This window comes from Engystomops pustulosus, chromosome 2, assembly GCF_040894005.1.
Source record: "Engystomops pustulosus chromosome 2, aEngPut4.maternal, whole genome shotgun sequence".
NCBI classification, from domain to species: Eukaryota; Metazoa; Chordata; class Amphibia; order Anura; family Leptodactylidae; genus Engystomops; species Engystomops pustulosus.
Genome location: NC_092412.1, coordinates 69,720,212 through 69,864,390, shown reverse-complemented (window position 1 = coordinate 69,864,390; position 144,179 = coordinate 69,720,212). Strand labels below are relative to the sequence as shown.

The 144,179-nt window shown below is 41.1% G+C and overlaps 5 protein-coding genes and 1 long non-coding RNA gene across 12 annotated transcripts; 1 reads left to right on the top strand and 5 right to left on the bottom strand.

Annotated features, from left to right (window-relative positions):
- Nucleotides 1–22,822: 22,822 nt before the first annotated feature.
- On the bottom strand, nucleotides 22,823–61,532 carry ZC3H13 (zinc finger CCCH-type containing 13). 7 transcript variants are annotated; one of them, XM_072135237.1, is made up of 21 exons: nucleotides 61,101–61,532; nucleotides 58,176–58,309; nucleotides 57,346–57,455; nucleotides 55,858–55,969; nucleotides 55,611–55,695; nucleotides 52,621–52,760; nucleotides 47,733–47,890; nucleotides 46,621–46,818; nucleotides 44,029–44,223; nucleotides 43,628–43,935; nucleotides 41,655–42,101; nucleotides 41,395–41,571; nucleotides 40,339–40,825; nucleotides 37,274–37,377; nucleotides 34,903–35,925; nucleotides 32,901–32,945; nucleotides 31,454–31,945; nucleotides 30,143–30,298; nucleotides 27,363–27,563; nucleotides 23,956–24,119; nucleotides 22,823–23,265 (listed from the first exon to the last, which is right to left on the bottom strand). In XM_072135237.1, exons 2-21 carry the CDS (start codon nucleotides 58,290–58,292, stop codon nucleotides 23,104–23,106), a joined length of 4,881 nt encoding a protein of 1,626 aa, XP_071991338.1. In that variant the 5' UTR covers nucleotides 58,293–58,309; nucleotides 61,101–61,532; the 3' UTR covers nucleotides 22,823–23,103. The 7 variants fall into 7 exon arrangements, with proteins under 7 accessions (XP_071991338.1, XP_071991335.1, XP_071991336.1 ...); XM_072135234.1 differs by having other exon boundaries at nucleotides 55,587–55,695; nucleotides 61,101–61,531; XM_072135235.1 differs by having other exon boundaries at nucleotides 44,029–44,208; nucleotides 55,587–55,695; nucleotides 61,101–61,531.
- A 5,493-nt stretch (nucleotides 61,533–67,025) lies between these two features.
- On the bottom strand, nucleotides 67,026–81,708 carry CPB2 (carboxypeptidase B2). Its single transcript, XM_072135233.1, has 12 exons — nucleotides 81,550–81,708; nucleotides 80,529–80,570; nucleotides 78,397–78,481; nucleotides 77,519–77,643; nucleotides 77,038–77,146; nucleotides 76,641–76,742; nucleotides 75,527–75,631; nucleotides 75,220–75,330; nucleotides 74,563–74,653; nucleotides 69,043–69,245; nucleotides 68,744–68,828; nucleotides 67,026–67,349 (listed from the first exon to the last, which is right to left on the bottom strand). The coding sequence occupies exons 1-12, from the start codon at nucleotides 81,615–81,617 to the stop codon at nucleotides 67,165–67,167; spliced, it is 1,311 nt and encodes a 436-aa protein (XP_071991334.1). The 5' UTR covers nucleotides 81,618–81,708; the 3' UTR covers nucleotides 67,026–67,164.
- Nucleotides 81,709–87,509: 5,801 nt separating this feature from the next.
- LOC140117960 (purine nucleoside phosphorylase LACC1-like) lies at nucleotides 87,510–97,400 on the bottom strand. The gene is made up of 6 exons (XM_072135232.1): nucleotides 97,198–97,400; nucleotides 95,520–96,092; nucleotides 93,800–93,981; nucleotides 92,607–92,772; nucleotides 89,843–90,068; nucleotides 87,510–88,300 (listed from the first exon to the last, which is right to left on the bottom strand). The coding sequence occupies exons 2-6, from the start codon at nucleotides 96,079–96,081 to the stop codon at nucleotides 88,150–88,152; spliced, it is 1,287 nt and encodes a 428-aa protein (XP_071991333.1). The 5' UTR covers nucleotides 96,082–96,092; nucleotides 97,198–97,400; the 3' UTR covers nucleotides 87,510–88,149.
- Nucleotides 97,401–99,960: 2,560 nt separating this feature from the next.
- LOC140116530 (type-1 angiotensin II receptor B-like) lies at nucleotides 99,961–101,761 on the bottom strand. Its single transcript, XM_072133039.1, has one exon. It carries the CDS (start codon nucleotides 101,607–101,609, stop codon nucleotides 100,602–100,604), a length of 1,008 nt encoding a protein of 335 aa, XP_071989140.1. The 5' UTR covers nucleotides 101,610–101,761; the 3' UTR covers nucleotides 99,961–100,601.
- An 11,525-nt stretch (nucleotides 101,762–113,286) lies between these two features.
- On the bottom strand, nucleotides 113,287–143,363 carry LCP1 (lymphocyte cytosolic protein 1). Its single transcript, XM_072135230.1, has 16 exons — nucleotides 143,253–143,363; nucleotides 133,936–134,023; nucleotides 132,853–133,016; nucleotides 129,807–129,936; nucleotides 129,351–129,483; nucleotides 128,721–128,802; nucleotides 127,168–127,333; nucleotides 125,936–126,078; nucleotides 122,904–122,999; nucleotides 120,587–120,782; nucleotides 117,669–117,747; nucleotides 117,383–117,497; nucleotides 116,743–116,876; nucleotides 116,468–116,591; nucleotides 115,750–115,874; nucleotides 113,287–113,657 (listed from the first exon to the last, which is right to left on the bottom strand). Exons 2-16 carry the CDS (start codon nucleotides 133,997–133,999, stop codon nucleotides 113,528–113,530), a joined length of 1,881 nt encoding a protein of 626 aa, XP_071991331.1. The 5' UTR covers nucleotides 134,000–134,023; nucleotides 143,253–143,363; the 3' UTR covers nucleotides 113,287–113,527.
- LOC140117959 (uncharacterized) lies at nucleotides 128,263–138,527 on the top strand. Its single transcript, XR_011853109.1, has 5 exons — nucleotides 128,263–128,703; nucleotides 130,314–130,364; nucleotides 136,524–136,642; nucleotides 137,460–137,528; nucleotides 138,359–138,527. It is a non-coding gene; the product is annotated as an uncharacterized lncRNA (long non-coding RNA).
- Nucleotides 143,364–144,179: the final 816 nt, after the last annotated feature.

The window sequence follows — 144,179 nt, the reverse complement described above, 5'->3', positions numbered from 1 at the left end:
CCCTGAGAAATACCCCCCATTGTGTCTATAGTTTCCCTGTTTGTGTCCCAGCCATGGAGGTAATGGATGAGGTAGGGCAACAGTCCCAAGCAATCAGCTGCTGTCTAGATGCTACTTGTAATGTGTTAATTTAGAAAGTTTTAATTCCCACATTTTAATATGTATTGTCTACAAAATGAGAAGAATCATATCAGAAAGCAGAATCCTGCTAAATGCCTGTGCACATTAGTAAATGACCTCCACTATGGGAAATCATTAGCGCTGCATTAGTAATGCAGCAATCTGGAGAAGCTTCCAGTTATGTTCTGAACAAAGAACTTGTACAATAGGTCAGACAGGGTAATAACTGGTTTCATCTGCATTAAAGAGAAGCACATGCTGGAACCCTTTAACACACAGCACCTAATGGCTTGTGGCAGAAATAGCTTCTTTGCAAACACTGGGCAGACATACGGTTACTAAAGAGAAGTGTCAAGGCTGCTTGCTGCTCAGTATTTTAGGAAATAATCTTTGCACAATAAAAAATGCAATGAGCAGTATCTCGAAAGGTAATGTGGAAATCCAATTCCTATCATTAAGTGTCAGACGAGACATATACTTTCCAACACACATCAGATTTATCACATTGGGAGTACATAAATTTAGTCCTGACAGCGTCTTGCAGTTCACAAGCATTTTATAGGAGTGAGGAGAATCAGACTTGAATCTATAATACCCTATTAATCTTCTTATCAAGTGAATACTCCATGCGGTGACAGCGGCAGCACCTACGTTTTCTTATAGTAACTTGCTGGCTGCCATCAGACTAATTTACAGGTTATTTATTAGTAGAACGTGCTGTGTCTGATTCAGATATCTCCATTTTATTTTGTTGGAATACAGAAGCTACATCTGGGCCATGTTCACATCTGTGTTGTGCCTGACATCCGAAAGGAAGCCACAATACTGTAATCCATAGACATCCGACTGGACAATGAACCAACTTATGAGCTAATGGACACCATTGACTAATAGATTGGCTGTTTGGGTTTCACTAAAATGTCTGTCATCTTTCCAGTAAATATAATAGTAAATGCAGACCTAATTTTTCAATCGAGCAATGAAATCTATGTTGAAGCCAAACAATGGAGCCCCCATAGCTTATACGAACAGATTGTAAATGGGTCTTTCCGGTTATATTGAATATGTGTACATGATGTCACAACAATGTGCATTGAAGATAAACAGAAAGGGTCATCCTCCAACAGCAAGGGAACTTTACTAAGATAAGAAGTACCATATATACTCGAGTATAAGCCTAGTTTTTCAGTACAAAAAAATGTGCTGAAAACCCAAACTCGGCTTATACTCGAGTAAAAAAAAATATAGATTTTACCAGGTTTTTGTGGTAAAATTAGGGGCCTCGGCTTATACTTGGGTCACTTATAGTAGAGTATATACGGTATATTAAAATTGTCACACTGATATTTTCTCAAGATGACTTTTCACATACACTGAACTGCACAAATCTGAGTCTACAAATAACATGGACATGATTGCGTTATTCACTACGACAGTTATACTTTATCCATATTGTAATGAGGCATTAGAATATTAAAACATAATTTTCATTTCAGTTAGATAAAAAAATGGGCTCAACTAGTTTGAACCGTAGGAACTTTATTGGCTCAGTTTAAGACTGAAACAAAACTGCCACCAACCCATGGCCCTGTAGACTTCTTTTGGGCACGTTCATGGGGCGTTGAGGAATGGTGCATGCCTCACCACACCAGGAACCTGCTGACTGCCCATACTCCATAATATAGTGTAGGTGCTGCTCCTGCCTGTCATTGCAGTGCTGGCAGTCACTTTCTATGGACATTGTTGGTGTCAGCTGATTTCAGACAATGTAGCACGTTATTTGTGGACTGCAAAGTACATACAGTGGTATGCAGAGGCCTAAGTTTAAGTCATCTGCATTGTTTGGATAAATTGACATTTAACCCATCTATGAATAGTATACCCTGAGAGATATAATACTGTTACAACATTCGGTTATTGTGAATAATCTAAACCTAAATAAAGCACATACGTCATAAAAATAATGTCAATGTCAGTTACGGTTTGCACCAGAGATTTCTTACAGCATTTCTGGAAGGAAACATGCATCCTAATTCCCTAAGTTCCTATTGGCAGTATCGTAGAATTCCTAATTAGGATTTAGCCTTAGGGCTATTTCATTGTGTTATGGAATATGTATCTGGATCTTGGTAAACGTGGACAAAGGTTAGCATCTGACTAACTCATATTATACATTATATTGCTAGACCAATGATTGTCTTTGTGACCCATCTACTTGCATCGTGCTATACATCAGTGTTTAGAATATTTAGTGCTGGACTGTCCATTGAACCACCATTAAATATTACATAGAAAAAAATCACTCAAATGCAATGCCATTGCATCGCATAGCATTGTAGTAAACTCATTAGAAAAAACATTTTAGCAAATAAGATACATTTTTGGAAATGCAGGCAGTCCCCTACTTAAGAACACCTGACGTACAGATGTTACCTGTCACCTGAGTTACAGACGGACCTCTCTGTCCACTGTGACCTCTTGTGAAACTCTCTGGAAGCTTTACTTTAGTCACAGGCTGCAATAATCAGCTGTAAAGTTTCTGTAATTAAATTTTATTGATAATCCTTATTCCCATTAGAGCAAAAAATATTGAAAATCCAATCTTCACTGGGAGATAAAAAGTTTTTCGTCTGGAGCAACAATTATAAAATATACAGTTCCGACTTACATACAAATTCAACTTAAGAACAAACCTAAAGAACCTATCTTGTACTGGGGACTGTCTGTAGTACTTTAAAAGAGAACCGCTGCATCTGCTTTCAGGTTGGCGTTCATTATGAATGCATGACTGGCTTTGCTGCCTTGTTCTCAGCTTCATGAAGTTCTAAGCACTTGCCGGTGGTATCACCAAAGGGTACGCGTCACATAGACATAGCAGAAGCATCAACATAAAATGTTTTCCTAGTCTTGTATCAATATTTAATAGCTTGTTAATTAAAGTGTGTGAGGAAACTCTTTCTCATATCATATAGCAGTAAGAAAGAAATAACCTATTAAAATTAAATATATATTTTATTAATGGAGACACTTTTATGCTTTTCATATCTTACTGTCCTGCAGGCAAAAGATGTGATTGAGATAATATTCAGTGCAATAATGAAAGCCTTACCGTGCAAGGAGTGAACTTTCCCTAATGAACGACCCATTTTCACCTCTCTGTGACCTGTGGATAAGTAGAACAAAGACCGTAGGCTGTCGAAAGACTTGACCACCCACCCTCTATAGTAATAAATCTTTAGTTATCCAGTGTCATCATATGCTGCAGCGCTTTACAGATCAGGGGTTCACATACAAACTAAATAAGACATTACAGGTTAATAACCAACTGGAGCTACAATGGCCATTCTGGTTATTTGACACTATTCCCTATAAAAGGTAACTTGCTGATTGACTGGTCCCTTGTAGCCAATGAATGAACTCACTTCCATGGTACTATCACATGCAGCCAAGTATAGCTGAAAATGTAGAACTATTCTCTCAATTCAGAAAATAACAGAAATGAGTCAGCGCAAACACTGGACAATAGGCTGAAGTCGCTGGTAACAAAGGTGGTGACCTGAACCCCAACTTGAGTATAGATCCAACTAGTGGAGCTACTAAAAACAAGATAAAACAAAATGTACCTGCCCCAAACACTCTAACAAGTGATAAAAAATGTGGTATTTTGGGGTCTAGATGGTAATTTGCTATTAAATATAAGTGGATACCTGGTGATGGTGGAAACAGAACCTCCTGGTCTGAAGTGGATACAGTCCCTTTTCGTGCTGGAATCCGGAAATATGGTAAAGTCCACGATTATGGTTGTCCAGAGGGGTTTCTTTCCACAGGTAATCCAAACTGGATGTTCATAGACTTGAGGATCGCTAGTGTTTGCACGTGGAGTAGAGCCCCGGCCGGTGGCTACTGCTCCATACACAGTTCTGATTGCAATCCGTGTGGTGATGTCACCCGGTACGGTAAGTCCAGAAAGACAAAACTTCTTCCTACGCGTTTCGAAGGCTGCTGCCTTCTTCCTCAGGGAATTTGTGTCACTGGTGACGTCACCACACGGATTGCAATCAGAACTGTGTATGGAGCAGTAGCCACCGGCCGGGGCTCTACTCCACGTGCAAACACTAGCGATCCTCAAGTCTATGAACATCCAGTTTGGATTACCTGTGGAAAGAAACCCCTCTGGACAACCATAATCGTGGACTTTACCATATTTCCGGATTCCAGCACCAAAAGGGACTGTATCCACTTCAGACCAGGAGGTTCGGTTTCCACCATCACCAGGTATCCACTTATATTTAATAGCAAATTACCATCTAGACATTTTTTATCACTTGTTAGAGTGTTTGGCGCAGGTACATTTTGTTTTATCTTATTCTCTCAATTCCCTTGAAAAGTACAGTGACGGCCATTATGGTGATCGGTTACATGATTCTTCGGGTGGAAGATAACTTCAGATAACCAAAATAACTCTAAGGGCAGGTGATGCATGGTTTAATACTGTGTATCCTGCCACTGGGTCATTCACAAATCATTTGAATCAGGGCCCCAAGATCCCTGTTCCTCTTAATTATATGACCATATTTTTTAAAATCCTGTTGTGCTTTTAAATGGGACTGAATACAGTGAGAGAGAAGTGTTTTTTTGGCCCCTATCGTATGGTGATACCCTCATAGATCAGACATTCTATGTTACAACCTCTTTAATAAAATAAACTTTCTGCATCATGAAAGCATGTGCAGCTGTGTTATACTCCAACATTCTACCCGAAATTCTGGAATGATTTAACCCCTTACCGCATTTGGACGTTCCTGAATGTCCTTTAGCAGAAGGAGGAGTATGAAGCAGGATCAGGGGATGAGCCCTCTTCATACTAATGGTTGTTTGCACAATGCAACAAACATCAGTCAGCAGCGTTGATTGTGGGTGTTAACCCTTTGATTGCCATCTTGGCTCAGGTCTTCCTCCCCCCCATGCAATTTGTACATTGAAATAGATGATGTGCAAAGCTTCATATACTGACATACTGTAGTATGGCAGTATATGGTAGGATCAATCAGACAACCTAGGATTAAAGTACCCTAGAGGGTCTGAAAAATAGTAAAAAAAGTTAAAAAAGCAAAATTAATTAAATTAAAAAAAAATAAAAATTCAAATAACCCCCCTTTCTCTAGAGCTGATATAAATATAAATAAACGGTAAAAATCAAAAACATGTAAGAAATCGCCGCATCCCAAAATGTCTGATCTATCAAAATATAATAACAGTTATTCCCACCATTTAACCCCATAATGGAAAATAGCGTCCAAAATCGAAAATGCCACTTTTTTCCCATTTTGCAAAATATAAGAGATTCAATAAAAAGTGATCAAAAGGCCGTACAGTCCTCAAAACAAAAGCATTGAAAACGTCATCAAATTTTGCAAAAAATGACACCGTACACCAAAGTATGAAAAAGATATTAGCGCAAGAAAATGGCAGAATAAAGATTTTTTGTGTACAGAAGGCTTTATTTTTTGTAAATGTATGAAAACATTATAAAACCTATATAAATATGGTATCTCCATGATTTTACCAACCTAAAGAATAAAGTAGACATGTCATTTATGGCGCACAGTGAAAGCCGTAAAACCCAAGTCCACAACAAAATGATGCAAATGCGTTTTTTCATCATTTTCGATGCATTCAGAATTTTTTTCCAGCTTCCCAGTACAAGGATGGAATATAAAATACAGTCACTTTGAAGTGCAATTTGTTATCCAAAAAAATAAGCCCTCATACAACTCTTTACACAAAAATAAAAAAGTTATAGACTTTTAAAAGTGGGGAGTGAAAAATGAAGGAGAAAGAAGTATGCTATAAGACCCAAATTCAAAGTATAAACAAATTTTATTTGTACCGTGGTACACCACAACACAAAAACACATATAAAAACATTTAAAAAGGGTGGAAAACACACAAACACAATACAGCAGGAAGACCTAGCATATGGTGATGCTGGTCCTCCTGACAGCCGCCAGCTCCCCCTACTCTCAGCGACCTCTCTTAACTACATGTATATCACAACAGTATAAACTGAAAAATGATGGCAATACATAAAACCAAAATAGCAAAACCCAAACAAACAACTATATAAAGGTATGAAGTACTCAATTGATAATAGAGCCAAATCGCTATTATGAAAGTAAATTATATGAAAAAGTGCTGATAGGTCAATAAGGGTATCTACCTGTCATGTAAAGGATCCAAACCAAGGAGAGGTTAGGGGAAGCTGGGGCACGAAGCCCCACGCGTATCGCCAACCGACTGCACTTGTTTAGCCTGCAGGATCTAAGGGTCTAAGGCCTATTGCCCACAAATGCAGTTGTGAAATACCACTTACTAGAGGAACATAAAAAAACATGTCCATACTGCAACAAATAAATGTGTTGTAAACAAAAAAAAAGAAACTGTCATAGACAGTCAGTAGACACCATATCCAGACAAAAAAATGAAACATAACTTTTATTATTTTTTATAATAAATTTTTTAAATTCAAAAGATTGTGATACGTTGTTATATTAAAAACACAGGTCATGCCCCGCAATGCTATTATTTGTAAAGGGAAATATTGTACGCGAGCCCAGAATAATTTATAGTGGTCCAGGTCAGTGATGACCAAAGGGATACGTCAAACCCTTTGGATAATTATAAATGTAGCTTGTAGGTATAAATATAGCAACTTAGGGTAGAGAGGCTTACCGTATAATGAAAGAGTCCAGCTAGAAGGAGTCCTTATGCATTCACTATGAGGTGTATACATGTTATACCATACTTCTAAAGACTATTGTGGTGTCTAACTTTAGATGTCAAGTGGGACATCCATGGCGATACGTCACAATTTAGACAGTACTAGTTGTTCCATGGTCAGAATATATATTCTTGTGTTAATGTAAACAAATTGCATCTACGGGGCTGATATTTTTGAACACCCCCTTCATTGCCTTTATTTGCAGCATTTTTATATGTGCAGCATAAGTTTTGATTTCTAAAATATTGTTATGAGGAAAATTTGATTAATGTGGTCAGAATTGAGGCTAATTATAGTCATCTCATTACCCCCAGTTATTTCAGATGTGATCAAGGTCATTGGCCTGAATACTTTAGACCTTGAATTCATTCCAGCTCATTACTCACACAGAGCAAATCTCTAATAAATAGGGTACACATAAGAATTGGAAAGAAATTACCCTAGCTCCACTTTGTAACTTACTTCCTTATGTTTCAGTGTTCTAAATTTCATATTCTAATACTTTTCCCCACTGTAACTTGTCAACCACTTTTAAAGAAAATCAAAACTAAGCAAGATAAATAAAAGACACTTACTAGTACAGTGGTTCTCAACCTTTCTAATGCTGTGACCCCGCAATACAGTTGCTCATGGTGTGGTGACCCCAAACCATGCAACTCGCAGTAAAAACACAGTAAAATTTCAGCTCCGATGGCTTTAGGCGACCCCCGGTTTTGGTCGTTCGACCCCCGCTGGGGTCCCGACCCACAGGTTGAGAACCACTGTACTAGTAGATTCAGGCACAGTGACTGTAGTAATCTTCTGAAATCAACTTTTACAATAATGCTAATAAGGCTGGAGGGTCCATTTTACAGTTGTATGGCAGGTGAATAAAATTAAAGGTCAATGCCCAGATGAGAATACCCCTTTAAGGACGGAAACACATGGGGTAAAATCACTTTCATTTTGAAAATACCAAAATAAACCACAATTTTCTGCAGGATTATCCCATGATCCATTACACTGAGGACATTCCTTAGTTGAACCTGTCTGTTGCTTTTGCCTTCACACCTATACAGATATACAGATGTATTAATGGTATAATGATAGAGATAATAATGATGAGATAATTATCGATGTAATGAGATAATTTTTAGATGCAATCTGTAGTACTCTCATAAGTGGATGGGAAATACATTTTAATGTTAAGTGGTTAAAAAAAAATTTATTTTACAATTAGACTAATTCTTATGAAGCTGATGCATGCAAAAAAACATCACAAATAGACTAGTATATATTTTCAGGAGCTCATCTAGATGCACAGGTGTGAGGATTGTTATTTCTTTTCAGTATGCTTTCCATTTACATTGATATTGCTGATCCTGTACACTTTGAGGTTTTAGAGCAACTCCTCATTAGAAAAGCTACGTGTGCCTATATTTAGTTCCTGCATAAGTAATGGCACAGTTCTGTGTTGATGAATATGTATGAATGTGGAAGATTCAGTTGTGTCAGTGAAAACGCATGTAAAATCCAGACAAAAAAAAAAAGAATTGTAAAGCAAGAGAAAAGGCTCAAGACGGACCATGTGGATCCAGTAAAGGATACAAATACAAAGAACTACTCAAGTTGGTAAAGAATGGGTCCCCAGCAAAGTCAGTCTGATGGACATGCCTCAGAACAGTGTCATGCACTGCAAGGAGAAGTAGGATTTGGGTTTTTTTAAAACATTGTAACTGAATGAATAGCCTCAAAAATTCCTAAATCAAGGGTACAATGTGAGAAACTTTGTAATATAACTAACTAAAGAATTGTGTTTCCTTCTCTGCTTGTTGTGCTGCTTCCCTCCTCTTCATTCAGCCTATATTTCCATTATCAGTATTCAGCTTCTGTATATGTACAAGTCTATGCAAGGGGCAGGGATAAGACATCAATACACCTCCCTCACACTGGCCCGCAGCACATAAACAGTTAGCACATACCTGGAGGCAGGTGGCTCCAAATTCCTGTAGAGACCAGCTGCTGCCAATGCAGACATGGTTCCTACCAGGGTCGGCGCCAGTACTGGGCATACCTGGGAAAATGTCGGGGCCAGAGTTCCTGGGGGGGCCCACATAAGGCTGTAACATAAGTAATCCATGGGGCTGAGGGGGGCTGTATCTAAGTAATCCGTAGGATGCGAGGGAGGATTTGTATAAAATAACCATGAGGGGGCTGTGTATAAAATAACCATGAGGGGGCTGTTTGGTATGATAAGCTAGGGAATATTTTTGGGGAAATGAGACTGTTTTAGTTTCTGAATATTTTATGACGCCACATGAGTTTAGTACAAAGGGGCTCACGGAGGCTCTGTCGCCTGATACCTGGAGCCGACCCTATTAAGGTAACTTATAGTTACAACAACTGGCTTCTACAGGAAGAACAACGCGAAGTCGTCTTTTACAGTTCTGTACCCTGCACCACCAATCAGCGGGTTAGTAATTCCTGATAAAGCCCCTTAGAACCCTCTCCTCTAACTTTCTCGCTGTGTTGCCCTGCTCTTTTTTATCCTTTGTTTTGCTTCCTGTTGTTATTTTATTAAGTTTTATTATTTTCAGGAAAAAGAAAAGTTTAGCTGCAAGAATAAAAAAGCCAGAGTTGTTAGCAGACATGGCATTTCATCTGCCATGATTACTTGTCAATAGGGCAGTATCTGCAAAAACTGAAAAGTTGCCACCAGAAGTTGCCTGGTATATGCGACATTCTGTCTTCCAAGAGATGAAGAGACAAAGCATTACTGATCTTTCACTGACTGCCCAATCACTGAGCTATTCGTGTAATTGGTCCCGCTGGGATGTGTTAGTTGGGAAGACTTTTTCTCCATGTGTAGCTTGACCCTCAGTGTCTTTCAGGTGTATTTGACCAGGGTCTGAGTAACTTATTATATTCAACCTTCAACAATCGCTAGCCCAGGATGTAATGTTTCTATGCAAGTGGGAACAGCGAGAAAGTGTCAATGCTCATTACTGGAAGAGTAACATCAGTGGCAGATGTTGACCTCATGGGAGGCAGATGGATATGACAATATATGTGTAAAACCCGTCATCCACTCCAGTCATCAAACATTACGGTGCTTTACAGTGCCTACACAAAGCATTCATAGCCATTGAACTTTATCAGGATTTCTTGTGTAGGCACAATAAATCACAGTGGATTTAATTAGCCTTTCCAAGAGCAGAAAAAGTCCCAGTCCCAAAAGTACCACGGAAGTTATTGGAGCATCGGCCGAGCATGTGCCCCAGCGTGCCATTCGCGTGGAGAACTTGGGGCTACTTGCAGGACCCTGTTGTCATGATACAACCCTAGAGATCAGACATTTATCCAAGATCCTGCAGAGAGAGAATATGTGAATACATTGTGAAATCCCCTTTAGAGGGAATCTGTCCTAAGGATGTGGGCACATAAGCCTCTTCCAACATGTTATCTAAACACAATCATGTTACAGTCAGTATTACACAGAAATTCTACTGTATATGCAAATTACCTAAGAGTCAAGCCAGTCTAACACCTTCTTGTGTGTACAAGTACATAATCATAATCTATCTTTTGATGACTTTTGATGATCATCTAGACATTTGATGATATGCCAATGCCAGCCGGGGAATCTTATCATTACTCTTTACCGCCCTGCGACTCATTACAGGTCATTTGTATACAGTGTTCAAATCTCTTCTACTGCAGAATACATTACCTCCGAGAATATACAAAGTTATCATTGTGAACCTGTCACCATCCTGAATAGGTTGCTGGCTGTTTTGTATGCCTAAATACTCATGACAAGTTCCTTTCAAAGAAACCCTCAAAACTATTTTTTTTTGGTCCACGTGGACCTTACATGACAACACAATAAAACTTATGGAGTGTAAGACATATAATAATCGTTATTCAAATACATACATAGATAAAATCTTAACAAGATATCAACAAGCCCAGAAGAGTACACAGCATAACCCCCTGAAATAGATATAAAGATATATAATCCAATTGCACACAACCAACAATGGCCTCAAGGTCAAATTCAAAATTCATTGTTGCCAGATACATCAATTCATGATTATTAAAAGTCATGTGACAATATATACTGATAAATCAAGGTTAATACAGATCAGTGGGGTGGGTTGCTGGACCCTGACAAGTGTTTTGCAGATGCTTCGTCCAGGAGTACTGAGTAACTAAGGCCCCTTACACATCTGCGTAGCAACACGTGAAACACGTGAAAAACTAACATCTTTGCTTGTGGGTTTTACAGCATTTTTTATCTGATTTATTAGTGTTTTTAATGAATTTTCAATGCATTGTTAATGAGCAGACAATGTACATAAAACATGCATGAAAAAGTCTGTGACTTATCTTTTTTATGGCAATTGATCAGTGAGAAGTGCATTGCACTTGCGTGCGTCTCAGAATACAATGCGTTTTTGATGTGTCTCCGTAGACTTATATGGTTCATTTTTCATGTGCGTGACTTGCATGCTAGTGTGTGTGCGTGCGAAAAAAGTCTGACGAAACCCATTGAAAACAATGGAGGTCATTATTTTTTTTGTCTATGTTTGCCATAGTTGTGGCACAGTTGTTTGGTGCCCAAACATAGGACAGTGCAAAGTCACTTTGACATAGACCCTGCTTTCACCAAATTCATTATTTGCATAGACTAGTTCACAATAGAACTAATTCATTATTAGCTACTTTCCATTTTTGGCGTAAATTTACACCAGTCCCTACACTGGTCTATGTTCTGCAACTTATGGCACCTCCCCCTGACTGCTTCCGGCCACCTGGAACACCCACCCTTCCCACTGATACAGTGCTGTGCCAGGCAGCTGGAAGCAGTCAGAGAGGAGGTGCCATGCCCCAGCACTCAAACTGGCATCGATGGACGCCAGCACAGGTGACCGAGAATGCCACAAGAGGTAAGAACTGATTTATTTTTAACAGCCCACGCCAGCCCACCTTTAGAGTTTTTATCAGCGTTGGGAAACTCCTTTAATAAATTTGACTGCAGCAGAACTTCAAAGACAGACATAGAAGCCGCTCTAATAATAAATACCCTCATGGGGTCAGAGTGCAATGCAAGATCTGCAGGTCAAATGCACAGAAAATAGACCAAAGTATGAAACAAACCTAACAGACCAAGCTATGTCATGAGGTGTGCGCCAATCCAGGGCTACAGAAGAGACAGCTTCATAATATTACTACCATGGGACATTGCTCAGGTATGTCCAATCTTTTCATCATTTTTTTCTGTTACTGTCACTGTAAGGGATAATTATTTTTACATTCTGATTTTTAGGGCATTTTTAGAGATACCTGACATATTTCTGTTTTTTTAGAATTTATTTTAATGTGTTCTTGGCAAATTGGGTGAGCCATTCTTTTATTATTATTTCTGTACTAATAAGATAAGAATACCACTTTAAATGTAGTCTATTGGGTGACTCAACTATCACTGTCTGTACATTCCTCTGCAGCTTTCTGGAAGTCACAAGGGCATCAAGAATGAGGTATCTTCACTATAGGCTACATGCACACAGCATGGAAAAGGACCTTGGACAGCTTGGACACTCGGCTCATACATGGGGTTGTGAAATCTATGGACTTGTGCATGAGTGAATGTACATTGGCAAAACCTTTGTGTGCATGAGCCCTAACCAGAAGGTGAGTGATGGTGGTAGTGAAGTAGATGAGGATACAACCACTAAGCCTGTAAACAGCTGTTCCTCATTATGTATTCGTACGGCGTCATCGCACATGGTCGGAAATTACATTAAAAACTCTAAAATGCCTCCATTTAAAATCAGGTTCCGAAAAGTAATTTCGGCAGTCAATTCCTTGCCTGACATTTGAGTCAGAGCGATCTGTGCCAGGATTTTAACATGCTTATTTGTTTGAGCAGAAGCTGCCGTGTAGAATTTTCTCTGCATAATTAGAAGACATGTTTTTTGACTTTTTATAACCATCATGTTTAATAAAATATAAGGTTTGCTTATAATATGCATACAATTACAGCACAGGAGTGGGAAATGTATTGTACAGCTATGAGCCCATCTACTGTCATAGAACTAGGAATATTTTCCAACTTAAACAATCACGTTAGCAGCAGCTATCATTTCACATTCTCCTTTTTAAATAGACTTGAGTGTGGATTATTTCGAGAAAATACTGGTGTGTGCCCTGAGAAAGGCTCAGTTTAGGTAAGAGCCAAATTGTTGCCACCTATGGATTAACTCCTTAAGGACACAGGGTTTTTTCGCTCATTTCTTGTTCTCCACCTTCAAAAATCCATAACTTTTTAATTTTTCCGTATACAGAGCTGTGTGAGGGCTTATTTTGTTTTCAAAGTTTTCATTGCTACTATTTTGAGGACTATGCAACATTTTGATCACTTTTTCTAAAATTTTTTATGTCATGAAAAATGGTGTAAGTTGCGTTTTGGACATTTGGGCGCTATTTTCCATTATGGAGGTCACTGCTGTCAATAACCGTTTTTATATTTTGATAGATCGGGCATTTTGGGACACGGCCATACCTAATGTGTTTGTGATTTTTACTTTTTATTATGTTTTATATCAGTTCTAGGGAAAGGGAGGTGATTTGAATTTTTAATATTTTATAAATTTTTTACATTTAAAAAAAATTTTTTCACTAACACTAGGGTAGATTAATCCTAGATGGTCTGATTGGTCCTACCATATACTGCAATACAACTGTATTGCAGTATATGGCGTTTTTGCATAGGATTCATTACAATGAGCCACTGATGAAGACCCGAGACTGTCATGGCATCCGATCGCCGCTCCCTGATGAAGTTCGGGGGAGCGACAATCTCAAGAAAGATAGCAGCGCCCATGCACCGCCGACATCTTTGTCGGCAGCATACAAGAGGTTAACACCCATGATCGGTACCACCATCGTCCGCGGGTGTTGGCGATGGGTCCTTGCTGCAATATGCAGCAAAGCCCATCTCTGTATGGAGAGGGCTCAGTCTGTGAGCCCTCTTCATACACCCTTCATATATATATCAGCCGCAGAGCGTGAAGAGGTTAAAAAAACACAGTTTTTTCAACTTTATTTTTTTGTGCTGCCCTTTCTTCAAACTATACAGTGCCTACAAGTAGTATTCAACCCCCTGCAGATTTATCAGGTTTGATAAGAAGGAAATAAGTTAGAGCCTTCAAACTTCAAACAAGAGCAGGATTTATTAACAGATGCATAAATCTTACAAACCAAAAAGTTATGTTGCTTAGTTATATTTTAATAAATTTTAAACATAAAAGTGTGGGTCAATTATTATTCAACCCCTAGGCTTAATATTTTGTGGAATAACCCTTGTTTGCAATTACAGCTAATAATCGTCTTTTATAAGACCTGATCAGGCCGGCACAGGTCTCTGGAGTTATCTTGGCCCACTCCTCCATGCAGATCTTCTCCAAGTTATCTAGGTTCTTTGGGTGTCTCATGTGGACTTTAATCTTTTTTTTTCGTATTACATTTTTATTGAAATTTTTAAAACAAAAATAAAATTTATACAAACAGCGCTCTTTGTGAGCGACTAGGGGATAAAGACAATCCAACATTTACAGAAATTATCAAATAAGCCGCAAACATCCGTCTACAGCATTAAACGGTAAGGCACAATAATAACAGCCAATTTATGAATGAAAGAGCAAAAACAGGTGGGGAGGGGAAGATCAAAAAGGAAAGGGAGAGAAGAAGAGGGGAAGGGGGATTAAGGAGGCCAGAGGGGGAAGGAGTAGATTTCTCCCCCCCCACCCCTAACCAGCGACACCTCCAAGCTCAGATCTCCTCCGTCTCCTCAGGGGCGTCTCGTATCAGGGCATTATATGCCGATGATGACTTAAAGATGATCCAATGTTGCCAAGTCTTCTGGAAGCGAGCTGCACTTCTAGGGTCTGAACTCAAGAGACTCTCCATCCGACTAACCTCCTCCACTCTCCTCAACCACTGAAAGACAGTGGGTGGTTCAGTAGAGAGCCAACAGGCTGGTATACAAGATTTAGCCGTGTTCAATAAGTGTCGGACCAGGGAGCGCCGATACGTGGGAAGGGAAATCTCGTTATGGTGTAACAGTACCCAGGCCGGGTCGTTTTGCAAAGCTTTGCCTGTCACCTCGCGAACCACCTCAAGAACGGTATCCCAAAAAGGGGCCAGCTTGGAACACTCCCAAAATATATGCAAGATTGTCCCTTCCTCCATTCCACACCTCCAGCAACATGCGGGGGCCTCTGGGAACATTTTATGTAGGACATGAGGAACTCTGTACCATCTAGTGAGGATCTTATAGTTAGTTTCTTGGTAGAGAGAGCTAGTGGTTGTTTTGTGGGCCATGAGAAATACTTTTTCACGCTGTTCTTCAGTGAGATTAATGTCCAGGTCTCTCTCCCACTTTAGAATGTATGGTGGAACGTAGTCTTGTGGCGGGGCTGTCAGTGGACTTTAATCTTGAGCTCCTTTCACAAGTTTTCAATTGGGTTAAGGTCAGGAGACTGACTAGGCTACTGCAACACCTTGATTTTTTCCCTCTTGAACCAGGCCTTGGTTTTCTTGGCTGTGTGCTTTGGGTCGTTGTCTTGTTGGAAGATGAAATGACGACGCATCTTAAGATCCTTGATGGAAGAGCGGAGGTTCTTGGCCAAAATTGCCAAGTAGGCCGTGCTATCCATCTTCCCGTGGATGCGGACCAGATGGCCAGGCCCCTTAGCTGAGAAGCAGCCCCACAGCATGATACTGCCACCACCATGCTTGACTGTAGGGATGGTATTCTTGGGGTCGTATGCAGTGCCATCCAGTCTCCAAACGTCACGTGTGTGATTGGCACCAATGATCTCGATCTTGGTCTCATCAGACCAGAGAACCTTGAACCAGTCTGTCTCAGAGTCCTCCAAGTGATCATGAGCAAACTTGAACGAGCCTTGACATGACGCTTTGAAAGTAAAGGTACCTTACGTGCTCGTCTGGAACAGAGACCATTGCAGTGGAGTACGTTACTTATGGTATTGACTGAAACCAATGTCCCCACTGCCATGAGATCTTCCTGGAGCTCCTTCCTTGTTGTCCTTGGGTTAGCCTTGACTCTCCGGACAAGCCTGGCCTCTGCACGGGAGGAAACTTTCAAAGGCTGTCCAGGCCATGGAAGGCTAACAGTAGTTCCATAAGCCGTCCACTTCTGGATGATGCTCCCAACAGTGGAAACAGGTAGGCCCAACTCCTTGGAAAGGGTTTTGTACCCCTTGCCAGCCTTGTGACCCTCCACGATCTTGTCTCTAATGGCCTTGGAATGCTCCTTTGTCTTTCCCATGTTGACCATGTATGAGTGCTGTTCACAAGTTTGGGGAGGGTCTTAAATAGTCAGAAAAGGCTGGAAAAACAGATAATTAATCCAAACATGTGAAGCTCATTGTTCTTTGTGCCTGAACTACTTCTTAAAACTTTAGGGGAACCAAACAGAATTCTGGTGGTTTGAGGGGTTGAATAATAATTGACCCACACTTTTATGTTTAAAATTTATTAAAATTTAACTGAGCAACATAACTTTTTGGTTTGTAAAATTTATGCATCTGTTAATAAATCCTGCTCTTGTTTGAAGTTTGAAGGCTCTAACTTATTTGCTTCTTATCAAACCTGCTAAATCTGCAGGGGGTTGAATACTACTTGTAGGCACTGTATATATATAAAATTTCCATGCAACGGTTCAGCTAATAAAAGTCATTACCCATTAGAGTATAACTCAAATTTTATTTAACAAACCTCCCAATGATAACAGTATATTCTTCAAAATTAGAAAAAAAATCTAAATGTTAATTATTATGCAAAAGAGCATTTGTAAAGAGCTGAAAATGGTCATTTGTTGAATTTACATCATTAGGAGGTCACATTCACTGAAATCAAAAGTTATTTCAATCGAAAACATCAGGCCAAGTTACATGTAACATAAGAACCTGTCACGGGCACCCCCGCGATCCTCGTCACGGATCGTGGGTGCACCCGTGCTCCCTGTGCTGACCCTGCTGCCCCAGCTCTGGACTGACCTCTCCACGCTCCTGCTCCCGTCCGGACTAGGCCCCAAGTGCGTCCCCGCTTCCTAGGGCGCACGCACAGCGGAGCTCTGAGTTTTAAAGGGACAGTGCACAGGTGATTGGCGCTGGCCACTTCTGGGTCTGTATTTAATCCAGCGGCTCTCATAATTCCCCGCCGGATCTTCAAGCCATTCCTGTGAAGAGAAAGCCCTCCTGTGTCTCCAAGCGTTCCTGTGTGTTCCCATGTATCCTGTGTTCCAGTTTCTCCTCCTGTGTTCCCGTGCGCTGGTCCAGAGGGTCCACAGACTCAGAACCCTGACAGAACCCTTCTATGATATGATCTTCATAATTCTTGCATCCATTGAACTTTTGCGGTTTTGGAGAATTTATGCTTGAATTTCTTTGCATGATGTCAGAATAACCTCCCAGAGCTGCTGTTTTGATGTTAACTGACTCTTACCCTCATAGATCTTTTGCTTGATGATACTCCAAAGGTTCTTTATAGGGTTGAGGTCAGGGGAAGATGGTGGCCACGCCATAAGATTCTCTCCTGTTATGCCCATAGTGGCCAATGACACAGAGGTAAGCAGATGGTGCAGAATGCAGATGGTGCATTGCCCTGTATGAAGATGATTTTGCTCCAGAAGGAACGATTCTTCTTTTTGTACAATAGGAGGAAGTGGTCAGTCAGAAACTCCATATACTTTGCTGGGGTCATTTTCACACCTTCAAGAACCCTAAAGGGGCTGCCAGCTCTCTCCCCATAATTCTAGCCCAAAACATGAATCTGCCACCTCCTTGCTGACGTTGCAGCCTTGTTGGGACATGGTGGCCCAACTATCCACTACTCCATCTGGACCATCCAAGGTTGCACAGCACTCCTCAGTAAATAAGACTGTTTGATAGTTAGCCTTCATGTATCTCTGATGATTTCAGTGATCAAAGAGCACTAAGACACCATCCATGAGTTTAATTGAAAAACAAATAATGTAATCTTTATGACACTTAAATCCAATCTGCATAACAATTTGGAACATGGTTTATGTAATAGAAATAGGACATGACATTGTCACACAATTATTCATATAGGGACATCATCATATAAATAGTGATAAAAAATTGATCATACATATTCTTCACTGTATACATGTAACTGTGCTTGGTCCATGAATCATGAACAGCGCAAAGGGGCAGATTTACTTACCCTGTCCGTTTGCGATCCAGCGGCGCGTTCTCTGCGCTGGATTCGGGATTCATCAAGGTATGTCCTCCGCCGTCCACCAGGTGGGGCTGCTGCGCTGAAAAGCATCCGAATGCCCTGAAATTCACCGAGCTGGACCAAGTGAAGGTAAGCGCGTCCCAAGCGACACTTTTGTTTTAAATGCAGCGGTTTCCGAATCCGTCGGGTTTTCGCTCGGCCACACCCCCCCATTTCCGTCGCGTGCATGCCGGCGCAAATCGGAAATATTCGGGTAACACGTCGGGAAAATGTGAAATGGGGCCCTTAGTAAATGACCCACAATGTCTTGTTTCACAGAATGACCACAATGCAAAGGATGGGATTCTGCACAACATAGTGATAAATTAGGGAAGAAAGTGTTTTCCTTATGGAGACTTAAAGGCCATGAATGGTCTGCTTGGGATTCTGGGGCATAAATAGGGTGGAATAAGGAAAGCAATGGGGGACATTTATCATGTGTGTCGTCATGTGTTTTTAAGGTTTTGAGCTCGCTTGATTTATCTTAATGGTTGATATATGAGGCATGTTTATTTTTTTGCGACTTTTTATTGTTTGTGTCAAAAATTGTTACTCTTTAGACAATTTTCACTGTACCTCAGGCACCCCCGAAAGATCGTCTTCCACCTTTATGCGCTCTGCCTACGCACACACTATGACGCAGCGGGATCGCGGCCTGGTTACAATATAGCGTGTGCACGGGCAGAGTGCATAGATGTGGTCCGAAGCTGGAGGTGAATGTGTTATTTTTATGCGGGGCTCTGCATGACATTTTATTATTAAGGGGGCTCTGCTGGACATTTTATTAAAGCGCAACAACAGCATTAAGCACGCTGGGCATATACTTGAATCGATAAGTTTTAACAGTTTTTTGTGGTAATATTAGGTACCTCTGTTTATACTCCAGTGTATACAGTAATATGAATAAGACACAACAATGTAAAACTCTTACACTATGAACTATGTAACACAAGACACAATTATGCTAAAAGTAGCAAAAGAGAGAAAAATAAAAGTTTGATTAATGCCCTCCGTGGTCTCAGAAACAGCATACTGAGCATGACTTTTCAGAAAGCCTAATGACATGATAAAAGGCTAAACCAGTATATCAGTGGCATAAGCGGAGACTTCTAGGTTGTGGGGCAAAATTCTTAATAGGGGCCCCCCTTGGAATAACAAAAAAAGCCAAGCCCCAGCTCTTGATGTGCAACCTGCCCAAATTATCACGCTCTATATACTAAGAGGCTTCGGCCAGGAACTGTCCCAGGCAATAGCTAATGTGCCGACACAGTTTGTAGCACCTCACTTGGGGTGACGGTGTGAGGGAGCAAAGTTGGAATTCCTGGCTGCAATGCTCGTTATTGGGACCCCTTTCTTTGTGCCCCATTATTAGTGAGTGTCCGCTTTTTATCCCATTATTCTTAAGTGCCACCATTTTAATATGTGCCCTCCTTATTCTCCCCATTCTTACAAAGTGCACCCTTTTTATCCCAAGTGCCAAAATATTTAGTGCTCCCTTAATTGCTAGTTTTCTATTTTTGTGCCCATTCTATACCCCTCCTTACCCACCCAGCACTCACCTTATCCCTCCTGGCGAGTGGAAGGCTGTCATCTTACAATTTGTATAAGTTGTCCATCACCAGTGACCCATAAACTTCTCTGGAAGAAGCGCAAACAGAATAGGACCTGCTCTAAAGTAAGCAGCTCCTAGTGCTACAACAGTCCCAGCAGTGTTACACTGCTAGTGTTATTGGAAACCTCCCATAACGCTAGCAGACACTGCTGCGCTGTACACTAGAAACGCCCAACCGCATGGCTCAAAGTCCGGGGAAGAGGCAGCGCTTTGAGAGCGGTCTGGCGTTTCTACTGTACAGCGCAGCAGTGCTTGTTAGCGTTATCAGAGGTTTCGATAAATAAAACAGTATCAAGCAGAGTTACCGGAAATGATGATCCAGAATGAAAGTTTCATGGAGAAAACAAGAGTTTACAGATTCACTTACTTAGCCTACTTATGACATATCCACAGAATACATCATAACTAGATAAAAGATGCAGGTTTTAACACTATGAGAGCAACGACAATAGCCAAAACTAAACGCTTGTGGCACATCATCATGTCATTTGGCTTCTTTTAAGGCATGTGTTAAAACCATCATAGCCAAACCAGTACGGTATGTGTTCCAAAAAATATTGCACACCCAACTGTGGACAGCTCTGTATGAATGTTTTGCATTTCATCAGCACAGTTTAGGCAACTGATTTGGTTGGCGAGAGGCCATGGACATTAAACTCCTTATGGAGATTTTTGCCTTTTAGTTTCTTCCTTGATCTATTTTGATTGCTGCTCCAATAGTTACCTACACTGAGCTGATATAAAAGCAAAAACAGCCCTGTCCACATCCCGGTGTCTATTGTTTGGCTATTATCCTCACCACTCCAGATGCCATCAAAGCTCCACAGGCAGATATAGCTTAACAAAGGCTCAGGAATTGACTGAAACTTTACATACTTCCACATGGTCTGTTATTCAAACCCTACTTTGAGTTCACCACATCAGTGACATGGAGGTAATGGCTAATGTCTACATTACCTGAATGGAACAAAATCGGTTAAACAATATCAACTGTGTGAGCCATATCAATGAGAAATTACAAGTCTAGTGACATGATGTATAGGGAGTTGCCTTCAAAGGTAGCATTGAGGTATAGCTTTCCTTATCCCACCCTGAAGATATATTTGCATATTTCCTTTCCAGAATCCCCAGAGGAGCATAAATGGCCTTTACGTCTCCATATACCTAGGTAGCCTGCAAAGGGAAAAATTCTCTACATTTAGTTTATTTTCTGACCTACAATTTATATGCAGGTGCTGTGTGTCTGCTGTTAAGGTTTCAGTTAGAAAAAGTCTCCGTATATGAAGGCAGTGAAATGGATAAAACACGGAAAGCCTTCTGCTTGGTGTCAGTATTTGCTTTGTTTTCCACAATGCAGATGTGAACACAGCCAACATTGTGATGAGACCATCGATTAATTTGTGTACATTGCAATATATATATATATATATATATATATATATATATATATATATATATATATATATATATATATATATTACTACATATGCCTACTCAATATAAATCATTACTATAAATATTCATAATAACAGCAGCTTTTTTGTATACTGGAATCTGTGTGGAGTAGATAATTCATTTGACATCTAAATCCTTCCAGGGCAGTGAACCATAGCATATCACTCTTGGAAAGGTTAATAAAGACCTAATCATGGAACAAAAAGTGTCAATACATTGATGAATATGAGCCTGTGTGTGCATTATGACAAATCCCCATTTATTTGCAGAAGTGCCAGCATCTAGCTATATGCAGCCATCGAGTAATACCTGAAAAGTAAGCCGCAACATGGAGGGCATCAGTTAAGTACATTGTATGGTGGATATTTATCTTACACTGGCATATGATACAGCCCCACCAGATACATCATGAGGCTTAGACCTCACCATGAATATGCCAACCATGCTAGCAGACAGAACTATGTCAGGCCCAACCTGGTGTAGTTTAGCATTAAAAAAACCTGCGAACAATCAGGAGGTTTTTAAAAAGTGTGCAGGTATGGTGCAAGAATGCCCCATGACCGACCAAGGTCCGTGCACCTTCATGCCCACAAGAAGTTTGGATTATTTCAGTGTTATTGCACCAGAAAACTGACAAAATTAAAGTCCCCCTAAAGTCTCCCACATAAGTGTATACACTTATGTATAGTAAACACTCTATTTGCAATGCAAAGGATCATTTTCTTGCTTCCAAAACAAAAAACTTAATTATAGAAAATATGCATTGCTTCTCCCACAACAGTGGAGGCTGAACACAACAGAATATCTTTATTCCCTTTTACATTGCAGTTTCAGTTCCTTCCAGGCTGTCCATACTTTATGATATGCATTCATTTCCTCCAGACTGTCCCCAGGTATGATAAAATTATAGACATTACACTTTTCATGGTCCTTGCTTCCAGTCCAGGGCTACACCATGTGTCAGCAGCCTACTTGCTGATATAGATGCTGAGCAGTGGCTGCAGCAGCAGGATCACACCAATAATGTGACGTCACCACTGAGCTGCTTATATACCAACAGAGACTAAGTATAACTATTACTGTGATACCACTTGTGACCAATAGATTAAATAAAATTCCTATCCCTTCAGAGTCTTTCACAATGGCCGAGCTTATTTGTTATTGCTTCTTTGCTATGGCACAATGTTAACCAAATTTCAACTTTTGCTCCGCCCCAAAGAATGGAAGTCTAAAATGTGGGTAACTAAGGGCTTGTGGCATTGTGCTGAAAATCGGCCAATTTAACCAATCTTCATTAAACTAAATAAAGGTATTTTAAGTCATGGCAACTCTAATTTGATAATATTCATGTAGAGAAGAGTCTTTCTCGGCTTCAAAAATTCTGATAAAAAATATATCCCACACAGTTGGCATGAACTCTCACTGTACATATGTTTTGCACATTATGCTGTAGAAGCCATACAATATACAATACATGAACTATGGAAAACACATCGTTAAACTCTAAAAGTTCAAAAAGGAATAAAACCATTTGAGCCAACGTCTGTATTTCACCAAAAAAAAATATTTATAGTTTGAATGAGTTGCCAGGCGGTCTACAAGGTATACATAGTGTATCTACATGGTAAGAGAAGGCACCTTCACCTGTAATATGTACATGTGTGACCACCTACAAGCAAGAGGTTTTAACTTCATTGTATGAAAAAAAAAAAAAAAAACACATGATAAAACACATACTTTTACTATACATAAAAAGAGTCAGATTAATAAAAAATATATATCAGCACAGTTCTCTGAAACACTTATTGCAGATTAGATGCAGTCTTTAGGAGACACAGACTTCAGGCTGCTTATTGGCTGCAGAGAGTTTGCAGTCATCAGTCTTTTCCTGACTTAAGCCAGCTCTTCTCTTGAAAAGCCGCAAACTCAGCCGAAGGAGTTCACTGTCCACCAGAGGGGGATTGGAATAAGTCTGTTTTACAGTTCCCTGGAAAAAAAGAAACCTACACGTTAACCAAATGCATTCAGCAAACATGCAAATCCTCTTTAAAAACAATAAAGAGCAATACTGGCCTAACCTATTGTACATTATATCATGAAATCCTGGATGGAAGGTGGAGCATCTATCAAGAAGATGGATTGTGTGTACAAGTTTTTACATATGAACAGGTTAAGCAACTTGCAGATTAGTGGGGATCTGACCACTAGGAACCATGCCTGCCAATAGAACAGAGGAAAGTCAGACAAGTAAGCTGCAACTGCAGTCATCACAGAGACTACAGGCAGTCCCCAGGTTATGTACAACATAGGTTCTCAAGTCGGAAACCAATATAGTTTGCTAGTATAACTCCAGGCACAACATTTTAATTTTCATCCCGGTCATAACAGGCTTTTCCAAATTTTGGGAAGTCATGGGAACAGGGATCATTAATAAAGCTTAATTGCAGACTTCTTTAATAACTTTACGGTTGATCACTGCAGCCTGGAGCTAACGTTCAGAGAGCTCCACCACAAGTCACAGTGGGCATGGAGGTCTGTTTGTAACTAGGGGGTCGAAGGCAAGTCAGGTGTTCTTAAATCAGGGATAGCTGCATACAACATACAGGGAGCTCGTTCTCATCACCAGTGGAGGTCCGGAAACTCCGTAATAGTCTCATATTTAAGTCCTACCATTTACCTTCTCATTTTGTACAAGTTGCTTGCGAATGGCAAGGTCCCTCCGAGAACAAAGCGCTTTACAACATGGTCCAAGGTTACTCAGTAAGCTGGCTCGCTCCTGCCTCCGTAACAGCGCAGACATATTCAGTGCCCCCAGCTCATGTTCAAATAGGTTTTCAGCTTCTACAGGACAAGAATACAAACAGGTTAGATATGAATGTGAAGGTTATTTCTTTTTCCCATATCATATTAACCCCTTAACGCTCAGCGTCCGATATATCGGACGCTGAGCCCATGCCGGTTCAGCTCAAGATCTGAGCCGAACCGGCATCGGGAAACACGGGGTGCCGGCTGTAACTAATAGCCGGCACCCCAGTGTAACACCCGCGATCGGAGTTGACTCCGATCGCGGGTGCTTAACCCGTTAAATGCCGCGGTCAGCACGACCGCGGCATCTAACATGCCTCTGGGGGGGTCTTTCCCCCACGATCGGCCCCCCCGAACCGTTTTCGGGGGGCGCCGATCGTTGCTATAGTAACTCTGGGGTCCGATCTGGACCCCAGAGTTACTTGCTAGAATTGCCAGTAAGATGGCGTCTGTGACGTCATCTTACTGGCACAGTGCCAGCCTATGCAAGTGTATAGGCTGACACTGATAATACTCTGCAATACATGAGTATTGCAGAATATTATCATGAAGAAGCAATCAGAAGATTGCTTCTTCATGTCCCATGGTATAAAAGTGAAAAAGTAAAAAAAAAAATGTTATTCAATAAAAAAATAAAGTAATAAATCACTAAAAATGCCCCAAACCCCCAAAACATATAAAGAGACATATAACTAAAAAAAAAGTCTAAATCATAACACAAACCCCACATATATAGTATCACCGCGTCCGTAACAACCCGTAGAATAAAAGTAAATCATTATTGAACCCCCACGATAAACGCCGTAAAAAAAAACTGCTATAAACCTTCCAAAAATTATGATTTTTAGCTATTCAATCCCACAAAAAATGCTATAAAATGCGATCAAAAAACCATGTGTACTCCGACATGATACTGGTGCAAATTACAACATGTCCCGCAAAAAATAAGCCATCAACCAGCTCCGTAGCCAAAAAAGTAACAATGTTATGCCACTTGGAAGACGGCAATACATAAATGATAGATTTTTCCCCACATTAGGGTTTTGTTTGACAAATTTAGTAAAACGTAAGAAAATATATTCAAGTCTGGTATCCCCGTAATCGTATCGACCCATAGAATAAAGATAACATGATTATTAGTCTATACGGTGAACACCAAAAAAAAAAAAGAGTAAAAAATCCAGTACAGAATTGATGCTTTTCTACTCCTGCCCTCAAAAAAAGTTCCTAAATTTTCAACAATAGGTGATACCAACCCCAAAATGGTAACAATGGAAAAAGCATCTCATCGCGCAAAAAAAATGGCATCACATGGCCCCAATAACGCAAAAGCGAAAATTTTATAGCCTTCAAAAGGGGCCAATGAGGAAACTAAAATCCTGGCAGCTGCAGGGCGCTCCTTCCCTTCTGCACCTCGCTGTGCCCCCATAACACAAGTCACAGCCACATGTGGGGGGGTCTTTGTACTCAGGAGAAATTGCAGAACAAATTGTATGGTGGGTTTTCTCTTTTTATATTTTGGAAATGTGTAAATTTTAGGGCTAAATGAACGTATAAGGGAACAATTTGACCATTCTAAATTTCACCTCCATTTTGATTCAATTACTATGAAGATCTCAAGGGGTTAACAATCTTCGTAAAAGCTGTTTCTGATAGCTTGAGGGGTGCAGATTTGAAAATGGGTTGGTTATATGGGGGGTTTTGATGCTAAATATGTAAAATTTCATTCCAAACTGTATTTATCCCCAAAATAGTCAATTCTGAAAATCCGGAAAAGCGATATTCTTTTTGTAAGCCGCGTGACATCAAAATAAATTATCCAGACATTTCAGAAATTATGAAAATGTAAAGTAGACAAATGGGAAATGTTATTCAGCAACTTATTTAGGTGGTAAATCTATCTGTCTGGAAACGCAATGATTTTGAATTTCGAAAATGGCAAATTTTTCAAAAAATTTATCATATTTTCTTTTTTTTTGTAAATAAATGCAAAACTTATCTGCCAAAATTTACCACTAAAATGAAGTACAACATGTGGGGAAAAAACAATCTCAGAATCGTTTTGATAAGTAACAGTGTTCAAAAGTTATAACCATATAAAGCGACGCAGGTCAGAATCCAAAAAATCGGGCTGAGCCTTAACCTGCAAAATGGCTGCGTCCTTAAGGGGTTAATAAACTGCAATGTTTATCAACATCCAAAACTGCCGCTATGAGCGCCAAGCATTCTGTCAAAGTTACTAGAAGATCTGTCATATGACTCCCCAGGGCAATCCCTATTACATATACACCTTAAAGAAAGTCTACCATCAAAATCCAGAATAAATACCAGGGACACTTGCTCATGGCTCCAGGGACTGTGGTTATTGTCTTATGACAAACCAGAGGCACTTCCTATTAGATCCAGGCAATGTGACTGCTTATATTGTTATCCATGCCTTCCACCAAAACTAAACTTGTCTGTGAAAAGAAATCACGAAGGGTCTCTGGAAACACCTCACCCCCCTCAGTTTATTTTAGAAGGAAGGAGACCATGGATAACAAATATAAGAAGATTACCACAGTCGTGGTGCCTGGATCTATGCGTAATTGCCCCTAGTTTATCATAAAGGATTTTGATGGTAGATTTACTTTAAAACTCCAGACCACCAACGCTGTTATGATGGCTTATTTTGAGGATTGGCATAAAGAATCAGCACTGAAGAATTATAGGCTGGACTGGATAGTGTCTTTTTCAGCTTTATCTACTAGGATACTATACAGATGGAAAAAAAAAGAAGTTAAAGGAAAACTAACATTTGAGAATGCTTTAGCTACACTGATGCAGAAACAGATCTTGCTTTATCCCTGAGCCGAGTGGTTTTGCAGACAAAAAAAATCTATTATAACATTCAGGACCTTGGGAAAGCTGGATTGCAACACATCACACGGAGCTTTCTGAACTGTCCAGACAGGACTAATCAACCCGAGTTGGGTCACATATACACAGCAGCTGGGGTTTGTTGCAGCGATTGATTACATCTGCCCGTCAGGCCAAACCCATTACCACATTCTCTCGAGCAGTGCATACTTGTTTGCGCTGGAGTCTGGCACAGGAGCGACAGAGCTACATCATAATTTTATAACAAAACCACTCAGCACAGGGATTAAAAAAAGAAGTTTCTGCATCGGTGCAGCTACAGCATTCTCTAGGCATGTTGCTTCATAATGCACTAAATCAAATGGTAGATTTTCTTTAAGGTTTGTTTTCTTATTAAGGAAAAAAAAAATTGGGACCCACCGTTAGGCTTTTCTATTGCTTGTTGGCAAGTGTCTTTGACCTTGTTGAACAGATCAGGTCCTGCTAATCGCTTAGAGATGCCAACACGAAGCAAAACAGCGGCAGGTGTGAACTTCAGCAAAGCAGCACCCGACTCTCTTGGCTCCTTAGGCTGCTTGGGCATCAAACTAGACCAGTCCACATCAATCACATCCAGAGGGTCTGCACAAATCAAGTCATGAAATAGGAGTTATAGGGTATACAGAGTAGTACACATACAATTATACAACAATTACAACTTACAAGTTTTATCTTTCAGTAAGTGTGACCATTTTACTTGCTTCACTACAGGGCGTTATGTGCACATAGTCTACTATACGAGTCCAAATCTCATGGCACAGTCCACATACACTAGCAGGCAAAAGTACCAATCTAACTATACAATACTATAAAAAGGTTTCACACTTAATTATTTGTCAGTTTGCAATTTGCTGTTAGTTGATTAAGTCTCTCCTATATGTGAAAGTGTCATCTGACCATCACTAGAGGCAATTGCAGCTCCCAAGAAAATAAGGTGTCAGTGCACATTGCAGTTAGCTCTTCAGTTATTTGTACCATTTATTGTGAACTAAAACCATTTGATATTGATAACCATAAATTGATGTAAATTTAAACCAGGACATACCGCAAAAAAATGACACCTTACACAGGTCCATACACCAAAGTGTGAAAACGTTATTGGCCTCAGAATTTGGCAAAATGGTAAAAAAAATTTTGGTACAATTTACATTAAAAAAAAAAAATAATCTACTAAAACCTATAAACATTTGGCATCACTGTGATCGAATTGACCCAAAGAATAAAGAGGAGGCTTCATTTGAAGCGCAGAGTGAAAGCCACAGAAAAAGAGCCCACAAGAATACGCCACAAATGTGGTTTTTTTGTCAATTTCACAGCACTTAGAATTTTCCAGCTTTCCAGTATATTGACTGTAATATTAAATGGCGCCACTAAGTAGTACAATTTGTCCTGCAGGGGTTACATAGTATATTAAGGCGCTTACCAAAACATATAGTAATATAGTGACAACCAATCTTTAAAGGGAACTTGTCGCCACATTTTTCACAAATACAACTAGTGGCAGGTTCCGAAAGAGCCCTTTTAGCTAAAAATTGTTTTCCTCAGATTACCATAAATCATCCTTAAAATTTTACCTAGTATCCAGGGATCTCTTTAGCAAGACCAAGGGGTGGGGGTGGGGGGGGGTTGGGCTGGCCTTATTGGGCTGAGCCCTGCAACTTGAACCATGCTTTCTCAGCATGCAGCAGTAATGTCATGTGATCAGGGTGACAATCTCAGGTCCTTTAGCCCCACAACATCAGCAAACTGTACACCATGCAGATATCGGATCACTTGTAAACCGACAAATGAAGCAAGCACTACTGATATATGTATAGAAAAAGGGTCCACGCAAGAAAAAGATTGGATGCGTACACAGGACTAGAGGATAAGACCCAAGTTTATTAATTCAATATCAAAAACAGATGTACACAGGACAACAAAAAACTATTAAAAGCACTTAAAAATACACCCAAAGGGGTGTCCTCATCATGGGCATTGTACTCTCTAACAAGCAGGCAATTTGAGCATCAGGTCTCTTTGCACTTAGTACCTAGTGGTACTTTACATACATGTATTTTTCTTATCTAGCTATTTGATACCCGGTCTCTCTACTTGCGTATATTTACCTATTTGATAACTGTTTGCATTGTCAGTATGAGGGATTGAGGGATTTCAGGGCTCATTTGTCCCTGGCAGTCACGCACACCCCTTTGGGTGTATTTTTAAGTGTTTTTAATAGTTTTTTGTTGTCCTGTGTACATCTGTTTTTGATATGGAATTAATAAACTTGGGTCTTATCGTCTAGTCCTGTGTACGCATCCCATCTTTTTCTCGTGTGTTGTAATATATCAGATCACATGAAATCACAGCAGTCTGAATGGAGGCATGGAGTGGAGTAGAAGTCCATGCAGGCTGCTGTGATTTCATGTCATCAGATATATGCATGGGGTACATCTGCTAATGTTGTGAGGCTAAATGAACTGAGATAATGTCACCCTGGGCACATTACATTGCTGAATGCTGAGAAAGCATGAGGATGAGTTGTTGGAAACAGCCCAAGGAGGCCACAACTCGCTATAGATATCTCTGGATACCAGACAAAATTATAAAGATTGTTAAATGGGGAACTCGGGGAAACGATTTTTAGTGAAAAGATTTTCTCTCTCTTTCTCCCCTCCTTTAAGTGTAGTGTGATGAGAGAGAGTGAACTCCAATTTGTCTCGATACACCTACATTAGTCTGTTTGTGATTTTAAAAAAAGCAATTACCGTCGTTTTGTTTGGAATTAAATAAGTTATATTTGAACTGAAAAGGAGGATTTAGAATTGATTAGGGTATGATTGGGTTGCTTCGCCAAGCAACTATTCAAGCATCTAAGGTACAAAGCACAAAAGTTTCCAAAAACTTGCTGCATGTCCAGGAGATTAAATGCCCTGAACAGAGAGCTGCCGAGATTATGTCAGAGAAGGACTTTGGGTGAAGTATATACAGCAAAGTTTTTATACACTCCATGAAAAATATACAAAATAAATATACATATTTTGTAAACCTCCCCAATTGTATCTGAATTGTTGGGGGTTCTTTGCTATTCCCTTTTCAGCTGTAACTCTGGTACACTGCATCCGTTTTATTACATGACATATTTCTATAGACAGCAGTAATAATATGATTATTCTTACCAGATGCCTTTTCATCTTCATGTTGGTCTTCCTTCTTCTCAGCATCGTCAGCCAGAATCTCTTCCAGTTCTCCATCACTGATGGGCTCATATTCTTCTCCTGCCACAGAATCCCCAGACTGGTCGTCATCGAGCTTGGAAAACTCCTCATCTGCACCTGTGAAGCATTTCAACAAATCAAAAATCGAGTGTCCTTGAGGCATCTGGACTGTACCACAGAATATTCAGATTATTACCAACAAGTACGCAGAAAAATAAAATCCGTAACCACATTAAAAGGAAACCTACCACTTGTAGTGGCAGGTTTCCGATGTCAATACCGAGCACCAGCTCAGGGTGAGCTGGTGCCGGAGCTTATTTTAGTTAGTGTTTTAAACCGCGGTATCGCGGTTTAAAACACTTTTTAAACTTTATAGCAGGCGCAGGCAGGTACACGCTCGGCGCTTACCGTGCACACGGCTACATAGGAAGTGAAGGAGAGCCGCGCGCATGGTAAGCGCCGGGCGCGTACCTGCCTGCGCCGGCTATAACGTTTAAAAAGTGTTTTAAACCGCGATACCGCGGTTTAAAACACTAACTAAAATAAGCTCCGGCACCAGCTCACCCTGAGCTGGTGCCCGGTATTTCCATCGGAAACCTGCCACTACAAGTGGTAGGTTTCCTTTAAATGTCCATGGTGTGTTTTTGTAAGAACCGCATCTACCACAATAGACAGCTAGCGCACTTCAGCTTTCAGTCAGACATTTTCCAACTATACAGGGTCAAAGATCTGCTTGCGCTCTATTGCAGTATAGGGTAGGAACAATCAGACCATCTAGGGTTAATGTAGGCTAGAGGGTAAAAAAAAAAAAAAAAAAGTTTCAAAAGTTTTAAAAATAATTAAAAGAACTTAAAAACCTAAAACATTCAAATCAGCCCCCTTTCCCTAGAACTGATATAAAACGTAATAAACAGCCAAAAAAAAAAAAAAAAAATCAGACAATAGGAATCACAGTGTCTCAAAATGCCTGATCTATCAAAATATAAAAACAGTTATTGCCAGCAGTGACCCCCATAATGGAAAATAGTGCCCAAATGTCAGAAACGTGACTACACCATTTACACCCTCTGTCCTTAAGGGGTTAAGCATCCTCTAAATTTTGTAGGAAGTTATGAGGCTTATAACTTTTGGTGTGATTTCCTGTGCTCAAACTGTGCAAGACAAGACTCTAAATGCAAGATGTATCAAAGTGGAAAATGTTCATAAAACAAAAAGACAGCAAAAAAAAAAAAAAAGGCCAATCCCACAAGACAAAAAAAAAATTATACCCACCATCGAAACTCTCAGCCTTTTCTGCTTTCCGACCACTAATATCTTGGAGGTTTTCTGCATCTTTCTCTGCTCTCTCCAGGGTAGAGGTGTTCCGACTTGTAGTCTCATGACTTTTATCCCCATCTCTCTCCTTTGTGTCAGTACGTTTCTGATCAACTAAAGACGCATCAAGAAGACGGACTCTCTCCTTCTCGGTATTGTCAGGTAGTAATTTCTCTCTGTCCCTTTCAAAGTCTCTCCTGCGGTCTCTCTCCCGCAGACGCTCTCTATTTCTTGGCCAGTCTTTATCAGTTTCTCTATCCCATTCTCTCTGTCTCACATCCCGTCTATCACGATCTCTATCCTTTTCTCGATCTCTCTCCCGATCATGTTCATATCGCTCTCTTTCAGGAGCTCTCTCTCGGCTGTCGAATGATCCCGACCGGGAATGAACTTGGCGATCAGATTCAGGTGAACTTCTCCTTGAACTATGACTTCTGGAGTCTCTACGATCTGCAAACAAGGGGAAAATTGGTAATTAAATTATTGTAATATAGAACTGAACAAAAACCATGGACTAAGATTTTGGATTTCCAAGCGTGTGGATGTGTTGCATATTTAACCACCAGGACATTTCCCAATCACCTTAAATCCATCTCATTTTTACATGACCCGTCACCTGATTTTTTTTCACGCAAAATGGAAAGAAACAGGAGAGCAGATTGAATTATACCAGAAACAAATAAATAGAGAACAAACATTCTTCCACTGAATGCAAGGTACCGTATATGCTCAATATAAGCCGAGGCACCCAATTTTACCACAAAAAAACCCTTTGAAGACGTTTTGATTCAAGTACAAGCCATACAAAATGTCCAGCAGAGTGCCCCCCCAGTAATGTAACGTCCAGCAGAAAGCCCCATTAAAAAAATTAAGTTAGTACTCGCCCTCCGGCACTGACCCTCGGCGTCCTCTTCTCCCTGCAGCAAGTCTTCACGTTCCCTGCCAGGCCGGCAGATGCACGTCTGTGCCGGCACACACACTATGAGGTCAGCAGGTGGCGACTGTGCTGTCAAAGTTTGTGTGCCGGCAGACCGCATAGAGAGGCACCTGCCAGACCATCCAGGAGGTGCCACAGGGAGAAGAGACGACTGAGGGTCAGGGCCGGAGGGAGAGTACTAACTATTTTTTTTAAATATATCCAGGTATAAGCCAAGTGGGGCTTTTTCAGCACAAAAATGCTGCTGAACATCTTGGCTTATTCTCGAGTATATACGGTATATCCGATTGCTTTCCCATACATTTGTGTGTAAACAGACAGAGACCAACATTTTTAATACAAAAGAAAAAAAAACAAAAAACAGAATTCTACATTTATACTACCTAACACTTTCTGCACAAAGCTTGAACAAAATTCAATTTAAAATGTGCAAAGCGCTCCCTAGTGGCCTAGTCCGTAACTACACACCTGTATGCCGTGTTGAGATGTGTGGCTGCATGCCGACTTTGTGTCCTGTATGTGGAATGCACAGATTAGAGCCTTACAAATAAATAATGGACATGCATTATTTACTCAGTATATCAGTACTCTTACACACAATAGTAGGTTTACAAACCTTTAAGGTTTAATTACCAATAGCAATTGTGATTAAAGCGTTACATCTAACTGCGGCATGTTCACCACAATCAGAGCAGTAATGAAAAGTATTGAAAGTGGAGCAAAGATCCTTCAACTCAAACTGGACTCTATTCTACATTGAGAGGGAACCAGTCACCAGCATTTTCACTACTAAATCCACAACAAACTCATAGGTAGGGTAAATTATAACCCTTTCACATTTTGCTTTATGTTGAAGGAAATCTGCCATCAAAATCCATAATGATAAACCAGGGGCACTACCTCATAGATCCAGACACTGTGATGCTGGTAATCATCTTATATTTGTTATTCATGGTCTCCTTCCTTCCTAAAATGAACAAGTGCTGAGGAAGCAGGTGGATGGTGTAACTGCAACAGTCTGTAAAGCCAGATCACAGAAGGGTAAGCTCCTCATGGCTCATTAGCAGTGTCTGGATCTATGAATAAGTGTCCCAGGTTTATGATAATTGATTTTGATGGTAGATTTCCTTTTAAAATAGCCAATGTATCTTAAAATTATATGAAAGTGTCACTTTGTGATAAATCAGCATCAGAGACAGGAATGGAATAGTCACATTCTGGGTCAATAGTGCAGCCATATTTAAAGAGGAGAAACTTTCACAATAGCTGTGTTCAGACTGTGATCAAGGAAAGTGTGGAGTCCATTGTCACAGTCAGATCACACTGCTGAATTCAAGGAATTCCTTGAATCCGTGATATATGATGCAAGGAGTCCCTGTATAGTCTCTAAACAACCCAACCATAATCAATTGCAAGGGACTCCTTGCATCATATATCACTGATTCAAGGAATTACTTCTCCAGAAAAGTGGTCAGTCCACAACACTGGACAATGTTCGGTCGCAGTTCTGTCCTGGAAAACCAAAGATGCAGTCAGAGAGCTGTAGATAAAGATACAAGCAGTAAAGACCTAATCAGGAATTATACCTCCTAATCTACAGCACACAGAACCCAGAGAATATTAAAGCAGGAAGTTAAATCTTCACTGAAGCCTGTATCTGGGTGCTATAGAGCCCAAAATAGCGGTGTGATGAAGTGACCCTCCACTCCAGCCTCTCCTCCTGACCAGTCTCAGGTAGAATGCAACTTTGCAGGCAACAAGCAATGACTTTGGGACATTTTTTGTTCATATCATCATAGTTTATGTGGTTTATGTCCATCAAGTTTAACCAAGGAAGGGAAGGAAGGGATTGGATGAGAAAGGGATTTAGGGAGAACAATTCCCTTCCTTATCCAATCCCTTTCTTCCATTCCTTGGATGAACTTGGACAGGTGTCTTTTGAGCTTAGGTATAAGTAAATAGGTGATTCTTTTAGCATGAAAGATGGAATGCTAAAATTATATTTCCTAACCTGAGGTTGTCGCTTAGTGGATAAAATGCTAGTGAGAGGCATCCTTTATAGGTAATCTTCCCCTTAATTTAACCTCTACAAACATCAGTGCTTTGTAGAGGTTAAATTAAGTGGTAGATTCCCTTTAGCATGGAGAGCAGAGCCCCAAATGGAAGTAAAATACTTACCTTGTTTACCCATCCACTTCTTGGCACTGCAGACTGAAGCAGGCACAAGTGAATTGTGCCACTTTCCTTCTCCCACCACCTTTATTTACTAGACTAACTATGAACAGATGTCGGCATGATCGTCGGAGGTAATTTTGGTTATGCTTTCCTCTAAGTACCATCCAGGGAAACAGTGTCTAAAATCCGACTACCATTTCAGTTAGATGCCATTTGTTTAATACAGAAAGAAACATTTTTAAATGAAGGCCCATACACTTTAAATAATTGATTTTCGGAAAATAAAAAATGGTACCTGAAGAATTGCTACGACTTGGTTCTCCCCTTTTGAGCTGGTCAATTCTGGACTTGCGCTCTCCTGAAGACTCAATGCTTCTATTCCGTTCTCGATCTCTAGAGCTGCCATGCAAGAGTTTTCTTCTAACAGCCTGGTCATCGCCACCACGGTGCACAGAGTCAATAGATGGTGAACGTAGGCGGCTTGATGTCTGGCTCTGGTTACTTGATATACTACTGCTGCGTTTCTGCTCAGCAGGCTTGCGAGCTGGGGGTTCCTCCACACATGAAGGTCGTTGATCTTCCTTCTCAGGTTTTACCTTGATGGGCTTCTTGATGGGTTCTTCTATAATTTTGTCTGGAATTGTAGATTCAGTTCTTTCTGGGACGTCTTCATCTGACCAGTCACTGAATGTTGAGTCCTTGGATTGTGCTGCGATCACTGCAGTCTTGTCTGATGTCACTTCAGGAATTTCCTCCTTGGGAACTGCTGAGGCTGGGACAGGCGCAGCAATCACTGGGGGCGTTCTAGGACCTTTTTTCTTCTTGCTGTGCTGGACATTTTCTTCATCAGAAATATCAGACTCTCCCTTCTTTCTCTTTTTCTCCAGATTTTTCTTTTTTTGACCCTTCTTGGGTGAAAATACTTTGGCTTCTTCTGGAGGAGACTCCGTTGCACTTTTCTCAACCACAGGCTCCTCCTCTTTCTTCTTCTTTGCAGTTTTCTTCAGCATTTTCTTCTTAGTCTTGTCTTCATGCAGTTTGTCAGTAACCTCTCTATCATCTATTTTATGCTGTATAGAGCTGTCGGTCTCTTTTGCCTTTGAACTTTCAGCCTCTATTACGTGTTCCCTCTGTTTTTCAGTAGAAGACACACGCTCTTTAGTTTCCACCTCTTCATAACGCCTGGATCCATCTTTCCTATCAGGTTTACGTTCCTCCTCCTTCCAACGAGTTGGCCTTTCCTCAGTAATATGAGCAGGACTAACAGATCGTGTGTCTTGAGGTCTGACAACTTGACTAAGAAGGCGGTGCTTCTCATCTGAATGCAAATCAATGATAAAATAGAAAATAAAATTTAATTATGGTTTTCATTTCATTAAGGTAAAAAGCTACGGCACATTTCTTTAACTGAAAAGGCCATAACTTACATGTCATTTACTTTTGCAGCTTCTATTAGATGTGTATTGGATCAGTGTAAATTTTAAATGTAGTATTCCACAATTTAAGAGAGAACCTGCATACACTATTAAACATATCTATTAGCTGCAATGAAGAAGTTGTACCTACTCCGAAATGTCTCATCAGTCCTTTATAATAAAATAAAGCCATTCAGCAGAGCACAGCTATCCAATGTTGTCACATGCTTCACTCAAGATCAACCAATAACTATGAAGGATATAACTTACAGTTTCTATCCTTCCCACTGTTACTAAAGTTTGCTTGGAAAAAGCTGAACTTGCAGTCAGGCTATGTGATCAGAGACCAAGTTAGCTTCTGAATACAACTGGACTCATAGATTGTGCTTATTTTAACATCAGAATTCACTAAAGTCATGGATTTTAAAAATAAGTACATGGGTATAAGAATATTTCTTTTATGATCTACTCTTATGCGATCAGTATCGTACAGCACTCCCACTTAGCAGCTGTTTTAAGATACCAAAACCCATTCGTTTAAAAGGCCTAATATATGCAGAACCTGCTATATAATACAATAAAGAAGAGAATCTCATCCAGAGGCTGCAGGTGTTGTCTGTAAGTTAATAGACAAGCAGATATTATCATTTACTGCATGTCAATCCGTAGTTACAGATTTCATCCAGATTCTCTTTAGGTCAATTGCTGACCTAGAAAATTAAGATGAAAATCCCAAATCATAATGTCCTGAAAACTTGCACAAGTTGGTTTTCAAAATAGATTGCCTACATGAAAATTTGCACTGTGTTCACATTGGCGATAAGGTTAATGTTTATTTTAAGGCATGGTTGCATGCAAAATTAAATCTAAGACATTGCAAAACATCTTGATTCAAAATGCTGTTTATTTTCTACAGCTCCTATCTATTTGACTCCATTTGACAAATTTGCCCTCTCACGTCTGTAAAAAATAGCCTCACTATTCTATTAAAAACATACTCCTTTTTTAATCCTATTAACTTATGTACTTTTGACTGCTACCTTCATAATCAAAAATGTTCATAAAAAGAGCAAGATCCAACGAGCCTGAAGGCAAAACTGACAGATGACCTCTCCATAGATTATAGCCCATGGCTATTCCACAAACTGATCCTTCTTTGTATTAATTAATGATGGGTCCATCAAGCAGGAAGGTAACACATATCAGTAAACATTATTATAATTATATAGTGAAGAGCAGATAAAGTCTTACTCTTCTCATCACCGCTGTTATAGGCATCACTGTCCGGGGAATGCTCTCTACGGCGCTTCGGTGACGGTCGAGGGCTGGGACTGTTTTCATTCCTATGTCGCTTCCTGTAGAAATAACACATAAAAACAAGGTTTAATGCCAGAATATACAAGTCTGCAAATAAATATATTCAGAATTATCACAAACCTCAGAAGTGTCAGAACACTGTGCACTAGTAACAAGAGTCTAATTGATATCCTATCAAAGACACTCCGCATACTGTTATTCTCAGCTTTTGTATGGTAATACTATGTCTCACTAGGAGATCAGTTAACCCCTTCGCGCTCCGCGGCGGATATATCCGCCACGGAGCGCAGTGACTTAGCGCTCAGTGGCGGATATATCCGCCACGGCTCCTATGCCGGCTCGGCTCTGGATCAGAGCCGAACCGGCATCGGGAAACACGGGGTGCCGGCTGTAACTAATAGCCGGCACCCCAGTGTAACACCCGCGATCGGAGTTGTCTCCGATCGCGGGTGCTTAACCCGTTAGATGCCGCGGTCAGCGCGACCGCGGCATCTAACAAGTATCTGGGGGGTCTTTCCCCCACGATCGGCCCCCCCGAACCGTTTTCGGGGGGCGCCGATCGTTGCTATAGTAACTCTGGGGTCCGATCTGGACCCCAGAGTTACTAGCAAGAATTGCCAGTAAGATGGCGTCTGTGACGTCATCTTACTGGCAAAGTGCCAGCCTATGCAAGTGCATAGGCTGACACTGATAATACTCTGCAATACATCAGTATTGCAGAATATTATCATGAAGAAGCAATCAGAAGATTGCTTCTTCATGTCCCATGGTATAAAAGTGAAAAAGTAAAAAAAAAAGTTATTCAATAAAAAAATAAAGTCATAAATCACTAAAAATGCCCCAAACCCCCAAAACATATAAAGAGACATATAACTCAAAAAAAAAGTCTAAATCATAACACAAACCCCACATATATAGTATCACCGCGTCCGTAACAACCCGTAGAATAAAAGTAAATCATTATTGAACCCCCACGATAAACGCCGTAAAAAAAACTGTTATAAACCCTCCAAAAATTATGATTTTTACCTTTTCAATCCCACAAAAAATGATATAAAATGCGACCAAAAAACCATATGTACTCAGACATGATACTGGTGCAAAGTACAACATGTCCCGCAAAAAACAAGCCATCAACCAGCTCCGTAGCCAAAAACGTAACAAAGTTATGCCACTTGGAAGATGGCAATACAAAAATTATAGATTTTTCCCCACATTAGGGTTTTGTTTGACAAATTTAGTAAAACGTAAGAAAATATATTCATGTCTGGTATCCCCGTAATCGTATCAACCCATAGAATAAAGATAACATGACTATTAGTCTATACGGTGAACACCAAAAAAAAAAAAAGTCAAAAATCCAGTACAGAATTGATGCTTTTCTACTCCTGCCCTCAAAAAAAGTTCCTAAATTTTCAACAATAGGTGATACCAACCCCAAAATGGTAACAATGGAAAAAGCATCTCATCCCGCAAAAAAAATGCCGTCACATGGCCCCAATAACGAAAAAGCGAAAATTTTATAGCCTTCAAAAGGGGCCAATGAGGAAACTAAATTCCTGGCAGCTGCAGGGCTCTCCTTCCCTTCTGCACCTCGCTGTGCGCCCATAAAACAAGTCACAGCCACATGTGGGGGGTCTTTGTACTCAGGAGAAATTGCAGAACAAATTGTATGGTGGGTTTTCTCTTTTTATATTTTGGAAATGTGTAAATTTTAGTGCTAAATGAACGTATAAGGGAACAATTTGACCATTCTAAATTTCACCTCCATTTTGATTCAATTACTATGAAGATCTCAAGGGGTTAACAATCTTCGTAAAAGCTGTTTCTGATAGCTTGAGGGGTGCAGATTTGAAAATGGGTTGGTTATATAGGGGGTTTTGATGCTAAATATGTAAAATTTCATTCAAAACTGTATTTATCCCCAAAATAGTCAATTCTGAAAATCCGGAAAAGCGATATTCTATTTGCAAGCCGCGTGACGTCAAAATAAATTATCCAGATATTTCAGAAATTATGAAAATGTAAAGTAGACAAATGGGAAATGTTATTCAGCAACTTATTTAGCTGGTAAATCTATCTGCCTGAAAACGTGATGATTTAGAATTTCGAAAATGGCAAATTTTTCAAAAAATTCATCACATTTTCTTTTTTTTGTAAATAAACGCAAAACTTATCTGCCAAAATTTACCACTAAAATGAAGTACAACATGTGGGGAAAAAACAATCTCAGAATCGTTTTGATAAGTAACAGTGTTCAAAAGTTATAACCATATAAAGCGAAGCAAGTCAGAATCCAAAAAATCGGGCTGAGCCTTAAGCTGTAAAATGGCTGCGTCCTTAAGGGGTTAAAGGGATATAAGTCAGGCAAGTGACTACAACCAAAAAGATAATGTGTGGTTGAATTTCAGGCTATATTAACATAGAAGTATTTTGTGCAGTATTCTCCATTGGAATTAGAAAGTCAAAACCCTGAAATAGTACAAATCTTCTCACTATACTTTTCCTCTATGATTCACTCCTTGCTTCAGCTTCCTACTACTGATGCAAAATACTGACCAAAAATCAATTGTGTGAAAAGGGCAAAGTGGTGTCTAAGTCACAAAAACTGTATTGTGCAAATAATCAAGTTTTGAAGAATAGATTTGAAGAATCAGCACAGTAATGAGATGGGTGCACGCTAATAGTGCCAGGAGGAGACTTACTACACTGTAGCTCTAGTCATGTAAACTGTGAAATGGGGATTTGAAAAAGTGCTGTCAAGAACAACCAGGAACCCACATATGTTAGAATGGTCCCTTAATATGCTGACCACAAGCAACTGTGCAGACCAGACCACCAGTGGGTGAACAAAGCATTACACAGTGCAAAACCAGTGTTCTTCGTGTTACAATCTTTTCTAGAAGAGGGTCCTTAAATTACCCCTGAAATCTGCAAATGGGTTCTCAAAAACAGACAACTCCTGCAACAGAGGAAAGGTTTCTAGAAATTATACTTACTTGGATTTTCTATCATCATGTAGTTCTTTTTGATTTCTTTCTTCTCGAACATCATCTCTTTTGTCTCTACGCTCCTCTCTTCCCTTCTCCTTTTCTTCCCAATCTCTTGGACGGTCGCGTTCTCTGTCCCTGGCTCGTTCCCGGTCCCTTTCCCTTTCATGGTTTCTTTCACGCTCTCGCTCTCGTTCCCTTTCACGCTCTCTATCCCTCTCCCGTTCTTCCCGCTCTCTTTCCCTTTCCCGCTCTCTTTCCCGCTCTCGCTCCCTTTCTTTTTCTCTCTCCCTTTCCCGAGCCCTCTCCCTTTCAGACTCGCGCTCCTTTTCTCGTTCCCTTTCCCGTTCTCTCTCACGCTCCCTTTCACGCTCACGCTCCCTGGCCCTATCATCTCTCCTATCATCTGATCGGTCAACTCTACGCTCATCTCTCCTTTCATCTCGTTCATCATCGTTCCTTCCCCGGTGTTGTGCTGGGGATGCTGCCCTTTGATCTGCAGGAGAAGAAAAATTCTAATAAACGAGTTGAATTGAAATTAAAGGCAGATGGGGCACATTGTGAAGCGTCATTTCTTATCATCCATTGTTGTGTTACATTCCTGTTGTTCCACGTAGAAAATGATGAATGACTTGACAAGTGGGTGTAAACTATTGGTCTGTGAAACTACAACCGTCCCAACTGTCCAAACAAAGCTGACAGGGTGAGAAGGTGAAGTGAAACTACTTTGACAAGGGGACTGTTAAAAGTCTTAAATAATATAGAAAGTCTTGAAATATGACAGGCCTTCTTTAAATAGCCACCTCGGTATATTAAATTAACCCAGCAGAACCAGTACAAGAGAACATTAGGATGAAGTTGTTATCAGACATAAAAAAAGGTTGCCATGATAAAACAACCCCTTTAGCATCTTTCCGAGCCAAAACTATTAGACAAAAATGTAACTGTAAATATTATTATCTAAAAGAAAATGACCAACTACCTTTCACAGGAACCTAAAAATGACACTAGAAAAAGCAAACCTGCTGTATTAGAAATGGCATGCTCTGATGGTGTTGTCTTTACCTCTCTCTCGATCGCGGCGATCTCTGTCCCCATGTCTACGATCAAACGAGGAGTCTCTCCCCTGTTCGCGGTTGTCATATCTCTCGCGTTCCGTATAACTACTCCTTGAATCCCAGTTTTCATGGTAACTACTGCTGCTGTGACTATCCACCTGAGAACTTCTATTTCCCCGACCACCTATTAAAAAGCACAAGAAAATCTTTATGCATGTGAAAACATTGACTTATTAACGCAAATACATTAGACATGACATAAAATACCTTTTTCCGGAAGGTCTGCTGCACGTCCTCGTGTCCGGCCATTGCGGTCATTTCTGGACTCGCTTCTGGATTCATTTCGGGTGTCATTCCTAGAATCGTTTCTTGTGTCTGACCTTGAAGATTCATCTCTCCCATGACTTCTCCTGTAGCTGCGCTCATCATACTGATCATCTTTCCGATGTGACTCACGGTTGTCCCTCTCTCTATAATCATGAGTGTCCCGTGCAGAGCGTGAATCCTTCTGCTCTCGGTTTTCTTTAGTGTCTCTATAGTCACGAGTATCTCTAGCTTCACGGCCATCCCTCGTGTCCCTAGTCTCTCTCCGGTCACGGTTATCTCTAATGTCTCGTCTATCACGACCATCTCGAGACTCCCTTTCATCTCTGTGGTCTCTAGAGCTACTTTGCTCCCGATCATCTCTCTCTCTATCCTTTCTTCCTCTGCTATCTGAGGATTAAATGAGACAACAGAAACTGAGTAAAATGATCAAATACAGAAGGAGATCTGAAAAGAGTTGTACTCAGGACATACTCTCACAATCTAACAGAAGTTGACAAAAAGACTACGAAGTCTAGATGTGACGCTCTAATAAGACTCCGAACCAAAAATATTGAATGCGTTCATAAGTTCAAAAGGTACTTCAACAAAGTATTTGCTTAACCCCTTACCAACATGTGACGTAATAGTACGTCACGTCGGGTCCCGGTGCATGGAGAGGGCTCGAGGGCCGAGCCCTCTCAATAGCCGGTAAGTCTTTGCTGCATATTGCAGCAAAGGCTTACCGGTAACACCTGCGATCGGTGCCGGCACCGATCGCAAGTGTCTTCCTGCAGATCACCGCCGGCAAAGGTGCTGGCGGCTTCAAAAAGATGGCATCGGTGAACGGCGATCACGAAGACCCGAAGCTACTTCGGGTTAACCCATTCATTACAATTTGCCATCAGCACATTGTACTGTGTGAGTAATAAAATACACATATACTGCCATACTGTAATATGGCAGTATATGATAGGATCGTACAGACACCTTAGGGATTAAGTACCCTAGGGAGTCAGAAAAATAGTAAAAAAAAAAAAAAAGTTAAAAAAAAAATAATAATAAAAAAACCTAAAAATTCAAATCACCCCCCTTTCCCTAGAACTGATAGAAATATAAATAAACAGTAGAAATCATAAACACATTAGGTATTGCCGCGTCCGAAAATGCCCAATCAAAATATAATAATGTTTTTTCACTGCGTTTAACCCGGTAACGGAAAATCGCGCCCAAAGTCGAAAATGGCATTTTTTTTGCCATTTTAAAAAAAATTTAAAATTCTATAAAAAGTGATCAAAAGGTCGTACAGTCCTAAAAATGATAACATTGTAAACGTCATCAAAATCCGCAAAAAAAACTGCACCACCCACAGCTCCATACACCAAAGTATGAAAATGTTATTAGCGCCAGAAGATGGCAAAATCCCCCAAAAATTTTTGTACAGGTTTTAATTTTTTTAAATGTATGAAAACATTATAAAACCTATACAAATTTGGTATCCCCCGTAATCGTACCGACCCAAAGAATAAACTAGACATGTCATTTGGTGCGCACAGTGAAATCCATAAAATCCAAGTCCACAAGAATACGACACAAATGCCTTTTTTTTTACCAATTTCACTGCATTCAGAATTTTTTTCCCGCTTCCCAGTACACGGCATGGAATATTAAATACCACCATTTTGAAGTGTAATTTGTTACGCAGAAAATAAGCCATCACACAGCTCTGTACTTGGAAAAATAAAGTTACAGATTTTTGAATGTGGGGAGTGAAAAATGAAAACGCAAAAACGAAAAAGGGCTGCGGCGGGAAGGGGTTAAAACAAGTGCATATTTTAGTGCACTAGCTAATTTGCATACAAAATATTGTTTTTATCTGTGCACAGATGGGAAATGCAAAAACCTGCAATTTATAGTGAAGTATATAGTGTACATACCATCCCTCCTGTCTCTACGTCTGTCTTGTGATGCAGATGCTCTTTCCCTTTCGTGTCTTCCTTTTTCTCTGACTGGGGACCGATGTTTGGATGGACTCCTCCTCCTCTGTGGCGATGAAGTATGGGTAGCATATGGAGAGGATGATGAACGTCTTGCGGATGGTGAAGAGGCTCTTTGATAGTGAGGGGATGGAGATCTTCTACGACGGGGAGAGGGAGAGTGTCTCTGTGTAGATGAGCCAGACTGTGAAGATGGAGAGTGGTGCCTTGAGGATACAGGGGAATGATGACGGGCAGGAGAAACAGACCTGTTGAATACAGAAAAATTTCTAATTTACATGGTCAAAGTAACACTATAATTTTATCCTAGTGAATAAAATACCCAAATTATTCATTTATACCTGCGGGATGGGGAGATTGCATGTTTGTGAGATGCAGATTTAACAGGCGTTGGTGAAGAGGTGTGTCGTCTCCTTGAAGGTACCGGTGAATACTCCCTTGAATGGGAAGAATTGCTGCGAGAGCGGTCAGCTGGACTTTGAGATCGTTTCTGTCTGTGAGAGCCCTCTGATAGATCCCTACTAAGAAAGGGAACACTGAATAAAAAGTTCTAAACGTAAATATGAAAAAAAAAAATAATATTAATGGTTATCCTAAAGTAAAGGTCATCAATGTAAGATCCCCGAGGGTCCAACAACAGAGTGTGGCAGATAGGCGATGGGTTCAGACCAGATACAACATTGGTGACATATCCAAAAGATAGGACATCAATATATATATTCTTGGAAAAACCCTTTAAAAGGTTGTGCACAACAATTGAAAGTGAAAAACAGGAGTTCCAATAATTTTTAGATTGCAACTATAAATGTGTTCATTTTTTTCAGACTTCTAATGTGGGAAAGGACACCTCTAGCACAAGATGGATAGGGGTTCTGTACATTAACCCCTTAAGGAAGCAGGTTTTTTTTCGGCTCATTTCTCGCTCTCCAACTTCAAAAATCCATAACTTTTTCATTTTTACGTGTACAGACCTGTGTGAGGGCTTATTTTGTGCGTAACAAATTTTACTTTCCCGTAATGTTATTTATTTTAACATGCCGTGTACTGCGAAGCTGGGAAAAAATTCCAAATGTGGAAAAATTGAAAAAAAACCGCACGTGCGTAACGTTCTTGTGGGCTCAGTTTTTACGACTTTCACTCTTCACTCCAAATAACACGCCTACTTTATTCTTTGGTTCGGTGCGATCGCGGTGATACCAAATTTATATAGGTTTTATTGTGTTTTAATACATTTTCAAAAATTAAACAAATGTGTACAAAAAAGAAAAAAAAATTTTGGCCATCTTCTGACGCTAATAACTTTTTCATACTTTGGTGCACGGAGATGTGCGAGGGGTCATTTTTTGCAAAATGAGGCGACGTTTTCATTGCTACCATTTTGAGGTCTGTGCGACATTTTGATCATTTTATGTTTCATTTTTTATGTTATGTAAAAAGGTGTAAAAGTCGCATTTCGGACATTTGGGCGCCATTTCCCGCCTCGGAGGTCACCGCCGGCCGTAACCGTTTTTATATTTTGATAGATCGGGCATTTTGGGACGCGGCGATACCTAATATGTTTGTGATTTTTACTGTTTATTATGTTTTATATCCGTTCTAGGGAAAGGGGGGTGATTTGAACTTTTAATATTTTATTAATTTTTATTTTTTTAAACTTTTTTTTTCACTATTTTTTAGACCATCTAGGGTACATTAACCCTAGATGGTCAGATCGCTGCAACCATATACTGCAATACTTCTGTATTGCAATATATGGCATTTTTGCAGCACATTCATTACCATGAGCCACTGGCTCATTGTAACGAATCTGCAGATGCCAGATAGTCTCGGGTCAAACGAAGACCCGAGGCTACCATGGCAACCAATCGCCGCCCCCCCCCCCCCCCCGCCCGATGACGTTCGGGGGCGCGGTGATCGCATTAAAGATGGCGCCCGAGCGCCGCCGTTTTTTAAACGCCGCCGGCGACTTTGCCGGCGGCAATCACATGGTTAATAGCCGCAGTCGGTGCAAAAACCCCCACCTTTGTATGAAGAGGACTCAGCCCGTGAGCCCTCTTCATACATCCCTTATACCTCTGCGCCGTAGAGCTACGGCGCAGAGCGTTAAGGGGTTAAGGATGCTACAACCTTCTTTTACTCTAGGGCAGTGATGGCAAACCTTTTATAGGCCGAGTGCCAAAACTACGACCAAAATCCACTTATTTACTGTGAAGTGCCAACGTGGCATTTTAAGCAGTAACTTATTACTACGTGTTCTTCCACATCTTTCAATCGTATCGGCCCCTTGAGGCCACTAATACAGTTGAAAGAAAGAGGGCCTTTCTGTAGAGGAAGATTGGTGGGTCCAACAGGATGACCTCCAGTTCTGTCAACACCACCTCACTTTTCCTGGCGTTCCAAACAGCCAATGAAGTGTCGCTTTAAAATAGCGCTGAGAGTATCATCTCATAAGTTGCCTTGGACCTCAGGAAGATTTGGTCCTGTTTGGTGAACTCTGTCCTATGGTGATGGCCTGAGTGCCCACAGAAAGGACTCTGAGTGCCACCTCTGGCACCCGTGCCATAGGTTCGCGACCACTGCTCTAGGGCATCAGCACAGCAATAGGTTTATGTATATTCTTTCACAAGTTATAGTGCTATCTTATTCCAAAGTGGTGGAAAAACATCATCATCTTGTGTAAACATATACAAGTATCAATGGCCATAGCCCCGCTCAGAAACAATTAGCACAAGTCTCATTAGAAGGAATTTATGTTTGGTCAAGAACAAGGAAAACATTTTGTTGGGACCACCTTATTTGCTTGCTGCTATAAACATTCTACCCCATTACTTATCAGTATTGGAAATGTAACTGTGCAGTAAAAGTCCAGGTCAGAAGTTTCTATGCAGTACAAGCACCAACACACAAAATCACTAAAACTGAGAAATACTGACCTCTGTCTATCTTTCTTGTCCCTGTGTTTTTCGGCCTCTCTGCCCCTTTCCTTCACATCCTTCACTCTCTCATCAGTACGATCCTTCATTTTATGTTTATCTTTGTGCTTCTTCGAGAGTGAAATGTCTTCTTGAGCAGGTGGAGGAGGACTTGGTGTGCGTGGTCCTTTCTTCTTGCTTTGAGCCACTTTGGAGTGTCTGTAACAAGAACAGTTATTAGGAGCTAACAAGACTGGTTTAAGCTACCAACATTGGACGAGACCCACTACCTACGTGGGATGTACAGTGGGTAAGGAAAGTATTCAGACCCTTTAAATTTTTCACTGTTTCATTGTAGCCAGCGATGGTAAGCCCATCTTGACAGAAAAAAAAAAACAGAAACAGAAATTTTTGATTATTTCTTAATCAAGAAAAACTGAAACATCACCTGGTATTCATTATTGAGGCGGTTTGCTCAGTATTGATTCAAAGAGCCTTTTGAGCTAGTACAGCCACGTCTTCCTGTGAATGATGCAACAAGCTTTTGCAGCACTATGTAGTGCAGGGTTGCTAGCTTTATTGGAAGCTTCTCAGTTTTTCTTGTTTAATAAATTAAAAACAATATCTACATTTGTTTTTCTCTGTAAAGAAAAGTTATTTTTTGTGCTCATTAATGTACACTTTTCACACTTAACTTACCAATTGGTTGCATTAAAACAAAGAGTGAAAACACTAAAGAGGTCTCAATACTTTCCGTACCCACTGAATTACAGCTGTATTCTACGGATGGATAACCAGATATAGAACCAACATTTGGTTTCAGGCCACAACACAAAAGTTCCAGAAAAAAACTCAACACTACACGTATCAGCAGTCGGCATGTGGTGACAAAGCAGATCTATGCTGCACTATTCCACCCCATGTCTTGATAGACACTATCACAAGATTTTTTTGTGAAGGACACTGTAAGCTCCCCTAATACACAATTATTACCAATGGGCCTAATGAAAAAATAGAAGCATTATAGGAATTTATTATGCTGAAAGATCAGGCGATTTAAACCACAGTGAATGCAGGAATTTTGGCTTAATAGTTCATATAATGAAGTCTTAGTCTGTTAACTTGCCACTTACCTCACTGTTGGTTCAGATGGAGGTGGTGATGATCCAGCTGCCACCTTCTTTTCTTTCTTACTTGTAGGATTGCCAGCTTTTGGACTGGACTTCCGTTTAGGAGATTTACTGGATTTACTTGGTGAAGGAGACATTTTGGCAATAACTTCAGGTGAAATCTACAAAATTAAACAAATAAAACACAATTGTATTTTTTTAAAATATCTTTTGTACTTATTTTAATGGGTTTACACAATCCTTCAACATTAATGCTATATTGCCCAGGATAGACCAATTTCAGACTGGTGGGGGCTGAATTTTTTGCACCCCAGCAGCAGCTATTTTTGAGAGTACTGTATTGACATTTCATCCCATTATTATTTAAGTTACATTTAGACATCAACTGGTTCACGACCGCCCGCCGTGTATTCTCGGCACCAGTCAGGTCCCACTGCATGGAGAGGGCTCACGGGCTGTGCGCTCTCCATAGGCGGTAAAGGACACCTGTCATCAGGTCTGTGTCACTATTTCTGTCACCACTACCTGTTGGAGCAGCTGACAAGTATCCCATCCCAGCCTTTATCTAGTCAATTCATACATTAATCATTATAAAATCATCTATTCTTTATTATGTAAATGAAGCTGATCACATGGTCAGAGGCAGTGATGTCACCCGTTACCCCTCACCTCCCCCTGCTCATGTCTGTGTGTAATGTATAGTAAAGCATAGTTAGTGTGTGTGCTGCATCCTCCTAATCAAAGAGACACAGACATCAGCTACACCAGTACCTGACATTGCTGCACCCTGGAGCTGTTGTATCTCTCCTATACACACACACACAGGCTGCAGGAGGCGTGGCCAGCAGCACCAGGAAGCACATCATTATACAGGTTGTCAGTCATGCACTGGGGTGTGGCTGTACAGCTTGAATAAGCTGGACAGCTTGAATATGCTAATGCTTCATTGGACATTTCACAGGTCATTTGCTTACAGCTTTAGGACCTCATTGCTTAAGTTTACAGGAATGTAGAGGGACAATGAAGGGATAGAGGCAATGCTCTCTAATGGCAGTTTATGAAAATATATTTAGTTTAGGGGGGTTATTTTGCCTGACGGGTTCTCTTTAATGGTAACACCCACGAAAGGTACAAGCAGATTGTAATGAAAGAGGAGGAAAATCGCCATATACTGCCATACTGTAGTATGGCAGTATATGATAGGATCGATCAGACAACCTAGGGTTAATGTACCAAGGGAGTCTGAAAAATAGTAAAAAGGAAAATTTAAAAAAAAAAAAAAAAAATGTAAAAAAAATTTGATAAAAAAACCTAAAAATTCAAATTTCCTCCCTTTCCCTAGAACTGACAAATCTAAATAAACAGTAAAAATCATAAACACATTAGGTATCGACGCGTCCGAAAATGCCAGATCAAAATATATTAACGATTTTTCAATGCGTTTAACCCCGTAACGGAAAATAGCACCCAAAGTTGAAAATGGCACTTTGCTATTTTGAAAAATATAAAAAAAATCTATAAAAAGTGATCAAAAAGGTTATACAGTCCTAAAAATGATATAAATTGAAAATATTATCAAATGTCGCAAAAAATGATACCACCAAAAAGCTCCGTATAACAAAGTATAAAAAAGTTATTAGCGCCAGAAGATGGCAATATAAAAAAAAAAATAATAATAATAAATTGTACAGGTGGTTTTAATTTTTGTAAATGTATGAAAACAATATAAAACCTACACAAATTTGGTATCTGCGTAATCGTATTGACCCAAAGAAGTAGACATGTCATTGGGGCGTGCAGTGAAAGCCATAATATCCAAGCCCACAAGAAAATGGCGCAAATGCCACCATTTTCACTGCCTTTGTAAGTTTTTCCCGCTTCCCAGTACATGGCATGGAATATTCAATACCATCGCTATGAAGTGCCGTCACACATAAAAATAAAAAAGTTAAAGATTGTTGAAGGTGGGGAGTGAAAAATGGAAAAACAGGAAAGGGCCCGTTCCTTAACCGGTTAAATAAACCTACCATGAGGGATCTACCATCAGAAGTAGATCTGATGGTAGATTTCTCCTGCCTGCCCCTGCCCTAATCTGTAATTTTATAATCCTGGGCGTGTACTAGCCTGGCCGGGCACTGGGAGCTAAGGCTAGAGCCTCTGCAATTAATTTACATATTAGTAAAATTGTAAACAAGTTAGGTTAGGTTCCAGGATTATTAAATTACAGATTAGGGCAGAGAGACAGGAATAATCTACCATCAAATCTACTTCTGATAGTAGATTCCTCATGGTAGGTTTCCTTTAAAATAAACTTTTAAAATCATAAATCGCTCTGGGAACATGTATGGGCTGGGAGATGTGAATAAAAGAAATTAGAGAAATGCGATTCTCTGCATCCAGAAGACTCACCCGACACTGTACATCTCTTGAACAGGTCCTGGATTGGATCCTCCCATCTTTCCCTTAATAAAACTCCATTCTGTTTAGTGGATATCCTTGTTTCACCACTGTATAACACTGCTGTTCCTCATGGATGACCCAAATACTCTTACTCTCCTGCGATTTTAATTGCTTGCTACAGCCATATCTATATACATTTCACAACAACACTATAGTTAGCAATGCACCCATGGCCTAAGTGTGGCAACCGTGACCTCTCACATGTAGATTATCTCACAATAACCTTGCCTGACCACGCACCTCCTCTCAAAAGGTCACACTGACTACAGGAGATTCAGTAAGAAAGGGTAGTCAGTCCCCTTCTGACTCCGGGCTTTGAAAAAGGAGCCCTCTCATTTCCTCCGCTATGACAGAATTTAACATTAACGAGGCTATGCTGCAGTTCGAGGCACAGCCAATTCTCACCTTAGAGGATTTGTTATAAAGGAAATCGCTAGAAGTAAAAGTTTGGCCCCAGCGGCAACCCTAAGGCGCACAGTAGATGAGTCGGAGGGTTTGTTTGTTACTTCTGACAACACTAAAGTTTCTCTCAGGCCACTTATTACAACAAGCAGCACATAAGAGTGGGTACACTCCAAAATCATGTCAAAGAGCCAGAAAAATAGTAGAAAGCAAAACTCACACTACTTACCTTGAACCAAAACAGAGGAACAATACACGAACCCAGTCCCGTGTTACCTTTACTACTCAATACAGTCTACAATATCATCAGGTAGTCAACATTATTCAGAAACATCTGCCAATCCTCAAACATGAACCCACCCTCAGACAAATATTACAGAATGGTGTATCGTTTACATCTACCAGAGCACGAACTTTGGGAAATCTTTTGTCACCAAACACCTTTTCTGACAAACCTTCAAACAAACACTGGCTTCAAGTTAAAGGCAGTTACTGCTGTGGAGGTAGTCGTTGTAACCTATGCAAATATATGTACAAAACTACATCCTTCATGTCAGTTATCACAGGCATAAGCTACAACATCCCCTCATATATAAATTGTGAAACTACCCACGTAATTTACCTTGTACAATGTTCCTTGTGTTCTCTCCAGTATGTGGGCTGTACTGCCCGAAAACTCAAGGATCGCATAAGTGAGCATGTTACCGGTGCAAACCCCCGTACTATAGCGAGTACACGCAGTCTCTCTGGGATCTCTAAACATTATAAAGAAGTTCACTTTGGATCCATGACTGGCATGCATGTTACAGCTATTGAACAGGTTCCCAAACCCGTAAGAGGAGGCGATTGGAAAAAAGCACTTTTCTCTCGAGAGGCTTTCTGGATCCTTAACCTAGAAACCCGGTCTCCAAAGGGACTAAACTTTAAACAAGATCTCATGTATTTTTACTAATGTTACCCTTTGTTTACATTCATTATTTCATTTTCATGTTCTCCCCTCCCTCTCTCCTTTTCTTTTTCCCCTCCCCTTTCCTTCTCCTTTGTCTTTTCCCCTTTTTCCTATGTCTTTGTATCCACGCCCGTGGAAGGGGCGTTCCTCATGACCTCACCGGAAACCTGTTCTGGGTCACCACTTGTTGTTATTTAATCCCTGTAACAGGTCCCACGAGTTAGGTATGAATAAGGACTAGGTAGCTCAAGTCCGAAACGCGTTACCGCAAGCTCTTTTTTTGTGTCATGTTTGTGCATATCCATGCCTGTTTTCTTGCAAGGTGCAAGTTTTTAATCTGAAGAATGAATTAAACTTTTTGATACTTTTTACTAAAAAAAACGAAGTCTTCCTCTATTCAACTGTTGGAGTCCGCACCCTGTTTTTCGTCTTTTGATATTAGCCGCTGTGGCGGTCCCGATACCGGATCGGACCTTGGATCTCCAACCACATGTCGTTCTAAGGCCAAGCAAGGACTCTATCTGGGTGAGCAGTTTTCCAATTTTTTTTCTCTGTTTTTGCAGCACATAAGAGTGTTTTCCTTAATATCGTAGAGGGAGAGTGTGCAGGACACATGCTAGCCACTATTGTCAACACCCAACAGGGTCTTCTACATCTCTCATGCTTGCAGTCTGCCTCAGGTGTACAAAGGGGTGTTCCCATTTCATCAAATATTATTGTTTCTAATATACTATCTATATCAATAGCTCATGGTTTTCTAGATCTCTGCTTGCTGTCACTTCCAGTGGATACAAATCTGACCATGGTCACAGGTGCATGGCTCGTTATAACACACAACTCTGCTTACTCTATGATACTAACGAGCTGTGCACCTGTGGGGATTCCTGCAGAAGAACAGCAAGCAGAGATCTAGAAAACCATGAGAAATTGATGCAGGAGGTATAATGGAAAATTGTTTAACTTTTCATCATATAAACAATTTGCTGAAATGGGAATAACCCTTTAATTACCCTGACAGACACACGAAGAAAAACAACAAATAATCTTAGCATTCATTTATTTTTTTTACTTTATATTTACCTCCTTCTTTATAACAATTTCTTCACGTTTATCCATGTTTTCCTGTTCCAATTTCATTAACTCGCGTTGTATTTTCTGACGTTTCATTTCCAAAGACAATTCATGGTCATAGTCATAATTTACATCACCATTTTCTGAATCTAGGACAAATTACAGCACAATACTTAAATATTGTAAATGTAAAGCAAAGGAAAGAAATTAACTCAACATAGCCTCTAGTAAAACTGTTGTCGTGCCTGGGGTGTGCACTTTACAGGACTTTTCTGGACAAAGTAAATGTAGTAGTAAATGGCAGCCAAACAAAGCAGTTGCAATGTGAGAGATTGACTATCATGATAAACCCTTGAAGGCAACAGGTTTGCTTCATGTAATGTTGTACCATGAGTCCCTATCAGGACTTCTACTCCTTAATTCACATGGGCTGTGTACTACAGAAGGATTTGTAACCTCATTAGAAGCCAACACAGCAGGCGAGACATCTCTGTAGAATCAGCCCATGGGCTAAGAACTAAATTGCGGTTATGTCCTGAACATACTGCTTACACGCTCTAATTCAGACAGCACCTACTGTGCAAAAGCTTGTGGCCAACTACAATGAAAGTAATATACAGAAATGTTCATTGATGCAGCATGAATGGATCTGATAAGCCCAATTTACAGCTTACAAACCAGTAGAAAAAAAAAAATGAGCCTACATACTACAGTGTACAGGAATCAAAGAAATCTGCTTAAAAGATAGGGATCACAACTTTTCTATTATGTATTATTATACAGATTTTTTTTCTGGACTAGAATGTTAGCTGCAGAAAACGCTACAAGATAAACCTTTCCCTTGTCTTGAGTACTTATTATAAAAAATGGTGTCAGATGTTGGTAGCATGTTAACAGAGCTAACAGCATTATAACATGTTTTCATAAATAATCCAATATAATATTTAACACCCAGCTGCTGCAGCAACTTAGAAGACCCCTTCCTCCATTTGAGCATAAACATCTCTTTTAGTGCCGTTTCACACAGACTGATCAACTCAAGATCACAGCATGCAAGATTCCAGTGCCACAGGCTTACTACACTGTAAGGAACCAGAATCCTTGCATCATGTCGATCAGTGATGTCAGGCGTTTGTGCTTCCCCTACTAAACAACAGCACTGTAGTGTAACCGGTTACGTCAGACCCTCATCACTCCATTAGATTAATGCAGCAGACCGCACATGACCGTTCTGCTCCATTACTCTCTATGGAGCTGACGGAAATTGATGCTGATTCCCTATCCACTGGAAAGGGCCTAACATTCCTTTGTGGGAAAACCCTTTTAAGGGCAGTTTCTCTCCAAACCAACAAAAACGCGGTTGGCACTACTTAGATGATACAGATCTATAGTGTAAGGAGTGCCTGCTTTTTTAATATATAGCAGTGCCAAGACTAGATCATGTTTACACGGTTGGTGCGGCTGTTTAGTAATAAAAACAAGCAAGAACTCCTTACACCATAGATCGCCATTATGTAAGGAGTTCTGTCGGTCTGTGCCACAGGACTAAGCACGGTTCGCGGACCACCAATGGCAGTTTGAAATTGCCCTAAAAGGGTATTCCCATCTGGGCGTTCACATTTGATTGAATTAATCTGCTACATAAGTGCATTTATTCATTTGAACTTTATTAAAAATAACTTTCCCATAATTGTAGCCATGTTGGCCCTTAGAAATTAGATAACTGTCATTGGATGCACCCACACTAGCAGTGGCCTGACATGCGCTATTGAAACCTACCTGACCCCTTGGATTCAGCGTTCATTACCACAGGACGGCTGTGGGACAGGCTGTAAGGGTGAACTCACACTGGTGTTTTTTTTTCACTGATCAATGGTAAATTTAAAGCCTGTTCTGTTTGTGTTCAATGACAACATTGGGTCAGTGGAAAAAAACTGAAGTGTTAAAAAGAACATTGAAAAAACTGGTTCAGTAAGGAATCAGTGGGGAAAAAAAAATTACTGAAGTCTGGAAGAGAAATCCAATCTGTATGTGTTCATAAGCCAAAATGGGTTCAGTGAAAAGTTACTGGTGTGAAAAATAAGTCCACCCCAACTCCAACCATTTATATACAAAAACGTATTGTCTCTTTGGGCAATCTCTCTAGTAGAGGTGATCACATCCAAGGTTAACAAGGCTACATTTATGGATAATTATCTTCAATTGGATGCTATGAAAAAAATGTACTTGTGTGTCTATGTGGCAGATAGAGTTAGTTAAATCTTAATGCCCAGATGACAATATCCCTTTAAGTTATTTCATCAGTTTTAATTTAAACCAATATAAAAATGTGGGAAATGAGGACTAATACTAATGAGGAAGTTCTGATCAACAGCTACTTGTTTATGGGGGAAGCTAGAAACAGCAGAAAAGTTTTGCTACCTTTAGGTTAGTACTCACTTATTTTTCCATGTGGGTTAACTGCATGAAAATGAAATGAACAATTTGCAGAAAGTAAAAATTAACTTCAAATACTACCGGAATTTACTAAGGATGAAATCTAGCGTAATTTCACAGACAGATCTCTGCCCAAAACAAGTAATGTTTAAAAGAACCAAATTTGCTGTAATAAACCTAATGACAGGCTTCCATAGTACTATACCAACTACTGCCCTCAAAGTTTTAGATTAAAAAATGCATAGTTCCTTTCCCCAGAAAATAAACTGTGGAAGCTTACCTGGCCCCCTGCCAAAAGGAGCAGCAAGTTACAAGTGACATGTGACATTTACGTGAGTTTAACAAAATAAGAAGTCAACTGGGTTTTGCACCTAGGATAACTGTCATGATATGCATGACAAGACTAATTGTAACTCAATCAGTCATGCAGTTTGGTTTTATTATGAGCAGCCTCAAAGTTTACATGAGGCGCTGGGCTCCCGACAAACTATCATGTTTATCCCTGGGTGCCTATAGCCTTATTATCTTGTGCTTTTTACCGTCTCTAGTAGTTTCCCATTCACCTGCTTCTTCGTCAGTTTCTGGAGTTCTTTCCTTAGTAATTTTAATGTCTTCCTTTTCTCTGTGTCTTCCCCTGGCAGACTCTTTCTACAATGAAAAGTATTTCTTAATGTCAGTATTAGCAGAAATAGCACACACCAGGACTATGTTCACATCCATGCATGTAGCAACAACTCATTAACAAAAAACATCATTATAGGAAATAAACAAGCTTAAAAAAAATACCATCATTTATTTATCTATTCATACCCTGGAAGGAGAAGTTTGTTCCTCAGCTGTGCGTTTCTGTGGTTCTGATTCTACCTCCTGACGCTTATTTTTCATTCTATCACGCAAATCTATAGTGGGTCTTTCTGGTGACCTAAGAACAGAGGGATTTCATGAAGACACTTATAAGGTAGAGATCAGTTATACAAAATTTGAGAGTAAACCAAACAGTTCACACCTGCTTTCATATCACCATTAACTTCCATCAATAAAATGATAATGGAAGACTAACCGATCGATTATCTCCATTGATTTCAATGGTTTTTTTTTAAAGGGGTTGTTTGGCTTTCTTAAACAAAACAAACAAAAAAAAAGTGTACTAACCTCATCCAGCATTCTCAGTCTCCCCCACTTGGCACACCCCTGCCCCAGCGGATCATACAGTGCCTAGCGTGCCTGCCCCTGTAAACAAACAGGAGCATGGCTCTGACGAATGGCGGAACGGGCGACTAGGAGTGCCAGAAGAGGCATGTACATGTTTGTTTATTCATTTATTACAGCAGCCACCAGCCAAAGTCGGACAACCCCCTTTAACTGCTTTCGGTAGTGTACGTCTGCGCCACTTCCTTTAATCTGTTATATGAAGGGATAATTGGGCAGGAGCTGTTGTGAATGGACATCAACGTTAACAGCGGAGGTCAAAATGCAATTGTCAACTGGGCCATTTTTTCACAAACACTCATCAAAAACCAAAATCTAATGCATGAGAATAATTATGTAGCAAAAAATAGAGAAAAAGTTATATATGAAAATGTTGTATTATATATTCTGCGTTTCTTCTGAACTAACGGCTTCTTTATCCTTCCCAAAACCGTTGAACAGCTTTTTTTATTTTCTGCGATCTGTAGTTTATATGGGGGTTCCAGAATTTTATTGTGTTGATCACCTTTTCTTGGGAAAAGGTGGCAAATATTAAATTGGAAGCACCACTGTTAATAAGCTGTTTGCAGAGACCCCAATGTTTAGAGGAGCAGTGCGGCCTTTTCATGGTCTACCAAGCAGAACACATGATTGTAGCTAGGCCCCATCATTTGTATATTACTGAGCAAAGCAGAAGCAATGCGACGACCAGATCTCCGAAGCTGCAATGGCAGAACAATCTGATGTTACCATCTCTCTGACTGAAAGGTGGCCAATATATAAAACTCAAAATGTGGGATGGGGATCAGGGTTAGGCTACATTTGTCCGTGTTTTATTTAGTCAACAGATAGAAAAGTGTTTGTCCTTGTGCTATGGGCCATGGTTTTCACTGGTTTGGGTGTGTATGCGTGTCGTCTGCCCAGCATATTCCTGCGGAGTTTACAGCTCAGACAGTCTTTTCTGCATCCACCAACACAGAAGCAGCCCTCACACACCAGTAGATTGTTTGTGGCCAAAGAACTAACTTTGTGCTATTCAAGTTACTAAAAGACTCCAACAAAATCTTCAAAAATAAGACCATGTCAAGACTGTGTAATAAAGCTACTTACCTTCGGTAAGTACTGCTATAGCCTTTCCCCCTTGGTGATGGGCCATGAACATATCTACAGGTATTACCATACACACAGTTACCAGTTTTCATCCAGTTACGACACTGTGTCTGAAAGAATAAAGAAAACCACATAAATCTGGAACTATTTATGTACTGGGTGCACTGTAGCAATCGCAAAATAATTACTTTAAAGCCAGAATTATGGAAGTTTATCATAATAAAGACCTTTGTGTACCATATACGAGGCAAACGCAGCTTGCAGGAGTTTTCAAGAACTTTCATGTTGATGACTTATCCTTTATAGGTTACAAACACAAGAATAATGGGGATCGGAATAGGAAAAATCTACCTGATATGTAACAGCCCCAAGTGGTACACAGCTTTCCCAATTACTTAAATGCTCATCTATAACCCATTCTCAACTCAACTTATTGATGGGGGTGCTGGGATTTAGATCCCAACCAACCTGATATTGATGGGTTATGCTAAGGAAAGGTCATTAATGTATTTTAAAAATCCTAGAAATCCCCTCAAAGGCCTCATCTATCCAAGTGGACCATTTAGATTTTAGTGTTGTTCTGCAGATGAAGCCATCAGAAGGCTTTCTCATTGGACTACTTCGGGCATTCTGTCAATCTTGTCTGTAAACTAACCATCTACTTGCTGCAGGAGAACAGTTCTACTACAATGAATGGTTGGCCATATACTACAAGGCTGAGCCACCACAGTCACTCATAGTCTCAGGGGCTCTCCACACTGGCTAAGAGAATGGAGAGCTGGGGTCCTGGGTGGTCCCTATCATACAGAAAGAAATGAGTCTGCTCTTACCTCTGCACTATTCCCTGTGCTAGGTCCAAGCCTCTCAAAAACACTTGGTCTACGTGATGTGCTATCCGATATGGTCTTGGTATTTTCTACTGTGACCTTCCGTCGGATTTTTGACATCTTGTTCTTTTTCTTTCCTATTAAAGGGTAAAGATGTTTTTCTTTAATGCTCTGCATCTTACGTTTTAAAGTGAACGTTCACCTGAAAACCACATTTTCAGTTACATGAAAAAGATGAGCGGCTTTTTAAAAGATACGGCATTGCTCATCCAGTGTTACTGCCTGTATCATAGTCCAAAATTCTGATCACAAGAGCTTCAGAGCCGAAATCTGCTGGCAGCCCTTTAGGATGGTTAGGAATGATTCACAGGCGGGATCAGGAATATGATACAAGTTGTAACTTGGCATTAGTAAACAGCGTAGTGTATTCAATTAAAACTCATATCAGTATAAAAGCCATAACAGTATTTAGAGCGACGCAATTCATGTAAACTTTACTTACGTTGTATCGATCCATACAGTGGTCATGACATTTCCCGATACAGGAACATGATTGATTTCATCAGCAACAGATCTCCGTGACTTAAAGGGGTTTTCCCACAAAAAAAAGTTAGGCCCTCACATGGGGTCTGATGGGGTCTCCCCGTTGGCACTCCGTCAGACTAATGGAGCAGACGGCCGCACATGACAGTTCTGCTCCATTAATCTTTATGGAATGGACGGAAAGTGCCGAACTTTTGTTAACGGGAAAACCCCTTTGAGTCGATTCCAAAAATCTCACTCCATGTGTCGGTGGGATTTTCCAGTCCGAAAGTAGAACGTAAATGCAGCATGTACATTTAGTAGTTCTATGTTCAGTCCAGTAAATCCAAAAGACACACGGGGAGGAGATTTATCATTAGTGTGTGAGAGCAAAACTGTTCTATTAGCAACCAATCAGAGCTCAGCTTTTGTTTCCCCACAGCAGTTCATAAAAAGAAAGCAAAGCTCTGATTGGTTTTCACGAGCAACTAGTTCTGATCTTAGACGCTTCTAAAGAATCTCCTTGACTGAGCGGGATTATCCGAACAAACTCACCCGTGTACAACCAGCATTATAATGGGCCATTAACTTTGCTCTGACAACTACAGAGTGGACAAAGCAGTGACAATGCAATGCACACAGCTCACAGCCACCAATGTCCCATAGATGGCTTCTTGCATCCATACACAACTGTAATGGGAAACTGCTGGGCCCCATGTGCAATCCAGCTAAGACCCCAACTGTAATCATCACATTACATCACAGGCTCCGGGGTCCAGGTGTGTATGTATCTGCTCAAGTTACACCCATGCGCATGAAACACTTCGGACCTGCCATATTCTCATCCATGAGACATTGGATCATGTGAGCTGTAGTCCACAGTTCTGATGTGCAGGTCTTATACATACCTGGGATTTCACACTTTATACAATACTACTTATACATTTTATGAAACCCCCTGCACATGATACTAGTACTACACTGGTACTGGTACACTGGGGGGCAGTCGTAGTGGGGGTACAACCAACACAGGAGGGGGGGGGCAGTCGTAGTGGGGGTACAACCAGCACAGGAGGGGGGGGGCAGTCGTAGTGGGGGTACAACCAGCACAGGAGGGGGGGGGGCAGTCGTAGTGGGGGTACAACCAGCACAGGAGGGGGGGGGCAGTCGTAGTGGGGGTACAACCAGCACAGGAGGGGGGGGGGCAGTCGTAGTGGGGGTACAACCAGCACAGGAGGGGGGGGGGCAGTCGTAGTGGGGGTACAACCAGCACAGGAGGGGGGGGGCAGTCGTAGTGGGGGTACAACCAGCACAGGAGGGGGGGGGCAGTCGTAGTGGGGGTACAACCAGCACAGGAGGGGGGGGGCAGTCGTAGTGGGGGTACAACCAGCACAGGAGGGGGGGGGCAGTCGTAGTGGGGGTACAACCAGCACAGGAGGGGGGGGGGCAGTCGTAGTGGGGGTACAACCAGCACAGGAGGGGGGGGGGGCAGTCGTAGTGGGGGTACAACCAGCACAGGAGGGGGGGGGGGCAGTCGTAGTGGGGGTACAACCAGCACAGGAGGGGGGGGGCAGTCGTAGTGGGGGTACAACCAGCACAGGAGGGGGGGGGCAGTCGTAGTGGGGGTACAACCAGCACAGGAGGGGGGGGGCAGTCGTAGTGGGGGTACAACCAGCACAGGAGGGGGGGGGGCAGTCGTAGTGGGGGTACAACCAGCACAGGAGGGGGGGGGCAGTCGTAGTGGGGGTATAACCGGCACAGGAGGAGGGGGCAGTCGTAGTGGGGGTATAACCGGCACAGGAGGAGGGGGCAGTCGTAGTGGGGGTATAACCGGCACAGGAGGAGGGGGCAGTCGTAGTGGGGGTATAACCGGCACAGGAGGAGGGGGCAGTCGTAGTGGGGGTATAACCGGCACAGGAGGAGGGGGCAGTCGTAGTGGGGGTTTAACCGGCACAGGAGGAGGGGGCAGTCGTAGTGGGGGTATAACCGGCACAGGAGGAGGGGGCAGTCGTAGTGGGGGTATAACCGGCACAGGAGGAGGGGGCAGTCGTAGTGGGGGTATAACCAGCACAGGAGGGGGCAGTTGTAGTGGGGGTATAACCAGCACAGGAGGGGGCAGTTGTAGTGGGGGTATAACCAGCACAGGAGGGGGCAGTTGTAGTGGGGGTATAACCAGCACAGGAGGGGGCAGTCGTAGTGGGGTATAACCAGCACAGGAGGGGGCAGTCGTAGTGGGGGTATAACCAGCACAGGAGGGGGCAGTTGTAGTGGGGTATAACCAGCACAGGAGGGGGCAGTTGTAGTGGGGGTATAACCAGCACAGGACAGGGGGGGGGGCAGTTGTAGTGGGGTATAACCAGCACAGGAGGGGGCAGTTGTAGGGAGGTATAACCTGTCGCTTCTCACCAATTTTCCTTGGATTGCGGCGGCCTAAGCCGCCTGCACCAGAGTCCCGGGCCGTGACCGCTGAGTATCTGGCGGCCGCTACTGGGAGCTCAGCGGCGTCTCCCAGCGCCGCGGACCGAGCACTGCGAAGCCGCCCGCCGCCTCTGGCCGCCCTCCTAGCAGGCTGCTGCTGCTGGCGCCTCGGCTGCTCCTTCCCCCTCCTCCTCCTTTTCTTCTTCTTCCACAACTGCGGCCACCCCTGCTGCCGCCACCGGTCCCGGGCTCCGGGAGCGATCGTGACGCAGCACCGGCTACGATGTAACAGGCGAGGGGGAGCACCACACAGGCCCCGACACTGAGGGCGCCGCTAAGCCTGCCGGGAAACACAGCCCCGAGCACACCACAGCCTCCGCTCTGACTGCAGCTACTGCGCAGGCGTGCTGTCATCCGCAAAGCTTGCCGGGAAGGTACGAATCTCAGGGAGCTGGGGAGCTGCATTTGGCTGTAACGCAGGGAAAACTGCAGTGTGTGTCCTCTACCCTAGTGAGGAAATGCCGCATGCAATCAGCAGACGACGGATGCAAGTATCCACCAGGTCAATCTAATGGTCAGAGCCTTGTTTGTTCTGTTTACATTACCAACAGTGGCACTCACAGTGCCTGTTTTCGGACATTGTTGGGGTTACAGCCAAAGCTACTTTTCACCTTCCTGACAAATCTGCCCTGTGTCACTATAAATGGTTATAACTTTGGAACGCTTCAACATATCAAAGTGATTTTGAAATCGTTTTCTCGGGACACTTTGTACTTTAGGCCAGTTGAAAAATTTTGGTGATACAATTTGCGTTTATTTATGAAAAAAACATATTTGGTGTAAATTTGGAAGAATTCTCAATTTTCGAAATTCTAAATGTTCTACTTTTTCCACACATAGTCATAACAGCAAAAACCGAATGCCTGCTTTATGGGTTTTTTACGCGTCCTCTCATTTTTGTAGGATGTTATGGGGCTTTGAACGTTGGCTGCGATTTTTCACATTTTCATAAAAATCACAAAGAGGCCTAAATAAAAGTAAAACACCATAAATTACCCCATTATAGAAACTACACCCCTCAACGTACATAAAACAACTTTTATGAAGTTTGTTAACCCTTTAATTGTTTATGGAGGTGAAAACAAAATTGTGTGCAATTTTGAAATTTCTTTTTTTGGGGGAGCTAAATGACTGTGTTTTGCAAAAAATGTACACTATCAACAATGGACAAATAAGGGCTTATTTTCTGTGACATGAGAAAAAAACAAGATCAGAGGAGCTACTGACTCTGGAATCTCCCACAATACCACCAAAACACACAGTCAGGCAATGTCAGTGCTCAACTCCTTAAAAATAATTATTCAGTCACAATGAGTGGTCTCACCACCTGTCCACAGGTTAAAAATGGAAGATCTCCCAGGTTCGCTGCTTCTCTCTGTTTCCTTCCACTGGATCTAATTGCAGTCCTCGTATCACCTCTGTGCCCGTGGTATGCTGCAGGTCCTTTGTCGGGAAATGTATGGAGATATAGTGCAGACTTCCAGGGTAAAGGAAGAATTTTTATTGTATATACTTACAAAATATAAGTTAAAATTGCGCGTTATAAATAAAAGCATACAGCGTATGAGACCCCGGAAGAAGCCTGAAGAGGCAAAACCTGGGTCGGGCGAGGTGTTTGACGCTGTTTGCTTTTATTTTTACAACTTTACTGAAGAAAAACTAATATAGAGAAAATCTCTGTAGTATATAGCCAGCCCCCTTTAGTATACAGACAGCCTTCTTTACTATACAGCCAGCCTCCTTTACTATACAGCCAGCCAGTCTCCTTTAGTATACAGCCATCCATCTCCCTTTAGTATATAGCCACCCACCTCCTGTAGTATATAGCCAACCCCATTTAGTATATAGCCAGCCAACCATCTGTAGCATACAGCCAGCCCACTTTAGTATATAGCCAGCCAGCCCTTTTAGTATTTAACCAGCCATCCCCCTTTATAAAACAGCCAGCCCCTTGTAGTATATAGCCATCCCCATTTAGTATACAGCCAGCCAGCCCCCTTTAGTATACAGCCAGCCAACCCTCTGTAGTATACAGCCAGCCAACCCCCTGTAGTATACAGCCAGCCCCCTTTAGTAGACAGCCAGCCAGCCCCTTTTAGTAGACAGCCAGCCAGCCTCCTTTAGTATACAGCCAGCCAACCCTCTGTAGTATACAGTCAGCCAACCCTCTATAGTGTACAGCCAGCCCCCTTTAGTATACAGTCATCCAGCCCCCTTTAGTACACAGCCAGCCTCTTTAGTATACAACCAGCCCCCTGTAGTATATAGCCATCCATCTCCCTTTAGTATATAGCCACCCACCTCCTGTAGTATCTGTAGTATACAGCCATCCCCCTGTAGTATATAGCCAGCCCACTTTAATATATAGCCAGCCAATCCCCTTTAGAATACAGCCAGCCAACCCTCTGTAGTATACAACCAGCCAGCCCCCTTTAGTATACAGCCAGCCCCCTGTAGTATATAGCCAGCAAGCCCCCAGTAGTATATAGCAAGCAAGCCCCCTTTAGTATATAGCCACCCCCTTTTAGTATACAGCCAGCCTGCCCCCTTTAGTATATAGCCATTCCCTTTTAGTATACAGCCTGCCACCCCCAGTTTGGCCAGCACATAAAAAAAATAAACTGACATGCTCACCTTCTGGCGCTCCCCGATGCTCGGCGCGGCTCCCCTTCTTTCTTCTCTCTGCTGTAATAGCTGCCAGAGACACGGCCATGCGCTCTGCCGGCCGGCGCACACTATGATGGGGTGGTGTCGCTGCTAATGACATCAAAGTGTGCGGGGACAGGAGCAGTTGGGAGCCGCGGCAAGCATCAGGAATGTCAGGTTTTTTCTAATTGACTCTTAGGTGTTGAGTTGTCCTTTTCAGTGGTACGATTTTGGTGCACATTTTTGATCACTTTTTGGAACATTTTTGTCAAGGGATATTATGAAGAATGTACATTTTTGGCAAGTTTTTTGGGTTATGTTTTTACAGCGTTCACCGAGTGGGTCCAATATTGTTACTGATTTATTGTACATGTTGTTACAGACGCACGATACCAAATATGTGAGAGGGTTTTGGTGTTTTTGTACTTTATTAGGTATGTGTAGAGAATGTTGGTGTTTAAGGTACTTTCACTTTATTTATTTAATTCTTTTTACTAATTTTTATTCTATTTTTACTGTTTTAATTATTCTTTTTTACTTTTACAGGTTGGCTCTGATCGCTTATTCAAGCTCTTATTTCTATAACACAGTGTAATACAGATGTTATGTAACCATGTGTTGGGGCTATGATATTACATGAATAATAATTTGAATGTTATGCCCCATGCCTTATAATGTGGGTGTCACATCCTGTGCCTAATAATCTGGACATCATACACGGTGGCTAGTAATGTAACAGAAATAATAACAGCAGCGCGGCAATGCTAAAAGATAAGGAGTCCTTGTATTATATATCACTATGATACAAGGACTCCCGTCTATGAACTGTGCTTGGTCCATGGGGTCCTTTTCCACTGACCGAGTATGTTCATGTGCAGGGGGCCTTAGTCTGGATCAATGCCTTGTTGCTATTGGATCTGTGGCTGGTCAGTCAGTGTGTCATCTCATGTATTGTCATGGCTCCACATGCTATACCATATCAGCTGTTCCTCCTGTGCTTTATCAGTAAGGCCTCATGCACATGAACGGATACTCGGACAAGCATACAGCTAGGTGGAGGAGGAGTGAGCACTCCTCATTGAAAGCTGAGTGGCTGCGTCGTAAAAACGGCAAAATACAGGGTGTATCAGTTGCCTGGCTCATTCACAATGCGGTGAGACAAATTGTGTGGCCGTATCACTGTCCACCATATTTTCGTCTTCACAAGGCCTAAGGCAGATGAAATCATATGATAAACACAATAGCAGTTATTCTCTTGATCTGTTTTATCACATCTTGTTATTAATTACCAGGTTGGCCTTTTATGGATCGCATAGCTGAGTATTTCCCTTAACTCTTTCTCCATTATCATGTGGTGGAAGGTACATATTTTGTTTCTTTTTCATGTGATAACATTTAACGTCCTGTCTGAATTCTGTGATAGGCACCATTGGGTGATGAAATCCATCATAATATGCCAGGCAAGATTTTAGAAACAAAGATTTGTTTTCACAACCTGTTTTGGAAGGAACCAAAACCGGAATGAATTGCATATGTTCTCAGCATTTCGCAGCTGACTCCTATGAGCAATGTTGACTTATAACCTATATAACAAAGGGAGCAGTGCCCACTATATTTCCTGTCTCTACACCTAGGATGACTATACCAAAGAATAAACACAAAAGAAGGAAAGCTACAAATGTAGATGCTGGCATTCTCCAGTCCGTATTCAGTAAAGATGGAAACTATGCATCTCAGTACACCTCAGGAATTCACTGGAACACCATGCCATTGGTAAAAAAAAATGAAAAAAACATCTAGTTTACCTAAAACATCTGTAGGTACACGCACAGATTATTATCCTGGTCAGGTTCACAAGACGACGAACACAGATCCTTTCTGGGGAACAAGGAATAAAGAGATCCAATGTAGTGAACGAATGTAATCTGGCAAACATGCCCCCACTAGATGGATGGGGGGGTGAAGGGTGGTCTATAGAGTCTATAGAGACCTTACACGGCTCTTCACATACCAAAGATAAGACTAATGTTCTCTTGTTCCAATTCTCTGTTGTTCTCTAAATTGTTGTTCAAAATGTTCTATCCCACTCTGGGTCTGGTTTTGTCACCCACCATAACAGTAGGGTCTTACAGCCTGCATATTGTGTGTGGAAGACACCTTAGCCAAAAGCAGCTTTGTCATGTGCAATGATATTATAAATCGGAGGATCTAACAGATATCAGTAGGGGATAATTCAGGGGAAGGGAGTCACATTAAAGGGAACCTATCTTCAGGAATAAACTGCACTTTCTCTATTTTAAGCCATACACTGCATTTATCTAATCTTTTACCCCTAACCAAGGGCGTCGCTAGGTCAAAGATTTGGGTCTTGTGCCCCACATCTTTTGGCCAGGGCTTTGGATCTCCCCAGATCAGCAGGTCCCGCTGCCCGTGCATTCCTCCCCACTATCATTATGATCTTGTGATGAAACAGTGTGCACTAGCCACACTGCTTTTCCCTGCAGGTCTACGTCTTGGGAGAATACTACTATCCTAAAGCTGCAGGACCTGTGATGATGTCAAGTGTCACATGACCTGCAGGGGAGGCCTGTGCCCAGAGCTGCACCAGTGAGTTGTGGGGGGACTGTGTGGGGGACATTATTGGGCAAGTATGTGAGGACATTACTGGAGGTTTGTGTGAAGACATTACTGGGGGGGCTGTGTGGGGTACATTACTGGGGGGCTGTGTGGGTAACATTAAGGGGGACATTACTGGGGGTGTATGTCAGGACATTACTGGAGGGAGGTGTCAGGACATTACTGGGGGATGTGTAGGCACAATACTGGGGGGCTGTGTGAGGACATTACTGGGGGGATGTGTAAGCACACTACTGGGGGGCTGTGAGGACATTACTTGGGGGATGTGTAGACATACTACTGTGGGGCTGTGTGGCGGGCATTACAGGGGGGCCATGTGGGGGCCATTACTGGGGGCAGTATTGGCAGTAATGGCACATGGAGTACCCTGATTGAGTGCCAAGACTAAGGCTACTCCACACCCCAGCAGCCTCTGATACTTGGTTACATCCAAGGTGGGTCCAGCATCCCTGCTGGTCTGTAAACTGATTAATAGTTACATCACTGTTGGTCTACAGCACGGAAAGAGTTAACAATAGAATTGGGTAACACAATGTCATGCAGCATAAAAGGTATTAGGAGACACTTGGGTGATATTGTAAGTTCTTTATTACTGTAAGACGTATACACAAAGGGCAGATGGCCATCATTACATGTATAAAATGTACTGGTTTGTAATACTATAACCAAAGCAAAGAAAATGTGTTTGTTTCTTCACTTTGTGATTGAACTACAAATTTTTCACAATATGTGCAGATATGATTTTGATTGCAGTCAGTGCTTCACTGCATGTTGGTTTTATCAAAGAAGGAGGAAGTAAAAATCCATAAGTCCCTTTATCACGAAGTTCAATAGTAAAAGAATACTTGATGCCCAGATCATATGCCCAGTCATCAGATCCTCCTGGAGCCAGATCTGCAACAGAAATAGACCATTAGGCCACATATATAAACAATACAGTTATGAGTAACATGAGTAAAATAAAGTACACCTCCTTGGATTTATGATGAATGATTAATTAATTAAAAGGTGGTAAAATTATGTAAATACTGGAGCTAAGTGTCCCCACTCCGGCTCTCAGGAGGTTTTCCACTATTACTGGAAAACTCCTTTAAATGGGTTGGCCACTTTTTAATAAATCCCATGCATTAAACATGTCTCTACATGTATATGTCCCTGTTCTCACCATGCTGCCCTCTGCAGATAACGCACAGCTTTCACTTTCTCTGTGTCTCTCTTCTCACAGTCTGTCCTAATGATGGGTCGTTCACGATGGAGCCAGCTCTTTCTGGTGAAGGATAGGAGTCAGCTCTAAGCTGATTCACATAGCCCCACCCTGAATTGAATGGCCCACCTCTTATTTTTGCCCCCTCGCCCCTTTTAATCCAGAATTTCAGGTTAAAAGCGGAGTGGGGATGGGTGGTTGGTTACTTGAAACGATTCCCTTTGTAATTACAAAGGGCACCGTTCAGGAGGTGGTTATGATTTGGGTTTGCATTGCACAGAAGTGAGGTTCCTAGTGGTCAGTGGGGGGAATTTATAAAGCGCTGATGCATGTTGTATAGAAATACTTAGAGTCTTTGTCTACGCCTGGCACACAATTGTGTAATAACCTGCAACATAACTGACGATTCCTGAACTTGTGACAATAATTGCGTCTTGATAAGGAATGAGCGGACCCAGTCTCGGCTGAACCAAAACCTTAACACTCACCCCCACTTATATAGGAATAGCGTCTTGATTAGGGATGAATGGAACCTGGAACTCCGCAAAACCTGACATTTCTGCTGGCACTGATCGCAGCTTTTCCCTGTAAATTCATCTGGAAGCAACGATCATTTAAAGCCACCAATTTTAGCTAGTGACAGGTTCCAATATTCTATGCTATTCTGAATACTGACACTACTTTATAAAACTTCATTTTACATTACCTGACTCCCTGCTAGCAGTGTGTGAGCAAAAGCCAATTGGGCAGATTTATCAAGTGTCTGAAAGTCAGAATATTTCTAGTTGCCCCTGGCAACCAATCACAGCTCCCCTTTAAAATATTCATGCACACTGGTAAAATGAAAGCTGAGCTGTGATTGGTTGCCATGGGCAACTGGAAATATTCTGACTTTCAGACAGCTTGATAAATCTGCCCCTATGTCTCAGTTTCCTCAATGCATTCTTCCTCTCCTCTACACCATCCCCCTCCCTTCCCTTAGACACAGGCTGATGCAAAGTTCAGATCCTAGTCTTGATATAGCTTTCCAATTGAGTAAATCAGAACCTATACAATTATTTTATATGAAATTAGAATTACTTACAAATGGTGTCTGCTCCTGGACCTGATGCATACCGGCTTCTGTTTTTTAACCTTATTCCATCAGCTACTTTATTTGCAAGTCGTAACTGCAAACGAAAAATAAGCTTATACTAACAAAATATTTTTTAGTTATTTAGGATCGTGAACACATGTCTATTGCATTTAAATGTATTTGTGATGTATTTAGATTATTACTTTATCGACAGTATATCTATACAGTATATCATGCTATCAAGAATGTTCATCGAAAAACACTTGATAAATAGGATGCAAGGTACTTTTTTTCCCATTGTTTCTTACCAGTTCATCATGATCTTTTGATTTCTCTGTCGTATAGGAGTATGGAAAGAGCACCATCTGGGAGTAAGAATGGATCGTTATATAGCCTTTTATAGTATCTTTGTGCTGTTTGATAAAGCTCACAACTGCTGCCACCTCTGGTTCCGATTCTGGGTAGGGTCCGCAGTATGTGTCATGGCAAGGATTGCCTGAGGCACCCGGTCCTAGGGAATAATGTAGTATTAAGCATAATGGATGATCAATTATGTTTATAATCGTTGGCATAAAAAATAATCATTGAAGAAAATAGATATCAAAAGCATCACGATTAGCCTAGTGTTACCATGTCTTAATCGTAGTCAATAACAAAGCCATAGTTACCTACATGACCCAAGTTTGTTACATGGGTACTGGGGACAAGAAAAATCCCTACGTGTTTCACCTGTTTGTACAAGCTTCCTCAGGGGTAGTAAAGCCTTTTTTCATGGGAAGTCAGTAATCCTGCCCTGTCCTAAAAGGGTTGGCCACTAATACAAAAGTTCACTAGTATAAGCACAACACCATAATAGAGTCATCCATATTGTACCTACACCAGTCCACAGGAGCCCAGGGTCATGTGACCTGTGGATCAACAGGGCACTTATTACTGAATGCACGCTCCCTCCTTCATAACCACTCCAATGTTATAAGTTGGATGGGTAGGGCAGGGAAATCAATAGCTGGTAACAGACACACTGATTTTAGTAGGCTCTCACTTATAGGCAACATGGTAAGCACTTAGAGAGATATATTCGCTAATAAACCTGAAATGTAGATTTACCCTGCTTTCCTCCACCTTCCAGCCTCTGAGGATGGATGGTACCGACATATAAAAATCATCTCTGTTAGCACTGGCTACACTATGCCTTTTAGATATTCGGTCAGGGCAGCATAATGAAGTTATCACCAGAGCAATGATGCTGAATTTGTAGTGATAGCAGTTGATTTATTATTTTATCATTCACAAATTTCATTGCGAGACGGATAATGACAAAACAAAATGAAGGATGTTGCCATAAACATCTACAGTCAGTATAATAATATGTTAACATATAGTATTGTTATATACAGGCAAAGAATCATGAAATCCAATAAATATATAGGTAAAACCCCATGAATAAAAAAGTGAAAAGAGACAAAAACAGAAAGAAATGGGTAAGCAGATGATGAAAAATCAAGCAGGGAAGGAGGTCCTCCTGAGAAGGCATGAAGAAGGAACCCGGGATGTTTTTATTTGCAATCCCCGACCAAGCGCACAAGCCTTAACATAATAAAGAGGAGAGTGGAGGATGTTGAGACTACCAGTGTACAGGGGCGGGCTGGCCATTGTACCCACCGGGAATTTTCCCGGTGGGCCGGTCGGTCTGGGGCCGGTCCGGCGCTGATCCGGGCCGCCCGCACTCCCTCCTTACAATTTTTGATTTCATGTATAGTACCTGCATCGTACGATCGTGCGATGCAGGTACTATTAATCAGTACACAGACGCAGCGCAGCACCGCCGCTTCTGCGTCTGTGTATACAGGCAGCTACACAGGTCGCGCAATCGACGTCATTCGCGACCTGTGTAGCGTGGAGGAGGCTGACACTCACCAGACGTCAGCTGTCCGGCCCTTCCTGCAGCTCCGCGGCTTGGTGTGGAGGCGCGGAGCAGTGACGTCACTATCCCGCGCCTCTACACCAAGCCACCGAAGACCCAGGACAGGAAGAAACCTGCGCCAAAGGGGTGAGTATTATGTTTGGTTTTTTTTAATTATAGAAAGGGGGACGTTAATTACATGTCTGGAGCAGGGGGGGTGACGACATTATTCTGTATCTGGGGCCCGCAGGGGGCAATAATTATATGACAAGGGGCATTCTATATCTGGGGCTGGCAGGGGCATTATTTATGTGTCTGGGGCAGGGGGGGGGGGACATTATTCTGTATCTGGGGCCCGCAGGGGGCATTAATTATATGACTGGGGGCACTATTCTATATCTGGGGCTGGCAGGGGGCATTATTTATGTGTCTGGGGCAGAGGGGGGACATTATTCTGTATCTGGGGCTGGCAGGGGGCATTATTCATATGGCGGGAGGCGTTGTTCTATATCTGGGGCTGGCAGGGGGCATTATTTATGTGTCTGGGGCAGGGGGGGGACATTATTCTGTATCTGGGGCTGGCAGGGGACATTAATTATATGGTGGGAGGCATTATTCTATATCTGGGGCAGGCAGGCGGGCATTATTTATATGGCGGGAGGCATTATTCTATATCTGGGGCAGGTAGGCGGGCATTATTTATGTGTCTGGGGGCGGCATTATTGTATTTCTGGGGCAGGCAGGGGGCATTAATTAAATGTCTGGGGTGGGGGGGCATTATTGTATATCTGGAGCTGGCAGTGGGCATTAATTATATGTCTGGGGCAGGCTGGGGCCATTACTTCTATGTCTGGGGTGGGCAAGGGCCATTCATTCTGTGTCTGGGGGAGGCTGGGGCCATTCATTCTGTGTCTGGGGTAGGCTGTGGCCATTCATTCTGTGTCTGGGGTAGGCTGTGGCCATTCATTCTGTGTCTGGGGTAGGCTGGGGCCATTCATTCTATGTCTGGGGTCGGCAGGGGGCATTCATTCTATGTCTGGGGTCGGCAGGGGGCATTCATTCTATGTCTGGGGTAGGCAGGGGGCATTTATTCTATGTCTGGGGTAGGCTGGGGCCATTCATTCTATGTCTGGGGTAGGAAAGAAAGAAGAAATAAATTACCCTTACCATTACAGTATGTTACATTATGGGGCACTATTTGTGTGGTACTAATATTGTAGGGGACTCTATTACAGTATTTGGGGCACAGTATAGGTGGTAGCAGAAGAAGGGACAATGGGAAAGTGCAGAACATAAGACGTCTGTGTGGCAAACTCTGCAGGAAAGCTGTGTACCTGGAGGAAGAGACAAGGTGATGGTGGAACTAATGGAGAAGAGGAACGAGTACAATCAGAGGAGACGTCACCTGATGTCACTGGATGCAATAGCTGAGGATCTCATGTGTTTTCTGTAGCTGTATATAATAAATACTGATTTTTTTTCATGTTCACTTCTGTGTAAATATGTAGTATTATAGTAGTTATATTCTTGTACATAGGGGGCAGTATTATAGTAGTTATATTCTTGTACATAGGGGGCAGTATTATAGTAGTTATATACTTGTACATAGGGGGCAGTATTATAGTAGTTATATTCTTGTACATAGGGGGCAGTATTATAGTAGTCATATTCTTGTACATAGGAGGCAGTATTATAGTAGTTATATTCTTGTACATAGGGGGCAGTATTATAGTAGTTATATTCCTGTACATAGGGGGCAGTATTATAGTAGTTATATTCTTGTACATAGGGGGCAGTATTATAGTAGTTATATTCCTGTACATAGGGGGCAGTATTATAGTAGTTATATTCTTGTACATAGGAGGCAGTATTATAGTAGTTATATTCTTGTACATAGGGGGCAGTATTATAGTAGTTATATTCCTGTACATAGGGGGCAGTATTATAGTAGTTATATACTTGTACATAGGGGGCAGTATTATAGTAGTTGTATTCCTGTACATAGGGGGCAGTATTATAGTAGTTATATACTTGTACATAGGGGGCAGTATTATAGTAGTTATATACTTGTACATAGGGGCAGTATTATAGTAGTTATATTCTTGTACATAGGGGGCAGTATTATAGTAGTTATATTCCTGCACATAGGGGGCAGTATTATAGTAGTTATATACTTGTACATAGGGGGCAGTATTATAGTAGTTATATACTTGTACATAGGGGCAGTATTATAGTAGTTATATTCTTGTACATAGGGGGCAGTATTATAGTAGTTATATTCCTGTACATACGGGGCAGTATTATAGTAGTTATATTCCTGTACATACGGGGCAGTATTATAGTAGTTATATTCTTGTACATAGGGGGGCAGTATTATGGTAGTTATATTCTTGTACATAGGGGGGCAGTATTATAGTACTTATATCCTTGTACATAGGGGGCAGTATTATAGTAGTTATATTCCTGTACATAGGAGCAGTATTATAGTAGTTATAGTCTTGTACATAGGAGGCAGTATTATAGTAGTTCTATTCTTGTACATAGGGGGCAGTATTATAGTAGTTATATTCTTGTACATAGGGGGCAGTATTATAGTAGTTATATTCTTGCACATAGGTGGCAGTATTATAGTAGTTGGCTTGTATATGGGAGAAGGTATTATAGTAGTTTTAGTTTGTATGTAGAAGGCAGGATTGATTGTGTTATTCTAAATGTGTTATTGTAGCAATATTCTTGTACATAGGAGGCAGTATCAATATATTCTTTCTCTGAATTGTACATGTATGGCACAGGGGAAAGGTATTTAAGGCTTATTGGGTCGTGTGTTTGCATCATTTACTGATCGACAGGTCACATTCCTTGCACATTAGATTCACTTACTAGCAAAAGATGTTCTTGTTTTGCATTAAGGCCATCTACCAACAATTTGTCTGTTATAACCCCACCCACATTATCTGACTACACCCACTTGTTTTGACTCCGCCCATAAAATGGGGCCACTTTTTTAGTTTTTTCCAGGGCCATTTTAAATTCCCAGTCCGCCCCTGCCAGTGTAATAATGGAATATATCCACATGAAAGGGGAATAAGAAGGCAGCAAAGTACCAACAGGGACATTGACAAGGCTGAGGCCCATGTAACAGGGTGACCCTACGGGTTACTTCAAACTGTAAGCAAAGAGAGATAGCAATTACAAATAAGAGGAAAAGAATGACATGACCACAGACGGATAAGAGAGGTCGATATTATACAAAAAGACGGTATCAAGGAATAAGACAAAGATGGTAAAAAGGGACAGGTCAAGAACCTCGTCTGCGATGTACTCCAGTAGGGAGCAGGAAAAGCACTTAAGCCGCAGATCTAAGCGCGGAGCATGCTGGAAAATGATCCAAGGCATCCAACAGGTGCCATGCAGCTCAGCGGTTAATTCCTCCATTCTCTGAATTCGGGAGACCTCAGCAAACCACTCACCAACAGAGGGGGCCATTTCCACTTCAGCGATCTAACAGTCAACAATGTTTGATACATAACATAGGGGGTTTTGAGGGCCTTGTATGTTAAAGGGGGCAACCATGGCAGATCGGACAGCGGAACTTCCGACAGAGCTTGCTCTAGCCCAGGAATTGGCAAGAGGATGCCTAAAGCAATCCAAAATCCAGGTGGCAACTGCTTAAATGTAATAGGCCCTGCCATTTTTTTTCTAGCTAGTATCGACCTGGACACCCAAGGAACTGAAGATGACCAGATAAACTTGGAAAAAAGGGCTTCTATGTCATGAAAGAAGGGATTTGCAAATCGGAGGAGGATAGTCTGGAACAAGAAAAAATTCAGGAAAAGGTATCTGGCCTTATAAACATAAAAATACTGCAAGTAGCATGCCATGTTTTACCTAAAAACAACAAAATACCATGTAAAAAATAACATACCGCACCACCCAGCATCAAAGTTCCGATTAAGGTCAGTCCCATAGCATTTGTTGTTTCCATGCTTGGATCGGTTTTTCCTCCACATTCGATTCTGTCAAATACAACACATTTCATAAACCTTATTTTATAGTCAAGAATCTGCAGATCTATCTTGCTCTTTTCGCAAAAAAAGTCACAAATAGCTCTAAACAATTTCCCGTGCCTGGCAAGAGCAGCTATGAATTTGCACAAAAATGTATGACTTTTACAAAATGTAGCAATTTCCACATATGCAATTAGGTGATAATTCTGGGAACAGTAATCAAATGTCCAGAAGCAGCCTCCCCTCATACATGTCCTATTTGCACATGCCTCATGCAGAAAGGACGTTTATAAGCGTCATGACAGTGGCCAACTTCAAACGGCTATATCGCCCGAACCCTGGCACCTTGAAACACATCTGGTGTCATATTGAACAGGAGAGTCTCCCCTTTTATGTGACATAAGAATTATGCATGGATGCTTCACAGAATCGGAGTTATCCACTCTCAAACTTACATTCGGAAATAGAAACCTGTACATAAAAATCTAAATTTTTAGTACACCTGTAAGGGTGGATATCTGTGGTATATCTACTTACTATTCTGGTATATATACTAAGTAAGTATATCTACTTACTGTGTTCCATGTATAGTGATATCCATCTACATTCATCACTGGTAAGATATAGAAGTTTGTGTATTTCAATAGATTTGTCATGTACTCGTCTGTACCATAGAATCCCACAGCCTAGACAGCAAGAGACAGTGTTAAATAAAATGATGGTGACGATTGTGATACATCTAACATCATTAAAAGAAAATTGGAATATGATAGTGTATAGTTGTATACTATGTCACATCCATGTTTTTGCCTCCAATAAACTTCTAGTGAGGAGCTATTTTTGAACACATTATAAAAATCACTTATCCTGAATGATTCTTACATGTCCAACAAACCACAAGCAGAAGGCTGGAGATATCCACTCCCTGGCATGTATGCCACAGTCAATCCATATCGTATTTGTCGCTGTTTTTTCTTTTCCTGTCATCTGAGAAACAAGTGAAGAAAATTATCTGTATGACATCTCATGTTAAAGCAAACATATACCTATACACACTATTCAATGTATTAGCCCTTGTGCAAACGAACATGTCCTTTGGCCATGAGCTAGCCTCACAAACAGCAGCTAGCAGCCCTATTGATTTCTATTGTGCAGCGTTCATGGCACCGGGAGGAGCTGTGTATCACCGTGCTGTGAACGTGCCGACTACCCGTGATCCAAAAATAGGGCAGGTCCTATTCCTGCCTGTATTGTGGGCCGGACAGTAATTTTCTATGGACTTTAGCAGGGTAATTAGAGCTCACACACCAATGTCAGATGGTCTGCAAGCAAATGCACACATGCCCATTGCTCATGACCCGCAAAGGGGACGCGGTCATGTGCATGAGGCCTAAGAACGAAATAAAAACAATTTATGATGAACCTTTTTAAGGATTAATATGAATTTATGTTTTTATTCGTCATCTTCCGGAAGTCATAGCTTTTTTTTCTCCATTTACAGAGGCATATAAGTGCTTGGTGTCTGTGGGACAAACTGCACTTCCTGGTGGGCATTTGACCTTTTTTTAAATACATATCTGTGTCCATAGCTCCTGAGTGGACACAATCTATCCTCCCCAGTAACACAGCAGTAATTGTGATATGTTTTTGTGTCCTGAAGATCATGTGCATTACATGTCTGTTTATAATATTTTGTGATACAGTTACCTGTATTAATGACACACTTCCCCATAGACTAAGCTTACAGAGAAATACAGAGATGGAAGCAGCAAGATAAAAACACAGGCGAGACTAACAAATCAGATATCATAAAGGAACACATGATAAGTTTCCATTTAAAGGGTCACTGTCATTTCAACATTTGTAATGAAATCAGTCATTTGATTTGACTTTGAGATCAAAAGTGATAAGAGAAGATACATCTGGGCCAACACTATTTGGAAAATTATCTGTGCAGTTTACAAGGCTCCGGATATGCAGCTCACTGTAACCATACCTTCAGAACATAGAGAGGTCGCTTTTCAAAAGAACTTCCAATGTTAATTTTTTCCAACATACCAGGATGTGACTCCACCATTTGTTCAATCCAGTAGTAGATCTAGTAATTTAATACAAATAATTACTATGGCAACTATAATATATGGCATTTTTTTGGCATATATCATTTCATTTTAGCCCCTTGAGTTTGTCAAAGGTGAGTGTTAAAGCGTAAAGTGAATTGAGCCTGACATACATTTAATAATAATGAGACGTTATAATCTACGGTAGTTTTTTATTAGGTAGAGTGCCAACATATTTGGTTGCACTGTATAAAGATCTGGGGGCTCCACAGTTCTCATATTTGTATTGCTTGGACAACATTTCACTAAAATAATGCTAAAAATGAGACTTACATCTTCTAGGGAGTGATATTGCTCATAATAAGAGGCCGAGCTCCGTTGACCAACAGTATCATTGTATGTTTGCTGATCGATAAGATCCTGGGTGTTCTCAACAAGAACACTAAGTAAAGACAATTACATACATACAGTTAGGAGGGATATTGGTGTAAATATAAACAATCCTTCCTACATAGTATAATCGGTGGTGGCGAAACTTTAATAGACTGAGTGCCCAAACTACTACAAAAAAACGACTTATTTATTGAAAAGTGCGAGCATGGCAGTTTAAAGGATATCTACCACCAGGATGAAGGATTGTAAACCAAGTACACTGACATACTGGTGTGTGCCCCCATCTGGAGGCCTTGAGTTCTGTCTGGTGAACTCTGTGCTGGGTTGACTGCCTGGTTGCCAAAAGAGAGGACTTTTAGTTCCACATTTGGCACCCATGCCATAGGTTCGCCACCACTACTATAAGTTGTACGTTACTCACGTATATGTGATGGAAGATTCCTTCAGCTTAGTCTTCACCTCATCTACTAAAGAGGCATTTACATAGAAGTGAACTTCTTTATTCTTTTGTATATGTTCAGGGGAGTCTGGTTTCCAGAGAACAATCTAAAATGTAATAAAATATACAGATATTAATCATTTGCCTTCAGGATTGGAGATATAATGAACACCTGGGTTAAATCAGCCCACACCAATAAAAACAACATAATTACTACTAGTAAAAATATGACTTTCTGGGAACAGTAAAGCAGGAAAGTACTTCTGACCTACAGAAAAATACTGCTCTACGTATGTGGCAGAAGAACAAGTAGAGGGACAAGGGCAATAGTACTTCTTGATGTTAGACTGTGGAATATGCAAATTCATATTCCAGGATGGAACAAGGAAAACATTACCTCTTAGTTACCTTGTAAGGCAGCCCCCTTAAAATCAAGCATGACTTTCAAGAAGCCTAATGACATGATGTGGGATTAAAGCCATACATATGGCTGTATGTATGTACACATAAATATATAAAAGCATTGCCTTACTTGCCTGTTACTTGTGTTTTAAAAATGATTTGATGCTGCTGCAGAAAATACCCTAAGCCTGAATAACATACACCTTGCTTTTGCAGATTTACATAAATTTGGAATGGAATCACACATGCAGGTATTGACGCAGCTTTGTGAGTCAAAGCAAAAGGAACAACCAATATAAAGAAATGATGTATGTATCTCATACATCTCATCTATTTTGTATCTTCTTGTATATGACTCAAAAATGTCATGTGTGATTCATGTGCAATAGACCTTAAAGAGTATGGAAGGACAAATTTACAAATCTTAATTATTTTATGGAAAATATTAATTTCATTACCAGCTCATCAAATGAGGAGGTGATATTCTGAAGAACCAGAGCTTGGCGGTCAGTACGTGGTAGAACATATATCACCTGGTCCTGGCTGAAAAAAATATTTATTACACTGTATGAACCAAAAGCATATAAACCACTAGCTACCACCACTCTTATATAAAAAGTATTTTCCTAAGGAATGGGGTAATCTAACCAAAATAACAATTTATATATTAATATTAAATATTTTTCCAAATTATCGCCCAAAAAAGGCCTGTGAATGAATGATGGGATCAATAGAGAATCATAGAGCAGTAGAAAGTTGTCTGTTGTCTTTGTAAAACCTGTATTCTTAATTTTGTAATATTATTTTAAACACTTATGAAGAGCAGGGGTTGGAGGCAGTCTTTTTTCACATTTTAAGGGGTCCAGAATAAGCAGGAAAATAACTTTATAAAAATATGTAAATGAGCCTAGGGCGCTGAGGCTGATGTCACCTGAACCCCTCATGGCTTCGCCGCTCGCTTATTATGCATGCCCTCGTCACTTATTTTGCACATTGCTGTGCAGCCCGCTTTTCGTAGACTGTGATGTCAGCCAGCTCTTGTGCATGTGCCTAGAAATTAGGTATGGATCTTAGTAACAACTGCAGCAAACATAGGGTTCAGCTCACCTTATGTGAAGGAAACCGTGATGTTTCGGACCCCTGAAAGGTATGCAAGTTATCCTTTTATAGACACTCCCAGAACGTGCTGGTTCTGAGAGGTGCAGGAAGTGATTTCAAATTGTCCACACAACTTCCGAATATGGCACAACAATAAATCACAGCCCTGAATGGCAATAAGATCCCTCTCACTAGCCGCAGTGAGACAGAATCTTATCAACCCTGAGCTGCCACCAGTTCTCATTTAATATAAACCCAGTCCGTAACGGGATTATATAGGGTGAGGACCAACCCGGTAGCATGTATATATGCAAGATTCGGATTTTGGGATTCGTGGATCGAGATAAAAGCAACACAGATTAGATTTTATATTTAATTGCATTAAGGGCACACTAGACAAAACAATAGATACAGTACAGATATATACAGTTACACAGAGTACAAAATACCAAGGTAGCACTACAAGTAACAGCAGTTCAGTAAGTTCGCTACCTTGTGTGTGGCCTAATGGAACCTGAGCCACACCTTAAGATCCTTCTCTGCTCTTGATGTTACAATGGTTCCCAGACAAAAGACAATGCGGCCTTAGAGGTGCCTGATCAGGTGCAGTCACACCTCTGCCCACCAAACAGAAGGGGTGTTCAGTTCCATCTACCTGGTACCACAACCAGAGCCCTGGAGAAGCCATAGCTTCTCAAGGGGAAGTTGTAGGGTGATGGTTCTGGTATCATTGGATCCGGGTGAATCCTGGGATCGCATTGATACTAAACCCAAGGGTGCTAGAGTCCCAGCATTTGGACCATTGTGATCTCCTGAAGATAACATCCAAAAATGTATTTGTTCTTGGGGTGAGATGGACCATAACTCCATAACTTTCCCTATTTAACCTATTGGTTCAAGAGTTTTTTGGCTCTTTGTCTGTTTGAGAATTGGGGGGGGGGGAGATATGTAGACAATTTGGCTGCAGAGGCCCTTTGAAGCTTGGAAACCGGCTTTGTTAGGTAACACTAGCTAGCTTCATTAGGCTAATTTAGCTGATGGTGGGGGGAAAGTGGGGAACTTTAGGTGGGTCACATTTATTACACCTTACACCATCCAACAGTCCTTGGTGCTTGGTGCTTGGTAACAAGTACAGAGGTTAGAGGAACTCAGCAGAAATAGGAAGGTACCCACCACTCCGAAAATACTGATAAAAAATCAATCCTTTATTGAGATTGTCTCAAGGCTAAGACTTCTCAGTCAGTAGAGTAATTTCCTCATGTGCTTTTGCGAGGCCGCTCCTTCAATGAAGATTGCAATAAAATAGAGTTTTTATCAGTATTTCTGGAATTCTTGATACCCGTTTAATAAAAATAGTAACAATTCATTGTTAATAAATTGCATTATCAATAACCGATTGACAACCTTATATCATTATGTAGCTCGAGCTAAATGCAACACTTTTAATCATCACATTTATCTTCCCCTTGAATGATATTAAATTAATATTTACGGTTCCACAGGAGGAGCTGTTGTTGTTGGATTCGATGAAAATCTGAAATTACAAATTTATGAGAGAATTATTTCCTCACATAGAAATAAGATTTCAATTATAAAAAGTATTTTAATTAAAGAATTCTAAGTACAGATTATGTACAACATATGCCATAAAGGCAGTCCCTAGGTTATGTACAAGATTGTGGGTAACCAAGGAGGCCAGCCAGCACCAATTGCGGGTGTTACCGGTGGGTGTTTGCTGCGATATGCCTAAAAGTTTTAATCACCTTCCTTTCCCTAGACAGCAGATAAAAATAAACAAAGATAAACATGTTGGGGTACATTCACACGCGGTATGCCCGCCGTGCGGGAATACCGCCGTGTGCTGGAGAAGAGGAGGAGGCGGCCCCTCCTCCCTCCACAGAGAATAGCGGCGCACGGCCGCACACACGCCAAAAGATAGAGCATGCTCTATCTTTTTGCGGTGTGCGGGCCGGATCGGTGCCGCGCCGCTATTGCCGTCTATGGGGCCACTTGGCATCTGTGTTATAGGATTTGCCACTGTAGAAGTATGGATTTGTCTTTATCCACCTACTATCTTCTGTGTACTTACTAAGGAAAACATAACTTGGTCAAAGCTGCTGACAGACTCAGGTTGAAGTGACCTGGTAACAATTTAATTTTCCAGTTTACATGCAGTAATAAGGTGCAATATAAAGTTTGCAACTTTCTTAACAGAGGAATTGTCCAAACACAGTGGTACTTTCTTTGATTCAGATCCAGTAAGTAAATTGTCAGTTTTTGGTAAATAAGGCCTTACATAACAACAACGTTATGTAACCTTACCCAATACTCTACACAAGTTGGTATTACAGTTAGATAAACCACTTTTCTTACCCCTTCACTTATCATGATGCAAAGAATGCAAACTTATTATAATAGATCCTGAAAGCCTAATCTACAACAAAATTGAGTATAACTACAAACTATTTGACTGCTAACTTACTACAAAATTTTATACAAATTATTATTATTACCTGAAAGCAACCGCCTGATTCTTCCATAGGAAAACACCCAATACAAATAGTAATAAATAGGTCTTCATCTCTAGGACGATGTGAATACGTTTAAGGTCTAAAACCCTAATGTTGGTAGATCCTGCCCTCCCTGCAGTACAGCTTAGAAGATGTGTTTGCACTTCAGTTAAACTTTAAAGTGCAGTGTCCACATTGCTACACCAGTCATTTAGTTTAGAAGAACTCAGATTGTTGAATGTTGGTGAAGCCTATGATCTGGAACTACTACTGATTTTAAAAGGAACCTGTCATCAGAAATTGACCTAATAAACCACTATCAGTATGTTGCCAAGCAGCTTAACACATTCCAGATTGTGTTACTTTCATGACCCAGTGTGGTGGAATCATCCAAAAAAATCAACTTTGAAGAGAGATGTAAATTGCTTGTATAAAGTCAAGGAGGCGGCGTTTTAACACTGAAGTCAAGCTCTCTCTTCCTCAGAAAGCCCCCTTCACTAACCAGTCTTGACTAACCAGTTCTTCTGAAGTCCGATGCAATATGTCCATCACAGAGGAGGAGGCGTTTAGAACTCTCCACCTTGATTCCAATTTACATCTCACTTCAAAGTTGATTTTCTGGATGATGCCATCACACTGGACCATGAAAGAAACAAAAACTATATTGCTATATACTATAAAGCTATAAACTATATTGTATATATATTGCTGACAATATACTAGTAGTGGTTTATTAGATCAATTGCTGATGACAGGTTCTTTGAAGAACAAAAGAGTCTGTAGAGTGTTCAAACCATTTTATCATGGCAAGTGTAGCTAAACTGACACAAGTTGATACAGGTAACGCATGTGGGATTTACAAGACCCATCCTAGAATCTAAATTCATGAATTGCTCAGATAACATTAGTTCAGCATATTCCAAGAATAAAAGGACAGAGCATGTTGAATTTTAATATTTGTTCACTGGGAAATAAGCAGTGTCTTATTCCTGTCTCTCTTTTTAAAGGAAATCTTTAATCAGTTTTGACCATACAAAGCTGCAGATAGTATAGGGAGAAGCCATGGAGACATATTTAGCCACATCCGTGTGTGTTGCTAGTAGCAGCAGGACTATGGAAAATGCATTTATATTCCAGGATTGTAGCTGCACTTACAGCACCCAGATGCACTGGTGCATGAGATCTCTTCAATGAACACAGCACAGACCCTCCCGATTAAGTATAAATTAAAAATATGAGTTTAAAGCCACTTGTCATCCCACACACAAGATTCTCATGTTGAGAATATTTTCCATAAAAAATGTATGCAGTCAGAGAGGATGATTAGAGCTTATTCATAACTGCATAAAAGTTGCTCATCTAATTCTTATTAGTAACTGTGATATGAGTTTCTCTCCCCTGCGGAGAGTCTGTCTGATACAATCCATCACACAGGAATATCAGATGCCTGTGATAGGTGACACATAGATCTCTATTTACTGAAATACAGACAGCATGCCGGCCACAGGGGCCAAAAATTCAGGACAGGACAGCTTCTCTTCCACTTCTGGATACAGCTTTCAAAGATCTTTTACATTGTAATGGCAAATCCCCCAGAAAACAGAAGGACATCATTGTGATCATGTGAGTTTCCTGAATAACAGTTGGTCTGTTTTGGGCCCAAAGGCTCATGACGGGTTCTCTTCCACTGAACAAGGAGTATGGAAGGAGTAACTGTGTACACAAACTGTATGAATAGTCCAGCTGGGGAATATTGTACAACTGTGTAGAGGAGTTTCCAATAAATGCGCTGCACTTGTGACGTTACAAAGAGTAAATTAAATTGAGTGGGTGTTTTTCATATCTGAGTCAGTCCAAATTCTTAGTTTTTGGCAGAACAACTCTTTGAAAGGTCACCATAAGCAAATGTTTGCCAGAAAATTGATCTTTGCACTATTCAGCTTACAAGTCCTGCCATTTCCCTGTGAAGAAAAGCTTTGCTTTGTTTTCATAGTGAGCAGCAGTTAGAGACAATGGGGCACATTTACTTACCCGGCTTTCTGCCGCGATTCACAAAGTGTGCACAATTTCCTGTATGTGTCTCTTCCCCGCTCAGGTCCGCCGGAGTTCACCATCCTCCTACCGGTGTATGTAAGTGTATCGCTTGCAACACAATTTTTAAGTAAAATCCCGCAGCTTGTCTGAATCCATCGGATCGTCCAATGGCCCGCCACCCGATTTATTCCACATGAAAGCCGTAGCAATTGCACCAAAATCCCCAAAAAGGTTGGAAAACCCTACGGAAATGCAGCTACGGGACCCTTAGTAAATAAGCCCCAGTGTGTATAGAAAGTATTCAAACAACTTTTTCACTCTTTGTTTCATTGCAGCCAATTGGAAAGATCTGAAAAGTTCATAAATGTCCACTCTGCGCCCCATCTTGACTGAAAGAAAGTGAAATGTTCATATTTTTGCTAATTAATTAAACAAGAAAAGCTGAAATATCACATGGTCATAAGTATTCAGACCATTTGATATGACACTCATACTTGGAGTACAGTTGGGTAAATAAACTGATTGGACTTGATAAGGAAAGGCATACATAAGACCTCACAGTGCATGTCAGAGCACATAACGATCATGAGGTCTAAGGAACTGCACAAGGTGCTCAGAGACAGATCCTAGCGCTATACCATTTTTAGGTGACTGCCACCGGGCTTCAAGCGGCAGTCACTACCTCCTAATCCTGCCCCCTCATGAATATTTCCGACCTCTTTCAGTGCGGTCCGGCTTTCCTATTGTACAGCGCTACAGTGTCTGCTAGCTTTATCAGAGGGTTCTGATAAAGCTAGAAGTTTATTACTGCTAAATATGGGGTACCTGGAGATACGAGTAAATATCCTGGCCCTCAGTTTTTTTTTCTTTTGCTTGAGTGTTTTAATCAATTTTCACATAACATAAGCAGTACACGTTTCGGCTTATACCTAAGCCTTTATCAACTGCAGTTGATATGCATTCTGTATATTTTATTTGAAAATTTAAACACTTAAAGGGTTATTCCCACTTTATATTTTCCAAAATACTTTCTGTATCAATTCCTCACGGTTTCCTAGATCTCTGCTTGCTGTCCTGCTATAGAAAGCTTCTATGTTTACTTCCAGTGGACAGAAATCTGACCATGGTCACACAGGTGCTCGGCTCGTTATATCACACACCTCTGATTACTCTCTATGACACTAATGAGCTGTGCACCTGTGTGACCATGGTCAGATTTCTGAAGTAAACATAGAAGCTTTTTATAGAATGACAGCAAGCAGAGATCTAGGAAACCATTAGGAATAGATACAGAAAGTATATTGGAAAACTGTATAACATATTATAATACAAACAATAACATTAATTTGCTGTAATGGGAATATTCCATTAAGCAAAAGAAGAAAAAGTGAGTGCTGGGATATTTTCTCTTCCTTTTTTATGGGTGACAGGTCCTCTTTAGAAGTGTCTGCACCAAAAATGTACTGCACGTGACTAATTTGCATCGCAGCTGCACTAGTGCGTTCCGGTGCTCAGTTGGACCGAGCGCCCTACTTAAGAACACCCGACTTACAGACAACTCATAGTTACAGACGGACCCCTCTGCCCACTGTGACCTCTGGTGAAGCTCTCTGGATGCTTTACTATAGTCCCAGACTGCAATGATCAGCTCTATGGTGTCTGTAATGAAGCTTTATTGATAATCCTTGGTCCCATTACATCAAAAAATGTTTTAACTCCAATTGTCACTGGGGCCATAATTCTTTTTGTCTGGATCTACAATTATTAAATATACAGTTTCGACTTGCATACAAATTCAACTTAAGAACAAAACTCCGGACCCTATCTTGTATGTAACCTGGGGACTGCCTGTACCACAAAAAAGTTAATGAACTCTGATGGGTCAGTTCCAAATACACCAGATTCATGATTTCTGGCGCACAATCTTAATGAATCACCGAGTGCACCAGGCATTATACACAGGCAGAAAACTTTTAGTGCAACTTCCTACATTTATAGTAAGTGTCACACTGTTTTAAAGGATATATACACACTACCAAGCTGATTTTCAGCATCAAAATGCAAACATTTTCATATCTAATATCTATTATGCAGTAGCTATCGTATACAGTTATTCTGTGGCACCTTACTGGGTACTTTCATGATTGGTTATATGTGTCTATTTTGGATATTATCATTTATTTATATACCAAAGCATCCTTATATTATACATTCATGTGCCACACTGCAGTGCTCAGTAAAGAATATATTTATTCTCCATGTGCAATCTTCTTCTCTTTAGAATTCATTTCTTCCCCCTTACGTCATCTCCACACTGGATTTGTGGTTGTGAAGGGGAAGGCTCATGAATACGATGCAGGTTATAGCTGAATTCATTCAGGCACATGATCATGCAGTGAGTATAATGAGAGGCCAAGTTTCTCATACCCAGCACATTGAGCAGTGGTGGTGGTGGTGGTGGGGGGGGATATCAAAACTGGCGCACAATACACCCAGTCTTTATACATTCCTCCTCTCAAGTGTTCATTTAAAAACGTCTGTGTGAATTAATCCATTAGAAAGAATTGCTTGTTGTGTAGTGGACAATATGTAAATAAGCACAAAGTTACAATATTTTTTGGACTATAAGGCGCACAAAAAATCCTTTTTCTCAGAAATCAAAAGGTGCGCCTTATATAGGAACTGTACTTACAGACAACAGCTGCCTTGAACTGTGCACAGTTCTGCCACCTGCTGGTCATTCATCCTTATAAACAGGTGCGCCCTATATATGAACCTAGACATTTTAGCAGGCATTTATTGATGGTGCGCCTTATAGTCCGAAAAATACTGTATTCATACAATTGTCAGAGATCCTGTATAATAATTACATTTTAATGGATGAATTTCAAGAGTCTTATACATTTTTTAATTTTAGGCCTGGGTTCTGGTTGATCCGTTAAAAAAAAAAAAAAAAATCTGATTAGTTGTCAAATACATTTTCTTGTTGATGTGGAGGAAAGCTTTGGATCATCATGCTGAAAGGAGGAAATCCTTTCAACTTCAATATTCAACCTTTTCTACAGGTTCTTGCTGTCTTTACTATGGGCACGATGTTCTCTTGATAATGCCCCAAAATGGTAAAAATAAAAATCAGGAAATAACTGCTATGGTCCATGTCCCTGGGTTTAGTGTGACACCACCTGTCACCACCAGCTTCTGCATAGTGACGTTGTGTCACAACCAATATAGCCCGGTAATGCACTGTAGACATTGAGCAGCTGTATACCAAGAGAGACAGGCGCTGACTGCAGGCACATACTGGATTAGTATTACTTCTGGATTATAATAATGGTAGGTCTAGAATAAAGGGCTACTTATTCACCAAAATAAGATTTTATGGATTCACAAATAAATGTGAAAAAAAAATGTCTTAGCATGATTTTATTTCACATTATGAAAACATTGCATTTTAACAGGATAGAGTTTTAAATATTTGCTAGAGGTGCCAAATCTGAAACAATAGTTCATATCCTGAAAAAAACCCATGTAAGGCTATATTCACACGGCCGTTAAGGGGACTCGTCCCCGATAGGCCGGCAATGGGCACTGTGCGCCATATATACTCCTATATTTCCGTGCCGTATGACCCTTTACATAAGTGACATTTTTCATCCGTATGCAGCACGTATCTAACCCGTATTTTATACGTCCCCATAGACTTCTAAGGCGATACGAAACTGAAATACGGAAGAAAATAGGACATGCTCTATATTTTTATATGGCTACTATACGATACTGTGTTACCAACGGCAATATAAATGGTTGAAAGTATTGTCTATTTAAATGAATGTGGCCGTATGTACCCCTTTAAAAACGGAAGGGGTAGCACATGCCCATTTTCATACGGTCATGTGAATGCAGCTTTAGGAAGAAAAATAACTCGAATATATGCCTATTGAGATTTTATTTTTTATTACAAAATGAAACACTCACTGAAAAAGAATATTGTTCAGGCATAGTACATTTATATAGCAGTGCACATCGGCATCAAAGAGAATTTCCTTCTTAGATGCAAAAAAACCCAAAAAAGTATAAGACCCTGGGAGGGGGGGTTCTAATGTCAAGTCTCTTAAAATTCAACTTTAAATGGGAAATTACCCTTCTCCAAAGTTACCGTTTTTATTATTTGGGACCTGGTAGACTCCCTTTAAATGCATCTCAACCTATATGGTTGCCAATACAGTTGTCCTCTGTATAGGAAACTAGGCAGTCCCTCTATATTAAGTGTAGGAAAGCTGGACAAGATCACCTGGACTACAGCTGCAGTGGCAGCCATATTTTCTATTTTTTAAAGTAACACATTTTCACACTTGGAAAGAAAACCATTCAAGAACTAGTATACAATGGAAATCATTCATATGGTTTTCCATTTTAGAAGGAAATGCAGTTTGAGAATGTTTTCTGAATATCCTGTAATTTCTATATTTTTAATAGAATAAGTGATCTAAAACTGGAAAAAAAAAAGGCCCAAAAAATAAATAAAAGTAAAAAAACAAAACACTTATGGACCACATGGCACAACAGGACTCAGTTTTTGACAGCAATGAATCCAATCTGGGTTCCAAAGTTCTCTCCATCTCGGGCGTTTGAGAAAAACAGGTCCTGATTGCAGGAGGTGCACAGGACCAGCTTATCTTCTATGTTATCGGGCAGGATTCCACCACGTTCCAGGAGGATTCTATGGAGACAAATAGTAATAATATTAGAATGGCATTTAAATGTTTATACCTGACCATCCCACTACCACTACTACCCGGTTTCCCCAAAAATAAAACATCCCCTGAAAATAAGACCTAGTACAATTTTGTTCAGGCTTACAGATATAAGGCCTCCCCTGAAAATAAGACTTTGCGGCAGTCATTGCAGCAGCTCCACCGATGCCATATATTAGTATTAGGAAATATTTTAGATGCTGCAGAAGGTTGTGACATGGGGAAGAATTCATGGAATTAAATCACTGACTGTTGTAGCTGCTGGTATCACATTTGCAGCACAAGGGATAAGAAGGGTCATTTATGGAAAGTGCTTTTACTAAACATGAGAGATTGGGGCCAATGATTCTAAAAGAAATGGAGTCACAAGAAACACAGCATGAAATTCATAGTTTGGAGAGCCATAAGGATGTTTGAGAAGTTGAATTTTTTGTTCAACGAGAAATATAAATTCTTGTTCATGGAAAAATAAGACATCCCCTGAAAATAAGACCTAGTGCCTTTTAAGGAGCAAAAATTATTATAAAACACTGTCTTATTTTTGTGGAAACAGGGTACTACCACTAGTACTACTTCTACTGAATGTGACTTTGTTATAACCAAGGAAGCAACTGGGGCTAAGGGCCAATTCTTAGAACATAAAATTTAATTTTAGTAAAAGCTGGAGACCTGATGTAGGTCTGCAGCAGAATCTGGCCACAATAAAACACACTTTCCACTACTGTATGACTGGCCCATATAAGACCCAGTTTACACCTGCCTATCACAAAAACAATAATAACAGAAGACCAATGGATCCATTAAAACGGCCATTGATGTAATTTGACTTTTAATGGCTTCCATTATTGTCCATTTGCAAACTATCCATTATTCAAGCAGATAATTTGGACATAAGCGGCAGAACAATTTTTTTCTGCCTGAAATAACGCAATAAATGGAAGTGGTGCAGAGGGACACTAGCGGAAGCCATTAGAAGTCCATTGACACTACAGAGATTAAATGAATTTCATCCTATTATGGATCATTAAAAAACAAAAAGTGGAATCCAAAAACCTGCACCTACATAGGAATAGTTCTTATTTATGGCTGGTAAACACAGAATATGTGCTGGAGATACTGGAGTACCTGGTATTTGCTCAAAAAAAACATATCCGATATCATGATGCCTGTTTTACCAGGCTTAGAAGTGACCTTCAGTTTCATGGCGAGGATAGTGAGAATGTTGACCTATCCACAATCCGGACACCCACTGATTATCTGGTACTGGCAGAATTCCAGAGAATGGAGCCAGAAGTCCAGTGTCCAGCGCCAGAAGTCCAATTCACTTTAAAAAGGAGCTTAGCTCTAGTTCTTGCTGTCAGCCATTATATAAGGAATGGCTCTGTTCTCCATTATTCTTCCAGTGCAGGAGGGGTGCTCGTATCAGATTCTACTGACAGACCACTGTAGATATAAACTGAAATATTGCCTCATTCTAAACAAAATGTCAATAATATTCCACCACTAACCGTGTTGCTCTTCTGAAATCAACATATGGATTAGGAGACTCATACTGACGGACACACTGCGGGTCAATGTCATAAAAGGCTTTGGCTTCCTCTTGTGTCAATGTAAAGCAGCACGGCCCCACTGATGGACCCAGGACTACTAAGATGTCCTTCACATCACTCCCGTACTCTGATACCATGGCATTTACTGTCGCCATCGAGACTCCAAGCAAGGTGCCTTTCCAACCTGAAAGGAACATGTATTATTATTTAGGAGAATACACCAAAAATAATGTAAATAGTGATTTGCGATAAGGATATCTCACTGACATAAAGATGCCAAGAACTTTCTAAAATTTCAGAACAGATGGAAACAGATTTAGCTCATGCACATTCACTTAATAAAGCTCCAGTTGTGAATATAATAAGCTAAATCTACGGTAAAATGCCTAGACCTGGTTTGTCCCTGCAATGAGTACAAGGCAACAACTAAAGTCTGTTTTCTTAAATGCTTGTATTCCCAGTAAGAACGAGATTTTAAACAATTCCGGAGCATCTTTTTAGAGCTAGTGATTTTTTTAGAATTACTATATGTAATATCTTTTCCATCATTTCTCCTAAATATACATGAATAAAGTGATAACTAATCGCCTTGTCAATAGGTGCTCATATTCGTGCTCTGTAACCATTCTCAACTTATTAAAACATTTCTTAGAAAAGTGATGGAAACCCCCCAAATTCTTAGAAAAGATGTTCCTGGTATTTCAGGAAGAATAGAACCGGGATTAGAAATAATAATACAGATCACCTTAAAAAAAAAAAAAAAAAAAAAAAAAGGGAGGCCCATATTTCCATATTTATTAAAGCCCCTGCCCTAGTTTTCTGACTATGCACTGAAAACAACTTGCAAACTACTTGCACAAGTATTTATAGAGTGTCTGCAACACATTTGTGGCACAGCTGCACTATACCCGACGTCACCCAAATTTTTGTGCTAAAAGGGGTGTTCCAGTGCACAGGCGGACCATGCAGAATTGTGTCGCACGCCCCACAAAACAAAAGTTGGTGCACTGTGTCGGGGCAGTGCAGGGAGCGGCAGATTCATGAAGAAGGGGCGCCACAATTCATAAATCTGGCGCACCCTGAACAGGCACTGTTTTTGTTAAAATGTGGCCATAATCTTGTAAAAGCAAACTTTACGCATTTGTAAAATACTGGACAACACGTTTACTATAGGATCCTATTATATGTGAAAGATTTAAACTTCTGCACAGAAAAAAAAATGCACAACAGTTTACTGGCATCTTCATTACATAGTAAAAATTTAGAAAAACTAGACAGCCATCCCCTTCATTTCCAGAACTAAATTATTCTAGAATTGTGGTCTGGAGGTTCAGTGAAGCACTGGAATAAATTTCCTCAGTTCATGCTGACATATATGTTGAGTACACATTCTCCTGCCTATCCGAAAGTCAGCCAGTTGGGTGACTGTGTCGGCCACTGAAGCACACGATAATGCTAAAAATATGGAGCCTTATCTCATTGCAAGTAGTAAGGAGGAGTGGATTGTGCGGACCATTTACACTCCAGAAAAGTTGTGTAGCAAGCAAATTTAGTATTATCTGGCACACAGATGTCACACACAAGGCCCTTGTCTTATCCAGCTCGTCTCCCTGCCCCTATGCTGAGCTCAGCAGCATAGGGCTTAGGGTACTCCAAAACTCACCTTTCCTCGGCTCACCCAAAGCAACAGCAGACGACTTCTCTTTTCCGCTGTGCAGCTAATGTACAGAAGAGGAGAGACTGCTGCTGCTGTGGGGGAGCAGGGGAAGGTGAGTAAATGTTTTTTATGCCCAGATCGGCACATACTTCTTGTATGGTTGCCACTTTGATTATTTGCTTCTGTGTGGGGACACTGTGATTATTCGCTACTATATTGGGTACATACGGGCCATACTGGTTATTTAACAGTAAATCCAGCTTTGTGGTGGCACAAATAGCTGATTGTAGTGCCAATGCTGTGTAAACATAACTACTTAAAAAGAACTCAACACCAGGGCCCTCATTTTCACTAAAGACAGGTTGTAGAAGCCTATTACACCCGTGTTGCAAATATGTCTTTCTGTCTAAGCATTAGTATTATAGTATAATGCTGTGTGTATAACTTACCTGGCTTCCTGAAAAAATCCTCTGTTGAGTCCTAGGGGTTGGGCTTTGGTTTTGATGCATTTAAAAAAGCAACATGTGACTTGTCTGTGCTGCTCACTGTTCAGCCCTCACCTTTGTGCTCCTTCATAGTAGCAGAGCTCACAGTGAGCTGAGCTGACATCAGTGGGGAGGGAGGAGCTGTACAGGAACACAAAGGTGGGGGCTGAGAGCTGAGGAGAAGACCGAAAAACATATTTGCAATGCAGCTGTAATATGCTTCTGCAACCTGTCTTTAGTGAAAATCCAATCAAGGATACAGCATTCACAAAAGAGACTTTGGATGCAAGTAGATGGTCTATTGTAGAACAATGCAGACTATGGCTACAAGGTCTTATCAGTCTTCTGACATCAGATCCACCTGCAAAGGGACATGCCTAAAAATATCATGACTCACATCTGCGGTACCCACCATGTTTTGGACAGAACAAACTATACAGTGTATAAAAATGTGCACACAATAGATCCCAAGGAATGAGAAAATACAGATGACATATTTGTTCTCTCTTATGGGACCCGTGTGACAAACAATAGATGCAGATGTATTTTCCCTAGGATATCATATGCCTGACTTTATTACCTGAATGAGCAGCACCATACGCTTTTTTTACAGGATCGGAAAAAAGCAAAGGTATACAGTCTGCCCCAGGAGCTGCTACTGTCACACCTTTCTGATTGGTTACTATCCCATCATAGCTGTCAGGTTCTTTCTGTCCCATGATCCAAACATCACTGGCATGAGCCGCCTGGCATTACAGGGTGATAAAAACAACAGTGATAAGGGTCTGACAGCCAAATCTAAAGCAGAAAATATGCAATGCTCCCAATACTTTACACTAGGGAACAAGCCAAAGGAAATCTCCTTCAATAGAAAAATGTCATTTTTGTTATTAATGAACTGCAATACGTCATATCACTAAATAATATTCAGATAACTTCTACATACATTACATTATAAAGATATTTTACCAGAATTAGGAGTCCTGCAGAATGATTTTAAATTTTGCATAATGTGGCATATATTCTATCCTTAAAGGATATGCAGATTTTAATGTCACCCAGGTGACAGATTAAGGATTTACCATTAAGGCCCTTTCACACCAGCATGTTTCACTTGCATTGTATTCAATGTTTTAGGGGTTTTTTAATTAGTTTTTTTTTTTTTAAGTGAAAACCTCTCGGCATGCTCTGCTTTTGAAAATTGAGCGTAAAAATGCCCTATACAAGTCTATGGAGAGACATCAAAAACACATTGCACACAAGTGTTTCACGGATGTTTTATGTGCGTTGTCTGTGTAAGAAAAATGCTTTGAAACACAAAAAACAGGTAAGAAAAACAGAAAGTGCTAATCAGATCAAAAACTGATTAAAAAAGCAGGCAGCAACATCCGTTTTTTCAAGTGTGAAAGAGGCCTAAGAAGCATAGATCAGGACTTAGAGAGCATCTTACAACATGCATGCAGAATAAATTTGCATAAAATGAACTAAAATATTATTGATTGTATTACTGATCGTGATTTGCAACCCATCTTATTATCCAGAGCCGAATTTAAAAAAAATTCAGCAGCCTTCAGTGCCGATATCTGACAGTATCCCTTAAACAGCCCTTCCCTTTCTTATAGAGCGAGTCTAAACATGCTCAAATAGTCTATGTAACCGTCTCATTACATTACAAGGGACAGTATCAGTCCGTAAAACGTGAATGAAGCTCTGGACTAGAGAACAGGCTGTAAATAAAGTAAAACAATGTATTTCCAAAGTGACTTGCATTACCTTCACAAGATAGAAACTTTTGGAACTGAAACCCACAGCCACAGAGAGACGACGCAGGTTCTCGGCTACCACCGCAGGGGAATCTTTTCTTATGTTGCTGGAATAGAGGTTCAAGGAGGAAAGTTCAGGAATGCAGGAGACCCCTCCACAGCGGGTGGTAAATCCATGGTTGAAGAGACTTTCTGTGGGCAGAGAAGTGAACACTGTTCATAACACCGGCACAAAACAGTATAAGAGCATAGTCAATATTAACCAGAAATGACTAATCTAACATAGCTCTATGGGACTTCATCAACTTACTAGTAATTAGGTTGTAGGTAATGGGAGGTCTACAATGTATCCCAACTTCACACTGCATCACAGGCATGTGGATGTAGGAAGGAACCATCACTGGAGATGCAAAGAGTTGTGGTAGGACTGCCACCATGAGAAGAACAGATAGCAGTGAAGCTACGTACATAGGAAAGTGGATTTCGTTCATTTGCTATCCATTTTTTTTAATTGCACAATAAAAGATGAAAGGGATTATCCGAGTTAACTAAGAAATTAGAGCAGTGCTGGGGCAGGCTATTGAAAAATAATAAAGGTGTATTTACCTCCTCCGGCGCTGCCGATGTCCCGTGCCGCGGTCCATCTGATCTGAAGCCACGCACAGGGAACTTCCGGTCCGCGATGTGGCCGGCTCCTCCCATCCGTCCCCATCTCTCCACATTCTAAGCGCTGGGAGATGGTGTCGGATGGGACATCAGCAGCGCTGGACAAGGTAAGTACACGTTTATTTTTTTTAAATAGCCCACCCCAGCACTGCCCTAAATTATGTCTAAACTCGGATAACCCCTTTAATTTCAATGGACCCAGACACACATTTGGGTGGAGTGTGTAGAAAACTCAGAGCAGGTCCTTTTCCTTCCTGTTAAAATATATGGGAACGTGAATAAATTTGGATGCCACTTGAGTGTTATCCATGTGTCTTCTGTATTTGCAAATCAGTTTATAGGCAACACAATAATTTACAGTAACCCTGCAAGGGGTTGGGACAAGCATGTGACATCATTTACCAGCCAGCCATTTTTTTTAGTAAATATACAGATGACATGAATGACACATGAAGCATTTTGGCAGTCATACGGCTCACCAGCGGATTACACATTGATGGAATATGGACTCCGGAAAGGATCATGGGTCTGTTTGTTGCAGGCAGCCTTGATGTGCATTTAGCCAACAGCTGAATCTCAAAAATGCAAATTTTTCTTGGACAGATTGGCGACTTTACTTCATTAGGTAGTAAAAGCCACTGTTGAACGCTTACGGTTAAGTGAGTACAGAGGTAAAATTCTGCATGTTTGATTATTAAATTATTTTTATATTGTTCCCTTATAAAGAATGGCTGGACCATTATACAACCTCTTGTGTCACCCCCTCATCCTCATAGTCTGTAAGCTCTTGTGAGCAGGGCCATCACTCCTATTGTTCTATATGACTGTTTGTTCTTTGTAATGTAATATAGTTGTATATGTCCCCTATGATTTGTAAAGCGCTACGGAATTTGATGGCGCTATATAAATAAAGATTATTATTATTATTATTATCCCTCTTTCCCCCGATGGCATACAGAGAGCTGGACCCCCATGCACACCATGGTCACAGTGCCTGGTTTCAGCACCATTGATACAACCACATCTGACTTACCACAGACCATAATACTGTGCCTGTAGCTCACCTGGTATTAACGGTGATTTAAGAATGGTGAGTTCTCCTCTGGCAGGGAGGGTTCCTAGGAAGATCTGGATATCACACTCCACCAGCTCAAGCTGTTTTTCAGTAATGGCCTGATCCACATTGGAGGACTGTGAAGAATTCTCCGGTTGAGCATAATTCAGTTCTAATAACACATACTCAAAGGTGTATACTTGTGTGAAGAGACGGTCTATGAAGGCCTTCATCAGACAAGTCCTGCTCTTGGGCAGTATAATTTGCACCCTGCTAATATTACTTTCATCCAGTTTTTGCTTCACATTATACAGTGTGGCCGCCACGCCAGCCGTGCTAATGAGTTCAATGCGCTTCTTCAGGCCTTGGAAAGACCTGATGGCATGTAGAAACAGACCTCGGGCATCATTATTGTCACATCCAAAGGTCTGACAGTACATGATGTAGATGCTGGAGGTGGCGTCACTCTTTTTCAGAACAATATTCATTGCTGCATCCAAAAATTGTTTGATGCAGTAATGATGAGAAGTGACTTCTTCACTGAACATATCGATTAATACGGCTTCTGCCATCTTTTCTGTTTCTGAAAAACAAAGGACATAAAATGTTCACATTCTGTTGGGATATTAAAAGAGAGTCATTTATATGAATGGTTGGACCATTGTACAAGCATTGTCACCTTCTGTGTCCCCCCCTCCTTCTCCTAGAAAGCAAGCTCTATAAGCAGGGCCCTCATTCCTATTGTTCCATCTGACCATTACTGCAATATAACGTGTTATTATGTTTGTATATGTCCCCCATGAGCTGTACAGCGCTGCAGAACATGATGGCGCCATAGAAATAAAGATTTATCAATATTCTTATTGCTACAAGTACGGCAGCTGTACACGGGGTGGAAATAGCGCGTGTTATATATGTAGATGGGTCTTTGTAATAAATGAGGTAAAGACCCCGCGCACATCATGCAGAAATGTTTTCACGAGCTGCAGATGTTAAAATACACAGCACGTCAATGTTCTCCTTTCTTCATGGAGGAGGATAAATAAAGTCTTACATTAAGGGTTACATTAAATGCAGGATTTTATCCAGATCTCGATGTGGATAGGGTGCCATGCACCGTGTGGGTGCGTGATGGGACCCCCGTGTGGGTGCGTGATGGGACCCCCGTGTGGGTGCGTGATGGGACCCCCGTGTGGGTGCGTGATGGGACCCCCGTGTGGGTGCGTGATGGGGCCCCCGTGTGGGTGCGTGATGGGGCCCCCGTGTGGGTGCGTGATGGGGCCCCCGTGTGGGTGCGTGATGGGGCCCCCGTGTGGGTGCGTGATGGGGCCCCCGTGTGGGTGCGTGATGGGGCCCCCGTGTGGGTGCGTGATGGGGCCCCCGTGTGGGTGCGTGATGGGGCCCCCGTGTGGGTGCGTGATGGGGCCCCCGTGTGGGTGCGTGATGGGGCCCTCCATGATAAGTCAGTGACACTACAGTACAATGCCGATGTGAGAGGTGAGGGAGGGTCCTCTTCAGTCACAATGCATTGTCCTAGGACTGCTATTAATCCCCAGTAAATCACGGAGCTCCCATCCTGCACAATGGACACTGGATTGGTTGTAGCGGGCACCGCTGTGTACACTGCGCGGTACCGCAGACACTGGCACGCCCGCCCCACAATACACACACACTGCCGTTCTCCATACCTATACCCGGGGCACAGCAGCGCCGCCTGCAGGATGATGGGCCGGTACACACAGGAGCGGGAGCAGCTCAGTAATAACAGCCGGAGGAGGAGGAGCCGCTGGATACAGATCCGGGTCATGTGTGCACGGACTAGTGACGCTGTGTCTGCACTGACGTGTAGCGCTGCCATAGTGATTGTATGCAGGGATGTGCCGTGCTGCGCTGCCATAGTGATTGTATGCAGAGATGTGCCGTGCTATATACCAGTGCTGTATACAGTGCTGCACATAGTGACAATCACTAAATCCCCATGTTATATCAGCGGTGACGTGTCATATCATAGTGTCACACTGGGGAAGTAACCATTGCATTGTCCTAATGGCCGTTGTGAGGTCATAGAAGTGCACTGTCATAATAGAGCGGTCAGACGTCATAAAGGGTATTGTGATATCATAATAACTCATTCTGATGTCACATTGGGCAGTGAGATGCCATAATCAGACATTGTCAAGTCATAAAAGAGTGTTTTGATGTTATAATGTTGCATTGAAATAAGGGGCATTGTGATGTTATTGTAGCCATTCATATACTATTTCTTTCGATGGTGGCCTAATTTACCGGTGTGTGCCGTGTTCCCTATACCTTATCGGATTAAACTAGGAATCCTACATGTGCACCACCAACTACAGAGTGTGCGGTATCTCCAAATTTATCTACAATGGGACATTGTGATGTCTTAATGAGCATCCTAATGTTACAACATTGCATTGTGAGGTCATAGTGGAAAACCCTAATGTCACAAATGGGCATTGCAATATCATGGGCATTGTGGCATGTCGCAATAGGGCAAAATCCAATAGAGACACGATTTGATTATGCAAGGGTCTTGCGCCAGTTTTCTATCTGACTCTGCACATTCTTTCTAGTGAAAACTGCTTGCACTTGTATCTAAGAAGTGCCTTATTTGTGTCACATTCGACCCTTTTGTGGCATCATACAAAGTCCAACAGAATTGTGTTGCACGCCCCATGTTAAATGTGTGGCAAAAACAGTTGTGCACTCTGTCGGGGCAGTGCAGGGAGCGCCAGATTCATGAACAACGGGCGCCAGAAATCCTGAATCTGGTGCACTCTGCACACTACACTGACAGACTGCATTTAGTGCAGTTTACACTGTTGTTAGTAAATATGTCCCTATGTGCACATAAACTAACTGGCACTGTAATGTCATAAAGGAACATTTTGATGTCATAATGTCCATTGGTATATCGCAATGAAGCATTCAGGTGTTTCATTGAAGCACGTTATTATGTTATAATGAGTTTTGTGCGGACATAACAGCATAACTATGTCATATTGTAGTGATGTCATAGAATTGCACTTTGATGACACAATCTAGCATAGCGAAAATTGTAATGTCATAAAAGGGCGATATGATGTCCATAATTATTGTGATCTCAGAGTGTGATGCCACAATAGGTCATTATGTTGTAATGGGTAATGTGATGTAGTAAAAGGGCATTGCAATGTTATAAATTAATGAATTAAGATGCCCTAATTAGCAGTGTGCTCACAATGGGGCATTGTTATGTTACAAAGGGACATTTATTGTTATAAAGTGTTGGACATTCTGATGTTATAAAGAAGTATTGTCATGTCATGTCAAATGGGGCATTGTGATGACACAAAAAGGCATTGCGGTGTCGTAATGAAACAGTGTAATGCCAAAATGGGATGTTACCAGTGTCAGGCTCAGGTAAAATTGGCCTTTTAGAGGTGGTGACCCTCCTACCTTTCTGTCATGTAGTTTATATTGTATAGAGAGAAACAGACTGACCTGGATAGGCAAAAGCAGTAGCAGACATATTTCATTGTGGGGTTGTTAAATAATTGTATACATTTAATGTAAACCCCATTCAATATTTATGGTCTTGGAAAGACTTGCCCTCTTAAATCCCCATAATTTATTTGACATAGATATCATACATTTTATTGCATTTCATAAAACTATTCAGTATAGTCCACAGGCTTGTATTTAATAATATAAACATAATACATTGTATATTGTAGTATCATGTATTGAAAGTCTCATTTTCAGTATGTTGGAGATATATCAGGGCTTGACAGAATTAATGATTAAAGGAAACCTACCACTTGAATTGGCAGGTTTAAGATGGAACTACCGAGCACCAGCTCAGGGTGAGCTGGTGCCGAAGCTTATTTTTGTATCGCGGTTTAAAACACTTTTTAAACTTTATAGCCGAAGCTGCTTCGGCGCAGGGAGATACGCGCTCGGCGCTTACCATGCACGCGACCGTGCGCTCGGCTACATAGGAAGTGAAGGAGAGCCGCGCGTACCTCCCTGCGCCGAAGCAGCTTCAGCTATAAAGTTTAAAAAGTGTTTTAAACCGCGATACAGCGGTTTAAAACACTAACAAAAATAAGCTTCGGCACCAGCTCACCCTGAGCTTAAACCTGCCACTTCAAGTGATAGGTTTCCTTTAATACCCATGAATAAGCACTAGTAATGGGACATGTAATAATAATAATTCTTCATTAAATATATAGCGCACACAGATTACGTAGCGCTGCACAAAGCATGTCAAATTGGTCCCTGTCCCCATGGGGCTCACAATCTAAACAACAATAGTATGTTTGGTTTTTGGAGGAAACCGGAGTACCCGGAGGAAACCCACGCAAACACATACAAACTCTTTGCAGATGTTGACCTAGGTGGGATTGGAACATACATTGGATTATTTGAGGGCATCCAGTGAAGGGGGGGGGGGGGGATGGCCCCTGATGTATCCAGGGGCAGCTTCGCTAGTGTAAAATTGTGATACTACCTTTGACTGTTGAGCCTGAACGGTTGCAGGCTATGCACAGGTGCTGGACACAAACACCCACTCTGGCCAACCTTGGCGCCCAATGCACCCCCCTTCATGCATGCCCCTCCATGCCCACATTGCGTGGGTGACTAAAAAGGAATAATTACTTTTTTGGGGTTGTTTGCCTACGGCAGTCCTGTTCAGTAATTAGCTGGGGCTAATATCTGCATACAGAGATACTGTCAGTCACTCTATAGGACTGCCCATATCTATTGAAAAATGTGAAAAGCCACAAAATAGAAAATAGATCATCATACACAACAGTGAAAATCATGGTTAGCATACTGCAAAAAACACAAAAACGTGTGCATACAGCCGTTTTCGGTCCATAGAATCGGACCTGGGTGCTGATTAGATACCATGGACCGAACACAATGCAGTGGACGGAGTCCTTGTATCATAAAGGAATATGATGCAAGGACTCCCTTTCTGCCAAGCTGCATCGCTGGCGCTGATTACTGAAGCTACTCATGAAAAGCTAACTATGCACTATACCTTTCATTGTAGAACTTGTAAAAAATATGTCTCCTATAAACTTTACGTCCTATATAATGACCCTTTTAATGCTTTTATAATTTGACTTCGGAATCGGTTGCTAGCAAAATAGTAAAGCAGAGGATTGACACAACTATTGGAAAAGGCAATGCAAACAGTAAATGGTATTAGCACATTGAGATTGTTTATAGTTCCACAATTGGTAATGATCCCAAATCGACCCAACAATTTGAAGAGGTTCATGATGTGCAGGGGCAACCAGCATATCAGGAAAGCAAGTACCATAGACACCACAACCTTTAGGATTTTGTCACTTTTGGTTTTCTTCACCTTATTCTTTGCAGACTTTAGAATCATTTTATATATCATGTAATAGCAAATTCCTTGTATACTAAAAGGTATCACAAACCCAACCACATACTTCATTGAGTCAACAAATATTGGCCAAAACCTGCTTTTTGGCGGGTATCTCATGGCACAGACAATGTGGTTGGAAAGGGGTGATAAGTAAGCCTGGCGGAAGTACATTGAAGGGGTGCTCATCACAAAAGCTGAAATCCAAATGAGAAGAGTAATGATCTTTGCCTTGGTAAGAGTTCGCTTCTTGAGAGACTCCATTGGACGCACAATACTGAAGTAGCGATCTATACTGAGGCAAGTAAGCAGAAAAATGCTGGCATACATGTTCACTGAAGATATTGCCCCACAGAGTTTACACATTGTAGAACCAAAGATCCACTTGTATTTCCCGGAAAGATCCACTGCCCAGAGCGGTAACGTGGCAACAAACAGCAAGTCAGCCATGGCAAGGTTCACTATGTAAATATTGGCCACAGATTTTTTGTGTAGACAACATGTCAGACCTACCATTATGACCATGTTACCAAAAATCCCTGTTATGAAAATAAGCATGTAGAGTATCGGGATGATAATAAAATGATAGGTGGCGTCGTTCTTCACATGTGAGCAGTTTGTGTGGCCCGCAGCACTAGATGTCTGAAATATAACTTGGAGTGATCCAGTGGATGCGTTGGACGAAGACAAATCCATGACTGAAGACGGCGATTGTATCCCAGAATCTGAAAAAAATATATAGAATGTTTAATGTCAGCTATAATACAGAGCCCTAATCCAAAATAACAGAACAGAGGCTTCAAGCAGAAAACGCCTAAGCTTTTATATGAAGTACATGGAAAAATCTCATTGTGGGTCCATTCACACAGAGGATTTCAGCACTTATTTTCCCAACGGAAATCTTCTCTCCCTTGAAGTCAATGGGAGGTCTCTTGCAAAATTAAAGGCAATCTACCATTTGATTTGATGCATTATGAAGCTAACATACCTTAACAATGCTGTAGCTACACTGATGCAGGATCATATCTTGGATAATCCCTGTGCTGAGTGGTTTTGCTGATAAAACAATTCTAAAATTATGATAATAAAGCTGTCTTGCTTCTGTGGCTGGGCCCAGTGCTTCTCCTAGCACAGTGATGGCGAACCTATGGCACGGGTGCCAGAGTTGGCACTCTGAGCCCTCTCAGTGGGCACTCAGGCTGTTGCCCCAGCACAGAATTCACCAGACAGGACTTGAGGGATCCTCCTGCAGGCCCAAGTAGCCCAAAACGTGAAGCACCTTGGTCTACCTGAGACTGCAGGAAGAGAATGTGAGGACATGGTCAGATTATCATTGAAGCCATGAAGCTCCTGCTCTTGGCCCCACAATTTTTCAGGTTCAGAGAAGCTCCAATGGCAATCTGAATTTTCCCACCTTCTGTAAAAGATATTGGTGTCCTCAGGACCCTTGAAAGCTGTGGTATAGCACGGAGCAAGAAGATTTTAATAATTTAATGCTAGAATTGTCGTGTTGGCACTTTGCAATAAATAAGTGGGTCTGGTTTGCATTTTGGGCACTCGGTCTCTAAAAGGTTCGCCATCACTGTCCTAGCACATTAGTTATTCAATGCACAAGAGGATGATTCAATAACTGTTCCCTGCCAGGCAGAATAATCAATTGCTGCACCATCCCCCAGCTGCTGTGTATGAGTGATCCAGTTCAGGTTTATTAGTCATATCTTGACTAGGCAGCCAGCCTCACCCAGCTTTCCCAAGGTCCTTAATGTTATAATTGTTTTTTCAGCAAAAACACCCAACTCAGGGATTAACCAAGATATGATCCGGCATCAGTGTAGCTACAACATTGTTAAAGTATGTTAGCTTCATAATTCATCAAATCAAATGGTAGGTTTCCTTTGAGGTTAAAAAGAAGTGATGTGTAGTACAGATGTAGCCCAGGTTAACTTATGTGGCCTAAACCACAAACATGCTAACCCAGCCTGTAGTGTTAGCTACTGCTCCTGTTAGTCAGTGCTCCATCTGTATGTCACTCAAAATCAACATAGGTAAGCTTTAGATTTTGAGGCAGATTTTCCAATGGTAACATACCTATAACTGTTTATACCCTCTTATTAGTACAGCAGGGGTTTACAAAAAGTTTACAGGGTTTACAGCATAGTGGCATTAATTACTAGTTTTCAGACAGTTTTTTGCCTTCTCTTTTTGTTTCTGCACCTCGTGCTCCAATTTTATGATTTGCTCCACAATTTAGCTTCTTTTGCGACAATTTCTTTTTGCCGCTCAATTTGGGGCGCGGCTTTTGAATCTCGACACTCTTCTACTGCACTTCTCCTTTTTTTGGCACAATTTTTGGTGCATAAATTGACCAATCAAAAGCTAGTCCTCCAAGTTCTATTTCACCTTCATTAAACGTGGAGTAATTTTAGACTCTTTTGTTCATGTTCCAATGTTACAAGCCACAATCTAAAATTCCTGGCTAAAAAAACCACACGATTTGCATGCCAAAAAAAAACACGGACCTTGCGACACAAATAATGAATGCCCCCCCTCCCAAATATCCAGCAAGTGGTCTCCTTTTCTAGGTTTCTTTGCAAGGACATGAACTTCAAAGCTCATAATTATTAAACCATGTTGTACAGGTCTATCATATGCCACCCATAGAAATCTCTAAACCCATATTGTATGGTATCAGAAATGTCTCTTACAGAGGTACAGAAGCCCTAAACCAACTTACTTGGTGGGGCCAACCTACTGCGATGCTGATCTCCAGTAAGTACTTTCTACTAGTCCTGAGATTGTGTGTTTTTGGTTCCAACAATGCATGACACATCAAGTCATCCCTAGAACGTATTTCTAGAGAAGGGCATACATCTTGCATGAACCAGTAAAAGAAAAGACACAGGAAAAGGTAAGTGAAATGGGAGGGTAGCAGAGCAATACCATACAATGGGCAAAGCAATAGCATTCAAGGGGCAGATTTATCTGCTGAGATGCCCACCTGGGTATTTGTAACAACTATGTACACATTCATACATAGACTGAGGTCCTGTCAGGCCTTGGTTGTGTCTTGTCCCCTCTAGGCTCAACACTAAACTCCACCATTGGTTTATACAGTATTTTGTCACTCTTTACCTTAAAGGACATCTACAGGAGGAGCGTGGCTGGACCTTGAGGAAGATGGCCGCACACTGAGTGAGTTCTGCTACCCCGGTGCCAGAATTACCCCGAAAGAGAGGAGCTACCCTGGCCCCTAAAGCTAAAAAGGCCCCTGGAAGGGGAGTGAAGACCCCTGGACCACGACCAGCCACACCGGGAGGAGATACGGCACTCACCCGGTACCTCCGCTCCGTTCCCGCCACTGAACTACCGGCGGGGCCTGTGCACAGTCGCAGAATGCCGGCGAAAACGGCTCCACCACCATCACCGGGAGCCACGCCGTCGCCCGCGGCCTCAGCGGGTAAGCGCGGCTCCCCGGACACCTCCATATTGCCCCCGCAGATGCAGCGCCATGCGGTGGCTTCCCCGCAACACGCGGCCTCAGTGCAGCAGGCTTCCCCTCTGGCGCAGCAGCGACAGTCCTCAGGCGCATCGACTAAGGAGAAAAGACAGGGATCTCCTAGGCAGCAGCATGGAGGTAAGCAGATGTCCCAAACTATTGACCCTCTGCTTATTGATGATGGCTTGCCCCCTGTGGCATCTGGACAGGGAGACCTGCAAACACAGGCACCGCCTCTTAGATCCCCGACTATATCGCAGCCAGGAGTGTTCACACCTGGGATTCCATATGTGCCGCTATCGCAGTCACTTGGTGACGACATCAGTGCTACTCCTGCTATGGCACGCTATGCAGCACCTTCCCCACAATGGGAGTCCTCACCCGAACAACAATTTACCACCTCTGCTGAGGACAGGAGATTACCGGTCCCTGATCTCAACTGACATGCCCACTTGCAGAACCTGCCCACTAAAGAGGACTTTAAGTGTTTGATGGCTGAGGTCAAAGAAACCTTTAAAACTGAATTTTCGGAGATGAGACGTGACATCCAGTCTATGACGCAGAAAATTGACACCCTGGAAGCTGAGCAAGCAGATACAAAACGCCAAGTTTCTCATACGCAACAGGTTCTGCACACACAGTCCTCCATGCTACAGGATATGGCCAGACATCTGGAAGACCTGGATAACAGGGGCAGGCGCAACAATATTCGGGTGAGGGGCATCCCTGAAGTTGAGGGTAAGGAGGATGTCCGTTCTACTCTCCAAGCCTTGTTTTCTGCACTGCTGGGGGAACCAGAGACGCAAGTCAAACTGGACAGAGCACACCGAGCACTAAGGCCTAAAATGATGGGGGCGAACCCGAGAGATATCATCTGCTGTGTCCACGATTTTGAGCTAAAAGAGCGTATTATGTCCCTGGCAAGGAAAAAGAGAGATTTCACTTTCAATGGCGAGGAGGTGCAGCTCTATCAGGACTTGTCAGCAATTACCCTTCAGAAGAGGAGGATTATGCGGCCGTTGCTGAATGTGTTACGTGAGCACGAGATCTCCTACAGATGGAACTTTCCATTTGCACTATCGGCTACCAAAGATGGAGTCACGACCACACTATCTGCAAGTGCGGATTTGCAGGAATTCTGCAATGTCTGGGATATCCCGACTCCAGAGATGGATGATTGGGACCTTCTCTCTCCACCGAGGTTTCAGCGGCTAGATGGCAGCCAACCTCAGCAGAAACGAAGAAGACCGCGAAATAGAACCTCCTCTAGAGACCCGCGTGATTAAGGGCGACTGACCGCCCTGCTGCATATCCTTTACAGTTAACTTCTTGTGCCATGTTGGTCCAGGGGAGGGGGGTTTCTTTTATATAGTTGTACTTCCAGGGTACTTCCTCTCTTAATTTGTTAACTACTTACGTGCACTAAGGCACTGGGGTGCTTCTCCCGGTGTAACGTTTCATTGTAATTTACTGTTTAACCCTTTTTCTTAGGGTGTGATAAACTTGTGCTTCAGAGTGTTTATAGACCTTTAGAGGTCTCTGTTGCCACACTACCCCCCGTGAGTAGGTCCTGCTCAGACCTTACCCCCCTAGTTTTTAGGTGGTTAGGGATTCTGGATCAGCCGACTGTGCTCCCCGAGTTCAGGGGCAGACCGGCTGTATAGACCTACACTGGAGATAGGAGGGTTCTCCTCTCTCTAGTTTCAGTATTGTCATTCTATTTTTTCCCTCCCTACCTGGTTTGTCCTATTTATTTGTTTTCCCTTTCCTGTCGTCCTTGATTGAGTGTCTGTCTCCCCGATTGTCTGTTGTGTCTTTGTCTGTTGGTCTTTGTTTTCTTTTTTGTCTCCCCTTCTGCTGTAGGGTGCTGTGTACGAGGGGCCTCATTCCCCGCACCTGGAAGAGGGGTGCCGGAGGCACTGATTAGGTCCTCCCCGTTGGAGACCGTCCTGAGGTAAAATCTGCATAGGAGACACTACCTGCACCAACCCCACACGATAGCTGTTTAATTCACCATGGTCCAGTTCCTGACACTGAATGTGAAGGGGCTCAATTCGGCCCGTAAGCGTCGCCTCGCGCTTAATGAGCTGAAAAGATCTAGAGCCGATGTAGTGTTCCTGCAGGAAACGCACTTTGACACCACCGGGAACCTTAATTTTGCGAGGCATTTGTACCCTGTCTCTTATATGGCCTCCACCAATAATAAAAAGGCGGGAGTAGCGATTCTATTCTCTACTTCTTGTCCCATCGTCCCGGAAACAGTGACCTCGGATCCCAATGGGCGATACATTATCATTCAGGGTAAATTGTATGGGTCCACAATTCTCCTATGCAATTTGTATGCCCCCAATAAGTCTCAGGTTCGGTTTGTCACCAAAGTCCTGAACAAATTAGCTAAATTCCCGCCAGCGCCATTACTGCTGGGGGGCGACTTTAACGTAATTTTTTCAGAAACCATGGACCGCTTAGCAATAAACCCAACGCCCCCAGCAAGATCCCAAAACACCATCTCCACGGCCTTCCGCAGGGTCATCCGACGTTTTGCCCTATATGACTATGACTATGGGCAACCCGGGCGACCGCTCTTTTACCTTCTACTCGGCCCCGCATGGCACGCACACCCGTATTGATTACTGGTTTGGAGACATACAAATACTGCGGCTGATGCAATCTGCAGAGGTGGGGGATATTTCCTGGTCAGATCATGCGCCAGTACACTTAACACTAAGGGAGGATTTCTCTTCAGTTAGGGCTTGTCACTGGCGCCTAAACGAGTCCCTTCTTAAACAACCCTTAATTAAGGAGGAGCTTACTGCAGCCTTAAAAGAATATTTTCAATTTAATGAGGAATCTATACCCTCCATCCCTATGATCTGGGAGGCCCACAAAGCAGTTTTTAGGGGACACTGTATGGAGCAAGGGGCCAGACTCAAAAAGAATAGGCTGCATTTGGAAAGGGAACTGCGAAAGGAGATAGGCAAACAAGAGGCAGCACTTCTAGCTAAACCCACTAGGAGTCGCTTACGCCGGTTGACAGAGACAAGGGAGCAGCTCCGGGAAATTCAAACGCATGCGGTGGATAAACTACTTGTGTTCACTAAACAAAGATATTATGAGCAAGCCAATAAACCGCACTCTCTGTTAGCGAGGCAGCTGAGGGAAAGGAGAGACCATCAGGTCCCCCATGTCATACGGGATGCTGCGGGAGGCCTACTTCATGACCCGAGGGCAATAGCATCACGCTTCCATGAATTTTATGCCAAACTATATTCTCTACCAGATACCCTGCCCCGAGACGAGAGCCACAGGAAAGCAACACTGGTTGATTTTTTAGAATCGTGCTCCCTTCCAGGGCTACCCCGGGAGGCTGTAGAGGCCCTCAACTCAGACCTAACACCAGATGAGATAGGAGAGGTAATAAAGGAAATGCCCAATGGGAAGTCCCCTGGCCCGGATGGGCTCACATACTTGTACTATCAAGTTTTCTCCGATGTGTTGTTGCCCCGTATGACGAAGTTATTTAACACCTTCCTCAAAGGCGAACCCCTGCCTGAGACCCTTACTCACTCATACATTACTCTCATCCCTAAACCGGGAAAAGACGCAACTGATTGTGCCAATTACAGACCAATAGCACTCTTAAATACAGATTTGAAAATTTTTACGAAATTACTGGCCAATCGTTTGATTCAGTGGATCCCCCACCTGATCCATAAAGATCAGGTTGGGTTTGTCCCTGGTCGACAGGGGGGAGACAACACTAGGAGAACAATTGATCTCATTGACCTGGTTAACAAACGGGGGGATCAAGCTCTGGTATTGAGCTTAGACGCAGAAAAGGCGTTTGATCGCCTTAGTTAGCCCTTTATGTTCCAGGTCATGGAACAAATCGGTATACGGGGCCCTTTCCTTCAGGCGTTGAAAGGGCTATATTCAAATCCCACAGCCCAAATCAAGCTCCCGCACGCATCTTCCCCACCTCTGCAGATACGGAATGGCACGCGCCAGGGCTGCCCGCTATCCCCGCTTCTGTTCATACTGTGCATAGAGCCCCTGGCTTCCATCATCAGGCAAGACCCCAATATTCATGGTATTGCACTCCGGGATAAAGAATTCAAGTTGGCGCTTTTCGCGGACGATATTTTGCTTACTGTAACTCAGCCCCTTATCTCTCTGCCCAATTTACAGGCGCGGCTGGTACAATACGGGCGCTTATCCGGATACAAGGTCAACACTACTAAGACGGAGGCTATGCCGCTTAATTTACCACTACCATTAGTGGACAACCTCAAACTGTCCTTTAAATTCAACTGGAAAACGGACGCTATTAAATATTTGGGGATATTACTGACTCGTTCGTATGGCTCTCTCTATGCACAGAATTTCCCTGGGCTTTCCCGAGAGATAAGAACTTTGCTGGATAAATGGAATTCCCTTCCCCTGTCTCTTTTTGGCAGGATAGCAGCGGTCAAAATGACCATCTTGCCTAAGTTGCTTTATGGCTTTGAGACGTTGCCAGTGTCGATCCCGCTAGGCGCCTTGCGATCTCTACAGGCGATGATCTTGCATTTCATATGGGCCAAAAAGAGACATAGGGTTTCCAAGTCAGTCCTGTTATCCCACAAGTCTAGGGGAGGCTTGTCAGTGCCAGATATCACTAAGTATTATTGGGCGACCCACCTGAGACGCATTCCAGCCTGGTCCACTTTGTGGGCATTCTCCAAGTGGATGGAGATTGAAAAATTGTGGTTAGCCCCATTCCACCCCAACTCCTACCTCTGGTCTGAGAAACCACCCCCGACACCTAGCTCTTTGCTAGGTCCCATTGCCTTCACAATCAGAGTTTGGAAGGCTTGTATGAACAAATTCCCTTTGGTGTCACAGTGTTCTCCGATGCAGTCTTTTTTACATACTCCTTCCTTGCAGTGTGCAGGAGCTATGCAGGATTTCAAGCCCTGGCATGAGAAGGGGTTATTCAGATTTGCAGACATTGTGGACTACAGGGATAGGAAGATTTTACCCTTTGAGGCCCTGCGAGACAAGTTCAACCTCCCGCCCTCCGCCAATCTGCACTATATGCGGATCAGACATCTGCTGCAATCCATAGAGGGTACTGAGACGGTCTCGGTGCCTACGGTTTTTGAGCACATATGTAAAAATGCCACTCAAACGGCTGGTCTTATATCAGACATTTATATGGTATTATTACACCCGGACCCAGAAGAGGTGATCGCACACCCATGCATGACCAAGTGGGAGGCCATAGTAGGGGAGACGATATCACAGGAGACTTGGCAGTTGATCTGGCGGAGGGCTGCAGAGACGTCTCGTTGTGCCACGAACAAGGAGAACCAGTACAAGCTAATGTTGCAGTGGTACCATACACCCTCTTTGCTGCATAGATTGTTCCCTGACACACCTGACATCTGCTGGCGTTGTGGTCTCGCTGGCGGGACCCTTCAGCACATCTTTTGGAGCTGCCCATTCATACAGCCCTTCTGGCAAGAGGTAAAGACTCTTGTTCAAGCAGCCACAGCGGTAGATGCCCCGCTCTCCCCTCTATTCTATCTACTGAATGTCTCTCCCCAACCCCTGGCCAAGACAACCACCAAAATGTGTCTGCACATACTCACTGCAGCCAGGTGCCTGATATCGCAATTTTGGAAGAGACAGGCCCCCCCCCCTCTCGCCTCGACCTTCTCTCCAGAGTGAGGGGTATTCGCACAATGGAATCCCTAACTGCTTCCTTGGACAATCGCATTCAGGCTTTTGATAAGGTGTGGAACCAGTGGGACCGTTTCTGGGCAGAGGAGTTGGGGCGTGAGGAGGGGTGAAGCGGTCATCCGATGGATTGGGGGGAATCTTTTTTCTTTGTTTACATGTTGTTTGTCGTTACTGTGAGTATGAATGGTACCCTTGTGTCTCTATTATTGGTTGTTTTTTCGTTATGGGTTATTAGGATCATTGCTAGGAAGGTGTTAATACTTAGGCGAGTATGTTTGATTGTAACCTCTAGCGGTGAGGCCAAATACTTCATAAATCCGATGCAGTTTCTGACTGCCCATTTATAGGCCTCTGCACTGTTAGGATTCTGTGTAACATGATAACACACCTGGAATCGTTGTTTACCTATTATGTTTGATAAATGAATAATTCCTAGCCAAAGTAACAGATGGGTGTAAATTCCTGCTCCTAGATCTTGTTTTTTATATGTTTAAATTGAAAAATTTTATTGCCTGTTTATATGCTGACATGTGTCATCACATTGTATGTTAAACGTTTAATAAAAATACAATTATATAAAAAAAAAAAAAGGACATCTACAACCAGGATGAAAGACTGTATGCAAATTAGCATTAACACCTATGGAGCCTGGAGCCCCTCAGGCTCATTTGCATATAGTTTTTTTTCCTGGTGGTGGATGCCATTTAATTGTAGTTTTAAAATTCAGGATTCAGCCTTAGATTTCCTAGACTAGCCCTTGGTCAACATGTCAATTTATCTATCTATAATCTATTTATGACTGACATTTTGAGAAATGTATATACTATATTAGATACAATCTAACTTATTTATTAAAAAAATATATATACATACCAGAGTGTGTAAATATATGTATTGAATTGGGTTGATATCTGGATTGCCCTGGCTGATATTTCAAATATACTATTAAGTTACTAGTAAATCTAGTTATCATGTGATGTTGTCAACAAATTGCAACCATTGTGATTACAGCCATGAAATGTATAGCACAACACAAATTCATTAGTATTAAATCATTGACATTATATTCTCAAAACAAGAAAGCTTTCTTAAAATGTTGCACTTTAAATAAGACACCATATACATATATCTTTCTGAAACTTACCAGGCTCCTGGAATCGCTGCAGTGCGTCCTGGCTTCTTCCTCTTATTTGCTTAATCTCTATGACATCCTATCTGATAAGTGACAGTGGCTGAAGACAGAGCTTTGCTTGCAAATGGCTACAATAGGATACACATATATGGAAGGTATTTGTAGTACAACTCCAGCATTTTTCCATAGCGTTGGATGGGACCTACATTGACTTCATTCGCTTCTGTTACCTGTTATGAACAGTATTTCCCTGGACATGAAGCAACCTGACAGCCACTTGGTCACTTGCTGGTCTTATCAGCATCTGGGTGGAGTGCGTCTGTCTGCCTGGAGCAATAACAGATCCTTCCTGCAGGTGATTTGTACAATGTGGTCTTGTACATGGTGATGATTCACCATAAGGGTTCAGTACATATGTCACAACTAGTGCTTTCTGCTATTGCCTCTAATCCACCCATGAAAATAAAGTGTTAAAGATAACCGAAGCAGTGTGTTTTAGTGACATTTAACTCATTCTGCCCCCATTAATATATACTAGTAATCTACTGTGATAGTAATACCCAATATCATATCCAATCAAATCTCATATGAAATATATAAGAAGTGCTCTGGATGATGAAAATAGCTTTTTTTTTAATGAAAAAAAAAACTGCAAACCCAGGTCATTTTAACCTGAGGGACCACTCTTTTCATATTTGTTATTACACTATGTACTGTTATTGGGATTAGAAAGCGGTTACAAACAATGGCTCTTGATGTATCACGCCTCGTGTGCCAGTTCTTTGACGTACAAGGCAAGAAAAAGACTCAAGCTGTGAAAAAAGCCCCTACCTTTTAAAGAAGTGGCAGGTTTTGGGCAAGGAGAGCCAGGAAATCTTGACCGGCCAGATTTACCATCACCGGCCCCAAAAACTCAGTCAGGTTAAAGCTCAGACTTGGCATCGATTTCAATTCTGGCATCTGAGTGCTGCAGCTGAATCACTAAGCGGATGAAACCTCTTTGTAATTCTGGCATATTGCACAATAGCCCAGTCTTAATACATTGGCCCTAATGTCTTTTTTTCCCATGCATTGTCTATTTCATTGGCTGCGTCAGATATGGTAGCTTATTTCTGTTTTAGTGAGTAGTGATAGAAATGCAAAGAGAAGAAAAAGGTGCGCTCACCACCAGGTGCTCAATCCAGGAAAGAGTCTTCCACTTTCGCAGACAAATGCAGACCTCTTACAGAGGTCTTTGAACCTTTGTATTGCCTCATTCTGGATGAATAAAGCTGAACAATTTTAACGTGAGTGCCAATCAACTTTTTCTCTATGGTCTGCATTAGTAAGTAGTGAACTGCAGAATCAAACACAGATCTTGATGACTACAATTTCCGTTAAGTTCTATTAACAACTTGACATTACAGTTTTTTGCCCCATTCAATTTGAGTGCTCTTTGTAGTCTAAAAAAAACCTCATACCTGTAGAGCAGGAGGTGTGTCCCAGACTACCAAATCACTAGATCAGTGGTGGTCAAGGCCTCCTCCTGCAGTCCTGGGTAGTCCAAGATATGAAGCATTTGGGACATTTTTAATGCAACACCTCCTGGTCTTTAAGGGACTGCGGGAGGAGTGCAAAGGTTTTGACAGAGCTAGATTATCATTTGAGCTCCTGCCCTTTAATTCTTTCTGTTCAAGGGAGGGAAACTACAATGATAATCAGAATGTCCCCTCCTTCTTTCAATTCTATTGGTTTCCAAAAGACAGCAATGCAATTGAATGCTGTGGCAGAGCACAGAGCCATAAGTTGCTGATTAAATTGCCAGGTTGGCACTTTGTGATAAAGAAGTGGGTCTTTGGCTGCAGTTTGGGCACTCAGCCTCTAAACCTACCTGCACTAGATGCACTTAGTCTAAGATGCTAGTTGCCAATATATACAGGTGAAAGCAAATACGAACAACTGAAGGAACTGAACTAAAAAGATATTATATGCAAATTTTTACCAGTGATTCTTCAAAGTACAAAATTGACAAAAGCAAAACACATTATACCAATAACCAGATTTACTTTATTATGTTTCCTGGAATAGTTTGGGATCAATATCATAGATACCATTGTTAATACAGACACATGGAATGCATTACTAATTTATTCTGACCAAAAAGGTTTGTATACCTAACCAGAGTTGTCACTACATGTTACATTGGAGTACAGTTTATATTATCTAATGGAAGAAATGTTCTGTTTTTTAAGTAGTGAAGGGCGACTTTAGGGCAGTATCTTTCTAAACTTTTAGTCCTCTTCCCATGAGACAAGCAAACACTGTCATGACCATCTTGGGCTTCACCTCCACCAAGTCTTCTGGCAAAGCATATACCCTTGCACCAATCTTCCTTGCCATTGATATAGCATATCTGCATTGAAAAGACAACAAGTTATATCCAGTGACACTGGCAGCATATGGTCTCTAGAACTCTTATCTTCTTAATGTGCCTCGGTCATCAAGCCGGCCATATAACAATTTCCTCTGATGCAATTATCATTATGGTCATAAAAGGAAAAGTATTCCATCTGTACAGCTGACTTCCAGTATCAAATTCCTGGGTTGTACAATTCATTTTGTCTAAACTTTTTTTTAAAGGAGTATTCCCATTAAGATAATATATTTAAATATACTCAGGATAACAAAATAACACATTCTCTTGTTTACTGTCATTAACAAAAATACAGCATTTCACAGATATAATTCCAACTTGTCTCTATCAGTTCTGGTGTTTGGTGGGCCCTGGATGCGAATGTAAATCTTCTGACTATGGTTGGATTCTGCTCACAAAATATCTTCTCTTATCTGCACACTGCAGTGCTCTCTGCCCCCTGCCCCTCCCCCATGCAGTGCTCTCTGTCCCCTGCCCCTCCCCTCTGCATTACAAACCCAACTCAGACACAGGCACGTCCTGCCAGCAAACAGCAGTGTTAAAATCTTACTCTACAAGCTACATGCAAGATATGGTCTTTATAGCAGAGCTGACCTAAAATGATTAGGCGATGGAGCAGAGCTGTGAGCATCATCTCTCATCTGTGATCTGTCTCATCTTTCTTTTTCTATGTGTCAGATGGTAGTAGAAGTTGCAGAAGGTGTTGCCCTACTTACCCCTCCTTTTTTCTGCCTGTTATGATCTGTTTTACTATTCTAAAAATTTAATAAGATTTAAATATGTAAAAAAAAGAATTTCCAGAAGGTAAATAAAAGTGTAGATAAACCTGTACCCTGATAATCTAACCTCATTGTCAGCTCACATGCATGTCACAGCACTACAGGGATCATAAAGCGTCTGCTTAGAGAGTTCCCACCCACACACTTGAATTTTACACTAACCATCACTGAAGGTAGGAGCTAATAGAACAATAAAACTGACTAAAATTGGGAGTTAAAATAAGGGGTTATTGTGTAAACATCACTAGTGGATTGAAATTTGAGAACTTTCTTTCAAGGAAAAACCCCTTTAAGCTATTAAGCTCCCTCTAATGGGGTAGCAAGTCAATCGAGATAAAATGGAAGTGTGACTGCTCATGGTACAACAATAATATTATTATTATTATTATTATTATTAAAATGGAAGTGTGACTGCTCATGGTATAATAAAACTTTTATTAACATTTTGGACATTAAAATCTGCTTAAAAAGAAGTAGTCATCAGCTTAATTATCAAAGATAATTTAATGATAGATGGTAAGTACTAAATAGTGATAGAGGTCTATAGGGACACCCTGCAATAAGCAGGAAAGGGGAACACAAGCCCTTGGTTGTTTTGTGATGCCAATCATTCAGCATCAGGTCAATGGAGCTGGGGAAGATTTTTTGTCCTGCACCCCATGGACTGTTGTGGGACTTATGACACAGCTTATGCCAGAACAGAGCAGCCAAAGGGGATTTGGGCTGAGTGGAAGAAAACGCATGCCGCACCAGGTGTGAATAAAAACGTAGTTCTTTATTTTCCAGAATTTCTTCAGATTAAAAATAGTAGCAAAATTAGTACAAAAAGCTGTGGCTTTGCATCCTGTATGACATGGACGTACCAACAAAGAAAACTTGTAGGGCAGAAAAACCTACGCGTTTCAGACGTACCACACGTCCTTACTCATGGCTTTTTGTACTAATTTTGCTACTATTTTTAATCTGAAGAAATTCTGGAAAATAAAGAACTACGTTTTTATTCACACCTGGTGCGGCATGCGTTTTCTTCCACTCAGCATTTATCTTTTACTCGTGGTCCCCGAGTAGCAGCCAGCACAGAAATCGACATACAAGGTGAGCGGTCAACTATATTTCTCTATAAAGGGGATTTGGGGTCTTACATTCTACCAAATGTGGGAGATCCAAACAATCACATGCCGTGGATAAGGGGCTAAATTTTGTTTATTAATTAATAATCATAGGATGTCTCAAATCCAGGATAGATGAATGTGACTTTAGAAACATAGGGGAAATAATCTTCTCATACTTACTTAGCATTATTGAGTTTCTCGTCTTCAGTTAGGTCTTCTGTTTTCAGAATGTCATAGTTAATGGATCCAGGCTGAATTGCATCAATTAAATCCAATACCGGCATACTGGTGCTGATTTTACCATCCTGTGTATATACAGAAAAAACAAAGGCTCACATTTCTTAAAGTGTTTCTGGCAGTTTTCTGCCTGACTTTGCACAGAAAAGAAAGTGGAAAGTGTTTGCGCCAGTTTTGTGTGTGGCTGCACTGTGTCTGCCGCGACACAAAACTGTGCACCTAAAGGGGTGTTATTGTGGCGCACGCCTGTTAAACTGAGTGCACCAGATAAACCTGGTTTAAGTGCATGTGGTATGCGTAGAGTGCACCAGATTATTGCAGACCATGCACCATTCTTTAATAATCTGGCACACTCTGCACATTAGTGAGGCAAACTGTGTTTGCCAATGTGTTTAAAAACTGCATTTATACATTTAGAAAAGTAAGGCTTCTTTCACAGAGATATAGCTTTAATCTGGAAAAAAATCAGGAAAGAAAATAAGGGATTGGGGCAGCTAGTGCCCTATGAAGCCTCCCAGCGGCTACAAGTATATTTTATGGTGTTTCATATGGGTCAAATGTTAATTCATAAATGTACATTCCAAGGCTAGTTTTTTTTTATAGACTACTAATAATGTATGGATTTTACCTTGTGTCTCCATGTAAAGTATTGGCGATTTACCTTAAAACCAGAGATAGTTGTTGTCTTTCCAGCCTGTTGGAGTGTTTCATTCACCCAGTTAATAATTGTGTCATCATTAACTTTTTGTCCTCCTCCAATGTCCTCCAGGATATTCAGCGTATATCTTTAAAATAAAGTAGTTTCAAGAATTGATAAGCTGAACTTTTGACATTATTGTATAAGTACAAGTACCTCTTGTGGTGTTGCTACATAGTTGTCAACCACGTCATTTATTTCTGGGAATTTCTTTTAAAGTAAGACTTTTGTTACTATACCTTCTCATAAGCTGCCATAGCAATGCAAGTGTAAGCGTCCGATTCCCTTCATGTAAGTCCTGTCCAGCTATACCCACTAGAGAAAACTTGGCCTTGTTCTTCCCTAGGTCCACAGCATAATTACAGTTTTCCAGCTAAAAAGAATAAGAAATGATTGAGAAGTGTTATATAAATGACATTTCTCATACTTAATATCATAAACCATGCTGTGGTATATGTGTAATAGCTTAGCTGCTATGCGTGGAACAATGACCTTTTTAAGTCTAGATCTGCCCAAATGTAAATCAGTAGACCATAGAATGTACATACAAACACACAACACTGTTCAGATGTATAAAAAAAAAATAGTTATAAAGAAGACAACAGATATGGAAATGCAGCTCTGGAGGAGCCTGAAACAAACTCAATAATTGTTTTTTTGTTATGGTTATGGAAATGTTATTTGCAGAGGATGAGTAATGAGATATTAGGACTTGCCGTGCTTTAGGCAGTCATTATACTGCCTGTTACCTCCATTTTACTGATATAACATCTGATATATGAGCCGTGTGATGTAGAAAGGACTATAATTGCTTTATGTTTTATCTCTGGACACATTCATTTATTCTCATTCATTTGGCGCCAGGCATGTGTCAGGTACCTTTTTCATTTTTTCCCCTAGTTTAGGGTACGGTGGCTTATTTACTCTGCTCCAGTCAACAGGAACTTTTATCTTCTCATACAACTGGAATATCACCAGGGCATCTGAAAGGTCACTGGAAAAAAGGCATTTTATATATATGTGAAAAACTAAAATTAAAGATGAAAATCCCTCCCCCAACATCTCAGTGAAATTGATTGATAGTTGACTAAAGAGCCATCCTGTGTACATTGGTCCAGATGTTGTCTGTAGTATATGGTACCATTATTTCCTCTGTAAATCTTACCTATACAAATGATTAACTCGTGGATTAACCCCCAGTGAGTTCATCCAGTTCCTGAATGTTCTCTCCTCTCTTGTTTCACCTGGACAAATAATACAGTTCATTTTATGAGAAATGATATGCAACATGAAGATGAGTCCTTATTCTTTAAAGGAAATCTACTGTTTGGTTTCATGCATTGTGAACCAAACATACCGTGAGAATGCTGTAGCTACACTGATGCAGTCACATTTCTTGTTTAATCCCTGAGCTGAGTGGTTTTGCTAAAAAAACTATTATAAAATTATGATAATGAGGCTCTGTCGCTCCTGTGGCTGCTCTGCGCTTCTCCTCTTACCCTAATTATGCACCAGAGAATGATGTATTCACTGTTTATCCATGACAGGCAGAAGTCATCAATCGCTGCACCATCCTCCAGCTGCTGGGTATGAGTCATCCAGCTCATGTTGATTAGTCCTGCCTGGACAGTTCGGGCAGCTCCGTGTATTGTGTTTATGCAGCCAGCCAGCATACAACCCAGTTTCCAAAGGTCCCGATTGTTATAATTGTTTTTTGAGCAAAACCACTCGGATCAGGGATTAAACAAGATATGTTTCTGCATCAGTGTAGCTACAGCATTTTCAAGGTATGCTTGGTTCACAATGCATGAAAACAAATGGTAGATTTCCTTTAACAATAATTTCGCTTATATGCTTCTATCATTATTTTATTATATGTTTATGTAACATATGTAATAGCTTTAAATGTAGCGTTTCTTGCTTTGTAGTGATGTGTCTATGTTTAATAGCCCAAAATATACACCTTGGCTAGCCCCAATCACACAAGCTTCTTCCACACCCGATGGCAATCACAGTAAACACAATGAAGCGATAGTCCACACGGAAATGCGTAGAAATTACTTTGTATTTATACAACAGCAGAAATCATACAGGCGTTTTTTTTCCAATGGCAACACTTCACCAATATTCACCCCTGAACCCATGACTGAACCATCCCTATATTCAAATTGAAAAATTTCTGTAAATAAAAGTGAGAGTCCTCCAAAATTATATGTAAATTAGCTGAATAGAACCTGAGATGAGTCACACTGAGAGACTGATAGGGGAGCATCTCTACAGATGATCTTATTTTGGGTTCAATAGCAGCTAGAACCATGGCTTTGGTGTCAATTTCAATTGTCAGAAGAGGATAGTAGTGTAGAATTGCCTTTTGTAGGAGTATCCTTTTAACAAAAGTGCTAAAAATCATAGATGATTTGAAGCTATAGCGAACAGTTTATTCTGGAAATTGACATTATTACACACTCCTGTCTATCAATACAGTCATTAAATAGTTGTACATAATGTATATAGTATTTAGAGGTGACTGGTATGGTACAATAAACAGCAATGTTCATGGACATAGAACAGTGTTTTTTCTTGTTTCTGTTGTACTATTAAACATAGTAAACACAATAAACCGATAGTCTATATAGAAATGCGTAGAAATGAAAGCACAAATCATATAGGCGTGACGCGTGACACCCCTCTATGGAGTAGCCCCATATGGTGTTTCAAGCTCAGCCGCCACGTTTTCCACAAAACGGAAGATCAAGCAACTACCGACACATGCACACATGGGGTGAATATTGGTGAAGTGTTGCCATTGTAAAAAAAACGCCGTCGGTAAAGGGTTATTATTTCACAGCGGGAAATGCTACAATTAATTTAATGGCCTCTGTCAATCCATACAATTTTTCTGGACCATGAATAAGCTTGTACTATCCATGAGAGGGGTAGCCTTTAATTTTCCATGTGCCACCCATCTCTGTGCCACCCTATTGTTAAAGGGGTATTCCCGGCATATGAACGTCTGACACAAAAACCCATGATGATATAAATAAATGAGTACAACAATACTCAATGTCATTAGTAACAAAACAGAGCTTAAATAGTTTGATTTTATGATTTACAAAATGTATGGCCTCTCTAAAATAGGTGGAGTTATCACTAAGATGGCTGCCACTGAAAACTACAAGTTCCATGATCCTCAGTTACTCCTCCCCCCTCTTATGCTCTGCTCCCGATGATGATATAACAGACTTTCTTGCTCTGTTACCATAGTAATGATGTGTCACTGCCATCCCTGCACGTCACCACAACACTGGTCATACTGGATGCACTTCAACCAACTGACTACAGCCAAACGTAGTGGTGATCACATGACCTGCCCAGGCAGGTGCAGGACATGTGATGTAGACATGTGACCAGCGGCCATCTTCTGTCCTGTGTCAGCTCCACAAAGGACCGTGCGGAAATTAACAGACTGATTAAAGGGCCAGTAGCAATTGAATTCTACATTACAGTATATGTCACCAGCATTTTCTGCTAAAAGAAGCACAATTTGAAATAACAACTAATTACACATTAGCTCATATTTTGAGTACCAATTTGTATATGAATTATGCTTATTCCTGGAATACCCTTTTAACTTAATCTGTGGCAGCATCAATGAAATGAGGTGTGCCATTCAGCAATCACTTTTTGGTGACATGTTCTCATTAAAAACAAAGCATTCTTTGTTTAGAGGAAATCTACCATCAAAATCCATCATGATAAACACTTCTTCATAGATCCAGCACTGTGGCTGTGAAAATCTTATATTTCTCATCCATGTTCTCCTTTCTTCTAAAATAAACTTTTATAATTATGCTAATTATCCATTCTCTGTCTTCACAGGCTGTTGCACTGTTCTCACCCTTCCCCTACTCCATTAGCATTTACCCCCTCCTACTGTGTGCTGCTGGGTGAAAATACGCAGGAAGGGGGAGGGGGGTTGAGGGAGCAGGGGGAGGTTAAGAACAGGCTGTTCTTATATCTACTCACAAGATTCCTTTCCATGACATAAAATGAAGGCATAGTATACAGAGCCATTCCTTTTACCTTCAATGGAGCTCCAGTCAATGTCCTGGTTTTCTGGCTTTTGCAGGGCAGGGTATTTGTTAAACAAGTTTGCAATAAAAGCTAAGTTCAGTTTTGGATTTCCACGCACAACATCTGTGGCTGTTACAAACTGGCGACAGCCCAGCCTGTCTGCCTGTACCAGCATGCACTCTGCTCTCTTCAGGTCTTCTTTCTCCTGTGAACAAGAAACATGAATGCGACAAGATGAAAACAGAAACATTAAATGGGTTTTCCCACCAATCACGTTAGGCCTTATCCACAGGATAAGGCCTAACTTTCTTATTGGTGTGCATCTCAGGGATGAGACCCCTACAGATCATGAGAACAGGGTGCCCAATAGTGTCCCTCGGGATAGGGCCTAAATTGATTGTTGGGAAAACCCCTTTAAATGGAGTCTACCAGCTCCAAAATAAAACCAGCATCGTTTTTTCTAGACTTGCAATAACTAACCCTTCACAAAATGATTAACATCCCCCCGGAAATAAGAAAATGGGTGCACCAGCAGACACAGCAACTCCCTTGTTGTACAAAGAACCTACTTTGCATAATGATAAATATGATTTTTTTTTTTGGTAAAATTACTGGAAAACATATATTATAAACAGTCTGCATAAGGTGGATTCTACTCTTGGGTTAATTTGGAAGCTAGTTTGTGAAATGCACAGATTTGTTTGGGAAGTCTTAGGTCCCTTGCACATGAAATGCTTTGCCCATGGAAATGGACTTATGTGCACTTCAGCTCCCGCAGACAGACACAGTGCTGGGGATAGGTCCTTACAGCACAGTGAAATATGATGCAAGGAGTCCATGTCTTCTAGCTGAACAGCAATGCCGACACTGGTACAGACTATTTAGTCATAGTACAGAGTAAATAGAATAATCTTATTCTGGTATGTAGAAATATGTAGTCTATTAATGCAATACTATAATTTATTAATCTACTAATTGGTGATGCCACAGGGTTCATGTGATGGACACAACTGTGAAGACCAAAAACACAACTTTTACTAACCCCTTAATGGAAATCTACATTTAAAAATCAAGTATGGATAAACCAGGGACAGTGTGACTGTGGTAAACTGCTTTTATTTTACGTATCCATTACTTCCTTCCTTCTAACATCAACTTTTAAAATTATGCAAATGAGCCTGAAAGACTCCTGGGGTTATTACCGGAGCCCATCCAAGCTGCATCTTCATAGGCTATTTGACTATCTTACCCTCCCTCTCTGCTGCTCCCTCAGCACTACCCCCTTTCTCTGCCTGACTGCAAAAGCCTATGAATCTGCTGTTTGGATGGGCTCTGGTAACACCCCCTTTAAGCTAATTACCATAATTGTAAAAGTTGATTTTGGAAGCCAGGAGGCCATGGATAAGAAATATAAGAAGATTACCACAGTCACTGTGCCTGGATCTATGAGTAAGTGTCCCTGATTTATCATGATGGATTTTGATGGTAGATTTCCTTAAACCAAACAATGCTTTGTTTTTAAAGGGAACCCGTCACCAAATCTGCTGTGCCAGATTAAGTTAACAATGGGGTAGCACAGAGAGGGGTGGCACATGGCAAATAAAAGGCTACCAGGCCTGGTTTAACATTACAAAAGTGGGAAAAAATTACTGTATTTTCCAGTGTATAAGAAAACTTTTTAAACCCTGGAAAATCTTTTAAGAAGTCAGGGGTCTTCTTAAATGCCGGGTGAAGGAGCAATATATTGAAGCAAGATTCAATAAGGTGCCCCCTGAAGCAAACACCCACCCATCAGTGCAGAATTTGGTTGAGCGGCGGACACAGTGCAGCCATAACAAAATACTTGCACAGACACTATATAAATACATGTACAAGCAGTTTGCATGTTCTTTTCAGTACAAAGTCAGACAGAAAACTGGTGCAAACACTTTAATAAATGTGGGCCAATATGTATTATTTTGATATTATTTATTTTTTATGAGTGTTTTCTATGTTATATAATATGTATCCATTAGATCATAATACACCTCTTGGGAAATTTCCATTTCATACTTTTAATTTACGATAACTCGATTTTTTTATCTATGAGATCCCTAAATAGAGGGGAAACACTCCCCTATTATGGAACTATGAAGAAGACAGCCTGTATGTATAATATATGTTAAATGAAAATCTGGCTCGGATATGGATGTTATCTTCGCATAGAGGTCATCAATTGGAGATATTAGAATACATTTACAAATGATATTTTTTTTTAATTTAATTTTTCATCTTTTTGACTGCTGAAACTTTTTTGTCATTATTTATGAATAGAATAAAAATTTACCCTGAGTCCATTCATATCAATGACAACAGCTGGTATTCCTTCTTCATCTCCTTTAGGAGCAATTTGATTTAGCAAGTTGTAATAAGCTTTAGAATCCTAATAAGAAAAAGAGATGACATCATGATGTAATGTAATTCAGTAAATTTCACATGACATGATTTATCCAGTATTCTTTGCTAGCTGGTACATGAAAAAGCTTTGTTAGTAATGCTATAAAACTGTATGTATAAAAGCAGTAAAATTAATTTTTTTTGTGTCCTTCTCCCCACCAGTTTATGTCAATTCTGTAAGCGGAATAATCATCCTTAGGGGAATGAATAATTATTCAGGATCAGATTTAGTTTTACCCAATTTTATGCTATGTGCCAAGGACCATGTCTTGTGGTCTATTGTTTGCTGTCCATGTGTCATTCGTGTGTGCGGTCCGCTCAAGCACCGATGATTGTATCAAAGACTGCCTGAACAGCAAACTAGGACAGGAATAAGAGATGCTCTTAGTTATGCTGCTTGAGCAGTCAGTGTATACTTGGGGACATGGAAACAAAGCTGTGTGTATGAGCCCATAGAAATACATGGGCAAAAAACAACAGTCATGTGCATGGAACCTTACTAATGATATAAGTTGATGATAAAGACAAGTAACAAAGTAGCATTAACAGCTACAATCTCCTGTCACCTGACAGAAAGCCATAGGTGACATGCAGGAAGCTAAACATTTGTACTGGAGTAAAATAAATATTGAAACTCGGTTCATATTGTTCATATTGTTCACTCTCACCTCCATTCCTCGATGTCTAACATAGTCAGACATTATATAGTTACAGTATATCCAGCCTGGGAAAGTAATGTATTGAAGTATATTATTATTATAGTGTTCCATAGATAAAACATTTACTGGCTGATAGGATGGATGGTAACTATATTTTACATAAGAAATGTATAATATATAACAATATAGAATAGTGTTATTACAAGAATGGTCTGAAAGATAAATATCAGATTAGCATTCTAAGGCTTTGTTCAGATCTCATTTATGGTACACGTTCCGTCTATACACCAGTGAAGCTCCCAGTGTTTATGCTAAACATGTCCATAGGCTTATCCCGGAAGCCTGAGGCATTCATTTTTCCTCTTGCTGCTCAGTAAACATCACATATAATATGAAACGCTGGATCAAAAAGCCCATCCTGTTTCCTACTAGAAAGGGCAGTGTGTGCTCAGTAGAGGCCATTATAACCTATGGGGAATGTTATGCAACAGGGTGCATATGTATGGCATCCACTCTTAGCCTCTGTTGAGCATATGCTATGGGGGATTTCCTGGTGATGTAAATGTCTAATATAGACAGCAATCGCTGTTGCTGCTGATGTTGCTCCTTCTCCCACTTTCAGGCTCAATGCACACTTCCAGGAGAGACTGCCAAGAGCTAGCTGCAAAGCTAGTTCATTGCCACAACAAATGTGCATTATGCATGGATATCGTGCAGTAAGCACACTGGGGCTTATTTATTAAGGGTCCCTGCGCGCACTTGGACTTTCTAAAGTGTTTTGGGGTTTGGCACGGCTGTGACAGGTATTTAACAGCTGTCTGCACTGGCACTGTGTCGCACGCCATCGGTTTCTGTCGCAGCTGCACTGGCTTTCATGTGACAGAAATGGGGGGGGGGGGTGCTGTTATCCGACTGATTCAGACTGAGCGCAGGATTTAACTTTCAAATTGTGTCTCAAGACAATGCACTTACATGCACCATGAAGAAGCAGGTGAACTCCGGCGGACCTGAGCGGGCAAGCAGCACATACAGGATATTGGGCGCACGATCTTAGTGAATCGCGGCAGAGTGCATTCTCATCGGACAATGCCGTTTCGGGAACTTCGTTGGACAGGTAAGTAAATGTGCCCCACTGTGTCTCACCCAGCCATGTGGCCGCTTAGCACCCTGATTTTCAGAGCATCTGCTCAGCTCGCTATGGAGAGGGGAGGCCTGCGTGGAGGTGTACATGAAGCCTTAGGGGGAGGAGATGGACCAGAAAACATATCCTAGAGTATGTGCATACAGTGGAAAACTCCTAGCCCTCTTTTGCAAAGATATGTCCGGAATACGTATCGTTACAATGGATGGAAAAAACGAGATATGAAAGCAGCCTAACAAGTTTTAATTGTTATACCGATCAAAACTTCTTTATATCATCAAGACGACCTGTTAGTTGACATCTTTTTTATAGTTACAAAATGATATATCTCATACAATATAACATTTCTTAGAATACTGTGTAGTAGAGTTCTGCTTAGAACTTTATAACACCTGGGTATTACCAGTTGGTGAGGTGTTCTGACATTATCAGGCTACATTTTGGCTTATTCTGCCTTGTACACAGACTTAGAAATTTTTTTTTTGGGGGGGGGGGGGGTGCTCAACAATTTGAACTATTTTTCAGGGATTTGTTTTCTAAAGACAGGACCCACAGTGGCTGACAGAGCAGTTATAACCATTTGACATAATTCAACTACAGGCAGTCCCCGGGTTACATACAAGATAGGGTCTGTAGGTTTGTTCTTAAGTTGAACTGTATACTTCATCATTGTAACCCCCAGCCAAATTTTTTTGGTCTCTGTGACAATTGGATTTTAAAAATGTTGGATTGTCATAAGAACCAGGATTAACAATAAAGCTTCATTGTAGACACCAGTGATAACTGTTATAGCTGTTTAATGTACTCTCAGGCTAAAGTACAGTAAATTGCCAACATCCAGAGGTCCGTTTGTAACTAGGAGTCGTATGTAAGTCAGGTGTTCTTAAGTAGGGGACCGCCTGTACTATGTGACTGTCCAGTCCTCACTTGCTCTGTATTTCTCTCTGTTATCAGTGCAGAATAGGAAGAGCATCACCTGAGGCTAACCTGTCAGCTTACTGAGCAAGAGGTTGGATGTTAACCCTTCCTCTTATCTGAGAGCTTGCTCGATCAGTTTTTACTAAATCATTTACATCAACAATCAGCCTGTATTTGTTTGTATGACTTCCGTATAGAATATACCTTGATATCTGAGCTGAAGTTATTAATTTTGCTGCATCCGGCATTCTCCAGGTGGTAGTTCGCCCACCTTAGGAGGAGCTCTTCTGGAGAAAGCTTCATGAGATCCTCTAAGCTTTCTCCATCCCGTAACAGGGCGATCAAAGCTGTGTAGAGCAGAGAAGATTTTTAAATTAGGTAGTGCTCCAGAATATTTAAAAGTCTTTCCAGCTTATTGATATTTATGAATGAAACATATGTAGATTATAAAAATCAGATTGGATGGGGTCTAGTATTGAAGGCCACATAGAGAATGTTGCTGGAAGAACATCTAAGTTCCTTGTGTAAAGAGGAATCAACTAACCAGTAAGAGTCATGGGTGTCAGGGCCGCACTGATCCGATAAAAAGTCATTATTATCAATAAGCAGGAAAACCTCTTTAAGCTGTCCATACACAAGAGACAAAAATAGGCTGACACCACTGATACTTCCAGGATCAGCCACCAATACAATAGAGGTGTCTATTGACATTTAAGGAAAAGCAGGATTTAAAAAAAGGCTTTCCCATCTAGACTTTGTATGACATATCCAAAGAATATATCATAAATAGATGATAGATTCAAGTCCCACCTCTGGGACCTGCATCTATCTTGGGAATGGGGTTGACTGAGCCACTTTCCATTCAACTCTATCGGAGTGACGAAAATAGCCCAAACTATATGCAGTTGAATGGAGTGTAGCCACCATTCCCGAAACAGCATTAGGACCCAGATGTAGCTGTTGTATTTATTATCCATTTATGATATATCCTGTGGATATGTCATTAATAGCCGAGATGGGAATATTTTATTCCAGTTGGCTTTTGAAGACTTATTACTACAAGAAGAGTATAAGAAAGCCCGAAGATAAAAAAGCCAATGACCAACTAAACTTTCCTCTTTTGTAATATATTCCATATATTCAATATAAACAACATATTTAAGACACAAATACAAATTTAAAACATAAAGAAAAGCATTTATAATGCCAATATTACAAGTGTCATTCTTATATGGTTTGCTAAATTTAAAAAAATGTCCAATAAACACATGTGATATTGGTGCCGCGTTTGCACTAGGTGTTAATGATGATTTAACCTGTTTTTTGGCAATGAAAAAGTCACCGATGGTTTAGAAATTTGGGTTATGACAAATAAGACCAAATCAAAAACTGCAAACCATACACAGCACATTATTTTTCCAAACTGTAACTAGTACCTTCATTCCTGCTTAGCTCAATGTCTGCAAACAGTCCAATCTTGATAACCTGCCACAGAAGTCCCAGCACTAAGTATGGCTTCCCTTCCTTTAAGTCTTCCGCGCCAATGTTGACTACATGACAACCAATTGCTGATGCTGAGTTTAGAGCTAAATTCAGATTTTCCTAAATACAAAATCAAAATATTATATTGAACATAATGATGCACACAATTGTAAAACAAATATCCATAATGTTACTTATGTTTATGGTAACATAATATCTACATATTGTATACTATATGAAAGTGTATTTCAGAAAGGTACAGATTGTCTAGAACATAGTATAAATTTGCATATTGTAACATCTGTGCTTCAGCACCTCCTCTGCTGTGATTTGCACATAGTTTTCATTCTGCCCTGAATTAGTCTGAACACTGCCTTACTTCACTCCTCACTGTCCTAATTCATTTCCACCACACCAATCTGTCTCCTGTTGACTTTGTTCTTGGCTGCAAATGATTATTTAGTGTGGGCTGGGCAATACGCCTTTAGGGCTCACTGTCCAAGCCTGTCCTACATTACACATATAGATTTGTATTATATGTTATAGAGTATATGGAGTAAAAGTAAAGGTTTGTGAAAACAGTCTAAGAATTTGAATAAGAAGAATAAAGAAACCTTAAAGGGGTATTCCGAGAATATGGACATCTGACACAAAAATCCATGATGATATAAATAAATGAATACAACGATACTCAATGTCAGTCACAAAACGGAGCTTAAATAGTTTCATTTTATGATTTACAAAATTTATGGCCTCTCTAAAGTAGGTGGAGTTATCACTGAGATGGCCACCACTGGAAACTACAAGTTCCATGATCCTTTAGTTCTCAGTAACTCATCCTGCCTCTTCTGCTCTGCTCCCAGTGATGATATAACAGGTTTTCATAGTAATGATGTGTAACTGCCATCACTAAAACACTGGCCATACTGGATGCACTGCAACCAACTGACTACAGCCAAACATAGTGGTGATCACATGACCTGCCCAGGCAGGTGCAGGATGTGTGATGTGGTCATGTGACCAGCAGCCATCTTCTGCCCCATGTTTTCTCTGCAACGAACCGCGCGGAGGAAATTAACGGACTGATTAAAGGGCCAGTAGCATTTTAATTCTTCCTTATACGGTGATTGTCACCAGCATTTTCTGCTAAGGGGAGCAACATTTTAAATAACAACTAATTACATATTAGCTTATATTTTGAGTACCCATTTGTATATGAATAAAGAAAACATAAATACCACCAGCAGAGGGCAGTAATCGGAACTGATAATATGTTGTAGGTAACAGTTGGTGGCCACAGTTTAGCCACTGCTGGTGCAATTTAGTCACCATAAACAATAAAATCCTAGGTTTTCAGGTTCATTATACACTAAAATGGTGGCAGACATCCTATAATGTGCAAACAGATCCACCCAGAATCAGAGCCCTTGGATCATTGTTCACTGACAAGTTACTGTACTTTTGCCACCCCATGAATACAAGGGTTAGAGGTAAGTTTCCATTTTACCTGAATAGTAAAAGGAGTTAATTTCTTTTTGTTGATCGCTCGCTCATCAATTGTGTCGGGAACTGAGAGGTTGATCATTTTGCTGGAAAAGAGATATTTTAACTTTTTAGATGGTTCCATGTATGAAAGATTATATACAAATGTAATAAATAATGCATCTGGGATTTAGATAAGATTGACATTACATAAGTTAGATGTAATAGGAAGTGGACTTCTATGACTAAGATACTACTATATACATTTTGTACATTTCAAGGCAGTCACACCAGTTAAAAGCCATCTATCTCCATAAAGGATTGTAAACCAAACATACAGACATACTAGTATGTGCCCCCTCTGGCAGGATCCTATGGAGCCTGGAGCCCCTCAGGCTTATTTGCATAATTTTAAAAACCTTGTTTTCTTAAAAATCAAGGCATAAGAAGCTATGAGAAGACCAGATCTTGCCAAAGGGAATGCACACCAGTATATCAGTGTACTTGGTTTACAATCCTTCATCTCGTGATAGACGTTCTTTAAGAGGATTATTCTTGACATTTCGAGTCTGAAAGGAAATTTTTGCTAATGTGAAAAAAATGTAATTTGCCTACAAAAAATTAAGCCCCACACACTATGGCAAATTGCACTTACCAGAGGACAATACCATCACCTACTGCTTTGAAGAGGTCATCTGTGTCTGGGTTCATGGGAATGACATGCTTGCAGTCTGGATCCTTCTCTAATGCTTTATTGATCCAGTTTACAAAAGCATACTTTTCTTCTTCTGTAATGTAGAAATGGAGATGTGTAGTAATTCATACTGTAACTGTTGTAATGAAACATTGGGGCTAGTTTATTAAGATTGGCACATTGTATATGAAGAATCGGCGCACCTGGCTTGAAAAAAATTCCAGAGAAAAATACATTTGTGTACATGATTCATCAGACTCTGCTCTATTGACACTTGGTCCGCCGAAACGGCCAAGAGACCCATTGTTTGCAGCCATAGGAAAAAGAGGCCTTTTCACACAAATTTGTGTAATTTTCATCTCAAAGCATCCTATATTAGGTAAATTTTTAAAGTAATAATTAGTGACTTCTACCAACCTGAATAAGAATGCTGGGTGCCCGCACTGGACTGCTCAGATGTGCCACCAATGGCACAAATACCTTCTTTCTTGTTTATAGCTTTTCTGAATGTTTTGGCCACATCTGAGCTTTTGAGGTCATGGATAACCTAAAGATAGAAAAAAACATTTTAAGGCCAGATTCACATGGTCTTTTGCTCGCACAGACCGGATCCTGTCCCTGTGTGGCATCAGTAATTTACACAGCTCCATAAACTTCAGTGGAAAGGCACAGGGTGCAAATACAATCAGGAATAGGACCTGCTACAAAAAACATTGCGGATCTTGTGCATTTGCCCTGTTAGCTTGCTACCCAGCGCAAGAGTCAGTGATATCACCTGCTCTCGGAACACTCTCTAGGCGCTGCCAGGTGGTCCGGGGGTGTGGATAAATTATAAATGACATTACGGCAGAGCCTGGAGGCACTCTGCAGAGCACCTCAGGATTATTTGAATATTTTATAAACTTATGTTTCTCCAAAATGCAGGTGCTCAAAAAAGAAAAAGAAGATGGATGCAAATGGGAATGAGACGGGGAGGTGAGTAATAATCTGCTGCCATCAGGGAATCTGATAGTGGATGTCCTTCAAGACTGGTGTTTTGAATGCCAGTCTTAAACTTTCCCCCACTGGCGATCTACTGCCAGAAAAGTGGCGGAGAAGGCATAAGGAGTGTATGTAGCCTTACATTTGAAATCTGCATTGAAAATCTGCAGCATAAATTGACATGCAGTGGATTTAATATCAGCATAGAATTCATTTTGTGCTCCTAATGTCTATTCAGCGTGTGGTTTTGATTTGATCAAAGGCCATCCATTAAGCTGCAACTCCTGAAAAACAGTCAATTAACATGATCTTCTTTTGTTCCAAATAGTTTTATTTTATTTTTGTGTTAAGTAAAAGGATAACCAGTAAGATGGTATGGTTTTCATTCTTTCATATTATTATTATAAAATTGATTATTGTCTATTATTGTGTTAAAGAGGGACTTCAAATATACATCCAACTTTTTATTACATTTTTTAAAATAGTTTTTAAAAAATGTTTTATGCCATTCCACAGTGCGGGTACAATAACATAATGGGGCACATTTACTTACCCGTGCCGTCGCGTTCTCAGCCATGCGTTGTCGGACGAGGATTCGGAGCTGCCGCGATTCACTAAGATCGCGCGTCCAATTTACTGCATCTGTCGCTAAGATCCTCCGGAGTTCACCTTCTTCTTCCCGGTGCATGTGAGTGCTGATCTTGCGACACAATTTGCTTTTTAAATTCCGCGGTTTGGCCGAATCAGTCTGGTTGTCCGACGTTGTGTCACATGCAACCGAGCGCCGATGCGACACAATCCGATAGCGTGCGCCAAAAACCAGGGGGAATTCAGGGCAAAACGGAAAAAACCTGCGAAACCCGCCGAAAATGTGGCATTCGGACCCTTAGTAAATGTGCCCCAATATCTGTTTAGCTACAGCTGGTACAGATGAAACAATACCACTACAATACCAATTTTGTGTGTATGGGTTTATATATTTTTTAACATCAACCAAATATTGCATGGATAGCTTTATCAACAGATAGCTTTAAAAACAGGTAGCTTTAAAAAATATATAGGTTTTAGGGGTGACTATCCTTTTGTTGTGTTTTTAGCTATATTTTGCATCTTAAGATTTCTACCTGAAAAGCAGATATTTGGTTACATCGGTTTTAGTGATTTTATGATGATTTATTCATGTGAACATATGACTATGAGGTTTCTACAACTTTACAAATTTTTATGAGTTTTTCATTAACATTATTTGCTGTCAAAGTCCATTTCTGTGCTTTTTGTTTTATAAAATACAACATTTTAAATCAAAATTGCAATAGGGTGCCTATATCTATAAACTCTTTAGAGTGGTTTTGCCACACAGGATAGGGCCTAACTTGCTGATCAGTGGCGGTCTCAGTGATGACACCCCCACAGATCATGGAACCGAAGGGTCCAATGGGGTCCGACGTAAGTCCGTCGGACCCGTTGTCGCTCCATCAGACTATTGGAGCCACACATGACCGTTCTGCTCCCTTAATCTGTTTGGCGCTGATATTTAAAGGGCCAGCGCACAGGTGATTGGCGCTGACCCCTTCCGGGTCTGCTATATAATCCGGCAGCTCCCATCATTCCCCACCGGATCTTCAAGCCATATCCTGTGGTCCTGCGTTCCCGTACTTGCTCCAGTGTTCCTGTATCCGTTCCTGCATTCCAGTCCGTTCCTGTGTTTCCAGATCCTGTGTTCCTGTGCCCGTGTTCCAGTCTGTTCCTGCGTTCCTGTGCCGTGTTTCTGCTTCTCTGCCGTGAGTTCCAGTGTTCCTTTCAGTGCTGTTCTCCCGCTGCCTCCCCGGGCTCGGACAGTGTTCTGCACTACTACCTTGGCTACCCTGCCACAGCAAGACCATTCCGCTTTGCGGCAGGCTTTGGTGAAGACCAGGTGCCACTTAGACTCCGGTCCCAGATGTCTGCTAGTGCCATCTCCCGCGGAGGTCCAGAGGGTCCACAGACCCAGAACCCTGACAGACACCCACTGATCAGTAAGTTATAACAATCTTCCGTGGATAGGGTCTAACTTTTCTTTGTGGGGAAATTTTGAAAATGGGGCAAATGTTTTCTTTCAGAAAATATGTGTTTTTTGTGGGATTTAGTATATTTTTTTGCTGTAAGTTTTATTTGTACATGTCAAAAGTTTGCTTTGGCCAATAATGCAACAAAATTTCCAAAAATACTTAGCAGGGAAAGGGTTCATCACATGCATTCACTAGGTAATAACAACTTGGCAGCAGTACTCAGAAAAGATGGCATGATGCCATGGCATAGGAAATCAGATAAGTCATTTTGTACATAATTGCCTTTATCTAATAAGTGTAAGTGATGTTTACACATAATTCTGCTCAGAAAAAGCCAATCTTAATGTCACAATACTACATTCTGTTACCATTAATCTCAAATAAAATAGAAGAATGTATTTTTTAGAATGTTTTTAGAAATAGAAGTAACTTACTGTGAGAAACTCATCAAAACTGATCTTTCCATCTCTGTTGCTGTCTCCTGTTTCCATCAGGCTTTGGATGATCTCTCGTAGTTTATACCCAGGAAGGGGCAAATTAGCAGCTTTGAACAAGTCATGTAATTCATTAGGACTTATGTAACCATTTCCATCGGTGTCTAATAAGAGAAAACAAGTACCGTATACCTTTAAGGTGACATATTGGATTCTAAGTTGAATATTTTTCTGATGGTTCCATAGTTTTTTTTATCAGTTCTGTTTTAATTGGTTTTAAAACAGATAGTTAACAAACAAGATATTTCCATAAGGTTCACTTTATATAATAAGTAGGATCCATAGTATTTAGCATCTGTTGGTTGCATGTGGTGGGTGGCTATTTCTACAAGTAAAAATATTATTGTCGGGATTCAGGGGTAGTGGACCCTCTGTACCACCGTGAGCAATGACGTAAGCCAACAACTGGGAACTGAGTCTAAGTGGCACCTGGTTTTCACCAGAGCCTGCCGCAAAGTGGGTTGGTCTTGCTGCAGCAGGATACCACCAGGTCGCTCTACAGGCATGACTTTGTCCGTGGTGACGGCCAAGAAGAAGTACAGACTCGTAAGGCAATATCGTGGTCGGGGACGGGCAAGAGGTCAGGACAAGCGGCAAAGGATCAAAGTCAATGGCAGAGCAGAAGGTCAGGGCTGGCAGCAGAGGAGCATAGTCAGGAAAGGAACTGGGGTCACAACGGGAATTCACAATACAAGCGCAGGGCATAAGGAACAAGCTTTCTCTAGGGCTTGAGGCACAAAGATCCACCAGGGAACACAGGGAGGGGTGGGGAATTAAACTGGGGAGGTGGCTGACCAGCGACATTCATCGGCATGCTGGCCCTTTAAATCTTAGAAAGTCGGTGCTGGCTCATTAGGAGGTGGGGACATGCGTGTCGGAGCGAGGGGACCAACTCTGGAGCCAGGGAAGGTAAGCACTGCTGCTGGCATGGAGGGGCACAGAGAGGAACACAGGTGCACCTGTGACCCAAAGCTGGAGCACCCGCGACAATTATTTTTCTGTTTGTCAGAAGGTATATCTTACCAATCTTGCTAAATGCTTCCCTGAGCTCCTCCATTTCCTCATCTGTGATTGGTCGGGATTCCATAGTTTCCTTTTATTCAGTTCTGCCCTAGATATTAATACAGAACGGTTAATTGTTTTATAAGCACAATGGAGGCGCTAGCACTGAAGCCTTGACTTTGATTTTCTAGCGAAAGAAAACTTGCAAACTCTTACATTAAATTAATTCAATTATTTCCCTTTATTTATATATATTATTATAATCACATTATAATTTATAAAATGTATAATTGGCCATATTACTCATATAAGTATCAAAAGTTACATAACGTAAAGGAGAGGGGGCTCCAAAAGTCTATCAGAGTAGGGGCAGAGGGGTGTTGTATGGACATAGGGGAGATAGAGAGGTTAGTCTTCTATTTATCATAACATTTTATAGAAACAATCAAATTGTGAGAATTGTCAAGTATATGCAAGTATAAGTATTTATCAATTTAGAAAATGGAGAATGGAGTGAACATTCCAAGAGGGAAAAACTAAGTTTGTTTTTATTGAATGGGGACATTGTTAGTATTGGGGTGGGAAGTGATAAAATGATGACCGATGTGGATATACACTCACCGGCCACTTTATTAAGTACACCTGTCCAACTGCTCGTTAACACTTAATTTCTAATCAGCCAATCACATGGCGGGAACTCAATGCATTTAGGCATGTAGACATGGTCAAGACAATCTCCTGCAGTTCAAACCGAGCATCAGTATGGGGAAGAAAGGTGATTTGAGTGGCTTTGAACGTGGCATGGTTGTTGGTGCCAGAAGGGCTGGTCTGAGTATTTCAGAAACTGCTGATCTACTGGGATTTTCACGCACAACCATCTCTAGGGTTTACAGAGAATGGTCCGAAAAAGAAAAAACATCCAGTGAGCGGCAGTTCTGTGGGCGGAAATGCCTTGTTCATGCCAGAGGTCAGAGGAGAATGGGCAGACTGGTTGGAGCTGATAGAAAGGCAACAGTGACTCAAATTGCCACCCGTTACAACCAAGGTAGGCAGAAGAGTATCTCTGAAAGCACAGTACGTCGAACTTTGAGGCAGATGGGCTACAGCAGCAGAAGACCACACCGGGTGCCACTCCTTTCAGCTAAGAACAGGAAACTGAGGCTACAATTTGCACAAGCTCATCGAAATTGGACAGTAGAAGATTGGAAAAATGTTGCCTGGTCTGATGAGTCTCGATTTCTGCTGCGACATTCGGATGGTAGGGTCAGAATTTGGCGTCAACAACATGAAAGCATGGATCCATCCTGCCTTGTATCAACGGTTCAGGCTGGTGGTGGTGGTGTCATGGTGTGGGGAATATTTTCTTGGCACTCTTTGGGCCCCTTGGTACCAATTGAGCAACGCCACAGCCTACCTGAGTATTGTTGCTGACCATGTCCATCCCTTTATGACCACAATGTACCCAACATCTGGGAGATTCGCATCATGGATGTGCAGCCGACAAATCTGCGGCAACTGTGTGATGCCATCATGTCAATATGGACCAAAATCTCTGAGGAATGCTTCCAGCACCTTGTTGAATTTATGCCACGAAGAATTGAGGCAGTTCTGAAGGCAAAAGGGGGTCCAAACCGTTACTAGCTTGGTATACCTAATAAAGTGGCCGGTGAGTGTATACCTCTCTGGGATCTGTTTTATGGACAGCTTAGGGCTAAGCAGATTTTTATGGACAGGCTGGGTACAGCTCTTGTAAGGATGGTAGCAAAGTGGGTACCCGGTTAGGGTTGAGTTTAGTACAGCACAAAATAGGACCAACTACTAGATATTTGCTGCGTTTGGCTCTATCTATGGTACATCTCCTAGGCCATTTGAGATAGGTAATATCCAACCAAGATTATTTTGTCTTATCATTTGGAATCGCTATTGGTCTTAGTAAAAACATTTTTTTGGCTATTGTGTTTTTGTTAGTGGAACATAGAAGATTTAGCTGATTTTAACCTACAGTGTATCAGGGGTTTCACTTTAATTTAAGGATAAAATACAAAACACATTACAAGCTCTCTTCCAGAATTCATAGGCAGAAGTGAAAATATAACCTATACTTTTCACCATTTGCGGCTTCACCAAAGCAAATGATGTTCATATGTTAACAGGAAAACCACTAAGACCATGTTTATGCTTTATTTCCTGTTACTAACTAAATGTGCTGTAAAAACTGCAGATACATTTACCTTCAAAATATATTTTACTTGAGGCTGAGTAATACATTATATACATAGACAGGTCTTGTACCGCTAATATTAAAATAACAATAAGTGTAGTCTTAAGATATTACCACAGAATATGTGTGATACATAGGTTTAAAGGGGGTTCTCCAGTGACAACAAGTTAGGCCCGGTCCACATGGGAACCCCATTCTCTTGGTCTGTGGGAGTCCCATCTTGTTGTTACTGGAAAAATCCTTTAATATACCTGTTCATCCTAACCCTCCCCACCGCCTCACGGCCTGTGGTCTGGCCTTGTAATAAAACAATTATGGGATTGTAGTACATATATCTTAGAGATTACACATAAATTTACCTTGTGATTCCCTTTTGCATTTGTTTCAGTGTGACGTTCTGGATAATACTCCCTAGTTCTATCCATGCCTATCCGCCCTGCAAAGCTGTGTGTTTTGGCCAAATGGCTTCAGCCATTGAGCCCATAGACTGATGATGTCCTTACACAGGTAAGACTTTGTTTTCAGCTAAAGACTGTTGATGTACTGCTCCACAAGAAAACTCAGATTGCTAGACACTGAAATCAAAGATCTAGTCTATATGTTTCCACTTAGCTCTTGGTACTTGGAGGCAAATATTGCAGGCCCCATGCATACCCTAAAGGTAACCCGAGTCTATTAGAAGATGATGTTGAATAGTTATGATTACACCTTGATGGAGGGAGGGTTTTATACTATGTCATAGCCTGTTTATATTAATATCATGATTTCATGTCATGTGCTGTACTGTAGCTTAGTTATTCCAACACTCTCATTACCTTGTGAGGTAATTAAAGGGAACCTGTCACCACATTTGCACAAATACAGCCAGTGACAGGTTCAATAGAGCCCTATTCACTTACTGATACCCTTCTTTTAGCTAAAAATTATTTTGCTTACATCCACATAAATTACCTGGCATCAGTGGGGGTGTGTCCTGCTCATCCGGCCACTCCCATCTAATACTCCCCATGTCTTATGCCTCCTTACTGGGCACAGTTCATATTATGTGACCAGAGTGACATCTTCTCAGGTCCTTTAGCCTCTTAACGATAGCAAACTGTACCCCATGTATGCAACTGACCACATGAAGACACAGCAGCCTCCATGGACTTCTATTCCTCTACATTCTCCACGGAGGCTGCTGTGATTTCATGTAATCACATACACGCTGTACAGTTTGCTATTATTAGAAGGCTAGAGGACCTGCAATGATGTCATGAATGAATGAATGTAACACAAGGCACCGCGTAAAAAAATTGACACAATAATTCCCATCTGTATGTAGAGCTCCTGTGTTCTACATTGATAGAAGCCCATGAGGAGAAGGAAGCAATAAAGCGCTGGTTTGTGGAGGGTAAGTACTGAGTTTATTTATTGTTTTTAAGAAGGTCCTCTTGGACTCTGCATTGGTCAATGGAGGGGGTTCTCCATTAATTAAAAAGGATAGTGCTCTCCTAACCTCTGCCATCTTTATTCATTAATTGGGGGAGCTGCCAAAGTGTACATTAATTAATATGGGAGGAGGGAAACAATGAAACAAGAAAGAAAGTGACCGCTCACTCACGTTTGCATTCTCAATGTAGACAAGGTCCGACTCCACTCCAGCTCCTGGTGCACGGAATTAGCAGTCCTGTCGGATGACTGAGCTATGTACAAGTTGAGAAAACGAAGGTATTCCAGCACTCGATTTCTTCTTTAAAAATAAATGATTTTTATTGTATAAATGTTAAAAAAACGTAAGGTCACATCTTGCATAACATCCAATACAGGATCTGAATAAGGACGAAAGCACACTAGTCCGAAACGCGTAGATCCTATATTGGATGTTATGCAAGATGTGACCTTGCGTTTTTTAATATTTATACAATAAAAATCATTTACTTTTAAAGAAGAAATCGAGTGCTGGAATACCTTCGTTTTCTCGAGGTGTTGAACTCTACATTAATAAATAAGGGGAGCGGGGAACTGCTGAACATTGTATTACTAATGGGGGGTTGCTATGCTTAGGGGGTGCTGGCTTAGAGTAAGAATTAATGATAAAGTGTGGTGCTGTACATAAATGAATAAGGGGAACTTTAATGTAAGTAACAGTGCTATCTTTAGGGGCGCAGTGTGAAGATGTGTTACACAAACATCTTAAGATATCTGTGCATCAAATTCATCAGCAGAAGTCGTTTTTTCTAGAACTTATGGAGAAGAATCGTCCCCTGTGAAGATTTCACCAGGATGAACACCAGGACAGACGAATCTAGCACAAAGGTAGAAGGGAACAGCTGCAACTGATTTTAGAGGCCCGAGTCTCTTAGTTGGTATGGACTCCGGATTGCCGGTGGAGTAGCGATTAAAACAGCAGTCTTAAAGGGGTATTCCAGGAATCAGCATAATTCATATGCAAATGCATACTCAAAATATAAGCTAATGTGCAATTAGTTGTTATTTAAAATTTAGCTCCCCTTAGCAGAAAAACGCTGATGACATAGACTGTAATGAAGAATTAAAATGCTACTGGCCCTTTAATCAGTCCGTTAATTTTCTCCACACGGTCCGTCGCAGAACATAAGATGGCCGCTGGTCACATGCCCACATCACATGTCCTGCACCTGCCTGGGCAGGTCATGTGATCACCACTACGTTTGGCTGTAGTCAGTTGGTTGCAGTGCATCCAGTATGGTCAGTGTTTTGGTGATGGCAGTTACACATCATTACTATGGTAACAGAGCAAGAAAACCTGTTACATCATCACTCGGAGCAGGTAGGAGGAGTTACTGAGAACTAAAGTATCATGGGACTTGTATTTTCTTAGTGATAACTCCACCTACTTTAGAGAGGCCATAAAATGTTGTGAATCATAAAATCAAACAATTTAAGCTCCGTTTTGTGACTAATGACATTGAGTATTGTTGTATTCATTTATTTATATCATCATGGGTTTTTGTGTCAGACATTCATATTCCCGGAATACCCCTTTAATGAATTCCCCCCCTTCGTATGGGTAAATGTGTGTGTAACATGTATTTACAAAGCATTTGTGAGATTTAGAGTATGTGTATATATTTCTCTATATATGTGTATATATTTCTCTGTATATGTGTGTGAGTATTTGTGTATTCTGAAGTATAATGTGCAGGATGGGGAAGAGACTGAGGATTTAGGTCAGGGGCATAACTTGAGGGGGTGCAGAGAATGCGGTCACAACCGGGCCCAAGAGGCTTTGGGGGCCAATAAGGTCTCATATGAGAAGACTAGTACTATGGACCATACATTATAGTCAGGGACGCCTGGCACAGACTTTGCACTGGGGCCCACCAGCTTCAAGTTACGCCACTGATTTAGGTGTATGGGGCAAAACAATCCTAAATTTGCACTGGGCCCACTGCATTCTTGATACGCCCCTGCAGAAGATACAGTAATATGTTGTTCCAAACATTATAAGTCCGGAGTCATTTTTTTAAACTGGTGTACGATATAGTCATTTCCTATGTAACTTCTCAGTCTTGCTTCTGCTCTGGTCTTTCCCTCACTAGAGCAAGTGCCACTTCCCTATTGTAGTTCTACTTTTTTTTTAACCAAAAAAAACAAGCTGTTGCGGCTGCATGCAATTGAAAAAAAAATCCAAAATAACCTTTAGGCTTTCTTTATGGATATTTAGTGCAACCAGCACCAAGTTAGTAAGAAAGAAAACACTACAAAAAGCCCTTGATTTTCTCTTGACTAATGAGTTACATCTGCAAACCAGAAGCTTTCATGTTTTTTAAAAAAAATAAACATAAAAAAATGTGCATCTTCTCTATCTGAAATTATACCCTAGGCATCCTGACCTTCCACAGTCATTCACTTACTTTACTTCTTAAAGGGGTATTTCCATGAAGGCAAAATTCTTAAATACATACAGAAATAACATATTTTTTAATTTGATGTTATTAAAAAAAAATCACAGATCTATTTATAAGCTGTCACTATCAGTTCTCCTTATGTGGAATTTGGTTGTCCAGGGATCCAACCATAAACTCATCCTGACTATGGTCGCACAGGTCGTCCTGCCATCATCATCATCAACCTCCCTAATCTACAACTTCAACCTCATCGATCATCAACCTCATCTTCATGATGGTGCACTCAGGGGCTTGGGCAGCCTTTGCAGGGCACCTGTGGAATACTCAGGATTCTGCCAGGATTCAGTCCATGGAGCAGGCGGCCACAGATTGAATCCTGCTGCTTGGAGAGAAGAAGTGGCCAGCGATGGGAGAGAGCCCCAGGGAAAGTTGTGGAGGGAATGCCTGCAGATCTATGAGCGCCACTTGTCCCTCAGCCTCAGGTCACTGCTCTGCACTCTGGACACCACTGCTGCTGAGGTGGTGGCATGCTTGCTGAGGCTGGTAGGAGACTCCTCTGTGGTGTTGCAGGTGCTAGTACCAGGCCCTTAATGCAGCCACCAGCACATCCGTTGATGTTGAGGTGTTCTTGGGCTCCAGCACCTGGGTGGGCACTCCTCACAAACTGAACCACCCAGACTGCTGCGACACTGAGGCAGTGAATGGTGACAAGCCATAGGACGCCGACCCATGCGGAACTGTGTTCTCATCTTTTTGCCTGCAGTTACCACCCCTTCCCAGCCGCTCATCCACATCCAGCCCAGAGGATCCATCTACCTGCAGCTTCATGGGAAGAGCGGGGCCCTGCCCTACATAGACTCTCCAGCCATATCCAGGAGGGGACTTGTCCAGGACGGTACATGTGACTACTTATTTAGACCACCGATCTGAATCTTACACCGAGCTGATGCAGAGATAGGAGCAAAATCAGCAAAAAAGTTGGAAAAAAAACTACTTTGAAAAATTACAAAGTAAGCAGTTAAAAGTTATCTTTATCGTGTTAGGGTCACTAGGAAATTAAGATTTGAGAACTTACTTTTTTTTTTAAATGTTTTATATCTATGATCCCAACATGTCAACATAATGCAGAGCTTTAGGGCTGTTTCAGAAGACAATTGTCAGTGTGTGAATCACAAATTGGGCAGTGGTCAGTTTCACGGACCAACCACAGTGCTGTAGACGGGACTTTATGTATCATAGTGATATGTGATAGCGAGCATGTAATCTTGATGCAGAAGTAGTACTACCTATGTAGTCAGCGGCAAGTACACATTTTTTCGTGTTCAAAAAACAATTAATTTCCTCATATTGCATATTCTGCATATTATTACCTCAATACTTAAGATAGACTAAGGTTTAACAATCTATTGCTGATCCATATAGACCTAGAGGTTATTTCTGGCTGTTGCCACATCGCTTTTATGAGTCAAATTTACATCACTCTTGTCCTTAATCCAATGGAAGCGATAGATCTACCACAACTTCCTCTTCCTTTTGGAGATCTTTGCAGTAGAGAAAGAATCACATTGCCAAGAAGATTATATTCATTCTAGAATGTTAGCCACATGTTCCAGCTGAAGAGATAAATGCATCATAAGGGGCTACATTGCATAGCATTTGATGCACATGTTCTACGGGCTCAGTGCCTAACTCCTCTCCTTATTGATATGCCAGTATAGTATGCACTAAAAGGTTGTTTTCTACATGTACAATATAGAGTATTACTAAGAAGTGTTCTATATTAAAGGGGTTGGCCACCTGTGTAATGGTTGTGTAAGGGTTGTGGGCAGAATATTAGGTAATTTACCAATATACATCTATTAAAAATTCTGCACTGCTTTTTTCATTTATATATTTTACTCATCAGCCAGATATTCTTGTCCATAAAATGGCTGCAGATGGAGGGTCATGTGCTTTCTAACTGTCCATGAACAATCACCCTACCAGGACCTTGATCTTATAATCATGAATATTGTCATAAGGTAGACAGATAAAGCAGATTAGTTGATTATAGACAGATGGGATCACATGGCCCTCCATCTCTGCAGCCATTTTATGATCAGGAATGTTTGGCTGATGTGGTAAAAGACTTGAGGCTTCACTTAACATATCAAGAAAGAGGAGAAGAACTACTAATAAATGTGTATTAATAAATAACCTAATATATTTAACACGTTAACACAGGCATTTTGTAAATGCAATGTTCACATCAATGTAATTAGGCAAATCTCCTCTTCTCAGCTGTTGTGATACATTTGAAAATACATTAACTCCACGTGTGAATGTACCCTGAATATCCTGAATCAGTACTCAACAGTACTGAGAAGACAACTGTGCTTATTATAAATGGTATGATTAGGACCCTATTTGCTTTAGTTTTTATTTTCAAAAAATCATTATTACATTCTGCTAGGAAATAATAGGCATATGCAGGACCCTCAAAGTAAAATGAATAGACGGCTTCCCCTCTAGGTAATACTTCAGGACAAATGAAATACTTCCTCCAAGGGTATATGCACATGGTAGTACCAAATGTTCAAGAATGGTGAATAGATTTTATTTCCATGATCATTTAAGAAGCTTGTCATATTCTTTTTGGGGGTGGTCAGAATATAGGAAAACTATTTAAAATAGTATTATTATTTGTCTTTAGAAACTGAAGCATACATTTTAATGTGTTTTTGAATATAGATATAAAAAAGCAATTATATGTCTGTATCCTATTGATTTTTCACATAATGATAAATATTACAATAAAATATACATTTTGGCAACCACACAGTTAGTGATTATAGTCACAAGTTCTTCTTTCAGTAAAACAAAGTTGCAGTGTATAGTTAGTTTCAATTCTACAATAACTACTCAATAAAATAACCCAATTTTTCCACTAGAATTCACCATGTGGCTTCTCCCTCCAAACCTTGATAAAGACCAAAGGGTTTTTCTACAAAGAAATGATAATTCCATAAACTATTTTTTATAATAAAACTAAAATCATTTGAAAATGGCGATCTGCTTGATCTGACCACAGGCTTCCTGTGCAGTTGTAGAGCTGGTGGCTCATCGCTTGCAGCTACAGTGACATTACTATTAGGACGCCAATAATGATAATCCACCTTCAAATAGTTGCTTATAATAAATGGTGCAGTACATAAAGCCTCACTTTTAGACGCACATTTCACAGAATTCAGTAAACAGAAGCTTACCTTCTTCAATGTGTGGGCTTGTCCCGGCAATGCAACAGAGATATCTTTAAAGTAGTGCACTCAGAAACACTAGTAAAGCTTTATTTTGTGGTTAGGAGAAGGAAGTGACTGACATATGAAATTTTGACTTTATAAGGAAATGTCAACCGTTTTAACCCTTCCTCTATTTCCAGAACCACCTGATTAGTCAAAAGATGTTAACACCATTACCCACTTCCTAGCCTTTTGTATGGTATGCTTTAGCAAGGTGCTGATGCAATCAGTCATGTTTCGCAGAGTGAATGTAAAGTTAGACTTGAAAGGTTAGAGAGTCCTCGATTGTGCCCAGTGTCTAACAAAAATAATGGGGCAGATTTATAAAAAGTGTACTAAGGTTAGACAGTGCAAAGTTTGACTAGACCGTCTTATTCTGCACCAGATTCATATAAGTGTCTAATGCTGGATGATAAATCTCTCGTAGTATAAGTCGTACTCTGCACCTCCTAGTAGTTGGCTCACTTTATGCCAGAAAATTAGGACATAATACTGTCGGGTTTTCTTAGGCCATGTTGTCGAGCTAGTCATAGGGGGGACACAAAAAATGTTGTTCTTATAAATGTTGTTATACGGGGGACCTAACACTAAGCTAATGGGCGCAAATGCAAGGCCCAGAGAACAAACCAATTTTTAGGTGATTCCAGAGGCAATCCCACTGTTGAATTATGGTCATGCCATAATCCTCTTTCGTTTAATGGGGTGGTGTAAAGTCTCAAATTGGAACTGACAAATATTAATAACTTTCTGTGAACATGAGCAACATCCTGTGTCTTTATGGTGGGGTAGAGAAGAAAGGGCTATAATAATACTTTATCTGGTGGATCAAAGATTGACCCAATATAAATGGCAAATCTTGTCTTTGTGTTGCCCTATAAACTATGCAAAGTATTA

What these genes read in the sequence shown, in the direction of transcription:
- CPB2 (XM_072135233.1), bottom strand. Translation starts at nt 81,617, where the DNA reads ATGAAGACCTATTTATTACTATTTGTATTGGGTGTTTTCCTATGGAAG. An exon ending in CCTCCTCATTTGATGAGCTG is followed by an intron (nt 77,644 to 78,396) that starts GTAATGAAATTA and finishes ATTACATTTTAG; the next exon opens with ATTGTTCTCTGGAAACCAGA. An exon ending in AATATCACTCCCTAGAAGAT is followed by an intron (nt 76,743 to 77,037) that starts GTAAGTCTCATT and finishes TTAAATTACTAG; the next exon opens with ATCTACTACTGGATTGAACA.
- LCP1 (XM_072135230.1), bottom strand. Translation starts at nt 133,999, where the DNA reads ATGGAATCCCGACCAATCACAGATGAGGAAATGGAGGAGCTCAGGGAA. An exon ending in ACTTCAGCTCAGATATCAAG is followed by an intron (nt 123,000 to 125,935) that starts GTATATTCTATA and finishes TTTTCTTATTAG; the next exon opens with GATTCTAAAGCTTATTACAA. An exon ending in TTGATATGAATGGACTCAGG is followed by an intron (nt 120,783 to 122,903) that starts GTAAATTTTTAT and finishes TCTTGTTCACAG; the next exon opens with GAGAAAGAAGACCTGAAGAG.
- LOC140116530 (XM_072133039.1), bottom strand. Translation starts at nt 101,609, where the DNA reads ATGGATTTGTCTTCGTCCAACGCATCCACTGGATCACTCCAAGTTATA.
- LOC140117960 (XM_072135232.1), bottom strand. Translation starts at nt 96,081, where the DNA reads ATGGCAGAAGCCGTATTAATCGATATGTTCAGTGAAGAAGTCACTTCT. An exon ending in GTATGGTGCTGCTCATTCAG is followed by an intron (nt 90,069 to 92,606) that starts GTAATAAAGTCA and finishes TGTTCCTTTCAG; the next exon opens with GTTGGAAAGGCACCTTGCTT. An exon ending in GATTTCAGAAGAGCAACACG is followed by an intron (nt 88,301 to 89,842) that starts GTTAGTGGTGGA and finishes TTGTCTCCATAG; the next exon opens with AATCCTCCTGGAACGTGGTG.
- ZC3H13 (XM_072135234.1), bottom strand. Translation starts at nt 58,292, where the DNA reads ATGTCAAAAATCCGACGGAAGGTCACAGTAGAAAATACCAAGACCATA. An exon ending in ATGGGAAACTACTAGAGACG is followed by an intron (nt 52,761 to 55,586) that starts GTAAAAAGCACA and finishes AATTTGTCCTAG; the next exon opens with ATTCAGAAAATGGTGATGTA. An exon ending in AACTTGTACAAAATGAGAAG is followed by an intron (nt 23,266 to 23,955) that starts GTAAATGGTAGG and finishes CTTTTTTTCCAG; the next exon opens with GGAACTGTAAAACAGACTTA.